General features: G+C 38.3%; 1 protein-coding gene across 1 annotated transcript; it reads left to right on the forward strand.

Annotated features, from left to right (window-relative positions):
• Nucleotides 1-12329: 12329 nt before the first annotated feature.
• On the forward strand, nt 12330-96241 carry LOC148481202 (vomeronasal type-2 receptor 26-like). The gene is made up of 4 exons (XM_088453816.1): nt 12330-12454; nt 14051-14339; nt 79464-79581; nt 95319-96241. The coding sequence occupies exons 1-4, from the start codon at nt 12330-12332 to the stop codon at nt 96239-96241; spliced, it is 1455 nt and encodes a 484-aa protein (XP_088309942.1).
• The last annotated feature ends 47938 nt before the right edge of the window (nt 96242-144179 follow it).

Genomic DNA, 144179 nt, shown 5'->3' on the forward strand with positions numbered 1-144179 from the left:
CTTCATCATCATCAATGTATACAAATTTTTTTTATCATAATCAATGTAATCAATCTATTTTATGTACAACACAATCATCATCATCATTCTATTATATGTACAACACATTCATCATCATCATCATCATCATCATCATTCTTTTAAATGTACAATACATTCATCATCATCATTCTTTTATATGTACAACACATTCATCATCAGCATCATCATAATCATTCTTTTAAATGTGCAACACATTAGTCATCATCATTGTCCTATTATATGTACAACACATTTATAATCATCACAATTATCTTAATTCTTTTATATGTACAACATATTTATCATCATCATCATCATCATCTTCATTATCAATCTTTGATTTGAATTTCAAAAAATCATCATCATCATCCTTTTATATGTACAACACAATCATCATCATCATCATCATCATCATCATCATCGTGTACAAAACATTTATCAGAATCAACATTATCATTGTATTATATGTACAACACCATCATCATCATCTACAAACACTCATCATCATCATTCTTTTATATGTACAACACATTTATCATCATCATCATCATCATCATCATCATCATAATCATCATTATTCTTTTATATGTACAACACATTATCATCATCATCAATCTTTTATATGTACAATACATTTATCATCATAATCATCATTATTTGACATGTACAGCATATTTTTCATTATTATCATGTATCATTATCATCCAATGATATGTAAACAAATGTATCATCATCATCATCATCATCATCAATCTTTGATATGTACAGCACATTTATCATCATAATCATCATGATCATAATCATCCTTTTATATGTACAACACAATCATCATCATCATCATCATCATCATCATCATCTTCATCGTGTACAAAACATTTATCAGAATCAACATTATCATTGTATTATATGTACAACACCATCATCATCATCATCATCATCATCTACAAACACTCATCATCATTTGTACAACACATTTATCATCATCATCATCATCATCATCATAATCATCATTATTCTTTTATATGTACAACACATTATCATCATCTTTTATATGTACAACACATTTATCATCATAATTATCATTATTTGACATGTACAGCATATTTTTCATTATCATCATGTATCATTATCATCCAATGATATGTAAACAAATGTATCATCATCATCATCATCATCATCATCAATCTTTGATATGTACAGCACATTTATCATCATAATCATCATGATCATAATCATTTTGTTATATGTACAACACAATTATCATCATCATCATCATAATCCATTTATATGTATAACACATTTATAATCATCATCATCTTAATTTTGTTATATGTACACTACATTCATCATCATCATCTTAATTATTTTATATGTACAACGCTTTTATTATCATCATCATCATTTTCATCTTCATCATCAATCTTTGATTTGTAAATAATCATCATCATCATCATCATCATTCTATTATATGTACAACATCATCATCATCATCATCATCATCATGTACAACCAATCATCATCATGATTCTTTGATATGTACAACACATTTATCACCATCATCAGGATCATAATTTTTTTATATGTACAACACATTTATCATCATCATCATCATCATCATCATCATCATCATCATCATCATTTGACATGTACAGCATATTATTCATCATCATCATCATGTATCATCGTCATCATCCAATGATATGTACAACACATGTATCATCATCATGATCTTAATCATTATTTTATATGTATAGCACATTTATCATCATCATCATCATCATCATCATTTTATATGTACAACATATTTATAATCATCATCCTAATTCTTTTATAAGTACAACACATTTATCATCATCATCATCATCATTATCATCATCTTCATCAACAATCTTTGATTTGTACAAAAATGATTCATCATCATCATCCTTTTATACGTACAACACAATCATCATCATCATCATCATCATCATCATCATTCTATTATATTTACACCACCATCATTATCATCATCATGTACAACCAATCTCCGTCATCATCATCATTCTTTTATATGTTCAACACTTTTATCATCATCAACATCATCATAATTATCATCATCAATATTTTATATGTACAACACATTTATCATCAACATCATCATTCTTTTATATGTTCATTATATTTATCATCATCTTCATCATTTGACATGCACTTCATCATCATCATCATCATCATCATCATATGACATGTACTACACATGTATCATCATCATCATCATCATCATTCTTTGATATGTACAACACATTTATCATAATCAACATTATCATTCTATTATATGTACAACACAATCATCATCATCATCATCATCATCATCTACAAACAATCATTATCATTCTTTTATATCTACAACACATTTATCATCATCATCATCATTATTTTATATGTACAAAACATTTATCAACATCATTATCATCATTCTTGTATGTACAACACATTTATTATCATCATCATCCTTTTATATGTATCACATATTTATAATCATCATCATCATCTTCATTCTTTTATATGTACAACACATATATCATCATCTTCATCATCATCATCATCATCATTGATTTTTGAGATGTACAAAAATACTTCATCATCATCAACATCTTAATTTTTTCTATATACAACACATTTATCATCATATTCATGATCATCATCATATTTCATGTCAAACACAATCATCATCAACATCATCATCATCATCATCATCATCATTCTATTATATGTACAACACCTTCATCATTATCATCTTCATCTATATGTACAACACAATTATCATCATCATTATCATCATCATCATTCTTTTATATGTACAACACATTTATAATCATCATCATCATCTATATATACAAAACAATTATCATCATTATCATCATCATTCCTTTTTAATAACAACATATTTATCATCCTCATTATTATCATCATTGTTTTATATGTACAAAACATTTCTCATCATCATAATCATCATTTCATATGTACAGCACATGTATCAGCAACATCATCATCATGACCATAATCATATTATTATATGTACATCACATTTATCATCATCATCATCATCATTCTTTTATATGTACAACACATCATCATCATCATTCTTTTATATGTAGAACACATTTATCATCATCATCATCAATTTTTGATAGGTACAAAAAATTATTCATCATCATAATCCTTTTATTTGTACAACACATGTATCATCATCAACAACATCATCATCAAAGTCATCGATATGTACAACATATTTATCATCATCATCATCACCATTTATATGTACAACACATTCATCATCATCATCAATATGTACAACACATTCATCATAGTCATCATCATCATCCTTATACATGAACAACACATTTTTCGTCATCATCAATCTTTGATATGTACAAAAAAATATTCATCATCATCATCATCATTATTTTATATATGCAACACATTTATCATCATCTTCATTATCAATCTTTGATATGTACAACACATTCATCATCATCATCCAATGTATCATTTATCATCATCTTCAATATCAATCTTTGATATGTACAACACAAGTCTCATCACCAGCTTCATCATCATTATCATCATCAATCTTTGATTTGTAGAAGACATTTATCATCATCATTATCATATAAGTACAACACAATTATTATCACTTTCATCATCATCATCAATATTTGATATGTACAAAAAATGCTTCATCATCATTCTTTGATATATACAATACATTTATCATCATCTTCATCAATCTTTGATATGTACAACAAATACAGCATCAAGTACATCATCATTTATATTATATTTACAACACAATCATCATCATCCTTTTATATGTACATCACAATCATCATCATCATCATCATCTTCATCATCATCATTATTTTATTTGAACAACACAATTATCATCAAAATCATTTGATATGTTCTGCAAATTCATCATTATCATCATTATCATCATGATCATCATAATCCAATGATATATATATATATATATATATATATATATATATAAAACACATGTATCATCATCATCAACATTTTAAATGTACAACACATTTATAATCATCATCATCATCATCATCATCCTTCTATATGTACAACACATTTATAATCATAGTCCATCATCATTCTTTTATATGTACAACACATTTATCATCATCATCAATCTTTGATATGTACAAAAAATACTTCATCATGATCATCATCATCATCATCATCATTTTGTGATATGTACAACACCATCATCATTATCATCATCATCATCATCATCTTTCATGTCGAACACATTCATCATCATCATTCTTTTATATGTACAATAGTTTTATCATCATCATCGTTAACATCATCATCATAATCAATGTGTATAACACATTTATCATAATCAACATAATATTTTTTATGTACAACACATTCATCATCATCATCATCATGTATATGTACAACACATTTATCATCATCATCATTCTTTTATATGTACAACACATTTATCATCATCATCATTGTGAGGATATGGGGTTCTCTCAATCACCCAGACACCGAGCAGATGAAACCAATGTGATGGTTTATTTTTCCACAGCACACAGCAACAGATAATATGTCAGGACAAGCGGTAAATACAGTGAACGGGTAATAAACAGGTAGCAGTCCAGACAGAGGCAGTCCCAGTAGAGTACAATGTCCCAGAACAATTCCACGAAATAGCTAGAGACCCTCAGTCCTCACAGTAGAAAGTATCACTGATCACACTTGCAGTGAATAGTGCATAAGTCCACTCAATCGTTTCCAGGACCCCACACGTAGAAGCTAATCACAGAACACACAGCAATGAATAGCGTATAGGTCCTTGCAGAATTTCCAAAGTATAAATCCACAGAACTGGTGATGCGTTCCACTAGCACCTTAGCAGAGCGAGGCCTCTTAGCCAAAGTCAGCGACTAACATGTGGAGTTGCCTTCAGTGACATGTTTTAAAATCTTCCAATTTCCCATGATATTGTGACCACCCAGGGGGGGTTGCACCATCTCCTGATTGGTGCGGGTCCCTTATGCTGTCACTTTCTCCTACTTCCTCTGGATATTACTTCCCTGACAAACACCTGCTGGGATGGTTCCGTTCGGGCTACCAGATTCACGTGAGACACAAAACAGGCAAATGGAAGGAGGAGTAAATCCTGAGCGTCCCCTGGGGAGGTGGGAATTAACTTAGAGGGTCTTTTGTTCTGAAAGGCGTCACCTTGCTCTAGTGGTTACAAATAACACAGACATATGGACCAGGCTAACATCAAGGCTTATCCAGTATTAAACATTACAATTACTTACATTATTATAGTACAGTACATAATAGACATGCTAATGGAAATGTGTGTCCTGAGAATGATCGCACATACACTAGGAGACGGATGGGGACACAAAAGGACTAAAAAGTAAATTGATCTCTGCAAAGACTGAGAAGCTGCCGGTAAATTTGTAACACACATCCCATGTCCTCACAATCATCATCATCATTTATTTAATATGTACAACACAATCATCATTATCATCATTATTTTACATGTACAACACATTTATCATCATCATCATCATCATCATCATCATCATCATCATTTGATATGTACAGCACATTCAGCATCGTCATCATCATCCAATGATATGTACAACACATGTATAATCATCATCAATCTTTGATATGTACAATACATTCATCATCATCATCATCCTTTTATATGTACACAACATTTATTATCATCACCATCATCATCTTCATTCTTTTATATGTACAACATATTTATCATCATCAATCATCGATATGTGTAACATCTTCATCATCATCATCATCATCATCATCATAATTTTTAATGTCAAACACATTCATCATCATTCTTTTATATGTACAATACATTTATCTTCATCATCGTCAACATGATTATCATCATATTCAATGTGTATAACACATTTATCATAATCAACATAATCAATCTTTTATATGTACAACACAATCATCATCATCAATTATATGTAAAACACATTCATCATCATCCTCGTCATCTATATGTACAAAACAATTATCATCATAATTCTTTTTTATTAACAACACATTTATCATCAACATCATCATCATCATTATTTTATATGTACAACACATTTTTAATCATCATAATCATCTATAAGTACAATACAAACATCATCATCGTCATCATTCTATTATATGTACAACACATTTATCGTCATCATCATCATCATCATCTTTTTTATATGTACAACACATTTATCATCATCATCAAACAGAATCATTATTCTTTTTTACGTACAACACTTTTATCATCATTATCATCATTTGATATGTGAAGAACATTCATCAATCATCATCATCATCATCATCATATTATATGTACAACACATATATCATCATCATCTTCATCATCATTATCAACATCATCATCATCAATCTTTGATATGTACAACATATTTATCATCATCTTCATCATAATCATTATTTTATTTGTTCAACACATTTATATTCATCATCATCATCATCATCATCATCATCAATCTTTAATATGTACAACACATATATCATCATCATCAATCTTTGCTATGTACAAAAATGTATTCATCATCATCCTCATCCTTTTATATGTACAACACATTTATCATAATCATCATCATCATTATTTTTGTACATGTACAACACATCATTAACATCATCTTCATCATTTTATATGTACAACATCATCATCATCGATATGTACAACATATACATCAATTTCATTATCATCATCAATATGTACAACACATTTATCATCATCATCATCATTCTTATATATGTACAACACATTCATCATAATCATTTTCATCATCAATCTTTGATATGTACAAAAAATTCATCATCATCATCATCATCCTTTTTTGATATATATATAACTCATTTATCATCATCTTCATCATCAATCTGTTAAATGTACAACACATTCATCATCATCATCATCATCATCATCATCAATATATGCATCATCATCCTGTTATATCTGCAACACATTTATCATCATCAATATGTACAACACATTTATCATCATAATCATCTTCTTTCTTTTATATGTACAATCATCATCATCATCATCATCATCATCATCATCTTTTAATATGTACAACACAACCATCATTATTATCATCATCCTTCTTTTATATTTACAACACATTCATCAACATCATTATCAACATCATCATTGGATATGTTCAGCTCAATTATCATCATAATCATCATCAAGATCATCATCATTATCATCCAATGATATGTACAACACCTGCATCATCACCATCTTCATCATCATTATCATCATCAATCTTTGATATGTACAACAAATTTATCATCATCATCATCATCATCATCATTTTTTTATATGTACAACACATTTATCATCATCATCATAATTTGTTTATATGTACAACATATTTATCATCATCTTCATCATCAATATTTGATATGTACAACACATTCTTCTTCATCATCATCATCATCATCATCGATATATATAACATAATCATCATCATTATCATCATCATTCTTTTATATGTACAACACATTTATATTCATCATCATCATTTTTTTTATATGTACAACACATTTATCATCATCTTCATCATCAAACTTTGATATGTACAAAAAATGTTTCATCATCATCATATTATATGTACAACACATTCATCATCATCATCATCATCATCATCATCATGTACAAAAGTTTTGTCATCATCATCTTTCTTTTATATGTACAGTACAATCAAAATCATCATCATCTTTTTATGTATATAACACATTTATCATCATCATTTTATATGTACAACACATTCATCATCATTATCATCATCATCATCATCATGTACAGCACATGTATCATCATCATCATTCTTATATATTTACAATTCATTTATCATCATATTCTTTCTTTTAAATGTACAACACATTCATCATCATCATTATTTTATATGTACAACACATTTATCATCACCATTATCATCATCATCATTATTTTATATGTACCACACATTTATCATCATCAATCTTTGATATGTATAAAAAATTATTCATCATCATCATCTTTTTATATGTACAACACATCATCATCATCATCATCATAATCATCATTCTTTTATATGTACAATACATTTATAATCATCATCATAATTATTTTTTATATACAACACATTGATCATCATCTTCATCATCAATCTATTATATGTATAACACATTCATCATCATCATCATCATCATCATCATCGTCAATATGTACAACAATCATCATCATCATTTTTTTAAATGTGTTCACCATCATCATCAATATGTACAAAACTTTCATCATCATCATCATCATCTTTCTTTTATATGTACAATATAATCATCATCATCATCATCATCATCATCTTTTTATGTGTACAACACATTCATCATCATCATCATCATCATCATCATCATCATCATTATCATCAATATGTACAACTCATTTATCATCATCATCATCATCATCATTTATGTATATGTACAATACATTTTTCGTCATCATCTTTTAAATGTACAACACATTTATCATCATCATTATCATCAACATTATTTAATATGTACAACACATTCATCATCATCATTCTTTTATATGTACAACACTTTCATCATCATCATCATCATCATCATTTTTTATATGTACATCATCATCATCATCATCATCATCATAATCATTCTTTTATATGTACAACAAATTTATCACCATAATCATGATCATCATTCTTTTATATGTACAACACATTTATCATCATCATCATTTGACATGTACAGCATATTTTTCATCATCTTCATCATCGTAATGTATCATTGTCATCATCCAATGATATGTACAACACATGTATCATCATCAATCTTTGATATGTACAACACAATTATTATCATCATCATCATCATCATCATAATCATTATTTTATATGTACATTACATTTATTATCATCATCGTTTTAAATGTATAACACATTTATAATCATCATCTTCATCTTAATTATTTTATATGTACAACATTTTTATCATCATCATCGTCATCTTCATCTTCATCATCAATCTTTGATTTGTACATTAAAAATCTTCATCATCATCATCATCATCATCATCATCCTTTTACATGTACAACACAATCATCATAATCATCATCGTCATCAATGTGTACAACACATTTATCATAATTTTAATAACCATTCTATTATATGTACAACACAATTATCATCAACTTCATCATTTGACATGTACAGCATATTCATCATCATCATCATCATCATCATCATCATCATCATCATCATTATTTTATATGTAAAACACATTTATCATCATCATCATCATCATCAATTTATAAGTACAAAACATTTATCATCATCATTATCATCATTCTTATGTGTACAACACCATTTATAATCATCATAATCATCATCATCATTTTATATGTACTACACATTTATCATCATAATCATTATCATTCTTTTATATGTACAACACATTTATAATAATCATCATAATTATTTTAAATGTACAACATATTTATCATCATCATCATCGATATATATAACATAATAATCATCATCATCATTATCATTCTTTTATATGTACAACACATTCATATTCATCATCATCATTTTTTTATATCTACAATAAATTTATCATCATCATCTTCATCATCAATCTTTGATATGTACAAATAATTTTTCATCATCATCAACATATTTTTATATGTACAACACATTTATCATCATCATCATTCTTTTATATGTACATTACATCATCATCATAATCATCGTTCTTTTGTATGTACAATAAATTTATAATCATCATCATCATAACTATTTTATATATACAACACATTGATCATCATCATCATCATCATCATCAATCTTTGATATGTACAACACATTCATCATCATCATCATCATCATTCAACATCATCATCGATATGTACAACATAATCATCATCATCATTTTATATGTACAACACATTCATCATCCTCATCAATATGTACAAAAGTTTCATCATCATCATCATCATCTTTCTTTTGTATGTACAATACAATCAAAATCATCATCATCTTTTTATGTGTACAACACATTTATCATCATCATTTTATATGTACAACACATTCATCATCATCACCATCATCATCTTCACCATGTACAACACATTTATCATCATCATCATTCTTTTATATTTTCAATACTTTTATTATCATCATCTTTCTTTTAAATGTACAACACATTCATCATCATCATTATTTTATATTTACAGCACATTTAACATCATCATTATCATCATCATTATTTTATATGTACAACACATTTATCATCATCATTATCATCATTCTTTTATATGTACAACACATTTATCATCATCAATCTTTGATATGTATAAAAAATTATTCATCATCATCTCTTTATATGTACAACACATTTATGATCATTATCATCATCATTCTTTTATATGTACAACACATCATCATAATCATCATTCTTTTATACGTACAATAATTTTATAATCATCATCATAATTATTTTTAATATACAACATATTGATCCTCATCTTCATCATCAATCTTTGAAATGTATAACACTTTCATCATCATCATCATCAATATGTACAACAATCATCATCATCAGCATCATCATCATCATTTTTATATGTAGAACACATTCACCATCATCATCAATATGTACAAAACTTTCATCATCTTCATCTTTCTTTTTACATGTACAATACAATCATCATCATCATCATCATCATCATCTTTTTATGTACACAACACATTCATCATCATCATAATCATCATCAACAATATGTACAACACATTTATCATCATCATTAATTTATATGTACAATACATTTATCATCACCATCTTTCTTTAAAATGTACAACACATTCATCATCATCATTTTCTTATATGTACAACACATTTATCATCATCATTATCATAATCATCATTATTTTATATGTACAAAACTCTTATCATCATCATCATTCTTTTATATGTACAACACATTCATCATCATCCTCATCATCATTCTTATATATGTACAACACATTCATTATCATCATCATTATTTATAAGTACAACACAATTATCATCATCATTATTATCATCATTCTATTATATGTACAACACATTTATCATCATCATCATCATTATTTTATATGTACAACACATTAATCATCATCATCATCATCATCATTCTTTTATATGTACAACACATTTAGAATCATCATTATCATCATCATTCTTTTATATGTACAACACATTCATCATCATCATCATGATTCTTTTCTATGTACAAGACATTCATCTTCAGCCTCATTATTATTTTATATGTACAACACATTCATCTTCATCATTTTTTTTTATGTACAACGTATTTATCAACATCATTATCATCATTCTTTTATATGTACAAAACATTCATCATCATCCTTTTATACAATTTCTACAACACATTCATCATAATCATCATTCTTTTATTGTACAACAATTTCATCATCCATCAATTATCTTCATCATTCTTTTATATGTACAACAAATTCATCTTTATATCTTCATCATCATCATTTTTTTAAATGTACAACACATTCATCATCATCATCATTCCTTTATATGTACAACACATTTATCATCATCATCTTCATCATTCTTTTATATGTACAACACATTCAACTTCATCATCATCGATATGTACAGCACATTTACCATCATCAATCTTTCATATGTACAACACACTCATCATCATCATCATCTGATATGTACAACACAATCATCATCATCATTATCATCATCAATCTTTGATATGTACAACACATTCATCATCTACATCATCAATCTTTGATATGTAAAACACACTTACCATCATCATCAATCTTATTGTCAGACTCACAAGTATTTACTATAAACATCATAATTGTAAATATTTTTATATCTAACAAAATGATTATATCCATCATCATCCTTATTGCCAGATACACCATTATCAACATCAGTCTTTTTATCTACAATACATTTATAATCGTCATCACTGTCCCTACTGTCAAATGCACAAGTATGAACATCATAATGTTGCAGATTAATAACATCTCATTTTCATTTCTTTATTTGTAAATAATTTTCATTATTACTCAAACATACAAGTACATTTACAGATGATTTAGAAATTATTGGAGTGATTGACAGTGCTTTTTGTGGGTGGGGAGGGGGCGGTGATGGACTCCATTTTGCAAAACGGAGATATGTCACCGCTGTTTGGGGGAAGGAAGAGGCCAGGATCTCCACGGGCAGATGGAGATTTCCTTGCCTCTTTTTGGGCAGTTGCAATGGCAGGCTTGCCTGACCCCATAGTCACTCAGCTGGCTGAGTGACATGCAAATGATCCACTGCTGCATCCAAGGATGAATCTTGGATCAATAATACATATAGGAGGTGTTACGCCTCCTATTGCATTACCATACTACAGTTATCCTAGCTTATAACATGTAGACAGCTGCAATAGCTTCTGTATCAGCAGCTGAATCATCCACTTAGATCAAGAAGCTAGTGCTGAAGAGGTTGCAGGAGATGCATGACTGTATCAGACCATCACTTTTGATCTGGGCTTGTTTCTACTAATAACATGTTGAGCAAAAAATTTCCATGGACCGAGGCTTTCTTTTCCACTACGGATGATGGTCTATAAAAAGTTACCTATTTTCCTTACTTTGGTGGTGAGAGGGGTGTGGTTGAGAAAATCAGGCATACCTGTCCGGTTGAACACAGTTACTTGGATGTGCATAAATTAGCCACTTTGATGTACTATAATACACAGCTTCAGTACTCACAGCGTGCGACAAGGTTAGTAATTTCTGAGTAAGGTCAAACCTGTTGTAATTGTGCGAGAAGGTCTGACGTTACTTGATGTTCCCGATGTGAACGCAGGACTGCAAGGTATTACAGATGTGATATAGTGGTAGTGGGAGGTAGTGGTTGTCTCCATGCTGGCTTTGCAGTAGCATTCATTAGCATATTTTTGCAGCAGAACTGCATGCATAATCGCAGACGCGATTATAATAGCAATCCATAATGAATCAGGGCCACTGTGTGATCATTATGGTGGTGCTAACTAATTAATTAAACTTGCCTTCTTTCTCTAAGAGCCTTGCCAACACTATCTCCTACATTGGACCTCCTGTGTGAAATGGCAACTGAGCACATGAGAGGGACTTTAATATGCAATCAAAAACTAGGGATGTGCAGGCTCAGAAAAGTTTGAATTTTCCTGCCAAATTCAGATTTTTCCCGCAAAAAATCCAGGTCTCAGAAGGAGGCAAAATGTCATCTTTCATGGACAAACATCATCATTCATGGAGAAAAGTCCATGAAAGATGATGTTTTCCATGACAGATGACATTTTGCCTCTTTCTGAAACCCGATTTTTGGCGCGAAAAATTCAAACTTGGCGGGAAAATGTAAACTAATCCGAGCCTACACATCCCTATCCAAAACACACGAGATCCAATGCTGGGAAGATGACATTTTGCCATGTGTTGGATTCTGAGTCTAGCAGGAGACACTGAGCCTGTTCATGTAAATACTCAGATATGCAAAATTCAGGTGGGTTTAATTTTTTGAAAAACCAAACCTGCTAATCTGTACTTATATGTGATAAAAAAAACATGAACAGATAATTATTGGAAAATTATGTTTAACCTGCTTCACCTCAGAAATTGGATTTTGCTATAAAAAAGTGAGATCTAAGTTTTCTATTAAAATGTGGTTTTGCCTTATAACAAAGTCTAATTTTGGCATGCAGATTTGAGTCATTACTCAGTAACCTAAATTCAGCTCTGATGGACTTATAGAAGTCTGAATCCTTCTATAATAATTATGTTACAGCTTTTACTTTAGTTTTCATTTTAGTAATAATTAAAAATGTAACACATTTATGCTAAATTATTTTTGTTATTTGTTTAAACAGGGTAAACCGTAAAAAGTACAGACACCTCCGAGCTTTTATTTATACAATTAATGAGATTAACAGAAAAGTAAACATTCTGCCCAATATTACTCTGGGCTACAATTTGTTTGATTCTTGTGGATATGAAATGAAAGCTGTAACTCATGTCTTAGATATATTATCTTCTAAAAAATTAACTCCTAATTATTCATGTAGGAAACATGGTAAACTTGTTGGTTTTATTGGAGATCTCAATTCTTTCACCACCATTCCTATGGCACAAGTGCTGGATATATATGGTTATACACAGGTAAGTGACACCAGCCTTTATTAGTTTCAGTTTAATATTTGTCTGAATTTGGCTGTTTCATGGAACTCAAATACATTTTTAGACCAAAGTGAGGATTGATGAAAAGTTCATGTTGGATTTACCTCCAGGAATGCAGAAATGTGTTCAATAATTCATATCATCATTATAAATGTAACATACACAGCTTCTTCCCATGTTACAGCAGAGAGTAAATGGTGGAGCTGTGTCTTTATTAGTCACAGAGTGGGATGGGTATCCGATTAGCATAAACATGTTTTATATTAACCAAACTCAAATAAACGGAGGTAGTTTTAGTAATGATGACACCATGTTACAATATCTCAGAGGTTTCCTTGCTATATTAGTTCCTGAAACTAAATTTCTGATTCTGTCTCACAGGCAGCTCCATCTGTGGCTGTATTTAAAATGTAGATATTTTGCTAATGATATGCTAATTGTATGCTAATGAAATGCTAATGGTATACTAATTATATGTTAATAAACTTCTTCCAGCATAGGTATTCTCTCAGCATACACACCACTCAGAATAGGGTTCATCCTCTGGCTGCATACCTGTGATACCCAGAAATACAAATTAAGCAGCCACAGAGAAAAAAAAAGATCTGTCTGGCTCAGAGTTGCTGATAGACAGGGTTGGACTAGCCCACTGGGGTAAATGGGAAATCACTGGTTGGCCACACTGTGGGAGAGCCCACACCTTCCTCTAGGGGTCTGGTTCCAGACTGTGCATATGATACATTATACTACATTTCCAGGATTATGGTATGCATACACTATCAGTATTTACTATGTATATTTATAAAGGGGCCCAGACCACACACTCTCTAATAGTTACCCAAACCTATGTGTTGGCATGCCACACCTCATATGGAGACAGCGGCTGGATCCTGGCTCTAGAATCCCAACTGCAGGCATCCTAAAGGTAAATATTGGGGGTTAGGGAAGGGTTAGGGATTAGTGTTAGGCTCTAGGGGCAGGGTTAGGTTTAGGCACTAGGGAGAGGATTATTGTTAGGCACTATGGGGAGGGTTAGGCACTAAAGGGAGGAGGGTTAGGGTGTGGGAAGGGGGAGGTTAGGTTTAGGCACTAGGGGAAGGGTTAGGCACTAAAGGTTTGAGGGTTAGGGTGCAGGGAGGGGGAGGTTAGGTTTAGGCACCTGGGAGGGAGTGAGGGGTAAGTGTTAGGTGTAGGAAACTTACATTCCAGTGTCAGTGTTATTCCTAACCCCACAGATGGGATCACATAACAAACACAGTTGAAACAAGTTTTATTACTGTTATACAGTGAATATTACACTACATTTAAACTGAACATTTATACAGTAATCTCTACAGTGTAGGAAATATTGTGGATATGATCCTCATGAGACATAGAACATGGAGATAAATCCACATACACCTAGCCTCATTACACCATAGGGCACAAGATGCCCAGCACCAATGAGAGTTCTGAGAGCTGTAATGTGGCATCTTTTTCCTTAAATTATGCATCTTATTATCATTGTAGACATAGTTTAACATTAGTGAAAGTGCACTACAGATGCCAGGCTGCAACCTTAACCACACAGGAATTTGTTTTGAACACAAGCAGAGTGCAGATGAAGCACAATATAACTTGTCATGAGAAAAAGCCATGGCCACTGAAGTGTAGCACTTTGTATACAGATCCAAACAATTTACTCATAGATGAATAAATGTAGTACATCAAATTTATCAGTGCAATCTTCAGAAGTGTCATTATACACCTAGGGGCTATATTTACTAAAGCGCAGGTCTTTAGAAGTGGAGATATTGCCCAAAGAAACCAATCAGATTCTAGCTATTTTTTTCTAGAAGGTGCTAGATAAATGTAAAGTAGAATCCGATTAGTTGCTATGGGCAACATCTCCACTTCTAAAAACCTGCACTGTAGTAAATATATACCACTAGCCTCAATACGCCAGGAGGAGAAATACGCCAGGTGTGACTCAGCTGCGGAAATCAGCGTAGCATAGTGAGTTTTTATTTAAATGTGAATCTTATTCGAGCCACAAAGCACTTCGAAACACCACTCAAACTGTACCAGAGTCACTATGCTGCGACTTTATTTAGACAGGAGTTAGTTTTAAACATGTACAAAGTTGCAGATGAAGCAAAATGAAACTGTGCATAAAAAAAACAAACAGCTGCTACATCAAAAGCATTTTATATGCAGGTTCAGACTCATTCACACACAATTAATCTCGTGATGCGGTTTCTTTGTCTCAAAACTGATCCATACTTGAGCAAAAAAGATGAGAAAAAGATGATCAGTGTAATTCTACTGTAGGTGCACTGGGTGCTGACATGCTGGGAAGGGCTACCTGGCATGACTCCAGCTAGAATGCTTTAATTCAAAGGGTGGTATGTTATTGTTATAGCATACCCAATCTCCTGTCTAAAGTGATGGGAGATCATGAGACACGATTCAATTGTTGCTGTTTTTAACTCTGATCACGCCCAAAATGTTTGGGTTTAGATGCATATAACGGCTACGCCATACTGAAGTGTTGGGCACGATAAAGAAAAGTGATGTTTGGGTACCCAAACATGTCACTTTTTGCCCATTGCAGCTCGCATCCTCCTGAAGCTGCGAGCTGAAAGGGTGCACCGGCAGCTGTTCTCACCCGACAGGAGAAACAATTGAACAGTTCCTGTCGGGCACATATAGGGGTGCAATAATTGAATACTGCCCAAAGAGAGGTACATTTTGAATGGCTTTTTGTATCTCTGCAAGGATGAAACTAGACCAGCTGACTGAAGTCTTGAGGAACATGTTGATCTGCACTTACAAGAGCCCTATATAGATAAAGGGAAGGATGTAACTACTGACAACTTCTTTACATCCCTGAATTTGGCTAAACAATTAAGAAAGCAGATCATTGGAACTATGAGTTGGGTGAGAAGTACCCCCTATGTGAAAAAAAAACAACAACACACTTTTGCAGCGCTGCATGCTGGGGAGGGGGGTGCAGTGAACCCCTCAGCCCAGTGCAAAGCCAGGGGGTTGCAATAAGTGTGATCGCTCCCCCCACAGGCATAGGAGACTGCTGTGGCTGCTGCACATCAGGCATGAGCAGTATCCCACTGTAGCTCAGTACACACTGTGTGCTGGGCTGCTGTGAGGGAAAGAGAATGGAGTGGGGGGCAGTGCTGGACCCAGGCCCCCGCTGGGCCCCTCAGGAAGCCCAGGTACATTGTACCTGCCCACCCTCTTGCCTCCCCTGTTTACTGGAGGTTGGCTAATTAGATGCAGATGTACAGTAACTTAGTATGGGTGTGTTATTGCAGTGACATGGACTTGTTGCTGAAAGTGGTTGTGTAGAGAGATACTGAATTGCTCACATTGGAGTCATATAGCTGATCTGCACCTAGAATAGGAATTGTGAAAGTTTAAATGGTGCGACCAATGTTGGTATCTAAGGCATGATTGCAGTGTCTGTAGACACTGACAGTGGGTGTCTCAGTCTTTGCATGTTTGGACACATGGATGTAAACCAGTAAAGGGAATTATAGTGGCAGTAACATAAACTTGCAAATGCAACTGCAGCAAAAGAAGCAAGGAAAGGCCGCAACTGCGTCCAACTCAGAATAAGGCCCTATGAGGAGGGATTCCCCCCTTGACAGATACCGCCCCAATAAGTCTACTTCCATAAACTTCCTAGCATGATTTTCCTTTCTAATCCACCCCTGATAGCAGAATAATTTACTCTGACATATAGTGATATATGATAGTGATACATATGTTTATAGCTGATTTCTTAATTTCAGAAAACTCTCCTTTATACCAGCAAAATATCTTTTCTACATCCTGTCCTTGGTCCTTTCCTAAAATGAAGATTTTTTAAAACCTATCTGAAATTTACAGTAAATGAGGGATTATCTGGATGACATTCTCCACTGGCACAACCGTGTATTATTTTGTGAGGCTTTAAAGGCAGTGATAAGGGGCTTATTTATTCCTATTTGGACAAACATAATAAAAACAGAATTGAAAAACTATATATTCTTCATAGTCACTTAAAATATGCATACCATTGTAACCTAACGGTGTGGATACACTAAATGATAGAGGACCGACTGTACGATTATGACATTGTAATCGTACAATCATTCATCTTCCTGTGCAATGTGATAATGTGCGTACACTGAATTCAGGTACTTTGGCACCACATTTATGAATATTATCAAATATCTTTAATTTTCATCTAGTTCCAAATTACTTATTAATGACAGTCTAAGCACAACCAATTCCAATTTTTAGAAGAACCACACAAATATGTCCTTTACCTACTCTGCTATTAAATCTTACCCTAGATCCTTCATTGCGAGATCTTCAATATGGTTTCTTTTTTGTAGTGTCTCAATACAGTAGGTCAAGAGGGGATTAAAATTTCTGAATTTGTGGATGATTTACTATTTTTCATTGCAAACCCTGAGAAATTCTTACGGCCCTTAATGACAAAGCTAGATCATTTACTCTTCTCTCTAGATTCACTTCCAACATCTACTGCCATGGCCCTAAAGCATGATGTAGGAGTTCTGCAATGGGCTACTTCACATATTGCCTATCTACAGTAAAGTACAGTACCATGCAATTTTCGAATAATATTTATAGACTAAACAAGTGGTTCTCAAACTCAGTCCTCAAGACCCCACACAAGTCACTTTTTCCAGGTCACCCAGCTGGTGCACAGGTGCATTCATTAAATCACTGACACATTTTAAAAGATCCATAGGTAGAGTAATTATTTCACTTGGGATTCTGTGAGCAGACCAGGAAAACATGCACTGTTTGGGGTCCCAAGGACCGAGTTTGAGATCCTATGAACTAAACATTGCCACTATTATTTGTAAAATAACAATAGAATTAGAAAGCTGGCAACAGTTATGGCTGTCCATTTTGAATAGAGCCAATTTAATTAAAAAGATAAGCTCCCCAAAATGGCTGTATCCCTTACAAGTTTGTCCTCTCCTCCTCACTTTGGGTCTCATTCAGAGGCAGTCGTTAGATGCAAGTGGTTGCTCTAAATGAGGGCGGCTGCTTGCATCTTGTAGTGCCGCCTCTTGGTCGATCACTAAGCTGTTGGTTACCACCCACAGCCCTAGCAACTGACCAGGGTGATGGTCGCGATGGTCAAGACCATCGCGACCATTGGGGCTTGCGACAAGACCCTAAGGTTGGGTCTCAGCAACCACAAGCCCCAGGGAGCTTCCTGCTCTGATCAAGCAGGAACCTCCCCACTGACATCACTGCTGATGTCAGTGTGGCCACCCACAAAATGGCAGGCATTCTGTCAGGAACTCCTACATTTGAGTAGCCAACCCCCCACCCCGCCTACAAAACAGGATGAGCCGTCGATCAACATCTACAGCCGCCCCTTTTTAGAGAGCTTTGGAGCAAAAGATTTTCTCCCTTGTTCCGGGGCTTGTGCATGCGCAGTGTTGCCACTGTGCGTGCGCAGGGCCTTAACATCGACCTGGTTGCGAGCACTCAGCGCTTGCAACCAGGTCTGAATGAGTTCCATAGTGTATACATGCCATGCCAAATGTTTTTTTAAAAGTTCGTTAGTCCACAATTGTCCATATAACATTAGCATATACTGTCCTTCTGCGATGGTACTGCCCCCACTCCATTAAATGACCCTCCATCAGAAGCACGGCCATTTTTGCCCACATCAACAAAAAAAAACTTGTAATTGGCGTTCACCACTGCAATGAGTACTATACTAAAAATCCCTTATAATTGTAATAAAAGGATTTGCTGCATGCAGGTAGGTTAATGCAGGTATGTTTGCCAACAATGGCTAGACCGCAGTTGGGGAAATTCCACCTACATTCAAATTAATCAGCAATGGTCTGCCTCTCCTCCACTCGTGATGTCAGTGGGGCCACCCCCAAATGGAGGCGTTCACATTGGAATGCCTCTCTTTGGGCTGCCACTCCCCCGGCCTGCCCACCAAAGGGGGTGTGCTGTCACTCAACATTGACAGCACGCCCCCTTTGGTACGAGACCCGGAGCAACAGTTTGCCCATCGCTCTCCGGGACTCGCACATGCACACGATGGAGCCGGCTCCGTCGTGCGAATGCGCACTGTGCCACATCAACCCGCTTGAGAGCGCATAGCACTCATGAGCGTGTTTGAATCAGGCCCAGTTTTCCCAGATCTAAAATGTATTCTGCCATTTATACCCCCTAGATAAGTCATCCCCTATTGAGATTCCAGCAGATGTTTGTTTGCTGCATATAATATATTGTAAACTATTTGCAATTATTCTTCAACACATCTAATTGTATGCTTGTTTGTACAATCATTCCATTTGCTAAAAAAAATCTTAAAGAATTTCAAAGGAAGAATTTCAAGAGAAATTGTATATGAGATTGGATTGAATACAAATCGCACCATGTATGGCCACCTTAACACCACACAAAAATTGCCTTTGTCTTTTGAACACACAAAATTGCTCTCTCATCTGTCACAGTAAGATTGAAACAATTCATTATATAATGCATTTCTGTCAGTTAGCTATACAGGAAGTGCTATAGTATTTCATATTGTTATAAAATTCTTAGATCACATTATTTTAGTAAATATAGTACAGAGGAGCTGATTCAGACCCTCTTGCTAGGATGTGTTTACTTGTAGCTACTGACGGTTCATATTGTGTGCGTAATCAGTGTGACAGATCAGGAAGCGCACGCTCACCGCGCATAGACTGCCCTGTTAAATGAGTGACAGAAGAGGCCTTTTGTGGGTGGTGACAGGGGCAGATCACTAGAAACGGGGGAGTGGAGGTGCGAAGGCAGGCGTGCCTGAGTGTCTTAACTCCATTTCAGAGTTGTGCATAAGTAACAGGCAGTGTCTTTATCCCCTGGGTGGCAAATGCTCCATGGATGAAAACTACAGTACTAAATACAATACTGTAGCAGAGGGCAGTGAAATGTGAGAGGCTGGCCAATCGTGTTCCAGTTATTGTAAACATTCTCTTCTTAAAGTGCTTGCAATGATCACTTTGTGTCAAGACTGAACTGCTATAGACATTATACTCATTATGGGCCATTCTTACTGTATAATATCACTACATGGTGTAAAGATGCCTGACCTTAAGACGCACAGGCAGTTTTTTTTATAGATAGAGCATTTTAGGGTTACTCTGCTCAATTTTATGCATTGAGCTGTACTTTCAACATCTCTTCATCTCCATGTTATGACACCCAGCTTTATTAGACTATAAACCATCAATAGCAGTTTAGAGTGTAATACAGCTGGGTGGCATAAAGTAAGTTAGAGATGAAGGGAGGGGGAAAATGTGGAGCAATACATAAAGCTCAGCAAAGTGTTTGAAGAGTATTGAACCTGAAATAATCTGTTTTTATGATAAATTTCCCATGCATCTTTTTTCATCATGTCAGGACAGTTTAGTGTGCAGTACAGAAGGCCCTGTAATGTGCACAATACAATGTCTATAGTGGAAATTGCAGCTGGGTGGCATAAAGTGGCATATAAATGACAGGTACTGGAAAATTGGGAGCAATGTATTGAGTTACAGTAGGCAGAGTTCCTGAATAATGTTGAATATGAATTGCTCTGTCATTATTTAATACTGGGCATGTGTCTTCTGGCCAACACAGATATGTAACACACACCAAATGATTTATTTCTTTATTTATTCCTGTATTGAAGAAAAACAATACTGATGTACAAAAGTACATGGGTCAATGACATTCAGCTTGGATCACAACTGCAAAAGTGTATGCAGACAGCTGATTATTGCATATCACATTGATATCACACAGACCATAGAGAACCATCACTGAGTGATTGTCAGGCAGTGAGCATTTGGGGGTGGTGGCCGGCAAAATGCAGACATGCCTGTCTATTTAAATGCCATTACATGGACGTGCATAAATTAGCTACAGTGAAGTTATACACAGCTTGATTTCTCATTGCGTATAAAAAGGTTAGCAATTTCTAAGTAAGGTATGACCTGCTGTAATTGTGAGTGAGGCTCCTTTCTCCTTTGGTACTCAAAGTTACTAATGTTTCCATTTGTTTGCAAGGTAAGGTTGATGTGAGCTAGCTGTAGTAGGAATTTCTATACTGCTGTGCAGTATGGAAGGCCCTGCAATGTGTACAATACTATGTTTATAGAAGTTTAGCATACAATGCAGCTGGGTGGCTTACAGTGGCATAGAAATGACAGTTGGTGAGAATTTGGGAGCAATTTATTGAGTTACAGTAGGCAGAGTTCCTTAAGAATATTGAACTTGAATTGCTCTATCTTTACTTAATACTGGGCATGTGTCTCCTGGCAAACACAGATATGTAAATCACACACCAAATTATTTATTTATTTATTTAATCCTGCATTCATTACAAAGCGCAGTTCACTACTACTGTATAATGTAATGAATGACAGGTTCCATCAGCCAATCAGCAGATGGGACTGCAAAATCTTCATTGGCTATTTGAAGCAAGAGCTGTGCAGTTTAGGAAAAGCAACATCTGCTGGACAAAAAGTTGTATTACATGCTCCAGATTTTCCAGCACTTCAGTACTTTACTTTGCACCTTACTGCAGCATGATGCAATTTTGAATACCAAACAGTGGCACAGCAGGGTGTGACTTGCATGACATGCTACAAGGCGTATGGAGCAAAGATGTATATCAGGCAACATCTGTAGATCTCCTCCAGCAATGATGGTCATAATGCCCCTAATACCAATGAGATGCTGCCCAAATTTTGGGGTGGATGTACAGACTAGGTCTGTCCCACAAAATGAGGGTCTGTCATCTGCATTTTGATGTAGTGCTGAGGCAAGTGTTTGTTCTGATGCAGATTTACTGGCCCGGGAAGCAGGGAATCCCTGGTCATTTTAAATAATCTGAGGGTTAACAAAATAACAAACAGAAAATATGCACAAACCTTTATATATGGAGTGTCCTTCCCCAATCCTCTAATCCTACAGATAACTGTTGTATAAAGTTGTATATTACATTATATTATTATTATTATTATTATTATTATAAAATTGTGCACTTGTGCATTAAAAGTCATCTCCACAGTGGGTGGTAAGGGGGGAAGGTGCTTGAAAATGGGGAGTGGAGATCCGAACGCAGGCATGCCTAAAGGTCAAAATGGGCGTTTTAAGGGTGTGCATAATTACTAAAGCAGCGTCATCGACCACGTCAGTTGCTTGTTTTATAGTCAGAACTGCTCGCATGATTGTGGTAGGAAAAACCAACCACAAGAATAGCGAGCAGTTCATACACCTTCCGATGTACTCGATTAATCTAATAAATAGCGGACATGACGTATGATGCGAGCGGCCAGGGGGCATGTTTTTTAAAATTACGTTCGCATGTTTTGTTCGCTCGTTCAGACATAGAGGTGTGAACAGACCACAAAGAGCGAATGGTTAATTTAAATAGCCAGCCCCTTTTTCTGGACGAGCGAGCGCAAATAGCGTCCGGCTTTGAATCAGGCCCTATGCCCCATGCTATGACTCCAAATATGATTCAATTTATTTCATATTTTTAACTCACGTCAGACTAGCTGACTTTATATTACCCAGTATTTACTAATACTGGGTAAGCTAAGGCAGGATTGCCCTGCTGCCGCATTTAATGGCCTACTATGATCTCTGGTCCTGTATATGCTGGAATTGTGACACACAATACACTTTGTATGATGCATATTAAAGCTGGATAAGTAGTAATTATGCCCTCTTCATGGACTGGCCAAACTCACTCTAAAATGAAGCATTTGAAAACCCTCCTCTAGAAATCCTGCATTTGCCACTTATGCACCATATCTCTTCTCTGTAGTCAAGATAGTATCTATCACAAGAACTAATGGTACTATATTCTAAGAAAATGTTCCATCACAGTTTAATGCAATATGATATATAATGTATCCCAGATCTATGATCTCATACAGAAGACCCTATAAACGATTACTGTAATCAGATTGAAGTGGTATCACACTACTTTAATTAACAAAAAATATAAACCTAATCATGGGAATTTGGAGCTATAATCACAGAATATCATGCAGAGCCAAATTTAGACAACAGTGGGCACTAGGAATGATACCGGTTTGGGGCCCCCCTCCTTCAAACAATCCATATAACTACATTGTCATTCCACTTTTACTATCCATGTGGACATATAGTGGGAACAGTAACCTTTGTTGAGAGAACACTCTGGGGCCCATGTTTTGAACCCTGCTCCTCCCCCTGTTGTCATGGGTCACAGATCCTGCAGCCCACTTCAATTTAGATCTAACCCTCCCCTCAAAGCACAGACCCCCCTTTCCCCAAAGCATACACCCCTCTCCCCTCACAGCACAGACCCTCCCAGCATAGACTCCTCTCCCCTCACAGCACAGATCCACCACCCCACGACTCACAGCACAGACCCCTCACAGCAAAGACCCCCCTTAAGCACAGACCCATGCCCTCACAGGACCTTTTCTAGCATATACTGTAGACACTCCCCTCACAGAACAGACCCCTTTTAGCATAGACCCTCACAGCAAAGACCCCCCTTCCATTTTTGCACAGACCCCCCCCTGCCCTCACAGACCACTTTTAGCATAAAGACTCTCTCTCCTCACAGAACAGAACACACTCAGCTTAGACCTCCCCCCATCCCCTCACAGTTCAGCACTTTTATCCCTACACCACCAGCTCCAGCCAACACCTGTCTGGCATACCACAGACCTGCATGGCTCTACGTGTAGCTCCAGTGGTCCAGCCTCTATAACAGTGGCACAGCGGGGGACCAAGTAAGTGACAGTGTGTCACTGTCACTGACTGTGAATGCAGTGGTGATCCATTCATCACTGGCAGTATCCCCTTCCTGTCTAATGATAGGTCCGGCCCTGGCTTTCAACTACACCTCCTCCTCCCCTAGGGGCAGGGCCTCGGATGTGCTACTACAACTAGACTCACAGACTGTATGTTTGTTCCCGACTCCTCTCTCCCTGGCTGGTGCTAGTAGCAGTAGGTGAAGTCACAGACAGCACAGCAGGTTCTCCAGGGCCAGATTTTGTGGGGGCCCTGCCATGGGCTACTTGGGACCTGCTGGGCCCTAGACATCTGCCTAGGCTCCATAGTGTTAAATCTGGCCCTCAATTCATGTATTCAAAGTAAGTCTTAAATATTAACTAATTGTATTATTCCACACTTAGCAAGGTGTTAATAAGCTAATTATGTACTCTATATAGTATGTTGGATGCAAAATCTATTACCAGGTGATCTATTCATTTACTTATAAAATGGGTAGAGTACTAAATAAATTACTACTTAAATCCCTTTCATCTTTAATTATTAGTGTTTCAAATCATTGTGTAGCTCATTAGCATAATATTTATCCAGCTGAATTATGTTAGGCTTTACAGCACATCATAATTCCACATAAATCAACCTCTTCTCATAGCATATTGTTGGTGCAGGGGTGCATTTGTCTCAGCTCATATTCAACATAATCTGAATAGTTGTTAAGTAAATCTGCTTAATAACATGGTTTGTGGAGACATAACATTAAAATCACACAAGAAATGCTAGCATCTCGTATCTCACACAGTCCTGATGTGCATCTTGCTGTCAGCTTAATCATAGGAGCAAACCAACCACCGAGTTGCACCACCTTAAAACCTTAAAACCTAGCTTCCCACCAATTACTACTCCGGGCAGTGATTGACTGTCCCCTCGGCCAATAAAAAGAGTAATCATGCCGGACAGTCTTCTTCAGACAATGAGATTCACCTGTCAGTGACCTCATTGACTGTTTTGTCTATTTAGTGAGAATAATAAAAACAGATGGAAAGATTGCACTGGTAAATGCTTGATTGGAAGAACAACCATGGCTAACAGCTTCCTCCACCAATGTGGTTTGCCTGTCATCAATTTCATTGGCTGTTCAGTCCCTTATGAGAAAAATACAAATAAATGGAAAAATTCTACTAGTAAATGTCTAATCTGGTTGACTAGCACAAGGTAAAAGAAGAGATTGCACTGGTAAGTGTCCAGCCAGTTGATTGACATTAATGCCGGACTACAGATATCATTCATCACCATTTCCAATAAATGTTATGGATGTCCTTTAATACATTTTGCTAAAGGAAGCACATTATTATGATGATTCAAGATGAGGATAAATTTATAAAACAATTAAAAAAATCCATATATAAATTTAATAGTGGACAGGATATCAGGTGTAGAGCATAGTGACTCAGATTAATCAAAATTCTTAGTTTACATTCTCCTAATCATACAGTATGTGAATAATCTTACATAGTAAAAAATAGGTTGACTAATCACATTTTACCTTGTGGATAGTTACTATATTTACCCTTTGTGAAGAATTAAAATGTATATATAAATAAATATAAATTAAAAATCCATTATAATAATTGCTTTAAATGTATAATAGTACTGTGTACTGAAATATTAAACTAAAAGTGATAATATAAAAAATAATATAAAATAGTGTATGACACACAAGTTAAAAAATAAATCAAAACCCCATTAAATAACAAGTGATAATTTAAGACCCTTTGATGATATGATATCCTATATATTTAATTATATTACAAAATAGCAATTAGTTTTCTCATCGATAGCCACCCATATACCAAATAGCATTACTTTGATCTCATGTGGTATTTCCCACATGAGGGGTTCCTCAGCTAAAAAATGCATCCACAGAAATAATGTATCTTACTACACCTAAGATATACTACTACCCATGAAAAAGCCCATCATTGATCTTCTAATTGAGTCCCATTGGTTGTAATCCCCCTAGCAGAAATATACACTGACATTCTCTATTAAGTAATTATTGTGCAATGTCTCCACCTCTAATGCCAAGTTGTAACTTTTCCACTCCATAAACCCTCCTATTCTTGGGGTCACTCTGATGTTGATCATGAAAGTGTCTGGCAATAGAGGTCAATTGCTTACATTTCCTCACATCTGACTCAGAGTTCATTACACTACCCATGTATTCTAGTACCCTCTGTTTTAGGGGTCTCATGGTCATGCCAATGTATCAATTTTCATATGGGCATGTGATACAATATATCACTGTGGATGTGTTGCAGTTGATAAAAACATGTATGACATGCTTATTCCCATATTTGTCTGTGAAACCATTTGTATGATATAAAAAATCCCTTGAAGAATGGGATGGTAGATTGTCTCTCAGTTGAAAAGAATGATCCAACTCCTCCATTTTAGAGGATTCTTGATCTGTGGAAACATATCCCTGTGGAGATCTCCTTGCTACTCCCCCACCTTTTGTGCCCCTCTTAGGGTTACTTTCAAAGACCTGATTTTATGAGTAAGAGATAACTGAATGGAAAAGGAATAAGTTTGCCCATGACAAAAGATTCTGCTTTAAATCAGATATGTAGATGGAACTCTCAGAGGGGCACAAAAGGTAATATTAGGTACTTTTATACATCTAGTGTCTAAGGACTTGGATGACCTATGGAGAAAGAGCAAAAGTCATCAACAACTCACCACCAACCTAAGTAGAGAAGAACAAAGTGCTCTTAAAGAGATCCGGGCATGGGAGGATGGAGTAGTTAAACCTTTCAATAAGGGAGGGAATGTGGTACTCTGCGATAAAGAACATAATGTAACAGAAGCAATTAGACAACTAAAAGATACTGCATGCTACAAGCACATATTTTTTAACCCATTGAAAGACTTTAAGAGGCAATATGATAACATCATTGAAACTGCCTATCAACAAGGAGTGATTACAAAAATAGAGTATTGATTTCTGAAGGTGGAAGATCTGGTGGTAGCAGCATGTTGTCAAAGGTCCATAAGAATGAGACCCTAACACTGGGGCATCCAATAGTGTCAGGAATCAAAAGCTTGACTGAACAAGCAAGTAAATTCCTGGACAGCCACCTAAGGAAGTATGTGATTGATGTACCCTCTTATATAAAGGAAACCATGGATGTGTTGCGCAAATTGGATAAAATTCATATTGATAAGGGTGTCTTTTGGTAACGTGTGATGTAGAGTCACTCTACATGAGTATTCAACACAAAAGGGAAATCCAATCAATACAAAATTTACTGAAAAAGGTGATGATGTCAGAATTCAATCACTTCTTTGCTAAGTTATTGACATTTGTATTGACAAAAGACTTTTTCATCTTCAATGACTGATTGTATTTTCAAATCAGAAGCACAGCAATGGGGGCAGATTTTGCCCCCACATATGCCAACATGTACTTAGGGTGGTGAGAAGAAACAATGGTATTCTGTGAAATACATGAGGAATAGACTCACCATGTACTTATGTGGATGAGATACATTGACAACCTCCTAATAAAATGGGATGGACCTTAGGAAAAATGTGTAAAGTTCATGAATCTTCTAAATAAGAATGATCTAAATTTGACACTAACTTATGAGATAAATGATAGTGGAGTTACATTTCTGGATTTGGGCATACGCAGAATGGAAGATGGAAGGATATCACTGGATCTGTAAAGAAAACATACTGCAACAAACCGTGTTCTACAAAGGACAAGTGAACACTTCCCACCAGTTGTGAAGGGAATTCCTAAAGGAGAGTTCCTATGACTCAAAAGGAATTGCTCTGATCCCTCACAATTCTCTATTAGATCTGAGGAATTGACCAATCAATTAATTAAGAGAGGATACAGCAAAAGAACAATTAAAAAAACATGCTATGAAGCCAATCAAAGGGACAGAAATGTTCTTTTACATTCCAATCGAGCCAAAACCAAGGAACCTGATGTGGTTAGGAATATTGGAGACTTTTGTGCCAAGTGGCATCAGATCCAACATATTTTAAAAAAACAACTGGTCCATACTTATATTGGACTCAGATCATGACAAGGTCCATTTAAAAAAAAGCTTAAATTTGCTGGAGATGCTCAACAAATCTAAAAGATAGGCTGGTTCATGGCCACTTTACAAATAAATTGACAAAGGAAGCTGCAATAAATTGTTCAGATGAGTGTGGGAATTGCAAGGCTTGCAATTGTATGAGTCGAACAAATGATTTCACAGACAAATATGGCAATAAGCATGTCATACATGATTTTATCAACTGCAACACATCCAGAGTGATAAGTTGTATCATATGCCCATGCGAAAAACAATACATTGGCATGACCACGAGACCCATAAAACAGAGGGTACTAGAACACATGGGTAGTGTGTGGAACTCTGAGTTAGATATGTGAACATTTTAGCAATTGAACTCTATAGCCAGACTCTTTCATGATCAACATCAGAGTGACCCCAAGAATAGGAGGGTCCATGGAGTGGAAAAGTTACAACTTGGCATTAGAGGTGGAGACATTGCACAAGAATTACTTAATATAGAAAGTCACTGGATATTTCTGCTAGGGGGATTAAAACCAACTGGACTCAATGAGAACACTAATTATGGACTTTTTCTTGGGTAGTAGTGTATCTTAGGTGGAGTAAGATACATTATTTCTGTGGATGAATTTATTAGCTGTGTAACCCCGCATGTGGGAAATACCACATGAGATCAAAGTAATGCTATTTGGTATATGGGCGGCGCTCTGTGACACAACTCATTGCTATTTTATAATATAATTAAATATATAGGATATCATATCAGCAAAGGGTCTTAAATTATCACTTGTCATTTAATGGGGTTTTGATTTATTTTTTAACTTGTATGTCATACAGTATTTTATAATTTATTTTATATTATCACATTTAGTTTAATATTTCTGTACACAGTACTAATACACATTTAAAGTAATTATCACATTGGACTTTTAATTTATATTTATATATACAGTATACGCTGTAATTCTTCACAATGGGTAAATATATAATAACTATAAACAAGGTAAGAAGTGATTTGTCGTCCTATTTCACAACATTAATCTAGTTGTGTGATCTTTTTATAGAAATGTATTACTATGGAAGATTATTCACGTATGATTAGGAAAATGCATACTAAAGATTTTGATTAATGTGAGTCACTATGCTCTAAACCTGACATCATGTCCACTATTCAATTTATATATATATATATATATATATATATATATATATATGGATTTTATTAATTGTTTTATAAAAATATCCTCAGCTTGAATTATTGCAATAATGTGCATTTTTTAGCAAATTTATTAAAAGACATCGGTAACATTTATTGGAAATGGTAATGCATGATACATGTAGTCTGGCATTAATGTCAATCAACTGGCTGGACACTTACCAGTGCAATCCCTTCTTATACCTTGTGCTAATCAACCAGATTAGACATTTATCACTACAATTTTCCGTTTGTTTGTGTTTATCTTATAAAGGGACTGAAAAGCCAATGAAATTACTGACAGGCAAACCCCATTGGTGGAGGAAGCTGTTAGCCATGGTTATTCTTCCAATTAGACACTTACCATTACAATCTTTCCATCTGTTTTTATTATTCTCACTAAACAGATAGAACAGCCAATAAGGTCGCTGAAAGGTGAATCTAATTTGCTGAAGAAGACTGTCAGGCATGATTACACTTCTTATTGGCTGAGGGGCCAGTCAGTCAAGGCCCGGATTAGTGAGTGGTGGGAAACTAGGTTTTAGGATGGTGCAACTCGGTAGTTGGGTTGCTCCTATGATTAAGCTGTCAGCAAAATGCACTTCAGGACTGTGTGGGACATGCGATGTTAGTGTATCCTGTGTGATTTTAATGTTATGTCTCCACAAAACCCATTATTAAGCAAATTTAACTGTTTTGATTATGCTGAATATGAGCAGAGATAGATGCACCCCTGCACCAACAATATGCTATGAGAGGAGCATGATTGATGGGGAATTATGTTGCACTGTAAAGCCTAAGGTAAATCAGTTGGATAAATATTATGCTAATGAGCTACACCATGATTTAAAACACTACTAATTATGGATGAGAGGGATGTAAGTAGTATATTATTTAGTACAATACCCATTTACAAGTGAGTGAATAGATAATCTGGTATCAGCTGTTTGCTTTCAATATACTATATGGAGTACTTAATTCACTTATTAACCCCTTGTTAATTGTGGAATAATAAATGTGGTTAATATATAAGACACACTTTGAATACATGATATTCTGCAATTATAACTCCAAATTACCATGATTATGTTTATATTTTCTGCTAATTAAAGTAGTGTGATGCCACTTCAATCTGAGGACAGTAATCCTTTTATAGGGGTTGTCGTATGACATCATATATCTGGGACATGTTATATATCATATTGCAACATACTGTAATGGAACATTTTTCTAGAATATAGCACCATTAGTTATTGTGATAGATACTATCTTGACTACAGATTAGAGATATGGTGCATAACAGTGTATTTATAAATGGAATGAGCTCCTAAAGTAGGAGTAATTTAGCAGCTACAAACCAATTGGCAAAATAATACTGTGTGAGAGTATCTGATATCTAAGAAAGAGGAGGTGGATATTTTGTTATAAAACAGTATTATACAGTGTAGAATACAAATTATCCTAACTAATATAGGCACTAAGTAGTTATTGACTATTACATGACAGAGGGCCTAATTCAGACCCGCTCACGAGTGCTGAGCGCTCGCAAGCGGGTCAATGTTGCCCAAATGCACATGCACACAATGGAGGCACCTCCTTTGTATGCATGCTCGAGTCCCAAATAACGACGGCCAAGCCATCATTATGGGTCTCGCACCAAAGGGGGTGTGCTGTTGATGGTGAGTGACAGCACGCCCCCTTTGGTGGGCGTGCTGGGGGCATGGCTGCCTAGATGGATGCGTTCCCATGGGATTGCCTACAGTCTGGGTCCGGCCCCACTGACATCACTAGTGATGTTAGTGGGAGTGATTTTGGCTCTGATTGTGCCAAAAGCACTCCAGGGCTTGCGGTCAACGAGAACCTACTGCAAGGGTCTCATCACAAGCGCGATGGTCACGATGGTCTTGATCATCGGGACCATCCTTTTGGCTGCTCGCATAAGCTGTGGGTGGTCACCCACAGTAATGCGAGCGACCAGGAGGCCGCTCCAATATTTGGTAGGACAGCCCTGATTCAGAGCGAGCGCTCTTGTCAGAGCTTCCGGCTCTGAATCAGGCCCAGAGGGAAAATGTATGATACAGAATTCCAAGATCTGAAATGTGATACGAGAGTATTAAAACTCACATTCAAATATTGATGTGGATACTGTCTGGAAAATACTGGGTAAAATTATGTCAGCTAGCCTGAAGTGAGTTAATAATATTAAATAATTTGAACTATATTTGGAGTCATATTGTGGGGCTTAGTTTTGTGAAAATTAAAGAGTCAAGAACTATGGAAACATGACTTAATTCACAAGTGTACAATTTTATTATAACAATAAAAATATAATATAATATATAATATTTAATGGTATATGAGTTTATATATTTTGCTGACTTTATTTTAAGGTATATATATTAAAAGTTATGTTTTAAATAGAGTATGAGTCACATGAGATATATTATTAATTATTAGTAGTCCATGAGTGCCCAATTATAGGAATACTCAATTTTCATTTTGTTTTGAATTATAATCTGATGGTTACTCAGATGATCAATGGCCATACAGATTATCTGATGCTGCATCTTCAAATCAAACAAACAAATAGGAGGTGTCTATTTACACAAGATGTCTCCTGCGGTGTTAGCATATTGTTAGAACAACTGCTGTGTATAAATACACAATAGCTGATCTACCTTGTCCTTCTTTAAATCAAGCCCTTTCACAACTATATATTAACAAGACATGCTTTATAAAATATTCTATAGTAGCAATTTATCTACTTGTTCATGTCAATTTATTGGTTTTACTGATGCATCTGCATGCTCAAAATGTTCTAGACCAAAGGCATAAATGTACTACTGCATTTAGGACTGTCATGTAATAAAGTGATTCTGGGTGATGATAAAACAATGTGCTCTTTCCCACTTTATGCCTTTATAACTGGAATGGGTGGTCTTAGAATACCTCCCTATAGCCACTGGAATTTCCCCTGGATGCAAAAAACTATAATTTATTATATAATTCAACATTGGATACACAGTGCCCCTCCCACATGTTCAAAGAAAATGTGATTTTGTTTTTTAAAATGGGCTAGGTGGAAACCTCTACATAGGAAAATGAAAGCTAATTCCCTTTTTTTTCTCAATAAGTAGAGTTTCATTGATGCTCTTACTTCCAAAGTCAAAGTACAGATTAAAATAGTTTTCAATCTATATTGTGGTATTATTCCAGACTTGCACAATTCTGCAGTTATTGTATTTACATGCTATAATACCACACATGACCTGAAAACTTTTTACTACCCCGCTTTCTTTTCTTTCTCCCTTTTAATATTATTATCTTGTTGTCACAGCCAGGGCTGACAGGCTGCCGAGATCACGGTACTTACCGCTCTGGGCGCTGAGACCTGGAGCACTTCCGTGCGGTGACCACTGGGCTCGGCCATCTTGAATTTGGGTTACATGTCATTTTCTGGCCAATCAGGTTCAGTCTGGGCTGGGGAGGCTAGCAACCAATCCTGCACTACCTGAGGGTACTAAAGAGCTGTCAAGAGGCTCTTTAGTTGCCAGTGTAATGTCTATGACAGCATATGCTGTGAGCTAGTTCTCTGTGCTCCCTTGCTCATTTAAAGTGCCATTTAACCAGTGTGTTTCTGCATAATCACCTCTCAGCATTGGTGCGGTTCTGCTCCTGCTACTACCTGTCTCCTGACACCGGCAACCTGCTATTACCCAGCCTACCCCGGGTCTCTGAGTTCCGCCAGTGTCTCGTTTGTTCTTGTTCTGATCCTGTCATGTACCTCTCCTTCATGAGTCATAATCCCCTAAGGCCGGCTGCTTTCAAGTACCAGCAAACGAATCCTCATTCATCATCTGACTCCACTCTGGGTCCAAGTGCACACCAAGCCGTGACACTTGTTATATCCCCTTTGTTTTTCCAAACAATTAAACTTTCTGGATATTTACTTTGGCTTTTCTCCCCATATCTAAATATCCCCAAAGCTAAATATTTAAATATCTAAATAAATGTCTTATATTATTGTGCCATTTTTAGTATTAGATATTTGTATTATCTTAAATTATCTTTTCAAGACTGTAATTTTGTAACATTCTATTTTCAAATGTCTCTTTCTATACTGCTGTTCTTATCTCTGCACTTTGAAAACAAAAATCAAATATAAAAACTAGAGATGTGCACCGACCTCCATGTTTTGGTTTTGACTTTGGATCTGTATCTCCTCTGGTTTTGGATCTGGATCTGGTTTTGGATCTTTGTCTTTGGTGTTTTGTTTTTTGGTTTTGGTTTTGGATGTTTATTTTTTTCCAAAAAATGATATAAACAGCTAAAACCACATAGTTTGTTTTTGTTCCTACAGTATTAATAACCTTAATAAAAATCATTTTCAGGCATTTCCATGCATTTTTAACCACCTCACAATATTAATTTCACTATTTTTCACCAATATAGGCAAAGGCTGCAACGAGCTGGCTGACTAAAGTAAGCAACAGAGCAGCAGCAAAATACACGGCAATTCAACAAAATATTGGACATCTATGAAACATTGCCACACAGCAGTGGCAGACAGGATGGCAGTTTAATAAACTATAATAATGTCAGTCAGCAAAGCCACAAATTGTGCAAAATGTAAAGAAAAGAGGTGCAAGATGGAATTGTCCCTCCCCACCCACTCTTATGTGGGATATTAAAAAGGACATGTACAGCTAAACAAACCAAGCACTTTAGCATCTAAGACTGACACTTTCGTGGCTGAACTACTGGGTTTGTTTGGGCTCCCACAAAACAATTTTGGAATGACTACCTTCAATTATTAAAGAGGAGGTTGATGATGAGGGTGTTGGTGGTGGAGATTACATGTGCTGGTCCAAAGTGCTGGTAGCTGACACTTGACTGCTTGTTATTAATTTAGAAATTATTATAATTTTGTTAAACAAATTGCAGGAACTCACTAAAAATAACATAACAGGGAGGAGGTGCCTAGATGGTTAATGTCCCTTCCTCTGTTAACTTTGGCTTTACAAATGGAACAGATGCCTTCACAACTGTTGTCAGAATGTAGATTAAAACAATTCCACACCCAAAATGTTGCTTTTCTGGCTTTCTTTTTATCATGAGCAAGAACTGCTGCCACTGGTGACTGATTTACACAAACAACATCCTCATCAACAATATCCTCTTTAGCATCAGATAGGAACCAAATTTCCCCCTCATCCTACTTTTGCACTTCCTCCACACTATCATCCTCATTTTCTATCATTTCACCATCTAATACTAGTACAGCCATCATAGCATCAGCGATCCACTGTCAAACTATATGACAGCTGTAATACTTTCTCTATCAAAGGACTGTTTAATAGTCAATTGTTTTTTTAAATTACTACTAGTAGTATTCTTGGTTACTTTCTGGGATGAAGATCCACCCCCAGCACCAGCAACAGTCATAGCACTCAAGGACCCTTCTAAGGAATCAAGGAGAGGAGTCAGTCATGCTTATGAAATTGTATGCAGGACTACTTCTGATCACGACTGAGGATGTTGATGATGATGCAAGTGTTGGTGATGGAGATTGCAGGTGCTTGGATCCAGAGAGAAGAGAGCAACTATGTGACCCTGGACTGATTGTTGTTACATTTTCTACGCAAAGTTTCTTAATTTAAAAAACACTTTTCAATAAGATGAATGCACTGCAAGTGACGTAACAGGTAGGAGGTTTCTAGATGGGTCCATACCTTTTTAAATACCCTCTGAATCCTCTAAACCCAGAATAAAGTAAGACATCAGAGTTTCCCATGCCCTAAGCTTACTAAGGCTGAATGCCAATGGTGTAGGTAGTTAAATATGTATTTGTACTGTGGGCACACTTACCATTTTCTTAAAGACTGTACCTTTGACCAGTCTAGTCCTGATGCATTGGGTCTGCATCCTGCATCCCAGTGTTCATTCCCCCAGATCTTCTTGCTCACCATCTGCAATTCCAATTTCTTCAGTCTTGGGCAATGGGTTAAAATCTACCATGTTAAAGAAGGTTCAATTTTTTTACAGGGATATCGTAACAAGATGCTCTTACTCCAGGTCTGGGAGCCTAGAAAAAATGTCAAAGCCATCCATAGCCAGGGAGACACTTGTCTTGCCAGTTCCAGAGGAAACATTAGCATTGCCTACCCCTGGAATGGTCTGCAGTGCCTATTCTGGTTCCAGTCCAAGTTTTGCTTGTTCTAGACTCAGCCCAAATTTTGTTTCTTTCAAGAATTCTATTTGTGTCAGTCTCAACCCAGATTCTCCTAGTCTCAGTAAGGAAATTTGGTCGATGGCCTCTGGAGGGGCACTTGTTTTGTCAACATCGGAAGTGGAATCTCACGATCAAGCTCCAGAACAAGTATCCAAGCCTCTAGTTCCAGAAAAAGAATCTATTGAGTTATTCCAAGATGGTTTGTATGATGTTCAGATTCCAGGGGGGACATCTGTACCATCACATTCTGAAGGAAGATCTGCTCTGCCAACTCCCGGAGGGGTATCCATATTGCCAATATCTGGAAGCTTATTTGAGTGTTCTACCCCAAAAGAGGGACTCTGGGCCTGATTCAGATCCACTCACTATGATGCATTCGCATGCAGCCAGCCAATGTTTGCAATATGTGCATGCATCACAGTGCGCATGCGTGAACCAGTCAGTGTGATCGTGAAGTGATTGCCTCTTGGCATAGATGGCTCACCAGACTGAGTGACAGGACAAGCTGTTAGTGGGTGGTAACAGGGGTTGTGGTGGTGTGAATGCAGGCATGTCTGAGTGATTTAACACTGTTTTAGAGGCATGCATACTGTATTTATTATGGAGCATTATAGTATACATCACTTCCTATGAATTTCATACTGAAGCACTCGCAGTGCTTGCAGTAGGGTATGATTAATAAAAAGTGCTGCATTCACTTCCGATGGTACTCTATGTTACCAATGGTTGCATACAATTCCTGGAGATGAAATGCATAAGTGGGCAGGTTAAGATAGGCTAGTGCATGTTTAAACACACACTGCAATCGCATGCCACGACAAAGTAAGCATGCTAATGCCTTGCTGTGCAATCAAGGGATTTGCATATTTTGGCTGCGTGCAAATGCATCTCGCGAGTGGGTCTGAATAGGGCCCTCAGTGCCATAGATGCTGTCATGGACTCTTGTCAGATACTTCCAGTAGGTACCAATATGTTGGTGCTCAGAGCAGCTCAGGTTCAAAGAAGAACTATCAGAACTTCCAGATTTAGGACCTCATTCAGAGTCAGTCATGAACGCCGATGCGCTCGCAACTGACTCAATGGTTGGTCCTGCACATGCGCAGCGGCCACACTGCGCGTGTGCAAGTCCCAAAGCGACAGAGAAAATTTGTCACTCTGGAGCTCTCTACAAAAGGGGCAGCTGTCGATGTTGATTGACAGCTCGGCCTATTTTGTAGGTGGGGTGAGGGGGTGGTTTATCAAATGGAGGCGTTCCCATGCGAATGCCTGCTGTTTTGTGGGTGGCCACACTGACATCATCAATGATGTCAGTGGGGAGCTTCCTGCTCAAATAGAGCTCCCTGGGGCTTACAAGTTCTGAGACCCAACCTTTGTGTCTTGTCATAAGCCCCGATGGTCGCGATGGTGATGACCATCATCACCATCACCCTGGTCATTAGCTAAGCTGTGGGTGGTAACCCACAGCTTATCTTATGACCAGGAGGCATCACTTGTATAATTAAGCGGCCACCCTCATTCAGACAAGCGGCTGCTTCGAGTGACTGCCTCTGAATGAGGTCCTTAGTCTCTACTGTTTTGAGTATCAAACAACAAGAGGTGGGTCTTAATACCACTCCCCAGGAGAGGATTTTGAGTGTCTCACCCCAAGAGGGGGTTTCAGGTCTTGTACCACAGGAACAGGTTTCCAGTTTCATACTACAGGAGGGTGTTTCCAGTTTCTTACCTCATGAGGGGGCTCCAAGTCTCTAACCTTAGGCTGGGGTTTCATGTTTTATGCCCCAGGATCAGGTGTTCTGTGCAGTACAGTACCTCAAGAATAAGTTTTAAAGGACCTTTCCATCCCAGCTAGAGACTTCTGTTTACCCACACCTGAGCCTGAACTGTAAGCTTCCATCACCCAGCACTCATCTGATGTTCCTGTGTTCATTCTCTTTGAAAGAGTTCTAATACAATATTTTGCATTAAGGATTATGATATCAATATGAAAGGTGATCCATTGTGTGGTATCACTCCAGCTAACATAATCAAATTCCTTCTCAAAAACTTCAGAGGAGAGGCTTTAATATTGGCTACTGCATTGCTGGAATCCAAAGATCCAACACTTCTAAGTTTGGAGACATTCAGTATAGCTGTAGTTAAATGTTTGCTCTTACGAATCCACCTTTGGACACCTTCCCCAATGTAGGGATTTTTTTCCTAAGCTTTACCCAAGTATTTTATGATTCCACCAAGAATCCAGCTACAGTACTCAGTCCTCCATTTTGTCTCAGTCCAAGAAAAAACAGTTTTCAAAGAATCTGCATAGTAAAGATATTCAAGCCTCTAAGGAGAATGACACCTCTGAGTCTACACGTCTACACATAAAACTTAGGTATGCTTTCTTATCTCCATCCCACATCAGTTCTGAGCAAGATCAACTTCAGTTATATTGAGACATCGGGAATGAGATTATTCCTAAAAAAGTGGGTTATGTTCACTTTAGTTCTTATCATTCCTCTGTTGCTTTGGTTCCAATGATATGTATTGGATCCTCTGCTTCAGATTATAGTAGTGAAACTCGGGAAACTTTTCATTTGAGGAACAAGAATTCGATTTGGATGCTAAATTATAACACATATTCTGATTATGATCCTGATCATGATGAGATTTTATTTTCAGTAGGTCCTATACTCTCTAAAAAGGTATTTCCTCAAACTGAGTCTCCACTTCCTTTGAATGGTCAAAAATGTTCCCGTAGAAAATAGAAAAAAATATGAATTCCTTGAGTCTATACAGATTTTACGAAATCACTTGCTGCTTATTAGCATCTTCACAGTATGTTTGGGCCAAACTTTCCGTGGCAGAATTGATTCCTAAATTTAATTTTCCATTAAATTATTTTTCATTTTTTACTCCTTCACTAGTTTTGGAAGCTTCCTCTTATCTGGAAATTTTAAGTTCTAGAAGATTATATCTAGGAAGATATTCACTTTTCATTGTGGATAAGCTGATGTTCATGTTTTCCTGAAAAGTTCCAGCCAAACCTTCATTGGTATCCGGAGTCCACACTAAAAGGAGTGGGTACTGTAAGGATTCAGCCTGGGATCAGCTGTTGCTTATTGCAGCACCAGCTTCCCCTCACTAGCGAGTTCAGTGAGATGCCAGGTGCAGCAGTGGGTGATGCGCTGAGCATTATCCCAGAGGCCCAGGTGACTTCCATTCAATCCTCCATATCAGAGTTGGCTGTATAAACTTATAGATCCTTATACAATGGTAGCTGTGTCAGTTCTCAGCTGACACCTTTGTCCAAAGGACAGCTAACTGGGGGTATAAACTGGACTCTAGGTAAAAAGGAAGTTGCTTGATCAACTTCACTCTTTCATTGATGGTTGCTTTTGCTTCATTCTAAGGCTTCACGTGCAATATTCCAGTGAATCTTCCCAGCATTATTTCCCAGTGTGGACTCACTGAGCACTGAGTCCTAGTAGCCTATAACAGTGTTCATCCTACATTGGATTACCAGTCTGTTCTCAGAACATCATCCAGTATTCAGTTCATCTCCTGTGATCAAGTATTCAGCTCACGCACTGATCTCATGTGTCCGAGTACAACACATGTCACTCTCCTGTGACAGTGGTACGTATAGGTCCACAGTGGGCCTTATTTACTTCCCTCCAGTATACAATTCCCAGAGGTTATTATTCTGTGCCAATACAGTAGTAGCAAGGTACAGAGTTTTCTAGTGTTTCACCCTGAAGTACATTCTCTGGGGCCATCCCGATGTTATGTTTCTCCATTTTCCCACTTGTTTTAGATACCTGACCAGAGGGCTGAGACCTACTTGGGTGCAGCTTAAACCCATATCCTGCTTGGAGGGGTCACTGGTGAAAACCTCTCAGCAAGTTAGACTCCGCACCTTTGGTCAGGTATCATCAACATCCGGTACTCCTGTACAAGGAGGAATTACATCCAGGCCCTTTGCTTCTGATTTCTTCCTTTAGCCAAGACCTCAGCTTTCAGCTTCTTAGTAGGAGATCCTCCTGAGCAGATCATGCCAGTATGCTAGATCTGAAAAATGTTGGCAAGACTAAAAAAATATTAAGTAATATGACATACAGACATATATATACAAACAGTTTTAGAGATAAAATACAAAGGAAGAATCAGAGAATACTGATGACATACGACAAAGCCTATGTTTTATGTTGTGCAGGAAATCACATGAAAGTTTTATTGGTGCATCTCAACTTATCAGCACTTCTCAGCCAAAATTTACATTAATGCTGGGTGGCATTTTATTTAATGGACATCCACTTCTATTATTCTTGCTTAAAAAGGATCTCTCTGTCAATTTTAGCAGGGCTTGAGATCCATAGATAACACCTGGGGTCTTCGACTACATGGTTACCTTGCAAAGCTGACAGGGTTTATCAAATTTTACAATATCATTCCTGTCATCGTGATATATGACTGACTTAACCTTATGGCAGGAAATATTTGGATTCAGTGGTCTGCAAAATTATATAACCTGGTTAATTTGAATTTACTCCAACTTCAAAAGGTTTGTCACCTCTATAGTGCAGTGACACCATTCCTGTGTGTTTACACACAGGGGAATTATAAAGAGATTTGAAAACACAGACCTCAATTTCAGGGGTCATACTGAATAAATAAACACTTTTTAGCCCGGAGATGTACTGTATGCTGGAAAAGTAGGGCTCTGGTTTTTTTTGTCAACACTGACTATTACTACCCTGCTACTTATTTATATTCCTTCCTACTAACCAAGAGGTACCATTAAATATATGTGTGCTACATGGAACTAAAATATGAATATCAAATACAGTGACTAAAACCAGTGTTAGGGACATTATCCTCTAATGAATAAGATACACCCGATTCATGCTTAACAGTTGATGTTAGCTTCATTAACAATTGGTATTTAAATAGGTTTATTAAACTTGTTATTATTTATGAATAAGTACTCACATGGCTCTTACTTTTCATAGTAGATATACCTTTTAAATCACATTCCTATCAGCTGATAATCTACATAAGACTAACACCTATGCATTATTTCTTTCTTTGTAGGTGGGCGGGAGTACAGCCCACCAGCTTGCACAGGGGAGGGCTGTGCAGCATGACATGAGGACAGAGGTGACATTGCACAGCCTTGAGTCTGCCCACCCTACCAGTGCACTTCACACAGTCGGGAGTGTAGGGAGCTGGGCAGTAGTGATTAAGAAGGGAGCTGGGCTCCCTCCCTAGTCACCACTATGGTGGCCATTCTCAACTCACGGGATTTGTAGCTTCTAATCCCAGGATTTAATCCCACCATTTTGAGGTAAAAAATCTGGGATTCCGCTGATCCGGGGATTGGCCTCCGTAATCAATACTATTAGGTGATTATTGATATTCTGGGTATGTTGTAAGCATAAAAGGGAGGGGGGTTTAAACCCCCTATTGTTCCTTAGCACACTGAATTATTCTAGCAACAATATATGAACACTATATGGCAATAGAATTTCAGAGATATTGGTTGCATGCATTTGCAAATACATGGGAAGTTGCAAGGCCTTGTCACTGCTTCTCTGTCACTAGCAGTCACTAACACTAAGGGGTTCAGGTCCGGGGCACAGAGCACCCCAAAAAATCTCCATCCCAGGACCCCCCAAGGGTATCACACGGAAATGGAAAAAGAGTGATAGTGCAGTGTAAAGTATAGATGTGGGCGAGTAGTTAATAAGTGCTTAAAAAGAGGTTAAAATATATGTGTAAAGATATATGAATAAAAAACAAACATAAAAGGTGATGTGAAAAGTAACAATGTGTATTAAGTGGTGATACCCTGAGGAGGCCCAGCCAGAGTAGCCTCGGGGGCCCTATGCCCAAATGCTCACCCCAAATGTAATATATACCAATTAAAGCATCATAATAAAGGCACATATATATTTTGGTAAATGTAAGGCCTCCTGATAAAGGCACATACATGAATGCATCTATTTTGAGAGCCAGCTTACCTGGGAGTCACCACTGGGAACACCAACTAGCACTACTAGAACCAGCATGCCCTGCTAATGATGGCTCATTCATGCATCTCATGACCACAAACAAAAAAATGACAGCTGCTCCATCAATCTGGTAGTACTTTTTTTCTACTTGGTATGACCCCTCTCTGTCATGCACCTGAAAAAAATACTACCAGATTGATTGAGCAGCTGCCATTATATTGGGCAGCTGTCAAAATACCACCATACAAAGTGCATCTGTACGGATACATTTCCAAAATTCTCAGTAGGAGTGTGCACCTATATTTCTGCAGAAAGGTAAAAAAAAGAGAACTTCCACAAAAAATTACCTTTATCTGTTTTATAACAGTTTATAATTAGCTTTGTGACATGTTTTAAAGTTGTTCTCTAAGATTTCTGTTACTAATTGTCACCAATTACTTGTAAATGTATGCATTAGCACAAAGAACGGCAGAATAAATACATTGCAGAGTACATACTGTATGTAAAGTTAAAGCTTTCTTGAATTAAATTTAGACATTTTTAAAATTTTTATATACTGTACTGTACATTGAAGAAGAGTGTTAAATAATTTCTATTGTAGATCAGTTATGGAGCAAGAGACCCTGCACTCTGTGACAGAAGGATTTATTCACATTTTTTTCGAACAGTTCATAACAAACAAGTAGATTTTTTTCTAATTACTCTATTGTTGAAATACTTTGGCTGGAACTGGGTCGGAATCATTTCGTCAAATGAAGAAAGTGAAGATCTCCAGCACCTGAGCAGATATTTAGCCGATTCTGAAATATGTACAGAATTCAAGGTTCAAGCAGTTACTGACAAAGACCCCAAAATATCAGCCATTAGGAATGTTATCCGTAAGTCTACTACTGAAATTATAATAATTTGTGGCACAAATTCTGCAAGCTTTATATATTTTATCAAAAGAATAACACAACTTATTTTTAATAAGACAATTATTCTGCCAACTTCTTGGTCAGAGGCAGTAGATATTGGAGTGCCTGGCGTGTTTGGATCACCATTTAACTGCATTTTAATGATATCATTTCGCTTGCATACCATCCCTGGTGCTGACAAATTTCTAAATAATGTGACTAAATCCATTCACTTTGATGACCCATTATTGGAGGATATCTTGATAAATAAAAATTGCTTTTCTAATAATGATTTAAAAAATAATCTTCTTCAAACAATGATAAAAAATATCATTAGGAACTGTACTATAAAGGACATTTCTGATATTGAATCAACTTTTATTATTGATGGGCTTCTTTACAGAGTGTACCTGGCTGTCTATGCAATGGCTCAGGGCTTGCATGAAATGTATTTATTTTTAAACAAGAAAGGAAAAAGAAACATCTCTAAAATACATGCATTTAAAGTAAGTATAAATATTGAGATCCTTGTGCAGAGTTGGTCCTACATCTATAGTACAGTATGTGCGTAAATAGGAATTTCCATTTGTAGCATGCATGCCATAAATGCTTATTAGTGTAATTATCTATACTTTAGTGAAACTTAGGTTCATTTCACACATAAGAAAGGAATAAACAACAGATATCAAAATATATTTACATAATAAGAAATTCCTGGGCATTTTCACAGAACTAAATGAGGCTATTTGCTTTATGTTGAGTGTTATATTCATCTACATGACTGAACCACCCCTGCATATATATGCTTGGTTTTTAAGCCATAGTCAATAATTGCACACATAGAAACAGAATTTGACAGCAGATAAGAACCACTTGGCCCATCTAGACTGCACCTTTTCATTTATCCTATTGGCAACATCAACCATATTGCTCCTTAGGTCTCTATTAAGGATATTCCTATGATTATCACAAGCATGTTTAAATTGTTCCACCATCTTAGCCTCAACCACATCTGATGGGGGCTAATTCCACTTATCTACTTCGCTTTCTGTGAAGTAATTTTTCCTCAAATTACCTCTGAGCCTACCTCCCTCCAGTATCAGTGCATGTCCTCATGTTCTTGTACATCTCTTCCTTTGAATAAGAATGCTTCCCTCCTGTACATTGTTAAAACCATTGATGTATTTAAAAGTTTACATCGTGTCCCCCCTTTCCCTTCTCTGCTCCAAACTATACATATTAAGATATTTTAGTCTTTCTGGGTAAGTTATGTGCTGTAGGCCATACACCAGTTTAGTTGCCCTTCTTTGTACCATCTCTAATGTATTTATATCCTTCTGGAGATATGGCCTCCAGAACTGAACACAGTATTCTATATTAGGCCGTACCAAAGACCTATACAGGGACATTATTACTTCTTTTTTCCTGCTACTGATTCCTCTCCCTATGCAACCAAGCATTTGACTTTCAATATAATTAAAAATATCAGTGCCAATGATGTGTAAATAGTATGCATAATGCAGCCATGAATTATATGTATCACATAAATATAAATGAGAAACAAACCTATAAAAAGAAGTCACTGGACTTCACATAATTAACTTAAACAAATCTTCAAATATCACCAATGGTTAAATCTTATAGCTCTTTTTGAGTAATTGGTGTGGAACACAGAGTGGTAATACACTGGGCAAATGGGAGTTATTAGGAATAGGGATAGGGATTAACATCTGACTTGCCATCTTCAATTCTTTGGTGCATTGCTTGCCTGCCTTCAAGTCATATGAAATGGTGACTCATAAATCACTTTCCTTCTCTGTATTTTCCATTATTGTGTCCTTGATACCATATTCAGCCTTTAAATTATTGAGACTCAAGTGCATGATTTAGCATTTTTCATCATTAAACTATAGTTGCCATGTTCTAGCACATTTCTGTAGTCTACCCAGATTTTCAGTCATTTGTTTTACCCCTCCTGGTGTGTCTACCCTGTTGCATATTTTTGTGTCATCTGCAAAAAGGCATACTTTACCTTCAAAACCATTGTCAATATCACCAATATAGATATTACAAAGCACTGGCCCAAGTACAGATCCCTGGGGTACTCTACTAGTAACATTTCCCTCCAATGAATACACTCCATTTACTACAGCTCTATGTTTCTTATCCTGCAACCAAGATCTTATCCATTCAACAGTCATAGAATCCAATCCCAAGCTTTCCAGTTTTTTATCCATTTTGCGATGTGGGACCATGTCAAAAGCCTTACTAAAGTCTAGCTAAGCTACATATTTGCCCCACCTTGATCTATTACTTTTGTTACCCAGTCAAGGAGTCAATAAGATTTGTTTGGCATGATCTCCCCCAAGTAAATCTGTGCTATTTGGGAAAATATAAATTGTTGGATTTGAGATAATCCACAAATCTTTCTTTTAATAGTGTTTCCATTATTTTTCCCACTACTGATGTAAGTCTTACTGATCTGTAGTAAAAATTATGTCCTTGTGCCACATTTCTATGGTCACCCAAAGGGCCTCAGTTTTATCTTCAATATGTTGTATTATAGTAGCATTTATGCTGTTTTTCACATACATAGCTACTCCTCCTCCAATCCTCCTCATCCAGGGCCTGATGCAGAGATAGCTGTGCAATTTAATCCATTTAAAATGCAAATGCAGAAGGAGGTGTCACTTTTCTCCTTGCTGCATTTGTGTGAACCCAGCACTGCGACTTAGGTCGCAGGCTGGGTCACCATCAGAACAATCATGACCATAGGTCAAGATTGTAGCCAATGTTCCTTTGGCCAGGCTGCGGTAGCTAAAGCTTCCAGCACCCTGGCCAGGTCCTGGCAGCTTGCGAGGCCAGGAAGTCTGCGTGCACTCACGCAGAATCTGGCCTCATCCCTCCCAGAAAATGGGGGCAACACACCCTGGTTTACATGAATGCTGCCAGGGAATGCCCCCGTACCACTTGCCAAATACAACAGCCTGTCAATCAGGCTGCAGCTGGGAGACAATGCGAGCAGGCTCGCAGTTGGAGGGCAACACATGTGCAGTACACCTCCTGCACAGTCCTCCCACCATCTGAGAAGTGCACTAACCATCGGATTAGCATACATTTCTGAATCAGGCCCTCTGTCCTTTCTAAATATATGGCCTGGAAAAGTTACAGATTGTCCCAGTCATGATTTTCATTACAACATAACTCATAGTTGCCTACCTTTATTGTATCTTCCCCGGGAGAAGCCATGGGAAGAGAAGCAGGTGGGTAGTGATGGGGGTGGGGCCTGATGATTTGTATAATTAAGCCCAGCCCCTCACAGGAAAATGTCCGCAATTGGCTTGAATTTAAATAGGGGGCAGAGCCAAATGATGCAAATAATGTAGAATCACATCATTAAGCCCTGCCCCCTGCACAGACACCTGTGATAATCGTGTAAATTCTCCTAATTATGCCCACTTCACTAGGAAGTATGCAAAATGTGGGAGAAATGCCTACACTTCTGGGGTTGCTGTGGGTTACCTGAAAAATCAGGAGCCTCCTGTGAAAACTGGGAGGGTAGGGATTTATGCCATGACTCTGTAATTGCTACAATCTCTAGTTCATCCCTTGTCATTATTGCAATTAGATCAGAGATTTTTTTCAGCTTTGCTCCTGGAACTTGCACACATAGCTCTAAGAGTTTTCTTGTGCATCATTTTTTTTCTAGATATTGTTAGAGAATGCTTGACTACTTTTCAAAAAGCATTATAGTGAGATTATGATAGCAATATCTATGAGTGTGGCAGTAAAGTTGGCATGTACTGCTACGTCTGAGAGGGATGTCATAAAATGTACTTAGATCCAAGTGTAAATGAGCCCCAAAGCACTCAGTAAGATCTATTTGGTGATGAAAACACACTGATATTTTTCAGAAAATAAATGTAGCCATAGGGATCATTGTGCCTTATAACCAATGAAAGGACATTATACTAATGATCAAATTTGAATGTATGTATCTCTATTTGTTTAATATATAACAGCATCATAATGGGGTAAGGTGAAATAAGATTCTTCAGGGAGATTGATACTATGTCAGTGATCACCCTGACAATGAGGGATAATTGGCAAGTATGAGTTAGACAGAATATTAGAAAATTATAAGGTTTACAATGTTTTTGGAATTACCTGGTCTCAGATATTGTTCAATGTTTGTTTAACTATGTTTTAACTGTTATTGAAATTATTATTTTACACTTTGTAATTTATTTACTTCGAATACTACTGCCCCCCAGACAACTGCCCCTTAACTGAATGCAAAATATGCAGTAGGTCTGATAAGGAAAGGCTACAGCTGACACCCTATGACCATCTAATCAAAGGGGTTGAAATATCCTGTGTTAAGTAAACACTAGGCCATAAATGACACTTCACTGTACAACATCTTAAATAAAGGCAATACTAATTTCATGCATGTACTAATATTACACACATACTTTTAAATAGACATCTTGTTTTGTATAATAGGAGTTGTAGTTTGCAGGATGGCATGGAAATTCACATACATTGCCTATACAGCTGAGGATGCATTGGGGTAATGCAGAGACTGGTACTTGTAGTGCTCAGCAAGAAAATTCACATACATTGCCTATACAGCTGAGGGTGTATGGGGGTAATGCAGAGACTGGTACTTGTAGTGCTCACAAAGAAAATTCACATACCAGACATGAAAATAAACAGATGATAAGTCCATATTCAGTGAGATTCACGCAGGATAACTTATTGTTTTTTTGAACTGTTATTTAAAATTTGTTCACACTTTGTAGTTTCCTCAATTCATATATTTCCAAACACAGACAGCTGCCTCCTCAGACAACTGCCCCTTTCACACGCGCACCAGAATGGCCTCGGTGCTAAGGCTGCATTGGAGTTCAGGTGGATTATTGTGTTTGCATGTCAGAAACCTCTGTAATTATCCCTGATGGGTTGAACTCTAGAGGGTACATATTTACTAAAGTGCAGGTTTCTAGAAGTGGAATTGTTGCCCACAGCAACCAATCAGGTTCTAGATATTTTCTTCTAGAAGGTGCTAGCTCAATGTTAAGTAGAACCTGATATATATATATCATAGGGCCTGATTCAGCCAAGGATGCTAATGCAATCGCAGCTGCAATTTCGCACGGAACCAAGCTGCGAAAAATTTTTAATGCCTACCAATGCACAGCTGGCATAAAGACTCCCAATGCTACCTTTTCGTATCCGTCCAATGTCGCTCTCCTGTATAAACATCGGTACCATTGAGACACATCAAGTAGTCACGCAGCATCTATGGCAAATCTGAAAAGATGCAAACACTTCAGGTCTCCATACATGCAAACTTTCATCAGGGTCATATCTAGGGTGGTGCTACACGTGCCACAGCTTAGGGCATAGCAGGGCAGGGGGTGCTGTAAATTTTCTGTTTATAATCCTTTTTTTTCTTTTTACCCACTGCATCTCCTGGCTGCCTCTATCTCATTCCTGGTCAACTCCCCCTCCACCTGGCCACCTCCCCAAGCACCTTCAGTCACATCCTCTTTTATTTAACACATACATTTCAAAATATTGTCATACCCGGGACTCAAACCTATCACCTGCTCACATGGCAGTAAAGACACTGTACACATGTATCTTCACTGCAGCCACTGGATTCACACTGGATTTAGCAGTGACACAAGGATTACATTGGTACAAAGGGATCAGTACCCCTTTATTACCATATAGCACAATTCAGATTTGTCATGCTACATCTCTATGATGCCACACCCCTTTCTAGGGCATACATCTATTGACCCAATATGAAAAATGGGGGTGCCATTGCTCTTTCTAGCCCAGGGTAAAAAAAATTCTAGTTACGGCTTCAGTTTTCATGCTGCAACAGAAATCGCAATGGCTTATTTATGCACACCAATAAATTTGCATTTAAATGGTTAGACATGCATGTTACATCCCCAACATTGACCACATGACACCAGTTTGCAATTAGATCATCTGTGCATGAGTAATCACAATTCAATTGCAATGCATGGGCAGTAGGACTTACACACATGCGCAATGGCAAATTATCACTCAATCTGCATAAATATTGGCATTATATCTGCTGCTGATTCAGTCATTTGTATCTCTCCATTGTACCTTGCTTCTTTAAGTCACCCATTGTTTGAATCTTACATTATGCTAAATCACTCACTTAACTACTAACTAGAAATAACCACACGGACACCTATGTGGAAGTAAAAGAGGACACAACAAAAATGTATTGATCAATTTGTAATTAGAGAGATGGTGGCAGTAAAAAAAGCAGTGCTCCAAGGCCACAGCCTGGCAATTATATTTGACTAACTAAATAAGAGGTGGATCCCTGCCCAGTGCAAACTGGCCTGAGGTACAACCATTCTCCCTTAATTGGCATAGCCCCGACCCCTCCCTAAGATGATGGCCTGGTCCCCCCTAAGGGGAATGACCAACTCGCTGCTATCAAAAGGCAAATGCTACGTAGGAACTCTTATGCTATAATAGGCCACCTAGGAGCACTGCTTCCCACCAGGCTGCACCTCCACCTGTTGGAAGGAAAAATTGAAAATTGCACAGTCCAACAACATTTACAAGAATTGCATACAAAATGGCTTAGATGGGTGGGTGGGGTTCCAAAGTTAGAAAAGAGGAAGATTGTTCCTCTTCCAGACAATTTATAATGAATAGTTGGGGCCTTGCCCCTTATTACTGCCATAGGCTACTATTTTGATGGTAACATTCCTGGCTACACAGCCTCCTCTCCTTTAACCCCTGGTGAACTAGCAAAATTCCATTACTAAAAAGAGTGCTTAACTTTCATCAAACTTATTCAAGTATTCGGATCTATTAAGTCACCCATTGTTTGAATCTTACATTACAGACTATGATAGATGTTGGAAGCGACCAGCATGCATGCACATCACTGGTTGTTTCTGACCAAAACATGCCCGGTGCATGCACGATTTGCAAGCAGTTGCAAGATAAAAACGTCATTATTGTGCTATCACCTGCTAAAATCGCATAGTGGACACCCGGCTTAAGGATTTTTGTCATGGAATTTCATAGCTTTTTTATAAACAGGGTAACCATCAGGGTATTCACGAGCAAACTGGGCCATCTTCAGGGCAGAAGGGCAACAAATCGGTACACTAACATTGGTGGAGGAGCAGAAAGCACACAAGAGGTGTTTTAAGGGTGCAGAGGGAGAGAAGGCTATGGGGGCAGGCTGCAGGTGTGTGGAGCAGTGGCAGCAGTGGAGGTGCAGAGCAGTGGCAGCAACAGGTGTGCACAAAGCATCAGTGTGTGACAAACGGACTCACTGGTGCTGGGCATGCTCCTAAGAAAACAAAGTCAATAAGACACAGATGCATGACTAACAATGTAGGGGTTCCCTGTATTAAGCACAACCATCACCAGGCTAATCAGAGCCAGTCTTGGTTGGCAAAATACAGGGGACGAGCGATTTAGGGGTCCTCAGGAAAAAAATTTAATTTCCCATAGAGAAATCCCGAGGGGGCATGGTATTTAATTGGCTACACCTCAAAAGCTATTAAAGGTATGAAACTGCAATATGGCATGGGCTGGCAGAACTGTCGTTCAGTGCTGCTTGCCAAATTTCAGGACAATAACATAAAAAATGATGATTTGGGAGTAATCTAAATTTCCAACTTTCAGTATTCTCTGACACTCAGGGACTGATTCAGACCTGCTTGCGGGTCGATGGTTGTGCATTGCACACGTGTGGCATGCGCAATACAGGTGTGCAAGCCCTGTAGCGAGATGAGAAATTCTCTCGCACTGGGGCTTGCTACAAACGGGCCGACTGTTGATGTTGATTGACAGCTCGCCCTGTTTTGTAGGCGGGGTGGCTTGAGGAATGCCAGCTGTATGTGTGCAGCCCTACTGACATCACCAGTGATGTCAGTAGTGAGCTTCTGGCTCTATTAGAGCCATAAGCTCACTGGGGCTTGTGGCAGATGAGACCCTACTACAAGGGTCTCATTGCAAGCCCGATGGTCGCAACCATCACGACCATCATCTTGCCCCCCGCTAAAGCTGTGGGTGGTTACCGACAGCTTAGCGAGTGGCCAGGAGGCCAGGTTAAAAAAAATTATTGCCGCCCTGATTCAGAGTGAGCGCTCGCTTTTGCCTCTGAATCAGGCCCTCAATTTGGATCACTTTTTTACTGTTCTGTATGGGGGATTTTTAGAAAGGCATAACTCAGGGTAAGGGGGAAATTTACACTTTGGGTTTGTTTTATTAGGTAGCTATTATTCCAGGGTAGGTGCTTTTTGGGTTTAGGCAATTGATAAAGTTTTAGTTTTTAAACTATTACATCACAAATCCACCATTATATAGATAGGAAGTTTCAATTTGATGTGCAGCCTCAGTAGGAGCCTCCATTAGGTGTACTCAATGTAGCTTCACTTGGGTGCACCAAGATGGCAGGTTAGTGTGGGTGGTAGTGGCAGTGGGCTCAGGGGAAGGAAGCAGCCATAAGCTGTGTCTGCACCTGGGGTACAGCAGGCGTTAGTTGAGGCTGGGACTCATGGGTGTTAGTGGTGCAGGTGGCAAGACCCAGATGATGAAGTAGCAGACTGATGCAGGCAAAGATCTGAACCATCCATGATACCTGTATTTAAATAAACACAGAAGCAGGGATGTGTCATTGAGACCCATCTGTGCTTCTGTTTAAACATATAAAAACCTGTGTAAAAAAATGGCTTGGCCCCATCCCTAAATACAAAAACCAGCACCAGGCTATGGAAATCCAGTACTGGTTGTGCTAAATACAGAGGACTAATGATGTAGGGGTCCCCCATATGAAGCACAACTAGCACCAGACTTTTCAGAGCCAGTCCTGGTTGCCAAAATATGGGGGACAAATGCCATAGGGGTCCCCCATATTCAATGCATCCAGCACTGGGCTCTGAGCCAGCCCTGTTTCTGGAAATACCGGGAGAAAAAAATGCATAGGGTCCCCCTGTAATTACCAGAACCAGTACCGGACTCTTCCTAGCGGGGGTGGGGGTGATGCCACAGCCAAAGGAGCCATTTCACTGGGACCCCCAGCTGCAGCAACACCCCTGACCGCTAGTCAGCCCAGGCAGGGGATCAATAGGGAGTTGGGTACCCCCCCAATAAATGTGTCCCCCTCTCCACTGCACCCCAGGCCCAGGCTGATAGCCTGGAGCTATCCCAAGCATCCCTGGGCAATGGGTCCTGGGTTGATTGTGTTGTGTGGTGCAATTTGAAAATATTAATATTGTCTTTTGCAGTAATACTACAGGTTCCAGCAGGCATCCCCGCATACTGGCACTTGGAGAACCACAAGTGCCAGAAGGTGGGGCAATAAGGGCCTACTAGCACCTCTACTACCCCTGCAAAAGAAATTTTAAATAAAACAGACACCATTTTCTGAAGTATTTTACTATGCCACACCTTCAGCTGGGTGGCGGTAGCCTTTTAGCTCTTTTACATGGCTGCCTCTCCCCCATGACTTCTACGGCATCTTCACTTGGGATGCGGCTGCCATGAAGCTGTTTTATGCGGCCGGCATGCATCCAGGGCTTCCGCGGGGTCTTAATGCTTCAGCTGGTCTCTCCAGCTCACCCGGCTGATGACTGAAAGGATGGTGCCTTGCGTTGGCTGTATTCAAGCCAGCCGAGGGGGCGAGGCGATGATATCGTGAGCCATGACTGGCTCGTGGCGGCCATATTTCAATTTAAAAAATGGCACCTTGGCACCATTTTTGAAAAGGGCATGCTCGGTTCTCACCTTTGTAGTCAATGAGTGCTCCATACTGGGATTTCTGAACTGAAATCCAGGCGGAGCTTTCATTTGGTTAGTAGTGTCCTTAGAGGGCACTACTAATGTGCGAGGGTCAGCGTATTTTTTATTTATTTAAATTTTTTTACAAGACCCGGGATTGATTGCCTACTTTGGAATGAAGAGGACAGATCCATGCATAGGAGGAGGTAAGTATGGAATTTTTATTATAGGTGCTCCATAAAATTGTCAACTGGAGAGGAGAACAGAATGGCTACTAGGTGAGAATGTGAGATAGTGTGTGTATGTGTGAGTACATGTGTGTGTGCATGTTTGTTTTAATAAAATTTTACTTTTCTACGGTGTGTGCTTTTTTATATTGATTTTGCTGTGGAAGTACAGGTATCAGCAGGCCCATAATGCCCTGCATGCTTGTACTTGTGATTCTCCAAGTACCAGCATCCGGGGGAGGCTTGCTGGGAACTATAGTGCCACAGCAAAACACAATATTTTAACTTAACTTGCACCATACTTTACACAATAAACCTGGCACCCACTGCCCAGGGAAGCCGTGGATAGCCCTGTGCTATCAGCCTGGGCCTGGGGTGCCCTGGAGAGGGGGACCCCTTTATTGTTGTCCCAATCTACTCAGGGAATCCTGGCCTAGGCTGACTAGCGGTCAGGGGTGATGGTTTCACTGGGGGGCCAGGTGAAAGGGCTCCCCTGGCTGTGGTGATCACTCCCTCACTAGAAAGAGTCTGGTGCTGGTTTTAGTAAATACAGGGGGTCTCTATGCATTTTATACTCCTGAATTTCCAGTACCAGGACTGGGTCAGGGCCCAGAGCTGGTTGCATTGAATACGGGGGACCCCTACATAATTTCTCTCCCGTACTTAGCACAACCAGTACTGGCTTTCCAAAGCCCAGTGCTGGTTGTTGTATTTGGGTAGAGGGAGAAGTCATTTTTTTACACTAGTTTTATTTTTTTCTTTAATGAAATACAGAAGCACAGGCAGGTCCCATTGACCCATCCCTGATTCTATGTTTGTTTCTTTTAAACGCAGAAGCAGGTTTCATGGATATTCTGTGTGCTGCTACCTCCCCCAGGTCCTAATGACTGCAAAACCACAGCCTGCACTGCCGCCACACCACAAACTCTGCTAACACCCACTACCCTCCCCGGTTCCCGGCCACTAACCCCTACCACCTCTCCCCCACATCCAGGCTTCAGCAAACGCTGGCTTCCTTCCCCTGGGACCAGTCCCCCACTACTGCTCACAAAAGGCAGTCATCTTGCTGCACCCAAGTGAAGCCACAGTTAATACACCTGCTGGAGGCTCCTACAGCGGCTGCATAATGAATTGAAATTTCCTATCTATTAAATGGCGGGTTCCTGAGGTTATAGTTTAAAAACTGTAACTTTCTCAATTACATGAACCCCAAAAGACCCTATTCTGGAACAATAGCAACCTAATAAAACAAACCCCTATAATATTTAAGGTGTAGCCCCTTAAACAGCCTGACCCCTTCAGGATTTTCTATGGAGATTTCCAGTTTTTTTCTATTCAGCCTTAAGATAAGGGCACAACCGTGCCCTTATAATATATATATATATATATATATATATATATATATATATAAAACATGCCTGTAATTAACTTTATTATTGCTGCAAATTGAGTCAACTTCACTATACTGTATTATATTATATTTAAATAAATGTACTCTATTTGTGCTCATAAATTGTTCTCTCTAACATATTCCATCTGTGTTTTTTTTTGCAAAGCTCCACACCTACTTGAAGAAGCTTTTTTATAATGGTAAATATTACAAATTATCATTTGATAAAAATGGAGAATTTTTGAATAAATTAATATTAGAAAATTTTGTAATAAATAAAACGAATGCAATATTTTTTGTAGACACTAAACGCATAGGAACATTTCTTAAAAAAACGCTAACAATAAATGTCAATTTAATTGAGTGGAAAAATGGAAAGGTATGTTTTACTGTTAAGTTACAATGAGATAAAAAATTCAAAATGTAATTTATTTTTTAACCTTTACCTTTTGTGCAGTTTGTTCATGTAAATGTAGGTATAATTTTTATACAATGTTTTTAGTTATACTAGTGATGTGCGAGAGCTCCTCAGCTTTAGTTTTGGCTGAAATCCATCTTGGGTTTTCACTTTGGTTATGATTTTGCAAAACCACCCTCATGTGATTTGATTTTGGATATGGCTCTGGAATTATTTGAAAAGGGCAAAACTGGTAAATTCATGTAATTTGTAGTTTTTTGTTCCTTAGTGCTTACATCAATTACAATCATTTTAAGTCATTCACAGTTAATGGTGTCAGGATGTGGCCTGGGATCGGCTGCTACTCACCTCTGCACCAGTGTCCTTTTGCTTAGGTGTTCAGTCACTGGGAGTGGAGATGAATGGTGACTGAGTTTTCTCCCTGGGGTCTGCTAGGGCCTCTGTGCATGCGTCCTGGTTCCCAGGGTGCCGGGCATGGGCATAGCCATGTTAGCCTATATCACCTGACAGGTCTCTCCCAATGGTTGTCCTGTGGTCACTCAGCTAATCCTCTGATCCAATGACCAGCTACCTAAGCGTATTTAGGTCTGACTCCAGGAACAGGAAACTGCTGTATAAATGTGTTATTATCTCCAGTGTTTTCCATGAAGTATCTCCAGTGTATTATTTTAGCTTTTCACTGACCTCCAGTTTTACTTGTATTAGCTCCCATGCTAACTCTCAGCATGTTACTTCAGCTCTCTCACAGAACTCCAGTGGTTCATGTAACAGTTCCTGTGTTGTCTTTCAGTGTGCTGCTCAGCTCTCAAGCTGCCTCTCTGTGTTAAGTGTGTCAGCCTTCAAGCTGATTACTAATTTAGCTTTCTAGATGCATCCCTGTGTTTACTTTGCTTCTAATGTGGTTTCTACTGAGACTGGATCTCAGGCTCCATATTGATCCTTCCCAGTGAACCCTCCATGTGACTACCACCACTGTTCAGCTATTCATACCTAGTGCTGACTGCCTTCGGTTCTCAGTATTTCATATCAAGTACTGACTACCATTGATTCCCAGTGTTTTGTATAAAGTGCTGGTTACCATCAGCATTGAGCATCTCATGCCAAATATAGATTACCCTCGGTTCTCAGTGTCTCATTCTAACTGGTGAATATCATCGATTCTCAGTGTCTCATTCCAAGTGCTGATTACCGTTGATTCTCAGTGTCTCATTCCAAATGCCAATTACCATGAATTCTCAGTGTCTCATTCCAAGTGCTGATTACCATCGATTCTCAGAGTTTCATTCCAAGTGCTGATACCATCGATTCTCAGTGTCTCATTCCCAGTACTGACTACCATCGATTCTTTGTTCTTGCTACTATCGCCACTCAGCACCTCATACCAACTATTGATTACCATCACCATTCAGCATCTCAAAACAACTATTGATTACTATTGATTCTCAGTGTCTCATTCCAAGTGCTGACTACCATCGATTTTCAGTGTCTCATGCAACTATCGATTACCATTGCCATTCAGCATCTCAAAGCAACTACTGATTACCATCGATTATCAGTGTCTAATTCAAAGTGCTGACTCCATCGATTCTCAATTTATTATACCAAGTGCTGATAACCATCGATATTCAGCATCCCATACAAGTGCAACTCACATATCAATCTTTATAGCATCTGCCTTGCTCATGAGTGTTTATATAGTCCTCCCATATCTATCTCTGTATTTTCTCCATGTACCTGACTTAGGGGCCGCATCCTTTTTACTTGGTGCAGCGAAACTCACTTCCTGCTTTGAGGGGTCAATGGTGAATACCACCGAGTGGACTAGACTCTGCACCCAGGGGTAGGTCTCACCAACACCTGGGAGAGACATATGAAGAGGACGTATATATTAGCTTCCCTTTTTCACTCATTTGCTACCAATAGCCCACCGGCCCAAGTTCCTGCAGTTGAAGCCTATATATCTCCGGACATGACAAATGGATAATGTCTGCCATAGTTAAAGTCAGGTCTTTAAAATTAATTTGCACAGTTAATATATACAGTAGACCTATTCATAACTTGTCTTTTAACAAAAGAAAGGACATAACCTATGGAATATGGAAACCAATATGTAACAATAATGAGGTTTTAAATACAAATACACCTAGCTGTTGTGGTAAAAGTTGCCAGCAAAGGACCCAAACTAATATCCAAAAAACACAGCACTGGGGAGAATCTCATAATCCCCTTTAGTAGGTTTGGAACTAATCCAATGTACATGTCACTTCAATAAATTAATAAATTATTAAAATCAGTAAAAATAAATATAAAACTGTAAATGTGCCATTAATAATTTAATAAACCAGTCAATAGAAAATAATGAATATATATATGATAAAAAAGTAAAAAAATAAAGAGTCTTACAGATTTGCACATAATCATGCATAATGTAGGTCCAATACACATTGCACAGTATGCAGAGAATATTTTTTAGAAACTGTGAACCCAAGCACTAAATCAGTCTGGCTGACTGCCATTGATTATGTATCGTATGAAAGTTACAGCTGGCAGTTCTTTGATACATCCTTGGTTGCAGCCACAGTAATGTTTCAGTTAATAATTCCTGTCAACATTTGTCCACATTTATGAGAAATAGAAATAAGTATTCCAGGACAATTAGGAGCACAACAAAATAAACATAAATGTGATGGATGTGGCACTTGTTATCCACTATTCAAATGAAATTGGATAGGAGTTAAATTTGCACAATCAACATATGCTACTTTTTATGCTTGCCTAAACAAGTGTAACACCAGATACTTGAAAACTAATAAACATAAAAAATGGTAAGCATTTGGATGCGCTCTGTTGTGAATAAGTGATTCTGATACAAACTGTATCTATTTACCCTTTAAGGAAAGCCACCCTTTGATATTGGAGAAACTCCAGAAAATAAGGGAAGTATCACTTTAAAGCTGTATTGAACAATTGTACAGGGAAATAAATATAAAATACAATGTTTTAAACAATAAACAAATATGGACCAAAATAAATCAAATGACACATGCCATAATAGGTCTGTGTAGTGAGCAACAGATGGTTGAGACCGCCTCACATCCGGATTTTAGGCAAGTTAGCTACACACCACAAGGCTTGCTTTGTTACAAAGTGAGTCCTTGGTACATCTAATTTGGTCCAGTGAATCCAGTCATGATAACCCACACAACGCGTTTTGGATAAAGTTAATCCTTCCTTAAGCATGGATACCTTATGGCTAACATAGCCAGTATTGAGACCTCTTGTTCCTCCCATTCATTCCCACCAAATGCTTCTCATAGCCAGGACAGAAGTGATCTCAGCAGAAGTTGCGTTTGCATTCCAAGGGACCCGGGACCAGAAGTGATGTATTGTGATGTCTGTCCAAAACCAGAAGTCTCCAGAGTAGCAGGGAAATTATGCCGATATTGATCTTTCAAGGTGGGAGTAGTTGGCAAAGTATGTGGATATTCCCATGCAGTCCAACCCTGCCTATAGTGCGGTGAAGTTTAGATTACAATCTGATTTAGTCCAAAGTTAATATAACCATAAAAGATTAAAAAAGATAAATATAATTAATAAAAATATATTTAGTTTATCTAAAAATTAGAAAGATATTTAAAAAACCTATATAAGTTACTGACAATTAAAAACAAAGTTAAATTCTATATAGGTATAAAATGCAGAAATATATAAGATGTGGAATATAGTAGACATTTCTAAGAAATTCAGTTTGTCAAGGAACCATTTTAGCTCAAAGTATGAATTTAAACCTTTAGAGATTAGAGTATCAAGGGTGTAGAACCTTTTTATATCTCCAGTTCTCTTTGATTTGTTCTATCCCTATAAATCTTTTTATATGTGATTCAGATTTATTATAGACACTTTTAAAGTGTTCAGATAGGGAATTCAGACATCTAAGTTTTAAGGTTCCTTGATATCTTTCCTATATAGATTAGACCACACATACATTCTAAAAAATATATAATATTTTAGAATGACATGTTATAAAACTATTAATTTTATATTTTTAGGAATTTGTTGCTATCTAAAAATGGGTAGTTTTCCTATTGTTATTTCCATTATTTGTCAATCTGCACATAAGGCATGAACCACATCTATGGAAACCCTTTGTGCGGTCACTGATAGGTCTCGTCTCTACTAAGGCACTTTTGACTATTTGATTCTTTACATTTTGGGCTTTTTTGTAAATAAATTCCGTATATACTCGAGTATACGCCGAGTTTTTCAGCACAAAAAATGTGCTGAAAAAGCACCCCCTCGGCTTATACTCGAGTCAAGTGTAGCGCTGACCGGACGGAGTTCGGTCAGCACTACACACTGCCAAACACACAGCCGCCGGAGCTGGCAGCTGCGTGTTTGGTGTAATCAGCAGCCGCTGAGAGTCTGTCAGACTCTCAGCGGCTGCTGCTGCTCCCACTGCGGGAGCCATCTTCCGGCTCCCGCAGTGGGTGATGGGAGACACATCGTCATGACGACGTCTCTCCCATGCAAAGCAGCTGGAGGAACGGACAGCGGCGGGACCAGGAGCGGGAGTTTAAGGTAAGTGTTTATTTTTTTTTAATTCTTTTCACGTCTCTCTCTAATAGGGGGAGGACTACAGGGGGCACTACCAGGGGGTGATGACTACAGGGGGCACTACCAGGGGGCATTATCAGGGGGCACTACCTGGGGGTGATTACTACAGGGGGCACTACCAAGGGGCATTATCAGGGGGTGATTACTACAGGGGGCACTAAAAGGCAGGATTACCACTGGGGGAACTACAAGGGGGGGATTACTACAGAGGACACTACCAGGGGGGGATTACTACAGGGGGGATTACTACAGGGGGCAGTAAAAGGGGGGATTACCATTGGGGGAACTACCAGGGGAGGATTACTACAGGGGACACTACCAGTGGGAGATTACTACAGGGGGCACTAAAAGGGGGGATTACTACTGGGGGTACTACCAGGGGGGATTACTTCTGGAGGCACTGAAAGGGGGGATTACCACTGGGGGCACTAACAGGAGGGATTACTACTGGGGGCACAACCAGGGGGAATTACTACTGGGGGCACTACCAGCTGCTGCCATTTCCTACACTAGGCTTATATTCGAGTCAGTAAGTTTTCCCAGGTTTTTGGGGTAAAAGTAGGTACCTCGGCTTATATTCGGGTCGACTTATACTCGAGTATATACGGGACAGGTTTTTCTGGTAAGTATTATCCTAAAACTGGATCTCCTTTAAGGACTCTCCAATTTCTGGTTTCACAATTTACTAATTGTCTATGATATGAACCGTATTTACTTATAAAAGCCCATTCAAATCTTGTATTATTACTTTCATTTTTTTCCTTTTCTTTTGGTAATTTATCTCTTTCTTTCTCATGCATTTTTACTTTTTGCTTTTGTCAGGAAAGCTTTCAAATAACCTTTTGAGTTAAAACAAGATTCCAGTAATTAAATTTCTTCCTCCAATATAGCATTTTCTATTCAATTTCTTTTCAGATGTTTACACTGCCCAAGTGGGATGGTGTCTAGCCACCTACTGTGGTGTTGACTTGTCACATCTATATAGGAGTTAGAGTCAGTTTATTTTGTAATAGTCCTCGTGCACAGTTTATTTTCTTTAATATAAATAGTAAGATCTTAAACTGATATGGAGGTCTTACTGATATTAAAAGTAAAAATTATATTAAAATCATTAAAATTCATATTTTGAGACAGAATTAATTTAAAAGATCTGCATCCCTTTTCCAAATAAAAATTACATCATCTATAAATCTGAACCAGCACACCAGGTTTGCCCCTGCTTTACTCAATGGATCGATGTGTTGATGTTCCCAGTAGGCCATAAATAAATTAGCATAGCTGGGGGCAAACATAATGCCCATTGTGGTTCCTAGAATCTGAAGATAAAAAGTCCCATTAAAATAAAAATAATTATTCTTTAAAATGAAGGATATGGATTCTATTATAAATTCTTTAAGTTCTTGAGAGTATTCACTTTTGTTTAAAAAGACACTGCTTTATAACCCTTATCCAGTATATTATTGTGTATAGTGTGGTGACATCAGCACTTACTAGGATACCATTTTTATCCCATTCAATCTTTTCAAGTTTTCTTAGAGTGTCTGCAGTGCCTTTAAGATATGAATTATTTTGAATTACAAGAGGTTGTAAGAAATAGTCTACTATTTCTGATAGGTTTGAGGTGACACTGTTTGTCCCTGAGATAATGGGCCTATCTGGAAGTTTAGTTGGGTGCTTATGCACTTTTGGTAGGACATAAATTGTCGGAATCATGAGATTCTGAACGTTTATGAAATCTTTTTAATTTTCTGTCAAAACCTCTTTTTCCAGTGCTTTGACTGTTATTTCTTTCAATTTTTCAATTTCATTATTAGTTGGGTCACTTCTCTGTTTCCTGTATGTAGTAGTATCACTCAATTGTCTATTTACTTCTGTAATATAATTATCTTTGTACATGATAACAACATATCCCCCTTTATCAGCAGTTTTTATTATTAATTGATCGTTTTATTGTAAGGTTTTAATTGCAGCTTGTTCTTTTTTGGTAATATTCTTCCTTTTACTTGATTTGATATTCCTAATATCTTTGTCAATTAATGTACCAAAATACTCAATACAATTCCCTTTCACATGTTTAGGGAAAAACTTTTATTTTGGTTTAATTGAGGTCAAGGGTTTCTACAAATCATTTGTTGCTTCCTGATTCTGTTCTTTTGATAGGAATAATTTTTTCACACATAGTTTTCTTATGTATTTTTGGAGATCAATATAAGTTTCAAAGGAATTAAAATCAGCTGTGGGTGCAAATTTTAGACCCTTTTTTAAAATTCTTAAGTCTTTAATATTTAATTCCTAGGCACTTAAACTAAATATCTTTCCTCCATTAGATATATCATCTTTAATAAGATAGGTTTTTGGTTTCTGATGGTTCTTTCTACATGGTTTCTTGATTTCCCCTCTTTTTCCCCTTTGTATTTTTTTAATTTATTACTCTCTTTTGGGTGTTCATGATTCCAATTCTAAGAAAAATTCTTCTCCCTCATTTATTCTTCTTAGAGGGTTGAATCTATTATTTAGAGGGATTGGAGGCCTTCTATCCATTAATTTCTCATTATGATAGAATTCCAGTTTTTGTTTATTTCCATATCTCTGTGGATCCTGCATTATAGTTCCATGTATTGTGGGGCCAACGTCTTTGGTGTGCCTCATGATATGTTCTTTGTGAAAATTTATTTTCCTCATTTCTCTTAAAAGGTGGCTTGTATAAACCCTCAGAAATATAGGACTTATATTGAGGAAAATAAGAAAAAAAATATTCTATCTCATTTTGGTGTCTTATTTTGCTGTTCTGAAGGCCTCTTAATACAGTTGATCAATTTTTTATCATCTGTTTTCTTAGTGATCTCCTTGGTTAGTTGTATGTCCCTTTGATATTTCTTCTGTTTTTTTTTTTTAATTCCTTAGTATTGTATCTAATTTATCTAATTTATTGAGTATTTGTAATTCTTTACTTTTTTACATGTATTTCCCTGTACAGCTATTTAATACAGCAATAAAGTGATACTTCCCTTATTATCTGGAGCTTCTCCCCTATCAAAGGGTGTTTTCCTTTAAGGGTAAATAGATACAGTTTTTATCCGAATCACTTATTCACAACAGAGCACATCCAATTGCTTACCATTTTTTATGTTTACTTGTTATCCACTAAACTCACTCTGGTAAGAGAGAGTGGTTATTTTAAGAAGCATAAAGTATGTAGCTACAACAGCGTCCGGCTTAGAAGAAATTATCTCTACAGCAATATATGTGTAGGAGGAGAATATTCCTTATTTGTTGTAAAAACAAGCTCCCTGATAAATTCACTAGCTGTTGGTTCTTGCAGGTGATATCATATCAGCACTAACCACTGCAGATACAGGATCTCAGCCACTCCAAAGTGCTGTGCTGCTCCTGTGCTATGGATGTGAGATACTGCTTTCAGCTGAATTGAGGCCGCTCACACTGTGATTGTCCTTCAGTAATAGAAGCATACACTCTGGATGTCAAAAGTACAGTAATAGCTGGAGAAAGTTTTAGTGCTGCAGCAACCGGTCTAAAAAATTCCACAGACTGATGTTCTCTAATGCATTTCTTCCTTGATAGGATTTCATCAGAGGGGTGATCTAATGAAATCCTTAATGATGGTCAACTGAAAGATAGATGGGGTATCACATTCTAGCAAAATATTTCTTCAAAGGACACAGGAGTACCTAATATCCAGGATGTTCCGGGACCTGCCCAGAATACTCTGCCATAAGGTCTTGCTCATGTTAGAGATGTCTGTATAATTGTTGGGGAAACCTAAAGGACCTGTCCATCTTTTTGCTCCACAGGACACCATCCTTCCCTATCATAGTCATTTTAAAATTATAATTTTTTTCCCTGTTTAAGGTAATTGTGTTTGGTTACTGTGTCAGATTTTAGAGAACTTTGCTCTGGTCTCATGTTCAACTCGGGTGTTGAGTCACTTACGAACAATTTGACCTATTATGTGGACACGTTTTTGCAGGTTCACGTTCAAACACTATGGTCACATATAAAAGATACAACACATTTTTTACAATTTATTAAAAATATAAAGTGGAAAAGTAGCTATATATTCGCTACCTGAGATGTAGAATCACTTTATTCGAATATCCCACATGGGGATGGAATTAAAACAGTGGAACACTACCTTAAGCATGATATAACCATCACAGAAGCACTTTGTAACTTTGTTCTTTCATGTAATCAATTTATTTTAAAACACAATTATTTCACTTTTGAATCACATTTTTAATTGCAACTGTTGGGGACTGCCATGGGAACCGGGTTTGCCTGAGTTTTGCCAACCTGTATATGGGACGGTTCGAGGAACAACATGTGTGGAGCCGGGATCTCGTGGCGAACCTGGTTCTTTATGGCAGGTACATAGATGAATTTTTTTTTTTTATTTGGGATGTAGATCCGGGTTCACTTCAGTCATTTTTGGATGATTTAATCACAATTCTTTTGGTTTAAAATTCACTAACACCATTAGTTCCACGTCTATCAATTTTTTAGACATCACATTATATATAGGGGCAGATGGTGATGTTATGACCAGAACCTACATCAAAGAGGTTGACCAAAGTAGATACTTAAATTATAAAAGTAACCATCTTAGAGTATGGAAGGATAATATTCCCAAAGGACAATTCCTTTGCATCAAAAGGAATTGTTATAAATTTGAGGAATTTCAAAAACAAGCTTTTACTCTCCATACTTCTTTTTTAGAACAAGGCTATCCTAAAAACCTACTTGATTGAGCACTTAGATAAGTTGGTGCACTGGACATATAAAATAGGGTGCACGTTAGGGATGACAAGGATGTGAATAATGATAGAACTATGACATTTGTCACCACCTGCAATTCATATGCTAAGGATATTAAGAGGATAATAGATAAAAATCTTATATTATTAAAATTGGATCCACATATAGACCCCTCTATTATACCTAGCAAAGCAGTAATTTCTAGGAAATCAAATAATCTAAAAAACAAATGAGCTCCAAGTCATTTTAAGAGACCCGTCACCACTGGTATTAGAACTCTTAACTGGCTCCCTCCAAAACCCCTTGGTTTTCATAGATGTGGCAGTGGAAATTGCATCACATGGAAACACACTGAAAGGAAAATAAGTTATTTCAGGTCGTTTGTCTCCAAGGAATCCTTTTTTATCAAGGTCTTCCTTAACTATATGTCTACATATGTTGTATACATAGTGGAATGTGGTTGCGGCCTACAGTATGTTGGCAGCACAACGAGATCTTTACATACCAGGTTTTTGGAACACAGGAGAAACTTTATTAAGAAAATAAAAACACATCCACTTTCCAAACATGTGACCATGTGTCCGGAGGATGGGATCAAAAATATCACAGTAAAAGCCATAGATCACATTGGACCCACTAGAAGAGGAGGTGATTAGTTCAACGCCCTATGCAAATGCAAGGCGTACTGAATTTTCCAACTAAAGACTATGATTCCACAGGGATTGAACGATACTGTAGAACTTAACAACATAGGCGGAATTGATTTTTTATTCTGGTACATGTGTATATATATATATATATATATATATATATATCCAAAAAATGATGGGAGGCACTCAAGCAGACTTTACTACTCAAAAAAACTGACAACAAAACTGTTGCTAAATGTCAACGTTTTAGTGACATACACTTTTATCAAGACATGAAAAAGCAACATATTAGCATACCTTAAATAGTGATGGGTTGAACATTGATGCACATGCCCCCTTGCGATGACGATGACGCCGGCGCTTTGGTGCTAACAGTGACGTCATCGGACTCCATCTGGGACGAGACAGCGTGGTGCAGGCGCACAGGGTGAACACTATTTAAGGTATGTTATTATGTTGTTTTTTCATGTCTTGATAAAAATGTATGTCACTGAAATGTTGACATTTAGCAACAGTTTTGCTGTCTGTTTTTTGGAGTTGTAAAGTCTGCTTGAGTGCCTCCTGTCATTTTTTGGATATTTGGGCTGTTAGCATTTGGAATAGGCACCAGAGCCATACCCACCTGTATTGCGAGTGCCGGGTCCACTGATATTCTATATATATATATATATATATATATATATATTTATAAAAAATATCATACAAACTCGGCACTCACATGCTTTTCAAACTGCAACTCCTTTGAACATAGGGAATGTTGGTTCCAAAATATTGCAATAATTTGTTAAGTTGGCCACCGCTTCACGGTCATTCCCATCTAGCCAGTCCCTACACTGATTCTCAGATAAATGAACTTGATCTGCCATCTTGGCCTCAAGCTTGCATACATTTTAAACAGAAAACTGGGTCCTGCCTTAAAGAGACAGGACCACACCCAGGGCTATCAGTTAATAAGCACCTGGAAAAAGAAAAAAGTTTGTCTTACATTTGAAAAACAGGGTGCCCTAGCAAGTGTGACCACAAAATTTAAATAAACGACAGGCTCAATCCACGGCACTCGACCATCTGGGGTGCCCTTGGTATGTGACCACACCATCTACATAAAAAATATCATACAAACTCGGCACTCACATGCTTTTCAAACTGCAACTCCTTTGAACATAGGGAATGTTGGTTCCAAAATATTGCAATAATTTGTTAAGCTGGCCACCGCTTCACGGTCATTCCCACCTAGCCAGTCCCTACACTGATTCTCAGATAAATGAACTTTATCTGCCATTTTGGCCTCAAGCTTGCATAGATTTTAAACAGAGAACTGGGTCCTGCCTTAAAGAGACAGGACCACACCCAGGGCTATCAGTTAATAAGCACCTGGAAAAAGAAAAAAAGTTTGTCTTACATTTGAAAAACAGGGTGCCCTAGCAAGTTTGACCACAAAATTTAAATAAACGACAGGCTCAATCCACGGCACTCGACCATCTGGGCTGCCCTTGGTATGTGACCACACCATCTACATAAAAAATATCAAACAAACTCGGCACTCACATGCTTTTCAAACTGCAACTCCTTTGAACATAGGGAATGTTGGTTCCAAAATATTGCAATAATTTGTTAAGCTGGCCACCGCTTCACGGTCATTCCCATCTAGCCAGTACCTACACTGATTCTCAGATAAATGAACTTGATCTGCCATCTTGGCCTCAAGCTTGCATACATTTTAAACAGAAAACTTGGTTCTGCCTTAAAGAGACAGGACCACAACCAGGGCTTTCAGTTAATAAGCACCTGGAAAAAGAAAAAAGTTTGTCTTACATTTGAAAAACAGGGTGCCCTAGCAAGTGTGACCACAAAATTTAAATAAACGACAGGCTCAATCCACGGCACTCGACCATCTGGGGTGCCCTTGGTATGTGACCACACCATCTACATAAAAAATATCATACAAACTCGGCACTCACATGCTTTTCAAACTGCAACTCCTTTGAACATAGGGAATGTTGGTTCCAAAATATTGCAATAATTTGTTAAGCTGGCCACCGCTTCATGGTCATTCTCATCTAGCCAGTCCCTACACTGATTCTCAGATAAATGAACTTGATCTGCCTTCTTGGCCTCAAGCTTGCATACATTTTAAACAGAAAACTGGGTCCTGCCTTAAAGAGACAGGACCACACCCAGGGCTATCAGTTAATAAGCACCTGGAAAAAGAACCCACAGGGGTTGAACGATACTGTAGAACTTAACAACATAGGCGGAATTGATTTTTTATTCTGGTACATGTATATATATATATATATATATATATATATATATATATCCAAAAAATGACGGGAGGCACTCAAGCAGACTTTACTACTCAAAAAAACTGACAACAAAACTGTTGCTAAATGTCAACGTTTTAGTGACATACACTTTTATCAAGACATGAAAAAACAACATAATAACATACCTTAAATAGTGATGGGTTACACATTGATGCACATGCCCCCTTGCGATGACGATGACGCCGGCGCTTTGGCGCTAACAGTGACGTCATCGGACTCCAGCTGGGACGAGACAGCGTGGTGCAGGTGCACAGGGTGAACACTATTTAATGTATGTTATTATGTTGTTTTTTCATGTCTTGATAAAAATGTATGTCACTGAAATGTTGACATTTAGCAACAGTTTTGCTGTCAGTTTTTTGGAGTTGTAAAGTCTGCTTGAGTGCCTCCTGTCATTTTTTGGATATTTGTGCTGTTGGCATTTGGAATAGGCACCGGAGCCAAACCCACCTGTATTGCGAGTGCCGGGTCCACTGGTATTCTATATATATATATATTTTTATATATATATATATATATATGTATGCATATGTCTTCACAATTTTTACAATATTTCTTGGTTATCCTGTTCTCTATGTGGATGTTTAGTCAGTAAGGGTAATAATGTAACCCAGGCAATCTATTGTATTCTGGTTGTGTGTACTTTGGTTATAGCTTTATATGTTTGTGATGCATGTGTTTGTATATGTGTGTGTATATATATATATATATATTTATATATATATATATATATGTGTGTGTATATATGTATGCATGTATGTATATGTGTGTGTGTGTATGTGTATGTCTAGAGATAGGAGTGTATCCTTTGGTGATTTCTGTATATGGATTATACACAGTCCATATAGCTAGATACAAATAGGCAGTTTCTCTCTCGTCCCCTCTTTGTGCCACTCTGTAGATTTCCTATTATCTATTTCTCTCCTTATCTATTGAATTTTATATAGATTGGAATAATATTGTTGGCCATATATTTTGGTCATGTTATATGTCTAACCCTTTGGGATTAGACATTAGTTAGAAAGAATATGCATTTGTTAAAATATATATATTTTTTAGTATTATTTTTATTGGTTGTGATTCATTATTAAATGACTTATGTTTTTTTAATGTATTATATTTATTTTATTTCATTATTCTTTATTATTATTATTTTTCTTTTTTCATTTTCTTTTTCTTTTTCTTTTTTTGAGATCAATATATTTTCATGTATTTAATTGTTTTACATGACAGAGGATCTTAATGTAGGCAAATTTAATTTTTATTTTTTATATATATATATATATATATATATAATGTCAGAAAAGCACCACTAAAAGACTTGACATTTGTTGTTATACTCATTATAAACCAATTGTGGTAATAAAGTGACAATATATATGAGCCTATGTTACAATTACTGGCAATACCATTAAATCAGCTTTTCTGCCCTGAAACTCTGTATATCCGGAATGAGGCTTGCCATACATATGAGATTGTGCAAGCGCAATACAGCACTGGAGAAAACACCTGGTACTAATTAATGGCAGACTAGCATTTATAGTGGCTGCTGGACTCTGGAGGCACACTGTCTGAGGAAACCGCCAATGGTTTGGAGGTGGAGAAATGTGTAACAAGTGCCCACTGGACAAGAGGCTGAAGGTTTGTGGGCTGCCGTCCCCTCTGACTGTGATTCCCTGCTCCATTTGTAAAAATTTGAAACATCGCAACTGGCAATCCCTCTGCCTTACTGAGTGGGCAGCACCGCGATTGTGAGAAGGGACACCCTTGGGGGTTTTTACCTTACCTTTCTCGTGAATGAGATGTTTTTTACAATACATGCATGTTTTTCTAAATTACTACCGGCAACCCATGTGTGAACTTTACAGCCTTACCAATTACAAGTGTGCTGTAATTTGCAAATGTTTCCATAACAAGGATATCAAGTATCTATTCCAAATGGAGTCATGTGACATTTTATGACATTTATTTTACAAGCCAGACTTTTTTACCTTATGGGATTTTTGTGAGCTGCTAAGCAGTTATATCTGGTCTATTTAAGAGCTGATCTTCTGTTTATACAGTACCATATTAATAGTGGTGCATACTGATTCTACTTGCTTAATTGTATATTTATATGTCCATATTTACTTATTTTATTATTTATTTTATTTTTTATTTTTCATGTTCCTATTTTTATGCATATTTTATTATTTTTCTGTATTGTGAATATGTATTATAATGTACCTTTTATTTGACTAGCGTCCAATACCTCTTTTTACATTGCTATTCTTGTTTGGGGATTCCAGTTCCCTATTGTAGATGGGCTGGCTGTCTATTAGGTCATAATTACACATTAATACAATTATTAAGTTTGGACTATTGTCATTATATATGTGTTAGCACTTGGTTTCTTCTTTTCATGTTCAAACAGTCCTGAAGCTTCACAGTTACAATTAAAGCCAAAGCTATAACACAGTATGTCTCACTGTGGACCTCAGTTATAGTATGATGCAATATTGTGGCCCAAACAGGTGTGAAAAGTGATTTGCTGTCTTGTGCCTTGATCTATTGCTCAAGACACAGGATGCTACAATAGGAACCAAGTGGGAAATAATATCACAATGATATGTAGCTGTAAGTGCAAGTTTTTTTTGTATGAAGGTAGCTGCTCACAAAAACAAAAATCTATAATTTTGTTGCTTGATATCAAATATCTGATACTTCCTCACACAACAATAACCTTAAAGTGTAAGCACCTGGATTTTATAGTAAGATGTGGTACTGATCAGACTAGAATGATTACTAGACCAATACATTTTAATTTCCAGAACTGCTTTTTTTTGGTTTTGGAGTCCTGTGCACATGCAAAGAGCCTAAGTCATCAAACAGTCACATTACTCTGAATGTGTATTCTTGCAAACAAAGTAGTGTTCTGACAATCATGGCACTCAGTAGACTGTCATTATACAGAATAGCAATTGGAAGAGGTGGCAGTTGATGATGATTATTAAAGTATAAGTTATCTGTGTGAAACTTGGTTGATCAGCAAGTGTAGTACAAGTAGTCACTTGCATCTTGATAAACTGCATGTGTGTATTCCAATGAGCACACAATTGTGGGTATTAGCAGATCCACCATTTTGTGAGTGACAGCAATCTCAATCTGTGAGAGTGCTGAATCTGTAGTTAACCACAGGGTGTGATGGCATATCATATATGTATTGCGCAAGGAACACGTCCATTAAGGCGTTAGCCTTAATGATCAGAATTTCATTGCTATTTTAAGTTTGAGTGGCCAAAATTCAGTAGGTTTTGTGAAAATTCAGGTCATGTCTAAGAAGCCTTAATAGGACATGTGAAACCGTAAGATTTTTTGTCTATGGAATTTCATTGTTTTTTAAAAAATGTTTAAACTCTCAGGGTTTGGAGGAGCCAACCGTGCCGCTTGCAGGGAGAAGGGCAAGAAAATTGTACACTAGCACAGGTGGAAGAGGGGCTGGCACACAGCCCCCCAGGGCTGTGGTTTGGGATGTGCAGAGTGAGAGGAGGTAGTTTGGGATGTGCAGAGTGAGAATCAGCTGCAGGGGTGGGCTGTAGGCATGTGGGGTAGTGACAGCAGCAGGGGTGAGGACTAGTGGCAGCAGCAGGGTAGTGCACAGGGGCATCAGCAGGCAACAGACGGCTCACCCGACCTGGGCATGCTTCTCAGAAAATAAAATAAATAAGTAAAATATGCACAGATGCATCAGTGAGATGCATCTATATATCTATGTTAAAAATTGAATGTGTAAAATAAAAAAAAAATCACCCCAATGCACAACCAGCCCCTTGCTTTTGATGGCCAGTCATGGTTGTGAAAATAAGGAAACAAAAAGCATAGGGGTCCCCCATATCTAACACAACCAGCACCGGGCTAGTCAGAACATCCCTAAATGACAAAATGCAGGGGACAATCAATGTAGGGGTCCCCCATGCTTTGTGAAACTAGTACTGGGCTCTGATCCAGTCCTGGTTCTGGTAATAAAGGAGAAAAAAATGAGTTGTCCCCCTGTATTATACAGACCAGCACCTGACTTTTTATAGCAGGGAAATAATGCCACAGCCATGGGAGCCCTTTTACTGGGCCCCCCAGCAAAAGCATTAACCCTGATCAGTAGTCAGCCTAGACTGTTAATCCCTGGGGGGCTGGGAACTCCACAATAAAGGGGTCCGCCCTCCAGAGCACCTCAGTCTGATAGCCTGGGGCAATTCCCAGCATCCCTGGGTGGTGGTTGCCAGTTGATAGTTTAGTGCAGTGCATATGAAAGTATAAATATTGTTTTTTGCTTTAATACTACAGGTACCAGCAGGTCTCCCTGCACACTGATACTTGGAGAACCACAAGTACCACCAAGTGGGTGATTAAGGGCCCACTGGTACCTATAGTACCCTTGTAAAATAAAAAATTTAATAAACAAAGACACTATTTGTTTTAATATTTTCTTTTTCTGCTTCTTAACCTACAGGGCAGCAGCCTTTAAGCTCTATTTCATGGCAGCCTCTTCCCCTAGGACTTCCACGGCATCTTTACCCGGAGGGTAGAGGCCTTTAAGCTCTTTTTCATGGTCACCACTCATCCAGGACTTCCCCAGCAACTTTGGTCTTCAGCAGCTCTTCTCTGCTGCCACCCGGCTAATGGACTGCCATACCATCTCCTCGCACTGGCTTATATAAGCAAGCCGATGGGGCAGAGTGATGACATTGGAAGCCATGACTGGCTCACAGTGGCTATCTTTAAATTTAAAAAAGGCGCAGAGGCGCTATTTTTTAAATATGCATCATGGTTCTCACCTTTGAAGTCAATGATGAGAACCGCTCATTGGCTAAGAGGCAGAAGGCTCACTTCTCCCAGCAAATGAGCACTTAGCAGTGGAATTCAATTGTGAATTCCTGCTTCTAAGCTCTCAGTTGCATAGTACTGTCCTTGTAGTACAGTACAGATATCCACTAGCTCTCATATCTCAGTTTTTGTTTTGCCAAGCTCGGGGATTGCCTACCTTGGACTGGAGAGGACCGATCTATGCATATGAATAGGTGAGTATATATATTTTTTTCAGGTACCCTATGAATAATCTACTGGAGGAGGGGGCTGATGGCTACAGGGATACATAGGTGAGTATGTGTGCATGCGTGTTTGTGCATGTGTGTGTACATGTGTATGTGCATGTATGTTTAATAAACTTTTACTTTGTATGGTGTGTGTGTCCTCTGTTTATTTAAATATTTATTTTGGTGTAGAACTACAGGTACCAGTAGGCACATAATGCCCTGCATGCTGGTACTTGTGGTTCTCCAAGTACACTACCAGCATGCAGGGGAGGCTATCTGGGAAATGTAGTTTCACAGCAAAATATATTATTTTAACTTTTACTTGCTCCCACTGGCCAGGGTTGCCGGGCAATCCCCATGCTATCAGCCTAGGCCTGGGGTGACCTAGAGAGGGGGGATCTTTTTATTGGGGGGGTTCCCAGCTTCCCAGGGATCCATGGCCTAGGCTGACTATCAGTCAGGGGTGATGCTTTGGCTGGGGGGGGCTGGTGAAAAGGCCCCCCAGGCTGTGTCATCACCCCCCAGCTAGAAAGGGTCCAGTGCTGGTTTTGGAAAATACAAGGGGACATTACACTTTTTTTTCACCTTTTAGTTCCAGAATCAGGACCAGATTAGATCCTATTGCTGGTTGCACTGAACATGGGGGACTCCTACATCATTTGTTCCCCATATATTGGCAACCAAGACTGGTTCTGGAAAGCATGGTGCTGGTTGTGCTTCAAAAGGGGGACCCCTACATCATTTGTCCCCTGTATTTAGCACAACCAGTACTGGCTTTCCAAACCCTGTTGTTGATTGTTGCTGTTGTTTTTTGGGGGGACACGCCATTTTTATTTTTTTTAAACACAAAACACATATGGGTCTCACTGATCCCATTCCTGCTTCTGAGTTTGTTTATCTATACACAGATGAAGGTTTCACATATCTTTCAGATCATAACCTACATCTGCATGCTGCTACCTTCCCTGGGACCAGCCTCCTGCACTGCTGCCACCAATAGCATCTGCTACAATCCCAGCCACAGCTATCACCCCCCCCCCTGGGACCACAGTTAACAGCTGCTTCCTTTCCCCAAGCCCACCACACTACAGCCCACACTGTCCAGCCATCTTGGTGCACCCAAGTGAAACCACAGTGAGTACACCTGCTGGAGGCTCCTATTAAAGCTGTGCAACCTAATGAAACTTCCTATCTCTACAATGGCAGTATCGTGAGGTTATAATTTAAAAACTGTAACTTTTTCAATTACCTGAACCACTGCCGTGGAATAGTAGCTACCTGATAAAACAATCCCCAAGTCTAAATGTGCCCCCAACCCTGAGTTATGCCTTCCCAAATATCCCCCATAGAGAACAGCAGAAAAGTTGTCCTAACTGATAGTGTCAGAAAAAATTGATAGTTGGAGCTTTAGATTACTCCCAAATTTTAATTTGTTTTTCCCTGAAATTTTTCATGCAGCACTGAGTGACAGTTCTATCCAGTCATGCCAAATTTCAGATTGGTACCATCAATAGTTTTTGAGGTGTAGCCTCTTAAACACCATGTCTCCCTTCCCCCAGGAGATTCTGCTTTTTTAGATTCAACCTTATTATAAGGGCCCAACTGTATATATATATATATATATATATATATGGGTGAAGGTTTGTGTAAGGACAACGCACAATTAAAAAATTATATCAAAATATATATTATATGTTAAATACTATACCAAAAATAGGTGTGTACAATAAGTGCAATAAAGTGGTAAAAAAAAAGTCACTGAGCCTTGAAATGTAAGATGGCATCAATTTTCTTGGGGTCCCACTTAGCAAAAAAAAATTGTTCTAAAAAAAGGTTAAAACAACTTGCACCTGATAATGTAATAATATTAATTAAAGTGACATCTGTGCTCAATATTACCTAAGTTGTCTCTCTTTGTTATTATATCTAAAATAAAACCCATGTTAAATGTACTGACAGTTGTATCTGATTTGAAGCTCATTGTCTACTCATCATATACATTCCTGTGAAATACTTAAAGGCATGCCAGAAAATTTTTGGAAAGATATTACTACGTGCTATAAAACATAGCACTAACCGGTATGCAGTCCTTATTCTGTTTGCCACAATATATAGTCCCAATAATCCGCACTCACATACCATCAAAATTCAGCAAAGGGGTACCACACTAAGATAGCATGCAGTCCCTATACTAGTAATGGAAAAAGTTATCGTCATTTGGGCCAAAAGAGGGCACTCACCAGTATAAGTAAAATGAAGGCTTTAGTGATTCAACAGGTGTATCATAAGTTGACATTTTGACCCCTGAGGGTTATTGTCAAGACAGTCTAGAAAGGCATAAGCACAGCATGCAGTCAATAGGTACACTGACTTAGCCACCCAGGCTTCCTTACAGGTAGTAGCTACTATAATTGAATCATAAGGAATTGAGTACTAAGCAGGAAGGAAATGCCATATATTGGTGAAGCCTATGGACCCTAATATGTAGTATCTAATTGAATAATAAGCAATAGAATACTAGACAGGAAGGAACTGTCAAATAAGGGCAATGCATATAAACTCTAATAGGTGGTAGCTAATAGAATAATAGACAATAAAATAGTAGACAGGAAGGAAATTCCATAAATGAGCAGTGCACATAAACCATGATAGGTAGTAGCTCTTTGAATAATAGACAATTAAATACTAAACAGGAAATACTATATAAGGGCAGTGCATATAAATCAGTAAATGTAAACTTTTAATAATAGTGCATGGAAATCTACAGGTCACACTCAAACACTGTTCCAAAGTGTAGACCAACAAAGTTAACAGAAAAAAAGCAAATATATACTCTGCTATGGACGCAAATGGTATATAGGAGCATAAATACAAGTGATGGTACAGTCGGATGGGAACACTAAGGTATAATAATGGTAACCACAGCATTCCACCTATGGAAAGATGTGACACTAAAGGGTGCCCATGAGGGACCAATCACCATAGCCAATCAAGGTGATAAGAAAACAGTAACAACAACAGAAGTGTAGGCAAAACAGCCTACACTGTACATATATGAAAAATAATAAACTGTCTGTACTTCTCAAAGTACTAAGCAGACTGGCGAGCAAAATAATCAAAAATAGGAAAAATGTTGAAAAAATAAAGAAACGGTAAGTGTCCAATATTGAGGAAACAAATGTGGAATAAAGCCATGAACCAAAGAGATATTAATTAGATTAGTATCACTGCGAGAAGACACTAAGTGGGTTGTTTTCATTTAGTCCACGTGGTGCCACCGTATCAAGCTTATGGATCCATCATGCTTCCAAATTCTTCAATGATAAATCATGATCCCCACCCCAAGGTGGTTTAGGTACATGGTCAATTACCATGTAGCACATTGTGGCAACCTGATGTCCCATTTGGAGAAAGTGTTTAACCACAGGTTTATCTGTGACCCATGTCTCCAAGGCAGTTCTAATGGAGTAGCGGTGGTAGGCCATTCGGTCATGAAAGGCCCACTTAGTCATCCCTACATAATACAATCCACAGGGACAGGTGACAAAATAAATGACATAAATACTCATGCACGGGAGCTGGTGTTTGATGGCAATTTTTCCCCTGCTGTGGGGGTGATGGAGGGTAGTACCACTCAGCATAGAGTGACAAGTAACATAGTCTTTGCATTTGAAGCAGCCCATCCTGTTAGACCTGAGCCAGGTGGATGCCCCAGTCATAGGTTGTAAGGTAGGGTGCATTAGTAGCTGGCATAAGTTTGGTCCCCTCTGTTATGCACTCATGGGTGTTTATTTGCTGTGTAGCTTCAATGCCAGGTCACTTGTGAGCAGATTCCAGTGTCTCTCATAGATCCATTTAGTCACCTTGGAGGTGTGGTCAAAGGTGCTCACATGCACCATTCAATCCTTAACACCCTTCTTGTTTGATATATCAGTGGGATACTTAAAGCAATGATATGCCTTTCTTATACACCTATCAACTGTTTTTGGTGAGTACCCCACATTGAGAAAAGTATTCCTCATTTCAAAAATTTGTGTCTTAGCACAGTCGTCAGATGAATTGTTGTGAAGCACCCTTAGGAATTGCAAAATGGGTAGGCTCTCTTTAAGAGCAGTCAGATGCTGACTGTTGGCTTGAAGTATAATATTTTGGTCTGTTGGTTTTTGGAAAAGGGTTGATCCAAATCTATCACCATCTTTAAATATGGTAACATCCAAGAAGTTTACAGAGTACTGATCTTTATTGTAGGTAAACAGGATTGGTTCATGGAGGGAATTTTGATGATTAACCATATGTAAAAATTCCTCCCTAGTACCAGACCAGATTTTGAATACATCATCAATAAATCTCATATTTAGCATCAATTTGGACTTAAATGTATCCAGTATATATTTGCTCTCATAATTAGCCATAGAGATATTAGCATATGAGGGCGCCAAGTTAATGCCCATTGCAGTGACATTCATTTGGGCATTGCAGTCTGAATCATAAAGAAAATAATTATGCTTTAACACTAGATCTGTTAAGGAGATAAGAAATTCAATCGGCGGTTTAGTATGTAAAGCATCAATGAAATGTGTGCATATTGCTTCTATGCCATCACTCTGTGGTATAACAGTGTACAGGGACTGGAAAATCCATAGTGGCCAAACAGGTATGGCCAACCGGGATGTGACACCAGAGTTTTTTAGTTTTTTTCCAAGAAATCAGAAGTGTCACGTATATAGCTGGAGGTGTTTTTGACAAGCGGCTGGAGAAATTGGTCCACATAGATGGCCAGGGATTGTAGTAGGGAACCCCTTGCTGAAATAATGGGGCATCCAAGTGGATTATCAAGTTGTTTTTGGATCTTGGAGAGTGTATAAATTGTCAGTGTGATAGGGTGCTGTACTTTGAGGAAATCAACCGTCTTAGAGTCAATCCAACCTGCCAGGAATCCTATATCAATGGTGTCATCAATACGCCTATTAATCGATCTGGTGGGATTAAATTCAAGTTTAGCATAAGTGGTGTTATCCGCTAATTGGCATTTAATCTCACAGTCATATTGATGCCAATCTTGCACAACTACTGCCCTGCCTTTGTTGGCAGGATGTATGACAATATTCTGGTTATTTTTTAGAGATTTTATAGCCTGTCTCTGCTCAAAGGTTCAATTGTGATATTTAGGTCTGGTCTGCATATCTTTTTTCGTATTGTGTTCAACTACGCATAAGAATGTCTTAATACTAGCATTTTGGGAGGGTGGATCAAATAAACTAGGTTGAGAACATTTAGACACATTAGTATTCTCAGCAGTAGATTCAGGGAAATATTCCTGATGTCTGAGCTTTCTACCAAAGCAGTATGCATCAACAGCAGAATCAAAAGGTATTATATGACATAGTCAGTATGTAGGAGAGACACAGGGACAGTAGAGATAGTTCAGTCTCACTGAGAGTGTGTGTTGACAAGTTGAATACCAAATTCATGTCCTGGTTCTCCTGCCTCTTCTTTTTCCACTCCCCGCCCCTCCTCTGGTGGTTCCTGAACCGCCTCTTCTTATAAAGGGGTGGTACATATGTTTTCCTAGATCTAAAAAAGATTCACTCTCTTTCCTAGTATCAGTAGAGTCTATAGTTTCACCCACAGAGGAAGATGGTGCAGAGGAAAGGTTAGTACATGTGGGACTTGATCTCCTGTGTACCAAACAAGATTAATACACTAAAATAAAACCAAAAATAACAATAGCAGTATATTATTCCCAATGATTTATATATCAGCACATACAAGACAAAAATATTTAATGATTATTACAAAAATTATATAATTATCCAGGGAAATGATGTACCCAAAGTCACTGATTAGAATATTATACAGAAGATCCTGTTGATGGTGGCAAGAAGTAGAAATAGAATTGCTTCTAAACCAGTATTTTTCAAAGCGGGTCCTCATGGCCCACACACAGTCCAGGTACTTAGATTGTCCATGGATAAGCCCATGTGGCTTAATTTTTATAACAGTCAGTTTCATTGACCCACTTGTGCTGAAACAGAGATATCCCTAATGTCTGGACTGTGAGTGGTCCATCTGGTCCTTGAGGATGGGGTTAGGGAAACACTGTCCTAGGCACAGCAGCAGGCTGCTTTGCAATGCAACTCTTGCTATTATGCAAATGCAGCAGGAGGTGTATGACACACCCTGTATGCCACCCCCTGCTGCATTAGCAAATTCAGCATTGTGCCAGAGGTCACAGTGCTGGGAGCACCAATGTGACCATCATGGTCGATGGTCCTGTTAATGGATGGCACTGGGCAGCTGGACAGCTGAGTAAGCCTACCCTATGTTCATAGACTTCAATTTCAATTAATTTGAAGAAAAGCAGAGTCCAGCATTACATTTTCCGACATACCAAGTCACATGGACAACAGCTACAGCTGCTGGAACTTTTGAAACAAAAAGTCAACAAAAATTCACATATGTTTTTCTACATTGACTAAAAAAAGTATACAAAATTCACTGTGACAATGTCATCCTGCTTCATAATGTTCTGGAAAATAGGGTATACTGTTCCATTGATGTCATCTTTTTAAATAATGATCACAGGCTATTAAACCAACTTTCCTTTTTGTATTTTAATAGGTGCCACAAGGTCAATGTTCTGAAAAATGTCATAATGGTTTCAGGAAAGCTCCAAATGGAGGCTATCATGTATGCTGCTATGACTGTCTGCCATGCTCAGAGGGAGAAATATCCAATGGTACTTGTACAAATATTATTTTACTTAGCAAGTACAAATGAAAGGCAGGGAATACACATGCACATAAGTCATTTATCAGTCATAAGCATCCCACAAAATGTTGTTCAACAACTATGTTTTAAGGAATTATAGTATATTCTAGTAGAGATGTGAATTTTGGTTCTCCAGAAATATCAATCCACCAAAATGTAAAGAATTTGGAGAGATCTAGTCACAGTTCAGATCTCCTTAAGAGATAAGGACATATAAGGGTTATGGTTCTGATTTTCCTGTGGTTCAGAATTTGGGATTCAAATCTGAATTTCGGGATTTTGAATAAAAAAAAATATTATTTTAGCAGATCCAAAACAAAGACACGATGGTGGTTTTGCAAAACCAAAATACAAAGATGAATCCTGCTCAAAAACCAACATAAAAACCAAGGGTTAGAGCACTTATCTATATTTTGACCACTTTTGATGGGTGTTCACAAAAAGAAAGACATTGTGAAATAGAGAAACTTGAGGAGTACAATATACATTATTGTAACTCTGTAATGAGCAGCAGCTCACAACTTGTTTCTGGGTCCTGACTGTCACTAGGAGCCTGGAAAGCCAGAGTGCGGCAACAGTAGTACTCTGCAAGCTGGATCCTGGACATCTCTAGGAGTCCAGGATACAGAATTGTGGCATAATGCTTTTGGTCTTAGCTGTTTTAAATCACCAATGACATTCTGCTTTGTGCAGCAGCACAGCTTCTGCTTAATTACAGTAAGGGTGTTTGGCGGTACGGGCACTATGCTTGCCTCCTGCTCCTGTTAAAAGATATGGAGGGCTTACACTCCTTGTCAGTGACAGCTTATGCTCCTATGTAAGCCTTTCCTGGTCTGTGTATCTGGAAACCCACAATCTAATAGGAACGTGATTCTTGTATCTACAAGCCGTGAGCCATTGAATGTTTATAGCCCCAGCATTCTTATGTGAAAATTTACCATCTGCAAGCTGTTTTATCCTGATCCAAGTATTTATAAACTCTGCTATTAACAGTCCACCTCTGCTGTTGATATTGTTTGCAAGTTGCATCTGCTATTCACAGTGATTGTCTTTCTCTGCCATTCAATATTATTACAAGCTCATCTACAATTCACAGTGACTGTTATCTCTGCAGTTGTACATATTATGCAAGCTACATCTGCCATTCACAGTGATTATCCAACTCTGCAATCTAACCATCTGCTACTGTATATTATCATCCCTGCTTTGTGGTAGTCCTATAGGAGCTATCTGCACTTATTTCTTGTTGTGCCTGTATATTTCCTTATAAATACTACTCCAGACAAAAATATTTTGGTCACCAGAGTATTGTATAAGTTCCTACTGTCCAAAGTTTAAAGACCTGGTGGCATCCTAAGTACCAGTGAGTGTACCTTACTCTAAGGGAACAATGGGAAGCTTTTGTAGGCAGATGACCTCTATAGCATGGCTTAGCGGTGTTATACAAATACTCTGATGTTTCATAACATTATCACCAGCCCGCTAAGTGCTGGACATAGTATTTTGTTAGTTTGGAACCTGCTCCACCAGGCCCTGACCACATTCTAGAAAATCAAATCCAGCATTTAACACAAATGGTACAAGACCTGACACTTCAAATAACTCATCAAGAAGAAAATTGTAGGATGGCTCCTTCATCTTCAGGGGCTGAAAGCAAGCCCAAAATGATTTTTCTCATTTGCTTCTGCAGCAACTGGAAACAATTTTTCAATTTCAAATTAAGCTGTAAATTATATTTTCAATTAAGGCCTATTTCTTCGGGTTCTGAAGTTCAACACATAGGAATTATTATTTCTTTCTTACAAGGAGACCCGCAAACTTAGGCTTTTGGGTTAAGCCCTAATCATTCAAAATTACAATGTGTGGAAGCAATTTTTACAACTTTAGCCATCTTATACTGTATGATGACCCCAAACTGAGTTGCACTGGCAGAATCACATCTTTGCATTCTCAAATAGGGGTGCAATTCTGCAGAGGTTTAATGCACAGAGTTTAAAAGATTGTCCACTGACAGGGCTTGAAATGACCCAGCTTTACGTGTTCAATTCTGGCTTGGTCTCTCTGAGAAAATCAATGATTTCCTTGTCCAGTATCCAGGTACTCAGTCTCGATTAAAATTGACAGGCACATTAGGGAATATAGGATGAAAAAGAGCTGTCTGGCTTTGTAAATTATTATAAATGTTTTATCTGTGCCTTTTCTGTACTGGCTGCCCCAATCACTGCCTTAACATAAAATGGAGATGACTCTTTCAGTTGGTTCCCACAAGTTATTCAAGCTTTTGAAACTCTAAAGCAAGTCTTTGTTTTAGATACATATATTCAGCACCTGAACCCAGAGTGGCCTTTTATTGTGGAAGTGGATGCCTCTGAGCTCAGGGTAGGCACAATTTTCTCATAGAAGAATTCCGTCAAAAATAAGTTATATCCCTGTGCTTTTTTGTAATGGAAATTCTTGACAGCAGAGAATAATTAGAACATTGGTAATTGTGAATTATTTGCAATCAAATGGGCATTTGAGCATTAGAGTCATTGGCTAGAGGGAGAAAAACATACTGTCACAGTCATCACAGACCACAATAATGTATTATACTTAAAGTCGCCCAAGAGACTTCATTCAAGACAAGCATGCTGGGCATTATTCTTTACCCAATTTAATTTAATTATTACATACAGACCTGGGTCTAAAACCATCAAGGCAGATGTCATATCATCTAGTTTTCTGCATAAACAAGATGCAGCAATTGCTAAAAAAACTGTAATTCCTGAGTCTTTTGTTCATCCCAAAGCATTTTAAAGGTGCTAGTGACTTCCAGGAGCCTCTAGAACTTTGGAATTACTAAACCATTGTGTCTGGTGACCTACTACCAGTCAAGATTCAAATCATTTGTGCAGTCTTTTGGTGCCAGGAACAAAACTCCTTTAGTCTGCCCTATAGGTCCCCTCATGCGTTTGTCTTTTCCCAAAAAGCCATGATCACACATCTCTATGGATTTTATTGTGGATTTGCTGATTTCCTCTGGTTTTAAAACTGTCTAGGTGGTGATGGATTGTTTCAGCAAGATGGCTAATTTTGTTCCATTAACTAAGCTTCCCAGTGGCAAACATTCTGCATGATTATTCATCCAACATATTCTCAGGTTACATGGCTTATGGATATTGTGTCAGATAGAGGTACCCAGTTCATTGCTTAGTTTCATTGCTCAGATAATTTTGCTCCTCATTAAATATTAACCTCAGTTTATCTTCTGGATGACCGTCACTAGTGCAGGTTCAAGGTTATCAAATGAATGAGGTTTATAAGTTTCTAGATACAAAAAAGGTCCAATGTCAAGTACATTCCCTTGTCCATTGGAAAGGATAAGGGCCGGAGGAGAGGTCTTGGGTTTCTGACAAACATCTGCTTGCACAAAGTCTAAAAATATATCCTGTGTCCTGGTGTCACCCCTACTTGTGCCTTTCCTGGTCTGTGTATCTGGAGAATGTCAGTTTGATAGAAACCTGAATATTATCACTTCAAACCAGGAGCTAGTTTATATTTATAGCCTCAGCATTCTTTAGTGAAAACTTAAAATATGCAAGCTGTTATATCCTGCTCCAATGAGTTATGAACTCTACTATCATAGTGATTTTCCACCTCTGCTATTTGTATTGTTTGCAAGCGGCACCTGCTATTCCCAGTGATTGTCCATCTCTGCCAGTGAATATTATTGCAAGCTCATCTACCATTCACAGTGATTGTTATCTCTGCTGTTATATATATTTGCAACCTAAATATGCCATACACAGTGATTGTCCACCTCTGCTATTTAACCATCTGCAACTATACATTATCAGCCATTAGAACCATAAGTGTTTGATCCTTCAAATCACCAGGACTTACTAAAAAGTCTTGAGTGATTTGCGGGATCAAACTAATTGACATCCCCCTCCAGACTACCTTGGTTCCTGCCACCGCTTTGGTATATGCCAGGAAATACTTAGACCTTTGTGCTGAGAAGCTGGGAATGAGAACGCTAACAGCCACTGCAGGCCAGTGTGAGTTCCACCCCTTCCTTCAGTAGCATCCCCTTGTGGGGAATGGAACAGTGGCCAATTTTGGACTTTGGCATGGCCACAACATTACAGTGATTTGTTTACTGCTCATCCCCTTGGGTACAAATAGAATACTGGCTTATAAAGACGGAGGTAACTTTATTCTCAGGAGTTCATATCAGAAAGTAATTCTGTATTACACTGGGATTCCAGTGTTAACAAATTGCATACATCTATGTACTAAATAACCGGCATGCCTGCACAATAATTGATTTATGTTATACTAAACAGATACCCCACATTACAACTGTGGAACTTTGCATAGCAACTAAGTAATATTTTTATGTGGCCTGGAATCCAAGTTGCGTAATAGGAAATAGATATTTTATATCTACTTTGAAGGTGTTAGGGCTGAGACATTTTTCATATGTAATTGTCAAGTGCTGCTCTATATGTGTGTAGTTATTGGTTTTTACTAGGGGTGTGCACCGGCCACTTTTCGAGTTTTGTGTTTTGGTTTTGTATCTGGATCTTTCTTCGTGTTTTGGATCTGGATTTGTTTTGCCAAAACCACCCTTCCGTGTTTTGGGTTCTGGGTTTTGTGTTTTGGATCTGTATTTTTTTGAAAAAAAGCATAAAAACAGCTAAAATCACAGAATTTGTAGGTTTTTCTGCTCCTATGCTATTATTAACCTCAATAACCTTAATTTCCAATTATTTCCAGTCTATTCTGAACACCTCACATCTCACAATAGTGTTTTTATGTCCAAAAGGTTGCACCGAGGTAGCTGGATGACTATGCTAAGCGACACGAGTGGGCGGCACAAACACGTGACCCATCTAGGTGTGAAACTGCAGTGGCAGACAGGATGGCAGTTTGAAAAACTAGGCCCCAAACTGTACATAATGCAAAGAAAAAAAAGAGGTGCAAGATGGAATTGTCCTTGGGCCCTCCCACCCACCCTTATGTTGTATAAACAGGACATGCACACTTTAACAAACCAATCATTTCAGCACCAGAGTCTGCCACACAACTGTGGCTGAAATGATTGGTTCGTTTGGGCCCCCACAAAACATGCTGGCAATTAATCTGTACCTGCACAAACTGGCTCTACGGAGGCAAGATGTCATCCTCATCCTCCTCATCCACCGATTCCTCACCCTCTTCAGTGTGTACATCCTCATCCTCACAGAGTATTAATTCGTCCCCACTGGAATCCACAACCACAGGTCCCTCTGTACGTTCTGGAGGCTGGTCTCCCTGGAAGAGTTGATAATTCATTTTATGAACATCATCTTCTCCACATTTTGTGGAACAACCTCCTATGCCTTTCGCTGACAAGGTTCCCGGCTGCACTAAACACTCTTTCGGAGTACACACTGGAGGGGGGGCAACTCAGGTAAAATAGAGCCAGTTTGTACAGGGACCTCCAAATTGCTTCTTTTTCCTGCCAGTACAGGTACGGACTGTCTGAAATGCCTACTTGGATGCTGTCACTGATGTAATCCTTTAACAGACAGACGCATGCTTGTCGCTGCTGCTTTGAGGATGCAAGTGCGGCTACATCGCACACAAGTCACAAACACATTAAAAAAATAGTTTTATATTTTTTGGAGCACTTTGAGAGTTACACCACCCTTTAACAGACAGACGCACGCTTGTCGCTGCTGCTTTGAGGATGCAAGTGCGGCTACAGCCCACACAATTCACAAAGACAGAAAAAAGAAGAATATTTTTATTGTTTGTGTAGCACACTTTGAGGGTGTCACCACCCTTTAAAAGACAGACGCACGCTTGTCGCTGCTGCTTTGAGGATGCAAGTGCGGCTACAGCCCACACAATTCACAAAGACAGAAAAAAGAAGAAAATTTTTATTGTTTGTGTAGCTCACTTTGAGGGTGTCACCACCCTTTAACAGACAGACGCACGCTTGTCGCTGCTGCTTTGAGGATGCAAGTGTGGCTACAGCCCACACAATTCACAAAGACAGAAAAAAAAAGAACAATATTTTTATTGTTTGTGTAGCACACTTTGAGGGTGTCACCACCCTTTAACAGACAGACGCACGCTTCTCGCTGCTGCTTTAAGGATGCAGGTGCATCTACAGCACACACATTTCACAAAGACATAAAAAAAAAGAACAATATTTTTATTGTTTGTGTAGCACACTTTGAGGGTGTCACCACCCTTTAACAGACAGACGCACGCTTGTCGCTGCTGCTTAAAGGATGCAGGTGCGGCTACAGCCCACACATTTCACAAAGACAGAAAAAAAAAGAACAATATTTTTATTGTTTGTGTAGCACACTTTGAGGGTGTCACCACCCTTTAACAGACAGACACACGCTTGTCGCTGCTGCTTTAAGGATGCAAGTGCGGCTACAGCCCACACATTTCACAAAGACAGAAAAAAAAAGAACAATATTTTTATTGTTTGTGTAGCACACTTTGAGGGTGTCACCACCCTTTAACAGACAGACGCATGCTTGTCGCTGCTGCTTTGAGGATGCAGGTGGAATCTAGACGGGATTTGGAACCGGGGACACACTACCTCCATCAATTGTCTAAATCCCACTGCACTAATGGCGGATACCGGACGCTCGTCTAACACCAACATAGCAGTCAAGGCCACAGTTATACGTTTTGCTTCAGGATGACTGCTGTCGTACTACATCCTCATCGCTAGGGACTGTTGGAGGGTCAATTGTTTAGTAAAAGTATTGATGTTCCTACTTCCTCTCTGGGATGATGAACAACTCCCAGCAGCAGCAACAGCACTAGGAGGAAGTGGTTCTTGATCTTTCCCTATTTTATTTTTATCGGAGAAAGTTTGGTCCTCCATTTATGTTATATTGATATATACGTGCGGCTAAAGCGCACACAAACACAGAAAATATTTTTTTATTCTTGCTGGAGAGTAGTGCACTTTGTGGGTTACACCACCCTTTAAGAAATGAGCCAGCCGGCTCTTTACTTATGGGACACAGGCGCACACTTCGCGCTGCTCCTTTGTTGATGCATGTGCAGCCACAGTGCACACAAGTCACAAACACAGAAAATATATATTTTTTTGGTTTGGACTGGAGTGTACTTTGGGGGTTACAGCACCCTTTAATGGTAAAGCCAGCCGGCCCTTTACTTATGACACAGGCGCACGCTTGGCACTACTTTGTTGATGCATGTGTGGCTACTGCGCACACAATTCACAAACACAGAAAATATATATTTTTTTGGACTGGAGTGTACTTTTGGGGTTACAGCACCCTTTAACGGTCAAGCCAGCTGGCCCTTTACTTATGACACAGGCGCACGCTTGGCACTACATTGTTGATGCACGTGCGGCTACTGCGCACACAATTCACAAACACAGAAAATAATTTTTTTTTTGGTTTGCACTGGAGTGTACTTTGGGTGTTACAGCACCCTTTAACGGTCAAGCCAGCCAGCCCTTTACTTATGACACAGGCGCACGCTTGGCACTAATTTGTTGATGCATGTGCGGCTACTGCGCACACAATTCACAAACACAGAAAATAATTTTTTTTTGGGTTTGGACTGGAGTGTACTTTGGGGGTTACAGCACCCTTTAATGGTCAAGCCAGCCGGCCCTTTACTTATGACACAGGCGCACGCTTGGCACTACTTTGTTGATGCACGTGCGGCTTCTGCGCACACAATTCACAAACACAGAAAATATATATTTTTTTGGTTTGGACTGGAGTGTACTTTGGGGGTTACAGCACCCTTTAACGGACAAGCTAGCCGGCCCTTTACTTATGACACAGGCGCACGCTTGGCACTATTTTGTTGATGCACATGCGGCTACTGCGCACACAATTCACAAACACAGAAAATATATTATTTTTTAGCACTTGGGGGGAGCACCCCTGATGGACAGAGCACCCCCTGGACAACACTACAGCACACCTTTAGGACTGGGACACTGCACAGGACTTTGGAGTGGACACAGCCCCTATGGACAACTGACTGCACAACACAGTCCAGCCAGCCCCTATGGACTTTGAAGTAGTGGACACAGCCCCTATTAACAACAGCAGCACAGCACAACACAGCCAGCCCCTATGGACTTTGAAGTAGTGGACAACAGCAGCACTACACTACACTACACTACACAGCCCAGCCAGCCCTAACTCCCACCCTCCCTCTTCACTGTCCACTGCCGAGTGAGAAAATGGCGCAGACGCGGGTACCTTATATTGGATCCAAAACCCGCGAGACTCGGAAGGCGGGATGATGATGTTTTGCCTCGATTTCAGATCCGAGTCAGGCGGGAAAAGTCGAGCCTGACTCGGATTGGACTCGGATCGGGGGGGCTCGGGGGGGTTCGGATTTCAGAAATCCAAACCCGCTCACCCCTAGTTTTTACATTGTATTGTTATTGTGTGTCTATGTCTTTTATATTAAAACCATATTGGCTCAATTCATCAAGCTTCCTGTTTATTAATAGAGAGCAAACAGATTTATATATTTTATTTGTGTGTCACCAAATGTTATTCAATGGCAAGTGCAGTAATCGCTGTATTATGACTTATTTGTTTGAGATTATATATCTCCAGGTCCAAACTAGACCCACATTCCTTGCAGCAGGTATTTAACATATTTTTAACATATTTATTTTACTACAACAGTGCCAGGAATTACAGTAATTCACAGCTTAATGTTGTTTCAACTGTTATTGGCAGAATACCTCTGTGGTGTGGCTCTATGGGTCTTATACATACAAACTCTTGCATGTTAGATCATCAGGAGGCATTATCACTTTAATTCAGCTACCCCTATGTATTATTATGGTGACAAAAAATATTGGAGGTAACTGCTGCAGACTATCTAATTTTCATCACAAATGCAGTTCCCATAGAAGTCTGGATTTAAGATTATTATTAATATTATATAACAGATTGACATAACTTTTTTCTTATTAGCACTCCCTGTCTATCTGTTTTCATTTTTTGTTTAACATACCCAGGGTCAGCCATTCCTTTAGGTGAGCAGCTTTTAGATCATATTGTACTTCATTATCTGGAGTGCCCTGCTGTGTGATTTTACTCTCCCCATAAAAGTCTGTTTGGATTGTGACATGTCAGATCAAGCTCTAAGAAATTTAGCTTTTTTCAAGCTTGCCTTCCAATATCTATAGCTGAGCCTGAACTTGGAATAAAAGTGATTACATAAGCCATCAGTTTACTTTTGAGACATCTTATCAGAGCCGGAGCCCCTTTTGATTTTCTTCACACATTGCCTTGATAATTATATGGCAATAATAAAATAACTTTATGAGAGCTTTGTGGGGGTTTGCAAATTTGGATCCAATAGTTTACATTAAGCAATGTATGAAAACTGTAATTTGCCAAAACATATTCCAATTCACTAGAGCCTGGTGTTTTTAAAGCAAACACATTTGTAAACAATGTGTTAGATTTTGATTTCACTGGACAATTCTAGTAAATTTTTTGCTGGTGTTTAGAACCCTTATTTAATTTCATGCATGGCTGGTACAGATAAGGAAAAACAGTGGAAAAAAGTTGTAGCAAACAAGAGTACAGTATATTGTGGAGTCAAAGTCTTCCCATATGCCACCTATCAGCTGAAGATGCTGCACCTTGCCAATTGACCTACTGTATACCTTACATAAATACAACCAACCTGAACCTTAAATAATTGACATTAAACCTTACATCATACTTTAAAAAGAAGTAAAGAAACTGAAAATTGTGGTAAAAAATAAATTTTAACAATTATTCTAAATAATTTGTATAAAAAATAATCTAATGAAGGTGGCAACAAAATAATTCACCCTAAAGTTGCTCTATCCAGTGACCACAATACACATTCTGCAGCCTGAGTTGCACAAGTATTTTTCCCACTCATTAGCTCCCTCCAATAACTTTGTACCCCAAGTCACACCTCCATCAAATACCAAGGTACTACATCCTGTCACGTCCAAAGTGGAATGTGGACCCAGTCTCAGTGCAGGAAAGTCCTTGCAAGCAGTTTCCTGAAATTGAAATGAGGCTGGATGAAATGGATTCCTATTTATGAATGTCTCTGCCATAGCAGAAGAAGCAGAGAACGGTGGTCCAGGTAAAATAAACTACTGTTGCTGGCTGAGAATTCTGGTGCACAAGACTCTAGAATGTAACAAAAGCAGAAGTGTAGGTCACCAGAACTGATATGGAACAGACCAACTGGCAGTGACACTTCAAGGTGGAGCAGGAAACAAAATAACTATGCAATGGTGTACTGCAAACTGGAACACTGGAACCAATTGACATTATAGAGCACAGAGAACTAGCACACAGACTAGCTGTGTAAGATGTTGCACTTGCAACTCTAGAAAACCAAGAAAGCCCTTAAGTACCCAGTGCTTTGGGTGGATTGGCTGTCAGAGCCCACTGTGAATCATGCAGACTGGATTGGCTCATTCCTGTCATGTGACCAGATCCAAGGAGGTGGCAACCATCATCCAGCAGCATCAGCACAGCCTCCCAGTCACTGCTGCCATGCCAGATACCAAGCGCTGCTGTTCTCAAACCTGACTGCACACCCAGCTAGCCACAAGCAGCATGCACTGCCTCTTTACCACAGCAAGGTAACCAGCCAGTTAGTATGTCTGCCATGACTACCAATCACAAAAAACAAAACTGTTTAGTCTGAAATATCCCCACACCCTCCACATGGAGAGGCACATTGGCAGAGGCACCCAATTGATTTGTGATGTGAAATCAGAAATTAAAATAGGCAATTACAGATGAGCCCAGCTTTATTGTTGCTTATAGTGCAGTGAGTCATGCCACACATGGTGCAAGACATCTTCCCGAGTTCTGGCATGTGCAATAGTGTCTGCATTCAATCCTATGGAGATGCTCTCCCACAATTAGGAATTTACGAGTGTGTCTCTGTATGTTTGAATAGAGATACACCCCTGCGATCGGGGATGCACCATAGCATAGTGTGGCACATAGCGTGATTTGTGGGCACATTTGTGCCATGATTGGCAACAAACTAACTTGGCACATCTGTAAATGTGTTCCCTTACACTATGGCTTCAGTCACTCCAAAGAGCCCTTACCGGCACGGCAGGCCCTAATCGACTCAACAACACCGAGCATCTTTCTCACCAAATATGTGCATCTCATTCACATAAATAAAACAACTGGAAGCAAATACCCAAATTTTGCTAGATTGCACTGATCAGTTTGATATCAGACATTTATACATAATTCTGTGAATGAGCCTGAATATCTAGAAGTGCTATGATGCAGCATCTCCAGCTTTTTCTTATGCCAAGTTATATTGTGCTATCTCTGAGACTTTGTACATGTTTAAACTAATACCTGTGCAACTAAAGTTGCAGCCCAGTATCTCTAGTGCACTTAGTATATATTTACTAAAGTGTGGGTTTTTAGAAGTGGAGATGTTGCCCATAGCAACCAATAAGATTCCATTTAACATTAACTAGCACCTTCTAGAAGATAAGTTAGAATCTGATTGGTTGCTATGGGAAACATCTACACTTCTAAAAACCAACACTTTAGTAAATATACCTCTTAGAGTGGTGTTTTGCTGCATCTGTGATGCAAATAAAATGCAGAATTGAAAGAAAAATGGAATGCTGCACCTCTCAGAGAGTGTTGTATTGTATGATGTTTAGATATTAATTGTATGAGGACACATTTGTACAAAAGCATTCATCCAATAGCTGCATTACCTAGTGATCACAAGACACATTCAACAGCCTGAGTTGTACAGGCAATATCTCCCACTTCCTGCTCGATTTGTGACTCAAACAATACCTCCATCAGATGATTTGCATTTACAACCCTATACTGTATAATGTATCTGCTGATTATAATTCCATTGAGCCAAGCCCACAATGATAATAGCATACTGTATGACATTAAAAGGAGAAACAAATCACAAAAACAAGAAAATTGCCTAACCATATGGGCAAAATTCATAGTTCCCAACTGATTTCGCACCAGTAAAATCAGCACCAAAGCTCTCAGCCCTTCAACCGGACCAAGGAACAATGTCCATCCCCAAAAGTCCAGCAAGAGGCCAACAGCCGCCATTTCCACAAAATCTGTCATGTCAAACTGGCCATAGACCATAGCCCAAATAGTAGAGAAGTGCGTGGATCCCCATGTTTTGGTTTTGGTTCTAATTCCTCATTGGGTTTTGGTTTGGCAAAATCACCATCAAGTGTTTTAATTTGGATATGGTTTTGGTTCGGTTTTGAATTATTTAAGATCTATAAAAATCAATAAAAAAATTGGTAAAACACAAATACAAAACCAGAGGTCAGTTTTTAAATCTGATTTCTTAACTGATATCAGTACTGAACTGGGAATTAGTTCAACTTGGAACCCCAAAATTATTCCAAACTGGGATTCAATTTGACTTAGAACCCTTAAGTTTGGGTCTGTTCATATTTCAAGAATACCAACTGCACATCTCTACTAGTTAATCCACCTCAATTTTACTGCTCAGTTTATTCAAATAATACAGTAAAAAGCCATCAGATCCTCAACAACTAGGAATCTGCCTCACCCGGCAAGTACAAAATAGCCATACATCCATCGCCCAAGGCAGTTCTCCCCTACCACCAACCAATTAGCATAACCTCATTTATCAGTGGCCACACCCAAAAGAGAATGAAACCATGCCAGCAAAAACCACACAACCAATGTATAGACACCACAGCAAGGTAGTGTCCCATGAGACAAGACACCAAATACCACACAAAACTCATTGAGAATTCATCAACAAATACCAGACAAATAGAAAATTAAAGGTTGCATTGGCTTTAAAATCATGATGTAGTTTTATGTGGGTGATGACTTGCGCCAGACAGAATGATAGTGGACCAGTAATGTGCAGATTGGAAAAAACAGCTCAACCAAATAGCTCTCATTTTAAATGAAAAAAGGTGTGGTATTGGCACTTTCCAACTGTTTTGTCATGTGATCAGTTTTGTGAAGGGTTAGTTGGTGTTTCTGAATGGGATAAAATAAAATAATAGTATACACTGCATTATGTGCAAAAAGAGTTAAGTGCTTTCGCTTTGCACAAAACTTATATACACTCATAGTTGTAAACAATGTATAACTGAATTAGCTTTCCTTAATATTCCCAAAGAAAAGATATAGTGGGATTCCACACTATAGATGAGTCTTGATTTACATACTCATTGGGGCATATCCAATTAGCCACAGGGTTTTCCCCACAGCTAATTATCGTGTAGGTTGGGATTAAATTTAGCGGGGATTCCACGCGCAGGTGTCCCCAAGACCCCACGCACGAGTCCCCATTGATGGACTTCACCTCACACCTCATGTAGGTGCGAGGTAAAATCTGCGTAAGTCTGCCCTATATATCCTCAAGTGAGCAGGTATTACACACTTATTCTGCAGTTCTCGCGGTATCAGTGTGTTCTCATGCAGCAGACCCATTCTAATGACGCGGGGAAATATCTATTTAATTGAATAGCTAATCCCTGCGTCACGGGACTTTTGCATGACAATTAGCTGTGGGTGAAACCCCGTGGCTAATTGGATATGCCCCTTAGTGTCAGTAGGAAAATCATTAGCCACGGGGGTTTCACCCATGGCTAATTGTCATTATCTATTTAATTGGATAGCTAAACCCTGCATCACAGGACTTTTGCATGACAATTAGCCGTGGGTAAAACCCCATGGCTAATTGGATATGCCCCTTAGTGTCAGTAGGAAAATCATTAGCCACGGGGGTTTCACCCACGGCTAATTGTCATTATCTATTTAATTGAATTGCTAATCCCTGCATCACGGGAATTTTGCATGACAATCACCCGTGGGTGAAACCCCGTGGCTAATTGGATATTAGTGTCAGTAGGAAAATCATTAGCCATTTAAGATAACATAGATATATCCCTCCTCTATAAAAAGTTTTTGATCTCGGGACTGCATCTCCATGGAGTCTGAATGAATACAATACTTACAAAAGATTTGTGCGATAAGGACTTTAGTGTTGGCAGGCGATGATTTTACAACCTTTTTATAATAACATTATTTAAATTTCTTTTTTCACAATTTTTTTTAATTTTTTTTAAAGTTTATATTTTTTTGTTAGATTTTTTGATAATTTATTATTATTAATTATTATTATTATTATTATTAATATTAATATTATTATTATTATTCACTTTAGGTGTACCAATATGTTTCTGGTTCAACTTCTAATTTTATGTGTAATGTTTATTCACCTATTGAGCGGGTTCATATGATGGTTCCCATAATGTTTATGGTAACAAAAAGCAAACAAACACAAATAAAAAAAATTCTATATATATATATATATATATATATATATAGATAGATAGATAGATATATATTGTGATTTAGGTGTGGTGTCGGTCTTATCAATTAATCTACTTTATTTGGGTTCTGCAGTTGAATTATTAGAAAACTAGTATCAGCCATATATAGGGAGTATAATGACACTTCCAGTAACCGTGACATTCCTTTGGCTTACTGACTTTGAAAGTCCTACAAGACCAGGGTCCAAGGTACCTGAAGCAGGTACTGATTCCATCTGGCCCACTCACTTACTTTGATTTGTATATGAAGGATGATAAGAAGTACCTAGAAGCTCCCTAATTAATTTGAGGGTTGAGTTTTGCACTCCAACTCTATGCAATAGGCTTCCTCACAGTTTGAGAGGTCTCTAATCAATAAGCCTTCATACACAGACCCAAGACTTAAATGCTTACTCATGCATTTCCTTATTGTCTCTTTAGTTCCTCAAATATAAAACCCAAATGTTTAGTTCTTTTTGTGTTTATTTTGTATCACATTTTTTTTAAATGCAAATGTCAAGCACTTTGAGTCCTTAAAGTGCTATAATAATAATAATAATAATAATAATAATAATAATAATAATAATAATAATAATAATATATAAATTAAAACATTCGAGCCATTTAAGGTGTCCATTTTCTTGGAATACATGTAATTGCAATGGGCACTGCCATTTTGGTTTCAAAAATCATTTATTACTATGGACCCAAAAATTACTAGTAATGAGTTAAGTGTCATAGTGTTTCAGAATAAAAGCAGCACATACACGACAGGTGTGTCCTTATACACCTAGCCCCAAAATGCATGGATAAACCTGATGCCATGGTGTGACACACCCAAAAACTGCCATAACATGCCTGCTTTTTTGCTTATACTCCCTGGTATCTCCCCAAACAGTCCCTGTCTGTCAAACACACTGCTGGGTAAAAAGTTGCTGCGATCAATTGCGGTAATGTTACTTAACACATGCGCAGTGCGACTCAGATGCATCACGCATATTGATGATAATTGTACAACTGTGAAAGCAGGAGCATAGTGTACTTCTCCAAATCAGGCCCTATAAATATACTGAGGTAGATGGAATAAATTAAAGGTATAAATAACTGTTTCTTAAAAAGGGAAAGAGTATTCAATTTATAAAATCAGAACATATCTCTTATGGATAGTTTGCTACCAAAGCATTTAACATGTTCCCTACCCAATTTAGGGGGTGATGAAGAGAAAGTAAGATAACATCAGATAGAGGCATAATGAGAATAACTGCAATAAATAATTTATGTAAATAAATAATTGATGTCACAATTTTCCACAGATAATGAAAGTTGTGTGAAATGCGCTGATACTGAATGGCCTAATGATGCAAAGAACAAATGCATTGCCAAGGCTCAGGAGTTTCTATCATATGAAGTGGACCCTATAACCTCAGTGTTTTCTGTCACATCTTTATTATTTTCTGTGATAATTGTCTTCACAATTGGACTATTTTTGTTTTATCAGAGCAAACCAATTGTCAGAGCTAATAATCAGACCCTTAGTTTTATTCTGCTCATCTCTCTTTTGTTGAGTTTACTCTGTGTATTTCTTTTCCTTGGTCACCCAGTGGATATAACCTGCATGCTGCGCCAAATCTCCTTTGGAATCATATTTACTATTGCTGTCTCCTCAGTCCTGGCCAAGACTTTAACAGTTTGCATCGCTTTTAAGGCTACAAGACCCGGAAGCTACTGGAGAAATTGGATGGGAGTCAAACTACCAAATGCTTTAGTGCTGATCTGCTCATCTGTCCAGGTGCTCAATGGTGTTATCTGGTTGTCAGTTTCTCCTCCATTTCAGGAGTTTAACATGGACACATATCCTGGGACTATCATCATCCAATGTAATGAGGGTTCTGTGTTGGCCTTTTATTTCATGTTGGGTTACATGGGGTTCCTGGCAGCTGTGAGCTTTGTTCTGGCTTTCATGGTGAGGACATTACCTGACATCTATAATGAGGCCAAATACATCACATTCAGCATGCTTGTGTTCTGCAGTGTGTGGGTCTGTGCCATCCCAGCCTATCTGAGCAGTAATGGGAAACATATGGTCATTGTAGAGGTGTTTGCTATATTAGCCTCATGCATTGGGATACTAAGCTGTATATTTTTCCCTAAATCCTACAATATCCTGATGAGTCCTGGAAAGGATAGAAAAGAACTTGGGTGCTTGGGAAGAACAATTTCTTATAATATGACCTGATATACTTTAATAGTTTATTAACATTTTATTTGAATAATTACAGTACTTGTACTTACTTAGAAAATATGTAGAAGTCACTATGTTTGCATTATTCTTCCAATGGATACTGTTAATTGTTTGTGGTTTTTATGCAAGTACAGTATATTGTTATAAATGTAATATCTGCTATTTCTTATGGTTTTCCAAACTGATAATACTGCTAAACTGATAATAGTGATGAATAATACACCTGAGTATAAGGGGTAAATTTGCTAAGAATCGAGATAGGTTGAGATGACCATCTCAGGTGATTTAATCATTTTTTCCTGCTTGCAAATTTACTAAAGGCTAAAGTCAGGTGAGTTAGTGAGAGATTTCTCTTATCTCACTCGTAAAAACTCGGGTGAGAGAGCAAACTCATTTCAAATCACCATCAGGCAAAATCTGAAGAACTTATCACCTAAAACACACATCTCTCAAATTTTCCAAGAATTGGGATGACAAGCTCGGGTGAGATAAGAGCAAACTCTGTGTCTAAATCACTTTTCAATCTCTCAACCCCCTGAACTGTGAGATGGTCGGTAACATGCACAATCATTTAGATTTATGTAAGTTTATTTCAGTAACTGGTTGAAATAGGGTTATTTTTTGAAAAAAATTATGTGAGGTCTCCCCCCAAAAGACTAACCAGCCCCGGCTTGCCAGCCAGTCCTGGTTCTTAAAATTACCGGAAATAAAATGTGTAGGGTTTCACAGTAATTTAAGAACCAGCATCAGGGATCAGGGACAGAGCTGGTTTTAAATATATGTAGAAAAATATTGGCGTGACGTTTCCCATATATTTAAAACCAGCTCCGGACTCTTTCTAGCAGGGGACTGATGCCACAGCCAGGAGTGCCCTTTCAATTGGCCCCCAGCTGCAGCATCAGTCCTGAGCACTAATCAGCCCAGGCCAGGAATCCATGGGGAGTTGGGAACCCCTCAAATAAAGTGGCCCCTATCTCCAGGGCACCCCTGGCCTGGCTGATAGCCCAGGGCTATCCCAGCCACCCTTGGGCGGTGGGTGGTGGGTTGTAGTGTAAAAATAAAAAATAGTCACATTTTCTTTACAGTGGAACTACAGGTCCCAGGAAGCCTCCCCTGCATGCTGGTACTTGGAGAACCACAAGTTCTGGCATGTGGGGCATTAAAGGCTCGCTGGTACCTGTAGTTCATCTGAAAAGAAATGGTAAAAAAAAATGCACACAATCACCATGAAAAAAAAGATTTATTACATCCATACACACTCTCACATACTCACCTGTTTCCAGATGTTCATGTCCCCTTCTCATCATAAAGTATTCAAAGTACCTGTTAAAAAAGATCCTATACTCACATTTTTTACCCACAATGTTCTCCACAGTAATCCAAATAGGGCCCCATACATACTGTAACAACATGCTATTGCATGTTGTTACAGCTGCGCTAGTGACAGCTCAGGGTTTGAGCTGTAATTAGTCCCGGGCCACGAGCCAATCAGCGGTGGCTTAACATTAGCTGCCGCTCATTGGCTGGGACCCACATGGACTTAGCCAATGAGTGGCTCCTCCACGTGGGTCCCAGCCAATGAGCGGCCACTAGTGATAAGACGTCGCTGATTTGCTGGCGGCCTGGGACTAATGACAGCTGATTCCACACGCGCTGTCATTAGCGTACTTTAACAGCATGGAAGCATGTTGTTAAAGTATGTCCGGGGCCCTATTTGGATTACTCCGGAGAACATTGTGGGACAAAAAGGTGAGTATAGGATCTTTTATTATAGGTACTTTGATTGGATACTTTATGATGAAAAGGGGATGAGAACATCTGGAAACAGGTGAGTATGTGAGAGCGTGTATGGATGTGTGTTTTTCTAACCATTCCTTTACTGGTGAACTACAGGTACCAGAGGGCCCTTAATGCCCCGTATGCTGCCACTTGTGATTCTCAAAGTACCAGCATGCAAGGGAGGCTTGCTGGGACCTGTAGTTCCAATGTAAAGACAATGTGGATAATTAAAATTTTTACACTACACCAAACACTATCAACCCGCCAACCACCGCACAGAGGTGGTGGGGGTGGCCCCGGGCTGTCAGCCCAGGCCAGGTGTGCCCTGGAGAGGGGGACCCCTTTACAGGAGCGGTCCCCAACTCCCCAGGGACCCCTGGCCTTGGCTGACTAGTGGACAGGACTGATGCTGTGGCTGGGGGGCCCAGTGAAAGGGCTCCCCTGGCTGTGGCTTGAGAGCCCTGCTAGAAAGGGACCAGAGCTGGTTTTAAATATAGGGAGAACCATATGCATTTTTTTTCACAATATATATAAAACCAGCTCTGTCCCTGCTGCCTGGTGCTGGTTCTTAAAATATGGTGGAACCCTACACATTTTGTTCCCCATATTTTTAAGAACCATGACAGGCTGGCAAGTCTGTGGGTGGTTATGCTTTGGGGGGGTAAACCACATAATTTTTATTTAATAATTAACCCCTTTTTTAAAGGCACAACACAAGCAGCTTACACATATCTCCCTGATATATACAGGCTGCTTGCTAGGGAGAGTTGTGCCAAGATTAATCACTTTGCAAATCAAGTGAATCCCGATTCTTAGTAAATTTACCCCTTACGCTCACATATGACTTAGGAATGTAAATGTTATAACAGATACAGTATACCTTCACTCAGTAAATGTATAAATTAATAAACTGACAATAAATAAAATATAATACCTTCAAAATATTAAAAATGTACATGATTCACATACATTAAATTAAACAATTTTGCCCGAGATGAGCTTTTCACAAGATCCGAACAAATCTGAAATGAGGGGTTTTGAGTGAATCCGAGTCCCAGCTCAGGTCTTCCCTCCAAGTTTGGATCTTTCTTTTTTTTTTCACAGGAGAGTGAAGGGTGAGTGTGTGGGACTTGGGGCTGTGTAAAAAAAGGCCATTAGGATGCCATTTAGGATGCAATCAGGGCAGAAAGTATTGTAGTTGAGAATAAGTAGGTAGATGTGTGGGTGTTGGTAGAGTGACTGCAGGCATCATTGTCAGTGTATGTGTGTTTGTTTGTCACACACGCTGCACAGCCACGCACTGCAAATAAACAGGCTATGCTGTGTGGTGCTCTTGATTATTAAAGTGAACTTACACTTTTTCTTTCCTTAAGGAATATGTCACTGCAATATTTTGTTTGTCACTAGTGTATGAGAGCAGATACAGTGTTGATTTTAAGATTACACATCCAAAAAATGATCTGCTGTGTCTGAGCTGCACCACAAATAGACAGACCTCTTTGTATTCAGTCTTTTCTTATTATAATAACAATACAATAATACATATTTTTTTCCTGTTGTGTAAAAGAAAATCTTCAGTCTTTCCTAATTAAGTTCATGATGTGACAATTGACACAGCATATATTACTATTTTGTGTGCTGTGGTATTCCCCCATCATCTGCACCCCAAAATTAATACTCACAAAGATGACTTGTTTTGTTCCTGGTGCTTAAAAAAAATGCCATTGTTTTTGCATAGGAATTTTAAAAATAATTCTTAGTGTGTTTTCTATTTGCAGCTACTGTGTACAGTGGTATCCCCCATCATCTGCACCCCAAAACAATTCTCAAAAAGATGACCTGTTCTGCTCCTGGTGCAAAAAGAAATTGTGGTGGTGTTCCACAATCATCTGTACCCCAAAAATTATAAGGAAAACAATTTTTTGCTGTTGTCAAAAAACAAGAAATCTATTATTATTATTATTATTATTATTATTATTATTATTATTATTATTATAAAACTGCATGGTAGTGGTAACAGACTTATCTCGCTGTTCTACATTCACTTGGTGTAGTAGCATCTAAGTTGAACAATAGTAGCTTTTTTCCTGTACTGGTGTAAAAAATAAAACCAATCAACAATCAGTCAATAGAAGAGGAGCAACAACCCAATACTAGGGGGTATATATACTAAAGTGAGCGTTTTTAGAAGTGGAGATGTTGCATATAGCAACCAATCAGATTTTACCTAACATTTAAGTAGCACCTTCTAGAAGATAATAGCTAGAACCTGATTGGTTGCAATAGCTGTTATCTACAGTGAAATGCTCGCGTTGGCATCACTGACAGTTCCACTTTGTTTTTTATAGGGAAAAATATGCCTATACCTACTTAACTACAAATATGCTGTGTAGCGCCATATAATGTGAAACACGTTACCTAACAGTGCAGATTGTCTCAGATTAATATATAAACAGCTGTTTTATCATCCATTTTACTGATCTGATATTGATGTCCCAAGAATACTGTATGCTTTGAACAGCCGCATCATATGTGTCACACATAATACTATTTGTATGTTACTCAAACTTATTCATACTGCAAATAGTATAATTTGTGTTAGGAATTCTATGGCATTGCTGTTATTTGATAGTAACCAGACGACTCTAGCAACAAAGTTACTATTATGATTCATGTGCTACTATGTTGATAAAGTAAGAGGACTGTCCAGGGAATCTTGACAATAAATTTATTCTTTCTTATTACTGGACTCCAATCTATTATGTACTATATGGATGTGTAACAATATTATTGCTGGTATTTAGAATCGGCTTATCAATATAACACAGCTGTAATTCTGATAAATAAGGAGACTTGACCCACTTCATATACAATTGATAGGGGAATTTCTGTAATACATTCCTTTTTTCTGCAGTGTTGCATCCTAACTTAGCTATTGCGTATCAACACGTATTGCAGTGATATTTAATTACCATCTATTAATATCTTCACTTAGGTGGGTGAATCATAATATATTGATAATCGGACACATTTTCAATAATATCTTTATTCAAGTAGGGTGAACAATAATACACTATCAATTGAATGTTATTATCCTGCTGACACTGATAGGTTTATAGCCACTTTTCATCTACAACAATTATTATTGATTGGTGTCTATTATAGATTATTTATACTATTTGAGAAAACTAGTCATTATTAAGTTACTTCCATTGTTTTTCAGGTATAGGCACACCCTACATTATCAACAATACATCAGAGGATCTGTCTTTTTAATATCTATGTTTGTCTTGTTTAATACTTATTGTAATACCTTATATTTCACTGTTTATTCCCTCTGTATTGGGATTATTTTTATGTATTAACTATTAAAAGTTATATTTTATAGTATCAATTATTCCTCTCTGTGCGCCAACTACTTACAACTCCTTATTCCTTTCCCATCACTATATGATTCTATTCAGTTGATTTGGGCTGCACCCCCACCATCTAACCAACCACTGAGTTTCAATTATATAGGGGTTTCATTATTTAAATTATTAGTGTGCAGATGTTTTTTCCCCTTTCCCTTTCCCCAATATATGAATTTGGTTGCAATGGGCAACATCTCCACTTCTAAAAACTCTCACTATAGTTAACTTACACCATGTTCTGTGGCTACTGCAACCCATAGTAATCCTTCGACATCTAATAAAGGTGGTCAAGGGTATAGAAGAATTAACAAAAAATCCTCCTCCTGTGGATCAACAGTGGAGTAGGTTAGTGTCCTTAATGTTTAGTCAAGGGCTGATTGATCCACAGTAGGAGAGACCCAATTTGATTTTTGGTGTTCCCACTTTTCTAGTATTTCCAGCTCTGGACTGACTAGGGCTGGAAATGTTTTACATAATTGCATGGGGACCCCACAATGAATATCCTTTAAAATCTAATGAAAGTTTTGATTGATTTTATATTTTTGTCTATTTGCAAAGGTAATATTGGTACTACTTCTGGATAATTCAAGTGCATTGTATCCACAAACCACAAGCAGCCATCACATTCAACTATTTTATTCGGTATTCTCATTAACCCCTAGTGGTCTTTCCTTGGGGACAATGGGGTTAATAGAAGATACAGAAACCTTTCTCCATATATTGGAGCATGTTAAAGGCCCTCTCATTGAATGTCCTGTGTCCTATGGCACCACATTTAGCAGTAGAAACCTATAATGCATTATCTGTACAGATTGAATCTCCCATAGCCAAAATGCTTGAGACCAGGGGTATTTGGATATTGGAATATTCTGCATTTTGGAATATATGCATACCATAATGAAATATCTTGGGAATGGGACCCAAATCTAAACACAGAAAGCATTTTATATACATATTATACACACACCCTGTAGGTATTTGTATACATTTATTTTTTATTTATTTTGTGTCTTAAACAAAAGTTGTGTACATACAAAAAATTAAATTGTTTCATATACATCATATACACATATCCTGAAGATCACTTTATACAATATTTTAATTGTGTAAGTAAAATTTAGTTTGTGTACATTGAACCATGAAAAAGCAAAGGTTTCACTATCTCTGTCGTGTTAAAAAAGTTCTATATTTCGGAATATTTGGATATGGAAAACTCAACCTGTATACTGTATGTTATTGCCACTTTACTATAGTTTCTACAGATTTTGTAATTATGATTCATGATTGATATGAATTTAAAATTGACAGTCTGAGATAAATTTGTGATGATAATGTGAACAGATGTTGCAAAGAATAACAATTATTTTTTGTACAATTTAATATTGTTGAATCTCAATAACTTGTACTGCCAAAGTACCAAAACAAAGAACAAAAATTTCTAAACTAACAAAATAATAAACCAATGTTAAATATCTGACAATGTACCTCAGAATATGTGCTTATATAAGGTCATAATATGACAGTATTCTAGTCGATTATCAGAATCAATTGATACATGACCTATTTAAAATACATATTCCACTAATGAGTCCCTTAATTACAGCTCATCAACATACACATTATACGCAAAAGGAAACATTTACCAAGTTTTAACTTCAATTACATATCTCACAATTGATGTATATATTGTGATATATCTGATCTGTTAATCATCGAATTGGACTATAGAAAACCTGTAAGAGTTAAATACACAGGTTTTCAATAACGTGTCTTACACTCAATATACACTATATTACTATTCCCAATACCTTTCCTCTTTTAGATTTATTCTTTCACTAATACAATTAGCATAATTTTTATGGTCTAACAAATTAGCTTAACAATGCTTTACAACTTACACATTAATCATTTCATTACAAAGTATAACTCCTTTAACCTCCACAATTCTTATAATTAATATACTGTGCATACTGTATATACACAACTCAATATTGTATCAATAGTAATAAAACATCACTTATGATATTTCATCCTAAAGTTGACAAAAAAAGACTATATATAATATCCATTACAAAACACATACTTAGCATTTCCAACACAGAAAGTAACTGCACATTCAATTCAATTCACTAATTACTTATTATGTCCTTATGCCTCTCTGTCCCACTGCCACAATGAATTAACTTCAATGATCCTGCCTTTTAACCCCCCAAGGCTATGACATCACTTCCTCTCACATTTCATTGGAGTTTAAATCAGTAAGGATTAAGCTCCTTTATTTAAAATTCTATTTCACATAAATTATATAACTTTATATGAAAATAGTCCTGCTAAAATACGTTTATCTGTTTAAAACCATATTGCATTCTGCTTAATAAAACACGATAATTGAAAAATCTATCCCAGCCGCCTTCATGATTTTGTAGTTCCCTTGTAATTGGCTTAACGGTGCCCATGTGATATGTCAACATTCTATATCTGGCTGACATTACTATGGTGAAGAATAGCAACAAGCTGGGTCTCAAAATTGTATCACTGATCATGTGACCGCACAGCTTGTCAGCACAATAACAAAAGCCAGCTTTCAGTCATTGCCATCAACGCTAACTCTAGGGCTCTCACAGTGTGTACGCCGTCCCTGCTATCTACAGGGATTCAGCAGCATGCACATTGCACAATGCATGTGCATGCCGATTGAGCGATAATGGATGGTGTTACTCCCGTTTCCATAGAAACGGGCGACATCTTTAAGGTTTCATGTATGTACTCCATTTTGTTTATAGGTACCATGGTAATGGATGCCATCTTAGAATTTCTACATAATCCAATAATTAAACCCAATATCACTAATAATAACTACTGTATCTTGATTTCCAGAAATAACAGATGATATCATCATCCTTCATATTTAGTATTATTCCCATTTATATAGAGACGGATGCCACCTTTAAAGTTTCTTTTATGCTAGATACTCAATTTTGTTTATAAATACCATAGTAACAAACGCCATCCAGGATTTCCTACACACTACAATATTTACACTTCTTATTACTAATACCAATTCCTATAACTTGATATTGAAAATTATGTATATATTTATTACATGAATTAATGATAAAGGGATTGGATTATTAACATATAGCAATATAATAAGCAATTATATGTACCTAATAAATATATTACTAAAACCAACCTCTATCTAATTTTTCATTAATATTGAAACTGTAACAAACATGTGTAAATGTGTTTAATTATTAAAATAATTCCATTATTATATATGTATATATATATATATATATATATATATATATATATATATATATATATATATATGTATATATATATATATATATATATATAAATATATATACACATATATATATATATACATATATATATATATATATATATATATATATATATACATATATATATATATATATATATATATATATTGTGTTAATCAGTCCCCCTTGTGCCTATTTTATCTATTCTCATCCTACTAACACTAATTGATTCCTTATTTATTTAACTAATAACTCCACATGATTCCCATATTCCCAAACTTCATTACATCTAATTTATTGATTTGCTTAAAAAAATATTCCAGTTTCTCATTTGATATTCCTACATAACCTTACATTTGATATTATGATATTAAAAGATGGTGTCTATAACTATAGAAATGGGAATAATACTAAATATGAAGGATGATGATATAACCCATTATTTATGAACATCAAGATATATAGTAGTTATTATAAGTGATATCGGGTTTAAATATTGGATTATGTAGAAATTCTAAGATGACGTCCATTACCATGGTACCTATAAACAAAACGGAGTACATACATGAAACCTTAAAGATGGCACCCGTTTCTATGGAAACGGGAGTAACACCATCCGTTATCACTGAATCGGCATGCACATGGTAGTGCAATGTGCACATTGCTGAATCCCTGTAGATAGCTGGGAAGGCGTGCACACTGTGAGAGCCCTAGAGTTAGCGTTGATGGCATGGACTGAAAGCCATCTTTTGTTATTGTGCTGACAAGCCATGCAGTCACATGATCAGTGAAACCATTTCGGGACCCAGCTTGTTGCTATTGGTCACCATAGTAATGTCAGCTGGATATAGAATGCTGACATATCACATGGGCACCATTAAGCCAATAACAAGGGTACTACAAAATCGTGAAGGAGGCTGGGATAGATTATTCAAATATCATGTTTTATTAAGCAGAATGCAATATGGTTTTAAACAGATAAGCGTTTTTCTAGCAGGACTATTTTCACATAAAGTTATATAATTTAGGTTAAATAGAATTATAAATTAAGGAGCTGAATCCTTACTGATTTAAACTCCAATGAAATGTGAGAGGAAGTAATGTCATAGCCTTGGGGGGTTAAAAGGCAGGATCAATGAAGTGAACTCATTGTGCCAGTGGGACAGATAGCATAAGGACATAATAAATAAGTAATGAATTGAATTCCTAAAGGAATGTTCCAGTTACTTTCTGTGTTGGAAATGCCAAGTATGTGTTTTGTAACGGATGTTATATATAGGTTTTTTTTGTAAAATTTAGGATGAAATATCATATGTGATGTTATATTCCTATTAATACAATATTGAATTGTGTATATATGCACAGTATATCAATCATGAAAATTGTGTAGGTTAAAGGAGTTATACATTGTAATGAAATGATTAATGTGTAAGTTGTAATGCATTGTTAAGCTAATTTGTTAGACCATAAAAATTATGCTAATTTTATTATTGAAAGAATAAATCTAATAGAGCGAAGGTATTGGGAATAGTAATATAGTGTATAATGAGTATAAGACACGTTATTTAAAACCTGTGTTTTTAACAGTTACAGGTTTTGTATAGTCTAATTCGATGATTAAGAGATCAGATATATCACAATATATACATCAATTATGAGGAATGTAATTGAAGTTAAAACTTATTAAATGTTTCCTTTTGTGTATAATGTGTATGTTGATTAGCTGTAATTAAGTGACTCATTAGTGGAATATGTATTTGAAATAGGTCATATATCAATTTATTCTCTGAATCGCCTAGAACACTGTCATATCATGACCTTATGTAACCACATGTTCTGAGGTACATTGTAAGATATTTAACATTGGTTTATTATTTTGTTAATTTAGAATTTTTTGTTCTTTGTTTTGGTACCAGAAACACCTAGTGTATAAGTATATGTTATTTTTTAGATCTACCCCTGAAGAAGTCTTGGTAAAAGACGAAACACGTAGGGTTTATGTGAATGGTGGACATTGCACTGTAAACATTCCCCTCATTTGGAAGGTGTAGAGAAATCTATTTTATTTATATAGTGGATGTTGACATTTCATTATATTTATGTAAGATCATTTGTCCATCTGAAATTGTGAAATTTTAATAAAAATTTATTTTAATGTTTATGAATTATTAATATTGGCCTTTGGGCCTATTTCAGGTGTTTTATGGTATGAGGGTATTTTTTTATAGAACCTTTAGGAGGACAATGAACAAGCTCTATCATATGAACTTATGGACCAGTTCTGAAAAACAAGCATGAATATCGGTTATTTACATCTGCAAAAGAAAAATAATTTGAACCTTTAAGCCTTGAAGGTACTGTAATATACAGCATAAATAATATCCAATTGAAGCACCCTGAAATAAACTGTTCTGTATCTATTTTAGAGTGGTCCTGGTAATAGAGGACTTACTGAAGGAACTGCTGTGCATAATTATAGCACAGGCTAGCTTTTGGTGTACATATATATATATATATATATATATATATATATATATATATATATATAAAGAGAGAGGTGCATGAATAGCAGCACTCACGGCGACTTAACAATAATACATTTGAGGATCAATGTTTCATGAATTTACTTAATTTCGTCAGGATATCAAAAAGCTATACATTACATACCTTTATAGATCACCTTGTGAAGACGCCGTCCTGCCGCCCGGAAGTGGAAGATGACATCTGACATTACGTAGTGCACCCATCACAATGGATACAATGCTATAAACAGTGAAATATGTCACGTTAGAACTATTTTAAAACCTTACAAAAACACAAGTAGGAAAACATTGTGAAAACATCAATTGAGACAAGTTAGGGTGCAGTACATACAAGGGAAACCTTGAGACCCCTAATTGTTAATATGATCATAAAGTGCACTCAGTTAATTTGTGAAGCAACATGTTTGTATATTAAGTCAATCACAGGGAATAACACCAGTAAGAGGAACACTAGGCATCTCACACTATCTATACTACTTAGTGTGGAATTTATCCAAAGTTGATTTGGTCGTAATATAATTGCTAGTTGTACATATAGCATTGTAGCCCAAGATTTTCATTAAGGCCCATCAGAGCCAACGTATTAAGGCAGAATATCCATTGGGATTCTAAATGTAATAATGCTTTACCCCGGTGCCCACCTCTCATGAGGGGGATATGGTCAATAATTTTGTACCGCAAAGCAGCCAGACTGTGATTGGCCTCCACAAAGTGCTGGGCCACAGGCTGTTTGCTCGTACCCTTGGACTGTGCACTATGAATGGCACTTCTATAAAATGCAATTCTTTCTTTAAACATACGTTCAGTTTTTCCCACATAGTTCTTGCTAATGGGCAACTGATAAGGTAAATGACAAACCTAGTACCAATGGAGTGATGATTGAATGAATTGCCTGTTGTTACATACCGGCAGGTAAGGCAGTCTACACATTTAAAGCATCCCTTTTTGTAGTTTTAAAGAGTTTACCCTTTTGGGGATTAGTGTCAGAACATCCGTTTTTGCTAGGGATGTGCTGGCTCGGTTTTACTCGGATTTACTCGGTTCTTATCGCCACTTTACCACAAATTCGGATTTATTCTATTGGCTATCCAAAACACATGATAGGCGATAGCCAATAATAAGATCCGAGTATATCCGAGTAAAACCGAACCTGCTCACTCCTAGTTTTTGCCAGAATGTACCTTAAGTTCTTACCTCTGGAAAAACTTTGCATAATGGTTGTATCTTTAAAACCTTTAAACTCAGGATCAGAGGTCACTATGGGCCAATGTTTCTTTATCTCCTTATTCACAAAAGTACTAGTAGGACTATAGTGATTTATCCAGGGGATCCTGAGCTCTATTTTGTTGATGTGACGGTGTTGTTTTAAAAGGTTTGCTCGCAGGATGGACATTGCTTTTAGTTTTTGGGTCAGTAGGAGATCTAATGTGTATCCCCTATCTAGAAATTGTAGAACTATACTGTCCAATTGTGTCTCTAAATGGACCCTATCGCTAATGATCCTGCATGCCCTAAGAAACTGGGAGAAAGGCTGACCCTGTTTTGTTCCTGGTGGATTAAAGCTGTTATAATGTAAAACATTGTTTCTGTTTGTTGGTTTGGAAAACAGATTGGTTACTAATTTGTTGTTGTGAATGCTGATCGTAACATCCAAGTAGTTAATCATTTCTGCACTACTTACATAATTGAATTTATTGGGATGAGATAGTGCATTATGTTGTTTGAATACATTCTCCAAACTCTGTAAGGACCCTGCCTATAAGATGATTACATCACCTATATAATGTTTACATAAAATAATATGTCTTGAAATTGTTGGGTCTGTGAAAAATATTTGCTTTTCTACCTCAAACATATATCACTTTGCCAGGCAAGGTGCCACTGCTGATCCCATAGTGCATCCCGCTATTTGCAAGAAGAAAGAACCATCAAACTGAAAACAGTTTTTGGTCAAGGTTAACTCTAACAGTTGTATAAAGAAATCAATGTCAGGTCCATTATAAGCTGAATGGTTAGTTAACAATTGTCTGACTGCTCGTAACCCTGCATGATGAGGTATAGTCATACAGATATTGTTGGCATCTGCTGTGCAAAGGATTAAGTCAGATGGTAAGTTTGTAAACTGTTCCAGTTGGTTAAGTAAGGATGTAGTGACCTTCAGAAAGGAACTATGACTCTGCACTACAGGCTGAAGTTAATTGTCCAAAAACACTGCAGTAGGGTGAAATAAAGAGCCCTGGGTAGAGATAATCGGTCTGCCCAGTGGCTTGTGCAGTGACTTATGTACTTTAGGTACAGAATATAGGATTGGGACTCTGTGATGTGGGGAAGATAATGCCTATTTAACGGTTGATGAGATGATGTTCATTTCTGTGGCCGACTGTAGCACCAAGTCAAGGTCCTTCTTAAAGGAACTTGTGGGATCCCCACTTAATTTGATGTAAAGTGCTGCATCCGCCTGTTGGGAATAAATTTATTGTTTATAATCTTTTAAGTTTTGGACTGTGATAGAGCCCCCCTTATCCAATGGTCTAATGATAATCAATGAGTCATTGCATGAATCATTCAGAGCTTAGAGTTCCACTTTAGTAAGGTTGAACTGACCTAGTGATGCAGATTTTTGTTTAATGTTGTCTGAATCTCTCAATAAACATGAAAATGTTTTAATCGAATGGTTGTTACGCAAAGGGTCAAATCTAGAAGGTGGTTGGAGTGCTTTTAGTTTGGGAGGAATCATTTCTCTCTCAATTGGACCTAGATCTTTAGATTTGGAGAAATATTCTTTCAGGCGGAGTTTGCGACCCAGCTTATAATTATCCACTTGCCATTTGAATGTGTCATGTCCTCTTGTGGGCACAAATGATAGTCCTAAATTCAGGACCTTACATTCTGTGGATGTTAATTCTCTATTGGACAAGTTGAATACTAGATCCTCATGGGCAATGGGGGTCTGCAAGAACCATGAGCCGGGGTTGTTCTTGTAGACATCCCTAAAGGGATCGTCGTTTGATTGCCTGGGGTACTTGAAATATCCGAATGACAGTGTAAATTTGATTCTGCTGATGATGCAGAATCGCTGGTAAACCATTGATGTTTGCATCTGGCAAAAGTAGGACATGACGTTCCCTTTGTCCTGTTACTATACACTTGTGTGGCATAACCTGATTCCACCTTGGACAATTTAGATTTATTAAATTGTAAGATCTTTGGTACATTTCTCCATTTGTTTCTCAAGTTTATACAACAAATCAGTGGATGTATACTTTGTCAGTTCTGATTTGTGGGTAAAGATACCTGTTTCTGGTCCTGATGACAGGGTGACATCCTAGAAAATATTGATTGTTTAATACAAGTTGGTTTTGCACACTTGTTGTCTCCTAGTGTCATTTTTTGGAGGATTTTTATATATATATATATATATATATATATATATATATATATATACTGAATATATATATACTGAATATATATATACTGAATATATATATATATATAAACAAGCAAACAGCGGCACTCACTGGACTTTAAAAGGAAGAAGACTCCTGGACACAGCAGGACACAGCAGGAGTCTTCTTCCTTTGAAAGTCCCATGAGTGCTGCTGTTTGCTTGTTTCTAGACTTTGGCTTTCCATACCTGTGGATGGCACCAGGGCAAATTACTTTATTATACTGAGGAGTGCCAGCTTACATTGACTATATATATATATATATATATATATATATATATATACATATATATATATATATATATATATATATACACAGGGGGCAAAAAGCACTAATCCATGGCACTCACCATTCCTAGATTTGGAGTGCAACATGGTATGTGATTTCTATATATACAGGGTTTAAAGTGGGCCAGAATGGGGCAAAACTGCATTCAATTACTGCTGTTTGGAGATGGAACCAGTTCCGCTTCACCCCTGTGCCACAGGGATGCTACATTTGCTGGGTGCCTGCTGAGATTTTCTTACCAGTGGGTGCCCGAATGCTTCCCTGCAGTGCCAGCAGCCGGAGGCTGGAGCTCATTCCTGAGCTCCGGCTTCTGGCTCCCCTCACGAGCACTAGGGGAGAGACGTCTTGACGTCTCTCTCATAGTTTAGAGAGGAGCAGCAGCAGCCAGATGGACCAGATGCAGTGAATGTGGGAGTGGGGCTTAATGTAATTATTAGATTTTTTTTTGTGTAAGCTAGCTTCACTATAGAGGTGATTACTAATGGGGGCACCACTACTTGTTGGCACTACTGAAGGGGCACTACTACTGGGGGCATTACTCAGGGGCATTACTATTGAGGGCATTACTCAGGGGGCACTACTACTGGGGGAACTACTCAGGGAGCACTACTACTGGCATAATTACTAGCAGGGGCATTACTTAGCAGGACAATACTATTAGGGGCATTACTCTGGGGGTACTACTTTTGGAAAAACTACTACTGAGGGTACTACTGCTTGGGGCACTACTATTGGGGCGCTATTACAGAAGGATTACTAAAGGGGGCATTGCATAGGGGGCACTGCAATAAGTGGCACCACTCCTGGGGCACTGCATAAGGGGCACTAGCATTATTGGAGGCACTGCATGAGAGGGGCTCTGTATAAGGGGCACTACCACTGTGGGTACTGCATAAGGTGCACTACCACTACTGTTAGCTCTGGATAAGTGGCACTACCACTGTGGGCACTGCATAAGGTGCACTACCACTACTGTTAGCTCTGCATAAGGGACACTACCACTCTGTGCACTGCAGGGGCACTACCACTACTGGGGGCACTGCATAAGGGGCACCACCTCTGAGGGAAGTGCATAAGGGGTATTAGTATTGGGGTAACTATTACAGAGGGATTACTAATGGGAAAATTGCATAAAGGGCACAGCATATGGGCTCCACTCCTGGAGACACTGCATAAGGGGCACTACAACTATGTTGGGATCTGTATAAGGGGCACTATAACTGTGGGCACTGCATAAGGGGCACTATCACTACTGGGGACACTGCATAAGGGGTACTACCATTTTGGCATTGCATAAGGATCACCACTACTGTGGGCATTGTATAAAGGGCACTACTACTGTGGGCATTGTGTTTAAAGTGCACACATGAGGGCATTGTGGAAAAGGGGCACTGCTGAGTGTCATACATAAATAAGGGAGATGTAATGTGAATCAAGATTGTGCTTCTGTGTTGCTTAAATTGAATTGGAAAAACTATTGTGTGACCACGTCCCTTTCTTTTGTGACCACACTCTCTTTTTTGTTCAGACCACGCCCCTTTTTATGGAGCGTGCTCTTCCTTTAATGTAAAAAAGTGCAAAGGGGGGTAGTGAGTTCCACCACTTCTCTAGGACCACTTTAAGCACTGCATATATATATATATATATATATATATATATACACAGTGGTTGAAGTGGGGTGGTATACGGCAGTATGACATACTTCCACTTCCTGCTGCCACTTCATTTTTGCTTTAGAAGATGTACCAGCCCTAAAACTGAGTATAGGATCCCAGAACTGGAACAGCAGCATGTGAAAATTTGTCCCACTGGTGACACATCTCTATTAGTGCTGGCAGTGCTGGCACAGAGCCGGGAGTTTTTTTGTCTTGGCTGCACTGCAGAATTAAGCAGTGGCAGTGACAGCCATCCAATCGTGGCTCACATAGTGCCAGCCAATGAGAAGCTGCAAAATGTCAGCTTCTCATGTGCTCATGGCTGGCACTGAATTTAAAAAGCTTCTCCTTCTTTCTCAGGGGAGCCAGTCCACAAGCAGGGATTGGCTGGCAGCCGGGGGTGACTATTCTGCAGTGCAACAGGGACCCAATGCTCCCGGGCCCCAGGTTTGTTCCAGATGAAGTGTAGCAGGTAAGAGGGAATCAGAGAAAGGTGCTGGCAGGGGGAATCTGTTAGAGAGAATAGCAGAAGATGAGAGAGGGGAAGCAGGCAGGGAGACATGATGGGGGTAAGAGAGGAGAGTGAGAGGTGCAGTGTTTGAGAGAACCATGGACTAAAAGGTTAGCAGGGAGTGAGAGGTGGGGGACAGATTTTTTTAATGTCTCTTTTGTGACTATTGATTCTAAATCAGCAATCTTAATAATCCAGGATATAAATACCATTACAGATTTATGTGTTGCTTGTTTGCCTGTTTTGTTAATCTATAACAAATGTAAGTTTTATCTTTAAATAAGAGAGCCACACAAAAAGAGCTTTTTTTCTTGCTACAGATATTTACTGCTCTTGGGAACCCCACTGGTCATACAATTCTTTCTCTTATCCTTTTTGATTCATTAATAATAGAAAGATACTATATAAACATTATACCGATACACAATTATCTACTTTATAGTTAAACCTGTGTACAAAACTAACCCCTTACCCATTGATTAATACATTGGATGAGAATAAATTAAAACAATTCAGGAAGAAGTAAGTCAGCCACCAGTGGGTGCAGTTATTTCCAGTAATAAGGGCATTGTCATGTCTTCCATTTAGACTCTCACTCCCCCTATTGTATGTGGAATAATTTTTTTCCCAAATCCTGAAAACATTTGTCAAACCATCTATACCATTTGTGACACCAAAGTAAGCAGAGGTAGGTATGTAACTATCTAGGCACCTTCTCTATATTACATCACTTGCAGCGATTTCATGCCAATTATTTATCAAAATATCCAAAATCCTGTAAAATACAGTAATAACAAGCAATCTAACATCAGCCACCAGCAGAATGAAGAGATTGCAGCACACGCAATCTTCACTGTCAACATCTGCATCATTAACCTCATCATTAAAAATCAATTTGCAAAAACTAACTGACTTCTCCTCTATCCAGGATTCCCAAGTAGAATCTCTAGGGCTGCTGCTGTGGCTGGGGTTAATATTCATCACTGAATGTGACCATGAATATTAGTAGTTTAAAACAACAAACGATTGTGATACAATTGTTTGCAAGGAAGCATGTAAGACAGCCACCATCTCGTTGCTCAGCTGATCATTGAAGCCATGATGACTAAGTTAGCATTAGATCTGTGTCCAATATCTGCCATAATTGCATCTGGTTTAAGACTGTTAGTTGATGTAATGTTATATGCTACACAATTCCATCTTGTTTTCAGAAAAGCAATTCATCGCTTGTACCTGGACATTAAAAAAACATACTCTTGGCCTATAAAAAAGCAATTTAACCAAATATCCACTTTAATTAAGATATCTGAACAAGTTTACTGTTCAAAGTAAAGATTGCATGATTGTGACAGCCCACTGTTTGGGTATTCTGCTGTCAACAGCAGCAGTATCTCACATATAATGCCTGCTTAATCACAGGTAGGCTATTCTCGATATCACAGGCTTCAATAAGAAGCATTCTGGTATCAACATGTTGGAAAAGCCTAAGAATTTGATAGTAAAATGGCTTACCCCACAAAGACTCTCCTTAGGATTTGTAATTTTCAGTAATGCAAGTAACATTGTAAAAGCATTAAAACTAGGTGAATTTCAACGCATACCATGCTTTGCCCATACAATAAACTTGATGGTTCTCAATTACTTAAAAAAAGATAGGTCCTTTAGTGCCCAACAATTTCTGGAAATTTCTGGTATTTAACAACTGAATGCAGAATATTGCAGAAGCTGCAACAAAAGTTCAATTTGCCATGGCATCAAATGAAGCAAGAGGAAGTAACCCATTGGAATTCCTTCCTTTATATTCTTCAGTAACTTGGGGAACAGCAACAAGCTGTTATGAAAAACCACTTTATAAGACCCCTATAGCCTCCTACTGAGATATTCTGCCTATAACAACAACCCATTGTTCCCATAGAGTTCAATAAACTCACTGGTACTTAGGCAGCTTCCAGGTCTAAAGCTTAGTACCTTATACTATACAAGGGTGATCAAAGGATATCAGCTGGAGTAGATATAGATACTTAACAGTGTCAGAGTTATTGCAGAATCAGAACCAGCATCCACAGGGTTAATTGGTGGACAGTTAGACAGCCACAATAATCCACACAGAGCCACCCAGCTCTTCCACATCTTTGAAGCCAATTCTACATCACCAACCCTGTGTGTCAGCTAATGGGATATCCCGCTACAAGACCCTGCTACCTTCCAGCATGGCGACCCACAAGCCATATACACAGCCCAGGTTGCACAGCTAACAAGGGAATTACTCTGTACACAGTACAAGATTATAGGATTGCCTGCCCTCAATCCCTTGCAGGTAATCACAAGATTACATGTCAGGATACCTTACAGATGCTGTGGTCACACAACAAAATGGGTGAGCTCATTCCAAATTAATCGAATTACATCTTAATAAATGTATTCCAGCAAGAAATAAGAACCCTCTAACTACTGTCCTGCTGCAACATATTGCTAACTAGCAGAGTTGTCTTGAACAAAAAACAGACACAATTGATAAAAATCAGCTCTGCTTATTTAAACAGTTAGAATCTATTGATTCTCCTCTTCATCAGCAATGATCATTTATTTTACTTTACCTGTTTGAATTGCACTGATTTTAATATCATCATTGTTTTATTTTAAGTTATTTACAAATCTATTACATAGATTTTTTTCATTGTGTATGTTTTGTACAGATAACTTAAATCAGTAACATATGAACATATTGAATCGCAAGTGGTTATTGAATAGCACAGCTGATATTCTCCTCTTTTATTATAACACAGTAAGACTTGTAGCAGCAGTACAAAATCCAACACAGTGTGTGTATGTATGTATGTATGTATGTATGTATATATATATATATATATATATATATATATATAAAATCATTCATAGGACTGGCACTCAGAGCAAGTAAATGCAGATTTACCAGGTGCCCTCACAGAGTAGCGGAGAGACTTCAAACAGGTGCAGCACTCATGGACAATACTTCCAGACACTGATAGGAAGGGTAAGTTTTAATGTATCAGTTTATGTAACTGTCCTCAGAATGAAAAGTACAATACAAAATACATACCTTTATATACCCCATCACAAACACCCGAAATGCTACTTGCTGCATCTTGACAGCAGCATGCCCGTCATTCCTGTCCTCCGCATCTGGCTAGTATTGATGACATCATCATACTCCCTTAGATGGTACACGCCACATGAGTCACATGATACCAGTGACCAAACAACAATAAACAAATAGTCTCAGCAAGGTTATAAAGAAATAGACATCATAATGCAATATAATCAGTAACATTGCAGGCTAGCTCTGACAAAAAACATAAGGAATAACTAGCATCATGCACAACCTGTTGTTACTGAACAACTTATCCAAATGTATCATATTAATTTATTTAAATTAATTTATTCTATTAGATCACAAACAGGGGGTCAGTCCATCACTAGGATTTCGATCACCAAACCTGAAATGTTAAAACTTACCCTCACTATCAGTGTCTGAAAGTATTGTCCGTGACGGCCGCACCTTTTGTAAGTCATATATATATATCATACAAACTAACTTGGCATTCACATGCTTGTCAAACTGCAACTCCTTTTAACATAGGGGATGTTGGTCCCAAAATATTGCAATAATTTGTTAAGCTGACCACCTCTTCATGGTCATTCCCATCTGGCCAGTCCCTACACTGATTCTCAGATAAATTAACTTGATCTGCCACCTTTGGCTCAAGCTTGCATACATTTTAAACATGAAACTGGGTCCTGCCTTAAAGAGACAGGACCACACCCAGGGATATCAGTTAATAAACATCTGGAAGAAGAAAAAAGGTTTGTCTTACATTTGAAAAACAGGGTGCCCTATATATATATATATATATATATATATATATATATACACACACACACACACACACACACACACAAGGCTGATATTAGTATTTGCAGAAACACAGCAGCAGAGATGATATTCGCTGTGTAGGTATGGATGGTAGTACTTGCGGTTGGTAGAAAGAATAATTAAAGTTCCAAAAGAATGTAGTAAACTTTAAACAGACACAGCTGGGCATATACAGATCAGTATACTTGAACAGTAATACACATGAACCATGCAGCAACACTGAAGTACAAGCTATCACTGGTAGGGAATGCTGGGACTGCCTGCAATTAAACAATAAGAGGAACCAATGGAAGTCATCCTCCTTGATTGCCATTGCAGCTGAATTGCACAAACACTGAGAGCTTTATTTATAGACTGGTTGCAGCTGAATGCTCCTCAATACTGACCACTTTCCTGCTGCCTAGCAACAGCCGGGACTAAAATACAAGTAAAGGGAGAAAAGCGCTCTGTGGTATATAGATATATGGATGTATGGACAAAAATAATTAATTAATTAAATGTGTATATATTCAATTCCTAAGGTTTCAATGCTGTATATGAATAGGATATAGAAATGTTTATACTAGACAAAAACTCCTATTGGAGTAAAGTAATTGGCAACAGGTGGGCAATAACTTGAGGCTGGGTATTGGTGAAATAGCGTCAATATAAAGTTAATCCAAATATGGGTGCAGGAAGTGTTCCTGTATGAAGAAAGATGTAACAGGCCAAATATTGCAAATATATTTGGTTAATATCCGGCTAAGATACATGGGCAATAATTGTAGGCTGGATGTTGTAAAATCAAGATGCTGGGGTAAATGCCTTGTATCATGCTTAAAGCCGTATGTTGTAGGTGCCACCTTCGTTATAACCACACTCCACCTCAAAAATAAGGAAACGCAGTATCAGGATGTCTTAAGACACTAAAATGCAGTAGCAGGTAAGTAAGAACCTACTTACCTAGTAAGGATGTCTGCTGGTCTGACTCCTCCTTGCATCCAGGTGTATAAGGTGCGTGTAAGTAAGGGGCCCAATTGGTGCAGCACGCAATGATGCCAATGAGAATGATTCAAATTGGACTTTTTAATAAGAGATAAAAAATATATTACAGACAACCACACTAATAGGTGGTAATCAGCATGTACCATGGGTATGCATAAATCATGTTCCAATGCGTTTCATCCCAAAGGTGGGACTTCTTCAAGGGCAAATGGTCAGTAGTGTGTACTTACCATCTATTTATACAGCATCCAAATGCGGTAATGAGCCGCACTTCCGGGTTCCGTATTTAACGCATGCGCACTAGGCGCAGTGTTCATCTGGAGGTTAATCATGCTGTGGCTCCAATACACAATGTTGTCCCCTCCGATGTTAATAAGCGGAGCCTCCTACAGTTGTGGGTTACCAATTGGCCCGTAATTGTCTGCAGTTTGTCAGCAGTAATGGCGGTGGCCATTTTTGATGTGTCCATTTAGATGAAAATGATCATGTATTATCACTGTCTGCAATAATAGCGGTGGCCATCTTTGGTATGTTTGTTCATACTGAAAAAAACCTGTATATATAAAAGAAAATCTATATATAAGAAAAGAAAAAGAGATAAAGAATATAGAATATATGTGAATTGAAAACTGAGTATAAATAAATGATTAAGAGAATATTAATCAATAACTGTCTAAAAATATATGCACCCATTAGACTCTAATGTAATGATACATATTGGATGAAGGAGCATATTCTTAACAAACAAAACAGCTGCACTCAAAAAACATAAGTGTGGTCATTAACAGCAGTGGAAATCTTTATTAAAATTGGATATTTACTACCCTGCTTTACCATGAAACAATGACTCAAAGGAAATTGTAACAATTACTGTTGGAACCTGAGTGGGAATCCACCGATCGTTTTTTAAGTTGTGATCTAAATAAGGAGGTGTTAATTGAATCTTGATTCGATGAACAGGATTGGGTTCACTGTATAATACATAGAAATATTTATACTTTATTTTATGTCTGAAATGCATAACAGTTGCATAGAGGTTTGGGTATAGGATTACCATCACAATCTATGGATCTTTATTCAAACCCTCAGGATGCAATGTTTGCAGATCATAAATCCATCAACTTTCTAATTTGTCTATTTGCTCCGTTTTATTGCCACCTCTCCAGTTGTAGTACATTTTATTTATCCCTACAAAACGGAGACCTTTAGGATCCCAATGATGAGAGTTTCTGAAATGTTCAGAGACACTGTGATTCTCAAAACCCCTTGATATATTTCTCACATGTTCATAAACCCGGACTTTCAAAGTCCTAGTTGTACGCCTTATATACTGCAACAGCCGGGACTAGAAACTGCTAAGGTTGTCAGAAATCTTGGCAATGGATCATAAAACAAGCCATCCAAATATTTACAACAAGCCATGACATAGAGACTGGGAAATTATACCTCAGTCTAGTACAGTTTATAATACTCTCAGTTTTATGCAAGCTACTTAAACCATTTTAAATTGAAACAAATTAAGTAAGTTTAGACATGCCAGCCTGAGTCAGGTTATTCTCTTAATTAAACTATGTGAAAAGCAGCTGGAAAAGCTAAAGGTGGAGAGGAAATAAAGTGATTCCACTAGGTATGTTTGATTTGTATATCAAGTTCTTTATTTGTTTTGCCAGGACCAAAGGGTTTGCAACATCCTGAGAATGGATCACTACATTTTGGCAACCATGCTTAATACTAGGTTTAAGAATTGTGTAATGCTTTCTTTCCAACTGACAAAGATCTTCAGGGATGCAAATAACTCATTGTGCAAAAGTTGTTACTTCAAGTGGCACATGACACAATATCATATACTGCTTCAATTTTACCTGCAAATGCTACTGCTGGGGAAAATTGACCTTTTCCAAGAGACCCACTGGTAATGATGATGAGTCAACTCAGAGCATCAGAGTAAAATAATACCTGACATTTGGTCAGTCTTACGAATTGACCTCAATTATTGACGTCTAATAGTCTGATATAGTAAACTAGATTCAATAAAGTAATGGAAGATTATATTAATGTTAATATTCAAATTTGCATGTCACACATTCCCTTTGAATGCTGTGAGGAAAAAAAAGGCAATTTGGAGCCCCTTGTGTAAACTAGCTTTGCTTTAATGAAGTTGACCACCCTTTAGTGTGTACTCGGAAAGGGTGATTAGCATAAGTGGGAGCCATGTGAGTGTTCAGCATATGAGGTTGGTTTAAAAAAATTGGAAAACCTGATGTCCATAAAAACAAACAACACAGTTTATGTGGAAGAACTTTGCTGCCAATTGCATCAAAATACAGAGACTCCTGTAATGACAGATTCCAGTGGGGATGAGATAATATTGTGTGATGATGATATTTGCACTGATAAGAGTGAGGATGAGAATGATAATGGCATCTTTCATCTATGACAAAGATTTGAAACAATGCTAAGCCCATTGGTAGCTTATCTTGTGGGGGCCCAAACAAACCATACACTTTAGCCACAATAGTTGCAGTCCCTGTCAATTAAGTGCTTGGGAGGTATGGCCCAAGTATAATTCCATTGTACACTACTTTTCATTATAGGTTTTTTCAAGATTGTTTGTGGTTGATAGGCAGTGTACATTACTGTACTTTAATTGTACATTCATGTTCATTTGTAACTTGCAATGCCATCCATCAAGAGGCATACAGGACATGTTTTCTGCAGATTCTCTAAAGATGCAGAGTAGTAACATTAAATCATACAATCATATAGATAATAATTAATTATGAACATCTACTAGGCTGTTACTCTGCCTTGAATTTTCAGGCCTATGATTTGCTATTTGAATATAGTTTCCACATTAACAATCTCTTTGGTATTTTGGAACCTCTCTAATTTATTATTCTATTCTTTAATATTTTTTCCATGTGTTCAATTTGTTTTGTTTTTATAGTTAATTTAGTACTGTAAACAATAAATACATAATTTACCAGGCTTTCACCTCCATTTACATGTGCTGGCCTTCAGGCCTATGACCTAGTTCTTCATTAATAAAAATATTCAACAGCATGGAATAGTTTTACAATAAACTGCCATTCTGTCTGTCACTGCAGTGTCACTATATTTTATAGATGTGCTATATTATTTTTTTATCTGACATGTATTTGTGCCACTGCTCTGTCACTTATACCTCTTTTCCAGCAAAAACCCACGTCTGACCTGGGTTTTGAGACATGGTTCTGTCGAAGCTGGATAATTGGCTGAGACCGAATTGGTTTAAAATTAAATCTGCATGATGCCATTTTGTGAATGACAAGGAGACGCCATTTTGCAACTGGCCACCCAGCACAATTTTAGTGATTCTTCCCATTATAAGTGCATACGGCGATGCTATTGTTTAGCGTTGTGCGATTTCCATGCAATGGAAAGATGTTAAAAGCCTCATCATATAAAAACAGACAGTCACTAAAACATATAAAATGATCAACCCTGCAAAACACGTACCATGGTGTACTCCACAAACATGTAGTCGCATAACACTTACTAGCGTCTTTCTCAATATCCCAATGCTTACACACTGCACACTTAAATAAAAGGTCCCCTAGCATTATAGTGTAATATTCAAGGTTTATTCAGTTTTAGTAATGTTGTGAAATAAATGTTATTTGATATCTAAGGTTTAATACATGGTAAGCAGACCATGTTTAGTGTTGTTCTGATCCACTGTGTCTTTGCAGATTTCCAGTATCATCGGTGAGGAGATCGCAACATGTGTCTGCAAACTATGGACCATAGAGAGTTAAACATTAAAATGTACTCTGTAATGCAGCCAGCTAAGATTTATTATGCAGTGGGAAAAAGGACACAAAGAGCTGTTGGAGGCTGCATTATGTCCATAAGAACAGACCTATGAACTATACTGTAACAGAAGAACCAATGGAATCATTACAACCTGCTCTATTGTATTGCCTATCTCTGAAAGGGTATATATGTGAGCTCTCTGAAACTGGATCTCAGTCTTCTTGCTTTGCTGTTGACAGAGGTTTCTTCTTTGATGCCGGGATTTGGATCCCGAGTGCATGCATATGTAACGACTGTACCTTGGGTCTGTATAATTTTTTTGCACTAATTGTATTTAGATCACAGCGTGTAACTATCTGTTTTTTGTTGAATAATAACTTTTTGTGCTTTGGAACCACAATCAAAATCTGAAAGCAATTATTTTCTTGTGCTACTCATAACGCTAAACAGCGACAATTATTTTAGGAGTGTATAGGTAGGTAGGAATAGATATTTAGGAATCAATAGTTGGGGGCTCACAGTGTGAAATCACACTACCAGTCGGTCAGGGGTATCTCTGCACAAGGGTGGAGGCGCCAGAGCAGGAAAGAACACATTGTGCCTTTGCAAATCTGCTACACTTTGTTGCTGAGAGTCCGCTACCCATTATTGTGTGGTTCAAGGAGCGCTGATTAGAATCCAGGGACAAGGGAGGAAAAAGTTTGTTTTCCTTCATTGATAGAATTTCATGTTAAAAAGGGGAAGTCACACAATAGCGTAAGGGTAATAATACATTTTGTGTAGCAGTCAAATTATTGTGTATGCTACTAGTCGCACAATAGCATATACATATTTCCTGTATTGCTGCCATGTGTTTCAAACAAAGCCATTGTGATATTGATAGATGGCATTGGTGTATGTATCTTGATCAGTGTTGCCATAATCTTGGTAAACATGTATTTTTCTGTAAAGGAAAAGGGTGTGTAACAGTGAACATTTGTTGGTAGGAGTAACATGTTCCCTAGTTAAGGGTATCGTAGGACCCTTAGGTGCTAGGCGCCTGGTGTTGGTCTATTGGCTTGGTGGTAGATACCGCAGACTATACACATAAGCAGGTGTAGTTGTTGTCCTTGTTGTAGGCATTGGCTCTCAGTGTGATTGCAGTATTCAGTGATCAGTTAGGGTTATTTGAGCATTGTAATTGAACCGCACAGTTGTGGCAAATTTGTCATTGTGAACTGAGTAGTGGGTGGAACAAAATCATTGAAAAGGGTAGGAGTTATTGGAATGCCTTAATGCTAGCAGTTTAAAGGTAGTCAAAAAGGGATTAGGTGCATGGAAGCAGCCTGGTTATTCTTCCATAGGTGTGTGGGTGCATCCTGTTAATATCATCCACAGGTAAGTGAAATTAGCCTTGATGTTCTTTCACTAGTCTAAATCTCTATTGAAAAGCTTAGGGTTCTCCCAGGTTGGGAGCCAAGCAAACAGTAGAGATGTTAGATGATGTGCTGCTATAGAAAATAACTCTTGGGTCGGCACAGCATATTATGCATACTAGGTTTGGTGCTTATGCAACTAGGTACTGTGATGTATGGTTTAAAATGATGAGGAAGAGTGTTAGACCATTCCCAAGCATTGGCAGCTATGATAAGGAGGTATTGAACAATGTCCGAGATAGCATCTGTGTGGTGCACTTTCGAATGAAAAAGATAAAATATATTAATAATAATATTTAAAGTTTTGGCAGCATGAGGGTGATGTGTGGCTTAAATGTGTGCACACGATGCAAACAAGCATCACAAGCACAATACAGGATAGTGCACACATGGCGCTAAATTTAAACTAAAGGTATTGCCAGTGGTTCACGTGCAGCACCACTATCCTATGCGAATGTGGGTGGAGGTACAGTCAATGTAAAAATCCATAAAAATGTAACAAGTAACTTGTACCCTCTCTTGAGTAATCACAAAGAAAATGTTTATGATGCGGATGATGAACCTGTTGTTATGTCTGCCATTTCCCATGCTGTTAGTTGCTCCATCACAACAAGCATGAGTGGTGGCACCAATCTTCATCAGTTTTAGTACAGAAAGTGTTAACATCCACTTCACTCATAAAGGTAGTTGTTAAATCTATACATAGCAGTAGTAGACTAAATCCCAGCCAGGTAACAAGATCAAAAGTAGCAGTGCAGCCGGTCTACATCCCATCCGGACAATAACTGTTCCAAATGGGAATGCGGATGCGAATGGTGTTGTGCCCACAAGGGAGGTAGCAATGCATTTTCCTTGGACAATAGCTGAGCTAAATTTCATAATGAATGATTTCCCTGACCCTAAAAAGGAATTAGCGAAATGCCAAAGATATTTGAAAAATTTGAGTAATGCACACGAGCCAAGCAATAAAGATTGGCGAGTGGTGTTAAGGGTTTGTATTCCACACAATACTGATGTGAAAAAGTTTATCACAGATTGCGTAGTGGATGGAGATGGTCCCTTAACAGACAAATGTAACCAAGGTAATGTTACCAGCATAATAACTCAAATGGGTGTATATTTTCCAGTAGTAGTTAACTGGAGAAAATTTTTTACCATAAAACAAAAAGAGAGTGAATCTCCAGATGATTACTGTACCTGAGCTCTGCAGGCTATCACCCAGTACACTGGGATAGAGGATATTAAAGATAGCACTCATCACAGGGGAATGATCATCACGGTACTTATGGATGATTGAAAAGACAATCTAAAGACCCAAGTTCAGATCTAACTACCTGGCCGGAGAGGAGTTACTGTAGACACAATCATGGAATCCGCTATTAAATATGATAAAATCATCCTCAAAAAGAGAGAGACCCAGAGTGAGAAGCTAAAGGCTGTTAGTATTCAATCTCTAGAAGGAATGAATGTAACATCACAGCCACCAGACACACATACACCTGCACAGCTACACACCCTCACCAATCCTGCACCACCACAAACACTGCCCTAACCCACTTATCACACAAAGCCTCAAAACCCATACTCTCCACAACCAACATATTACCCTCAAAATCCTTATCCACACCCACAATTTTACTCTACCGCTCAACCCACACAGCAACCCTTTCACCCACCCCACTCATGAAGGTACTTTAACTGCAACCAAGTGGGACATGTAAGTAGGAACTGTAAGGTGAAGAAGTTAGGACCCCCTAACCAGGGAGTACCTGAATATCCACATAAGGGATATACACAGAGTATAGAAAATTTCCAACTGTCACCAGCTCCAATTGTGGCCTTAAATGCTGTATTGGAGAGTGAAAGTCAATGCTAGGGGTCAGGTCATATCTGTAGTCTACAGAACAGTCAGGTTAAAGGAAGTACTAGGGAAGAACTGGAGATGATGGTTGATATAGCTGGTACTAAACATCATTTTCTTGAAGACACATGGCCGACCAGACCAGTGATAAAATCTCCTGCTAATTTACAGGTGACCAGCGAGATAGTACCAGCAATGGGTGTAATGGGTAAAGTGCAACATTATCCATTAACCAAATCCACAGAGGTTACTATTGGGCCATTGCATACCAGGCATTATTTTCTCCTGGCAGCAACGGCTCCTACTAATCTATTGGGAAGGGATATGTTATGTATGATGGGATGTGTCATATATTGTAACCCTCATTGTATATTTCTAGATATCCCAGAGAGAGTTGTGCATGAGGTGAGGGATATGTTGGACACTCCCCAAAGGATAATGTATCACTCTACTGGTTCAGGTAAAAGCCAATCTAAGGTATATCAAATGTTATCCCAAATTCCAGATTCACTTAGGACCCCGGATGGACCGGACACTGGATTAATGGCAAATGTAGCTCCCATAATGGTAAATCTAAAAAGTGGTAGGCAAGCACCAAAAATTCTGCAGTACCTTTAAAACAGGAGGTAGAGTTAGTGGTTTATCCCATAATTGAGCGGTTATTACAGCAGGGAATTTTAGTCCGTTCAGCAAGTGTAGCCAACAGTCCCATCTTTCCTGTGAAGAGTGGTGGGAGGCATTATATGCTGGTACAAGACCATAGTGGGGTTAATAAGGTAGTAGAGAGCCAATTTCCCATAGTGCCAAATCAAGCTGTCATTCTTATGCAGATCCCACCAAATGCAACCCATTTCACTGTCATTGACCTCTGTTCTGCTTTCTTCTCTGTACCTCTTCCTCCTGACTGTCACATACAGAGGTGTACAATACACATGGACACTATTTCCCCAGGGTTTCATAGATATCCCCAGTATCTTCTCCCAGGCCTTACACGACTGTTTACAATCTTTTCAACCTGCCACTGGATCTGTTCTAATGCAATATGTGGACGATTTATTGTTATTTTCTGATTTTTTATGGCATGTTTAAATGATACTAAAATTTTATTGCTTCATCTCTCGCAAATAGGACAAAGGTTGCTATGGACACATTACAGCCATGCCAGTCCAGGGTTAAATACTTGGGACATTGCCTAACCCAGTGGTAACAACATCTGACAAATGACAGAGTCCAAGCCATATAGACCGTGACACTGCCACAGAACCAACAGCAAATTCGTACCTTCTTGGGAATGTGTGGATACTGCAGAATGTGGATCCCAGGTTTTTCTATTTTGGCCTTGCCATTACAGGACTTAGGCCCTCATTCAGAGCCGCTCGTTAACAGCAGTACGCACGTTGCGTTCCGATGTTGAGAAAGCGCGCATGCGTCGGTGTAACACTGCGCGTGTGCGTACGGCATATTGCGAGTTTTTTTTGTCTCGTTCATCAAATTGCATACAGGAAGTGACATGTCAAATGTGATTGACAGAACAGGGCATTTTTGGGCATTGACGGGGGTGGAGATGGAAAAACGCAGGCGTGGCGAGGCATTTTTTGGGCGTACATACATTATCTGATGCGAACGTCAAATGTGTTTGTACCAAGTCATACGTCACTGGATGATCCTCTTTCTGTTCAAACTGCTCGCACAGCTTGGGGTCTGGATTACTCGACCACATTGGCGATGGCCTTCTCCTCCGTCCCGGCCCTCCACGATGTTTCATCGATTAATCTCGGCTTGTCAGAAAAACAATCAGTTTTGTATTGAAAACCAGCTTGTAATGTGTTTTGAAAACAGTTTTTTTGGTTAGCACAAAACCGTACGCAGGTGGAAATCATAGCAGCTAATTTCAGGTTTACACAATCAATTCGCGTACATTTGTTGGTCTTTTTTTTTGGGTTGATATTTGGTTTTTGTGCTATTCTAACAATAATGTCATCATGTTTGTGTGTATTATTCCAATTTGAATTTGTCAGCCAAATTTGCTTCCTTATGTAAATTTTAAAGTGTTCCTTAAAGTGCCCTCTTTTTTTAATTCAACTTTTAATTTTTTGGGTGCTCGTTTTTGCCTTGTGGGCCAGGATTAAATGTAAACCATTTCAAAAATAATGTCAGAATACAATGTCGAACATTTTTTGACAATTTATTGGAAAATAATATCATTTTCTGGCACATTTTTGGCCCAAACATTTTTGGCAGTGTTATTCCTACAAAAAATATAATTTGTGCAAACATAAAAGGTATGGAAACTTAAATAAAAAAATTAAAAACAATTCACAGGAAAGGAGAGGGAAGTTTTGCCCAGAAAGGAATATGGGGCAAGCACAGAAGGAGTGTGGGAAAAGTAGCCAGTGCTGTCAATGTTTTTTCCCCCGTTTGGCTGGGGGAGAGAGGGTGCCAGACCGGGTCCGGGATGTCATCGGGCTGGCCCGTCCAGAGGCAGATGTTGTGGCCTTTGGACTAGGCACAGGGCTAGGCACATTTGGAGGATTGGCTGATGTTGTGCCAGAGGTGGAGGATCCTGATGTTCCAGCAGGAAGAGAGGTCAGCTCCACCATGTGCTGGCAAATGAGCTGCTCCAGGGCATTGGCGATGCGGATGTTGGCCCTGGTATTTTCCGCCAGGGCCTGACCAATGGTCACGTTGGCTGCAGCATTTTGCTCCAGGGCCTCAGCCACCTGTACCAGACTGGTGTCCATCCTCTGCAGAATCTCCGTATGGAAATCCGATTTAAAATTGTGTTCTGAGAGGAGGGTCACTGCCTGCGAGGGGGATTGCCCTGGACTGGCTTCTGCAGGGTCCTCAGCCGGATGTACTGGTTCCTCCCCTGCAGAGCCAGCAGAAATTCTGCAGCCAAGGCTACCCTCTGGAGCAGACTCATCCGCCTGTGTCTCTGTTTGAAAAATGAGAAAAGACTCACATTAGAATCTACATATTGGCACAATAACATTTCAGAGTTGGTGACATCATAATATTTACCTGGGACAACATGAGAAGCCGCAAAGTCTGGCATGTCCGTATCCATGTTGGACACGCCAAACGCCTCCACAGCCTGCACACACACCTGTGCCAGCTCTTCTAAATCAATCAACTCCAATGACACAGGGGTGGGACCCCCACCTGTCCCCCTTGCATGCCTAGCCCTGTCCGCCATTTTTTGTTTCAGGCATTATTTGAAGTCGCTCCATCTGTGGGTGAAAAAGGAACCATTATTCTGTTTTTTTTGGGGGGGTTTGGTTTTAGGGGGGTCAAGTTTTTACTTACCGCCATTTGACATCCCGGGCTAGACGGACATAATCACCCACCCTATTGACAGCACTGGCTATCTCTTCCCACATTTTCCACTTCTGGCTTACGCCCATATTCCTGTCTGCCTGTGGCAGGATGTCCACACACTTCTGTACCAAAACCTCCATCTCCTTTCTTGTGAATTGTGGCTGCCTTTTTTTTTTTTTCCTGCTTTGGCCGGAATACTGGGCCCAGCAGCCTCTTCCATGTCATCCTCCTCACCTATTTGTTTAAACATTGAGAAATTTAAGCTTGGCAACTTTCACTATATTATGTTTCAAAATAATCCTTGTTCGGAAATGCATGAAATACTTACCGGCAGACTCTTGGCCATTGTTTCCCTGGTCTGTAGCCATTTCTTATCTCCCAACAAGAAATACAACAGAATTTTTTTTTTGGGTCGTGACGTATTTATACATGCGCCCTTATTTTTCGTCCGCATCATTCATTGTGCGTTCCAATGATCCCTCCTTAATTTGTGTAGGAAAATAAACACTATTTATGGCTTGGGGCGTCTCGAGTCGAGGTGGCGGTTGTTGGTTGTTGGAGGTTACGTTGGTCGGAGTGGATTGTTGGCGGGATTTGGATTTGGCGTTGTTTGGAGTGGTTTTTGGTTTGTCTTGATGGCGTTTATTTTTCCGTTCGCTTTTTTTGCTGTAGTTTTTTTTTCGTGGTTTTTTTTGGTAAGTTTTTGCCCATCTTACTTTTGTTCACTTTGTGTCTCCTTCTTTTTGTGAAGTTTGACTCATTAATTTCTTTTCAAATCTCCTTTGTTAGGTTTTTTTTTGGCTCTGCCCCAATGACCTTTTTATCCGGTGACTTAAATATCCTCTATTGGTAAGTTTATATTTTCCCATGTTTATTAAATGGTCATGTTTTTTCTAATGCAACTTTGTTTGACCTTACACTTGTAAACTTTGGTTTTGTGATTCCGAAATGTATGAACTAATTTGTTAATTTTTATCCGCGTATTTGTTGCCTTGTATTTGCAAATTAATTAGCGCATTTTTATCTGCGTATTTGTTGCCTTGTATTTGCGAATTAATTAGCGCATTTTTTACTCCATATTTGTTGCCTTATATTTGCGAATTAATTAGCGCATTTTTATCTGCGTATTTGTTGCCTTGTATTTGCGAATTAATTAGCGCATTTTTATCTGCTTATTTTGTACCGTGAAATTGGTTGAGATTTCCCTTTAGCAATTTTTTAAAACATTTGGGCCCAAATTGAGGTAGTCTGCGCACTGTCATTTTGCTCTTTGCCCAAATGTGTGTTTCTCCCCTTTTCTGTTTTGTCTTGCACCCAATTTTGATTACTAAATGCCCACCCTAAATTGTTGCATTGTTTATTTGTTATTATTTATAGTTTGGTAAAATCATGACAATACCCCGGCATGTAAGCATCATTGGATTGTATCGTCAAGCTAAGTAATTTTTCAATTATTTTTGGGAAAAAAAACCTTTCATTCAATTCTTGCAATTTCAGGTTGATCTTGGTCGGATTGTTCTGGCCATGCTCCCGGAATCCGAACAACCTCAATCTCGTCCCAGGCGTAGGCATCGTAGGCATGCAAGGCCCCAGATATATCGAACATGTGTCACCCATTTTGGAATGCCCGATGATGAGGTGTTAAGACGCTACAGTCTTCCACCCCAAATCATCATAGACACTCTCCCATTAATAGAGAGTGATCTTGAGCGGCAAATTGACAGTCAAACAGCAATACCACCACTTACGCAATTTATGGCGGTGTTATATTTCTGTGCCTCAGGATCGTTTCAAACAACGGTGGGAATAGTGGCGGGAATCTCACAATCCTCCTTTTCCTGGATCCTGAGGGCAGTGATGGAGGCCCTTTTCAAGCACCTCCATCATTTTATTAAAATGCCTTTGGATATGGGTGCCCTTAGTGTGGCCAAGGCCAATTTTTAGCAAATAGCTGGCTTCCCACACATCATAGGGGTTGTGGATGGTACTCACATATCACTTCAGGCTCCAGCACGGCTGGAGGCCATATTTTGCAACCGGAAACACTATCACTCCCTGAATGTAATGGTGATATGTGATGCCTCCCTCCAGATCCTGTCCCTGAATGCAAAATTACCCGGAAGTGCACATGACTCATTCGTCATCCGGCAATCAGGGATATGGCTCAAATTAAACAACCTATAAGCTGGTGATACATGGCTTCTGGGTAAGTGGAGACCTTTAGCAAATAACAATGTTAAGCTTGATACACAGTGATCCTGATGTTGTCACTTCTTTTTCACAGGAGACAGTGGCTACCCTTGCACGCCCTGGCTGCTCTCTCCTTTGGCTCCCACACTAGGGCCACAAAGTAATTTTAATGCCACACTTACAGCCACCAGGCAAGTGGTGGAGCGCTGTATCAGCCTTTTAAAAGGCCGATTCAGATGCCTCCACCGCTCTGGTGGCAAGCTCATGTATTTGCCGGATATGGTTTCGAAAATTGTGGTCCTGGGTGGGATATTTCACAACATCGCCATAAGGAGTGGTGTCCCAATGCAGCCAGAGGATGCCTTGCCTGAGGAGGGCCCCCCCGAGGTTGGTCGGAGGTCAGTATGTGGGGGGGCCATACGCGATGATATGGTGGCCAGATATTTTAGGTAATTATTGGCAACACAAAAGTTTTTAGACACAATGTGGTAAGGATTTTTGGAGAACATCTAATTAATTTGTTTTTTGTTTCCCATCTTCTATTTGATTTCATAATCTTTGGGACTCAAACGATGACTACTTCCTGCTACCCAAAAAAAATTTTCATGGGGACACATTGGATATATATTCTGGAACCCATATTACAATGCAACATTTGTGGAATCATGTTGTCATGCTCCTTCGTCAACCAGTTCTTGATTTTTCATTTCTTTTTTCATATGGTGTTTGATGGGTTGTATTTTTGGTTTTCACTGTGTGTATTGTTTGTGAGTCAACACTTTGTTTTTTTAGTTATGTTGTGAATAAATGTTTTGAGAGTGTAATTTTGGAAATTTTATTGCCCCTTACAAGCAAGTGTTACCAGGTTCACCCACATTAAAATTTATTAAGGGTTAATCCTGTAATGACGCAATTTGATCTAAATTTAAATATGCTTCCTGGGTCAAAACCAACACCAATTCTGTACAATTCTGTACAATCAGTAGGCTTTGTAATCTCGGCCTAAGCAGGTTGCCCCCCAAATTGGAACATGTAAAATGTAGTAATATATAAATTGTCACACACAAAAAAAGGCCAAGCAGATTGTTACTGTTAGGTGTTTCATGTGCCTGTTTCCCTAAAAAATGTAACACACAATCTTAGTGACATTAATTGCAAATACTTGCTGGAAGAGTATACTTATGTCAGTGTAAACAATCTAAGATTTGGAGACAAGGAATGAGACAGAACGTTAAGTTTAAATTTTTAATGAATACAACTATTTTTTGTAAAAAAAAAAAAATTAGGGACGCAGGATCACAGACATATGGTAAAGGACCACGAGGAGCCCGATGATGTAGCCCCGCATCCTTTCTATGCATCCGGCTAAGTCTGCCAAACGCCTCTGTTCCTCTGTGGGTTAGAAAAGTGTGGGGCATAATACATAATTAATGAAACCCCATGAAAAAACAAGCCAAACAAAGCTATCCAAAAATGACAATATTGTGACCCAAAGCACATTTAACCCAAAAAATCCAAGGACCCAAAAATGGACAACCAAAAAATTGCAAAAAAACCCATCAGATTCTGACAGGTGGGATAAGTGTATGGGGAAATCAGCAGTAAAAGGTAAAGACAAACAGAAATCTACACCAAATTCTAACAAACCACAAAAAAAGGCACAGACACAGGATTACATACAAACATTTAAAAAAAAAAGGCAAACATACCATTCAAAATCACGCCCGGGCTAGAAGCAACTCCCTCATCCTCCTCGGAGGTGCCAACATTCCCCAATGAGGTGGGAGGGGTGATTTGGGATTCAGGGGAGGGGGTAGTTACGAGAGGGGTGGTTGGAGGGGATGGGGAATTGGGATGGAGGGGAAGGAGCCCCGACACATTTTCCACAGGGTCTGTGCAGGCTGGGAAGGAGGGGGAAATAAGGGAATTTTGGGGTGTGGAGGTTTGGCTGGGGGTTGGGGAGAGGGGCCGAGAGCGCCGTCTTTGACGGCGATGACGCCGTAGTCTTCGCTCTGCCCCTAAAAGATGGGAAACAAATTGTGGTTATTTTCAACCCTGACCTTGTTAAACGCTAATTTTTGACAACACAAATATGTAAACATGCACATGCAGATATGAGTACAAAGACTAAATAGGCCATACATGTAAACATGCACATGCAGATATGAGTACAAAGAATAAATAGGACATTGATGAAAACATGCACATGCAGATATGAGTACAAAGAATAAATAGGACATACAAGAAAACATGCACATGCAGATATGAGTACAAAGAATAAATAGGACATACATGAAAACATGCACATGCAGATAGGGCCACAAAGATAAACATGAAACCACATTCACAAAAACTTACTTTCCGCGATCTGCATGCGAAAGCATGCCAGCAAGCGGGGCATCCGCCGTTGCAGGTCGGACCACCTGCGCTCCAGCTGGCCAATCTGGCGGCGTGAGCCGAAGGAACGCAGGCGGCCACGTACCTCCGAATATGTGGAACGCTTTTCCCTATTGGTGATGGGGGCAGGCTGGCTGGTGATCCACCTGTCCATCACCTCGGTTAACACCATCAGCTCGCGCCTGGTGAATGCCGAGGCTCTCATGATGGCAATGGTGTCTTTTATAAAAATCAATTTTAATAAAGACCCGAAAATAAATTTGATTGGCTAATGTATTTGGGTAATTAACAGGACAAATTCTATTGGTTAGTGTATGAGTCATGTGTTCGACAGGGCCACAAATCTTTTGCGAGTTATGATAGGCTTAATGCAGTGACATGCGTAAGCAAATTTAAATAAAGAAATGAACCCAGTAAAATATGCGTGGTTAAAAACAAAGAAAACAAATGTTTAATTGGCTCAAACATGTATTTTGAGAAATAAAAGTGAATGTTTAAGCCGTACGTATTCTGCGGGTAAACACAAACATGGACAAGAGTAAAGTTTATTGCATTGCCAAAAAAAAAAGACCAATTAAGATAATTGATATATTGATTGGCATGATACGATTGAGGGAGGTAGGCAGAATAAAGGAGCAGGTAATCGGAATCTGACAGGCCCACTTCCGGTTTGTACTTGTGCATGCATTCCCTGCAAGCCACATTGGGGAAGTACGCTCACTATTTGGCACGCTCGTTAGTTAGAGGAGGGGTTGGTAGAGTTTTGGGAGGATGTTTAGATGCGTTCGAAATTACGAGCGAGTGCTTGAATTAACATATGTCTGTACGTACGCTGAACATACAAACGTCCACTTGCCTCCGGATCTGAATGAGGGCCTTAGTCTCTTCCTCAAAGCCTGATCATGTCATACACACAGAGGAATCAGAGCAGGCTTTCCTTAATCTTAATGATTGTCTGACAATAGCACCTGCATTGGGAATACCTGATTATGAAAAACCTTTTGATTTGTATTGTACGGAAGCTAATGGCTGTGCAGCAGGTGTCCTCAAACAAAAACATGGTAATGTCAGTAGGCCAATAATATACTACAGTGCACAATTGTACACTGTGACAAGATCACTCCCAATGTGTTTAAGAAGTGTAGCATCAACTGCTCTATTGGTCAGTAAGAGTGAGGATGTGGTTTTAGGCCATGATATGATTGTCTATACTCCCCATGCTGTATCTGCTTTGCTCACCTCTGCCCAAACCAGACTGTCTCCTCAGCTAGGTTCACAAAATGGGAACTAGCCCTAAAAGCACCTGCAAACATCACCACAAAAAGGTGCAGTATGTTTAACCCAGCTATGTATTTACCATTTGTGCAACATGATGCACAAAGGGTGGAGAGAGGTGAGTCGCTGGTGAAAGGTGAGTTCTGCAGGTATATTGATGCACATGATTGTATGGAATATCTGAATCAAACCTTTACTGCAAGAACTGACATACGGGATACATCTTTAGAAAATGTAGATGTGACATTTTACATGGATGGGAGTTGTCATAGACAAACTGACACTGGAGAGTTATGTACAGGTTATGTTGTTGTAAATGACAAGGATGTTATAGAACCCGAACCTTTAGGCCCACCACACTTGGCCCAAGTGGCGGAACTGGTGGCATTAAGGAGAGAGTGTGAGTTAGCTGCAGGTAAATCTGCTTATATCTACACTGACTCTAGGTACGCCTTTGGGGTGGTACATGAATTTGGCACTCTATGGCTCTGAGAAAGTTTATGACAGCAGCAGGCAAACCAATTGCACATTCCAGACAAATAAAAGGACTACTGACAGCAATCCAATTACCTAATGCAGTGGCAGTAATTAAGTGTAAATCCCATACATGTGAGGATGATACGGTGTCACTGGGCAACAACATGCCAGACGAAGCTGCAAAATGGGCAACAGGGTTAAAAATTAATATACCAACTCAACAAATCATGACTTTTCAAATGATTGTTATGCTGATATTAATTGAGATACAAAATTTGTGTTACATTCAGGAAAAGGCAGTCTGGAAGTCCAAGGGATGTGGGCAAGAGTCTTCTGGACTCTGGAGAGATGGACAAGGTACAGTAAGCCAGTGGCTCCCAAGGCATATTACCCAAGCATGGCTGAGGCAGTGCACAGTCTGACTCACTTGGGAAAGCAAGTTATGTGCAAATTGGTGAGAGCATACTGGTGTGCACCCAGTTTTTCTTATCAAGCAGAAAAGAGAGCAATGTCCTGTTTGACATGCTTGAGGGAAAACAATCCCCAATGAACCATCCCACATTCCTCCAACCGGCGGACCTTTTCAGGTAATACAAATTGAATTAATCCAATTACCACCCTGCAGGAATCTCAAGTATGTATTAGTGTGCACTGATGTGTTTTCTAATTGGGTTGAAGCATACCCAGCTGCCACTAATACTGCTGTGTTTACTTCCAAGAAAATTGTTCAGGAGTTTGTATGCAGATACGGTATCCCTAGAATTATTGAAAGTCAAAGGGGTACTCATTTCACAGGTGATGTTTTCCAAAATATGTGTAAGTAGATGGGTATTAAAGGCCAACTTCATACCCCCTACTGACCACAAGCCAGTGCCAAGGTAGAGAGGATGAATGGGACTATTAAAATCAAATTAAGTAAAATCATGTAGGAAACTGGACTGGGTTGGCCAGAAGCACTACCACTTGTCCTTCATAATATCAGGACAACTCCCAGACCCCCTCTCAAACTGTCCCCCTTTGAAATACTGTTTGGTAGACAACCTCATTTGATTATAAGCCTGAGTAAACAGTTAAAACAGCAGCTATAGAAACTGAAATTGTTGTCACATGATATGCCTGAAACAAACTGTCATGATGTTGAATCTGGAGAATTTGTTATGATCAGAATTTTCTTGCATTCAGGTTGTTTGACTGATCAGTGAGAAGGTCTGTATCAGGTGTTGCTGATGAGTAAAACTTCATTGAAACTGGCTGAGGGAGATACCTGGTTCCATTCCACTCACTGTAAGAAGGTCAACCAACAAGTGGAGAAACAAGGCAGAATCGAGGCAGATAATGTAGACCTGTCAATTGCGAGTCTGTCCCGGGAAGGTTAAAGGTTACAGTGAGATACCTGAGCTAAAGAAATTTGCAGATCAGTGTTTACAGCAATGGATTGGTCTGCTGTGGTTATCTTTGTGTTTTCTCCCAGAGTCCTCATTATCTTGGGTTGTTTTGGGATCTCTGGTTTCTGTGACAGAGGATGGAGAGTGGAGCTGATGGTGATATCAATGAAATGGAGTCAGGAGAAGGAGTGCTAAACCTACCGGGAGAATATCTGACCAAATCCAGTTCAGTAATTGTTAAGAGATCTGCTATTCTGAATACTCAGAGACAGTGTGAAGGTCTATCATCTGTGGATTATTGTATGTGTGATTTCTGTGGGTCCGTAGTCAATGAGAGATGCATCCAACAGTGCCAAACTAAGTATAACCAGTATTGGGGTGGGTATCCTTTAGAGGATTATCATACCATGGTGGGCAAAATTTTAAACCAAACCGACTGTTGGGTGTGCTCTCACGTGCCCCAAGGACAGCATAATGTAGGGTTAGTGCCATTCACATTAAATGTCTCTGAAATTTTTGAATTACAAAAAGGGAAGATACTGGATGGAAAATATCTTAAAATTTCTTAACACCAAACCACCCCATTTTAAACTCCACCAGTACCAGGTAGATAAAACACTTTTATGTTTAAACATCACCAAGTCCAATGAACCAGGATGTTGGGAGGTGACTGGGAATAACCAGACGATGACCTTCTCACTAAGAGCTGATCATGAACCTATGAATTATGAACTGTTACGCACAATTAGGTTGGGTGGAAGACACTTCTGGTATAAATATACACTAAGTAACACCAAAGAAATGGTTGGCAGAGTACCAGAAGGGTACTGTGCAAGGGTGATACAACCAGAAATGTGTGTTAGCCAGATGGGAGAACCTGAGATAGGATCATTTGTGAGGGAAATGTGTTGGATGATCATGATGCATTCTATTCCATATGTTCTCCCCAATGATGTATATTTTATATGTTGAAGAAAAGCGTATAAGTGTCTCTCTCCGAGTTCCGAAGGTTTGTGTTATCTGGGAAAAGTACTTCCAGAGGTTATGACCCTTACACATGGTGAAATGCATGGTAATCATAAAAATACACCATCACCATATCTTCACTCACAGTATGAACACAGAGACAAATTAAATATGATACCTGGTGATGCGCATAAAGCCACACAGTTAATTAGTGAGACAACTTGCTTTCAAGTTCTGATAGCATTGGATCCCACCAGGATCACTCGGGGTACATACAATTTTAGGTATATCCAAGATCTTGCTAAATTAATAGATAATATCACTGAGATGTATGATGACACATTCCGGTACACAGGTAAGAAGTTAAAGTCCTACAAGAAAGAACTGGTGCAACACAGCCTAGTATTAAATTATTTAATAGCTGTCAATGGAGGGTATTGCGTAACTTTGGCCACTCAATTTGGAGTAAAGTGTTGCACTTACAAACGATACAAGTGACCCCAAGGAGGAGATAGACTGGAAGATGGATGAAATTCTGCTGCGGAAATGGGAAATTCAGAAGAACCATAATGCTTCAGTGGCTGAAGTAGAGGAAAAGGTAGAGGAATGGGTTTCATGGTTGAACCCAGTGAAATGGTTCTCAGGTCTAGGAGAGTGAGTCAAGGAAATGATTGCGAGTAAAGGTAAACTCCTGATCTGCATACTGGTTGTCATCATAGTAATTGGTTTATGTGTCAGGTGTGTTCCTACTGTGTTGAAATGTGAAAAATGTAAAGATAAGGTGAATAAAAGGAATTATGGTAGTCAGTAGTAACAGTATGAATACTGAGGTAAATTAAGGACTGTATTACAACCCTGAACCAGATGGTACCATCATATGATGTATAATATTTAGACATGCATGAAATGTGTTATAAAATTTTATTTTATTCCCCCTCAAGACTTCATTTATAGGATTGGTGCATCCCCACATCTTTCCCATGATCTCTCAAGATCTGCGGTGTGCATATAAGGGTAGTTTTATGTCCCCTCCTAGAGACACATTATTGATGGTTTAAAAACCACCTTGTGCCATCCCATAATATAACATAAAAATATGTCATAATGTAAGCCTAAATTAATTTTAAAATCAGAGTATGATAGCATGTTGTTTGCTATCAAAGGGTGGACTGCCGAAGCCAAATAATTGGCTGAGACAGATTTTTTTAAAGTTAAATCTGCACAATGCCATTTTGCGAATGGCAATGAGATGCCATTTTGTGACTGGCCGCATAGTGCCATTTTAGGGATTCTCGCCCATTATAAGTACATACGGCGATGATATTATTTAGCATGGTGCGATTCCCATGCAATAGAAAGATGTTAAAAGACTTCATTAAATAATTACAGACAGTCACTAAACATATAAAATAACCAACCCTGCAAAACATGTACCATGGTGTACTCCACAAAACACGTAGTTGCACAATGCTAACTAGTGTCTTTTTGATAACCCCAATACTTACACACTGCACACTTACATAAAAAGGTTCCCTAGCATTAAAGTGTAATATTCAAAGTTTATTCAGTATTGGTAATGTTGTGAAATTAATGTAATTTGATATCTAAAGTTTAGTACATGGTAAGCAGACCGTGTTTGGTGTCATTCTGATCCACTGTGTCTTTGCAGATTTCCGGTACCATCGGTGAGGAGATTGAAACATGTGTCTGCAAACTATGGTCCATAGAGAGTTAAACATTAAAATGTACTCTGTAATATAGCCACCTTAGATTTATTATGCAGTGGGAAAATGGACTCAAAGGGCTGTTGGAGGCTGGATTATAACCAGTTGAACTGACCTAAGAACTATACTGTAACAGAAGAACCAGGAGGAAGAACCAATGGAATCATTCCGATCCGTCCATATTGTATTGCTTATCCCTGCAAGGGTATATATATGTAAGCTCTCTGAAATTAGATCTCAGTCTTCTTGCTTTGGTGTTGACAGAGGTTTCTTCTTTGATGCCGGGATATGGATTCAGAGCGCATGCGTATGTAACGACTGTACCTTGGGTCTGTATAATTTATTTGCACTAATTGTATTTAGATCACAGCATGTAACTATCTGCTTTTATATTGAATAATAACTTTTTGTGCTTTGGAACCACAATCAAAGTCTAAAAGCATATATTTCTTGAGCGACTCATAACACTGAATAGCGACAATTTTTAACGTTTATTGATAGGTAGGTTTCGATAGTATCTTAATAAAATAAAACAAATGGTTCATTGTTTTGAGGGGCAGTATCAGATATTTGATAGAAATAACAAATATACAGAGTGCTATTGTTGTGATCAGCTCCCCCAATACAAAAACTTGCAGCTACATATCATTGTGATCTCTTTACCACTTGGCTCCTGTTGTAGCATCCTGTGTCTCGTGCAGTGGATCAGGGTATAAGAAAGAAATTAACTCTTTACAATTAAGTTTTTGCCATAATATTGCATAATACTATAATTGAGACCCATAGTGAGACAAGGCCTATAGTGAGACATACTGTGTTACAACTTTGGCTTTAACAGGATCTGAGAAGCTGGAAATTCAGGACTGTTTGAATCCAAGAGGAGACCAAATTTCTTTAAAATCTGACACACAGCAACCAGTCCCAGTTACCCTGAAATATAGAAATAAATTATAATTTTGGAATGACTATGACAGGGAAGAAGGATGTCCTGTAGGTGCAAGAAGATGGACAGATCCTTCAGGTTTCCTCAACACTAATACAGACATCTTTAAAATATGCCGGACCTTAAGGCAAAGTCCTCTAAGTAGGTCTCGGAGCATCCTGGTTATCAGATAGTAATTTTACCCCTGAAGAAGTATTCTGCTATAATGTGATACCCCATCTGTCTTCCAACTGACCAGCATTGAAGACCATAATAAATAGGAGACCCCTGTGTGTGAAGGAAAAAAAGGAGTGATACATCCCAGACTCTATTTTGTTACATGTTATCAATATTTCTACTTTGTATATTTTATATATATATATACAGTCAGGTGCATAAATATTGGGACATTGACAGAATTTTCATATTTTGGCCTCTATTCAACACCACGATGGCTTTGAAATGAAACAAACAAGATGTGCTTTAAATGCATACTTTCAGATTTAATTTGAGGGTAATTACATCCAAATCAGGTGAACAGTGTAGGAATTACAACGGTTTCTTTATGTGCCTCTCACTTCTTAAGGGGCCAAAAGTAATGGGACTATCAACTCAAAAGCTATTTCATGGACAGGTGTGGGCTATTCCCTCGTTGTTTCATTATCAATTAAGCAGGTAAAAGGTCTGGAGGTGATTCTAGGTGTGACATTTGCATTTGCAATCAGTTGCTGTTGACTCTCAATATGAAATCCAAAGAGCTGTCACTATCAGTGAAGCAAGCCATCATTAGGTTGAAAAATCAAAACAAACCCATCAGAGAGATAGCAAAAACATTAGGTGTGGCCAAATCAACTGTTTGGAACATTCTTAAAAAGAAAGAATGCACCAGAGAGCTCAGCAACACCAAAAGACCCAGAAGACCAAGGAAAACAACTATGGTGGATGACAGAAGAATTATTTCCATGGTGAAGAAAAACCCCTTCACAATAGTTGGCCAAATCAAGAACACTCTCCAGGAGGTATGTGTATATGTGTCAAAGTCAACAATAAAGAGAAGATTTCACAAGAGTGAATATAGAGGGTTCACCACAAGATGTAAACCATTGGTGAGCCTCAAAAACAGGAAGACCAGATTAGAGTTTGCCATACAACATCTAAAAAAGCCATTACAGTTCTGGAACAACATCCTATGGACAGATGAGACAAATATCAACTTGTACCAGAGTGATGGGAAGAGAATAGAATGGAGAAGGAAAGGAACTGCTCATGATCCAAAACATACCACCTCATCAGTGAAGCATGGTGGTGGTAGTGTCATGGCATGGGCATGTATGGCTGCCAATGGAACTGGTTCCCTTGTATTTATTGATGATGTGACTGCTGTCAAAAGCAGCAGAATGAATTCTGAAGTGTTTCAGGCAATATTATATGCTCATATTCAGTCAAATGCTTCAGAACTCATTGGACGGCGCTTCACAGTGCAGATCGACAATGACCCGAACCATACTGCAAAAGCAACCAAAGAGTTTTTTAAGGCTAAAAAGTGGAATGTTATGAAATGGCCAAGTCAATCCCCTGACCTGAATCTGATTGAGCATGCATTTCACTTGATGAAGACAAAACTGAATGGAAAATGCCCCAAGAACAAGCAGGAACTGAAGACTTTTGCAGTAAAGGCCTGCCAGAGCATCACCAGGGGTGAAACCCAGCGTCTGGTGATGTCTATGCATTCCAGACTTCAGGCTGTAATTGCCCACAAAGAATTTGCAACAAAGTATGAAAAAGTGAAAGTTAGATTTAGGATTGTTTAGTTTGTCCCATTACTTTTGGCCCCTTAAAAAGTGGGAGGCACATATAGAAACCGTTGCAATTCCTACACCGTTCACCTGATTTGGATGTAATTACCCTCAAATTAAATCTGATAGTCTGCAGTTAAAGCACATCTTGTCTGTTTCATTTCAAAGCCATTGTGGTGGTGAATAGAGGCCGAAATATGAAAATTATGTCAATGTCCCAATATTTATGCACTTGACTATTAAATATATACATATACATACATACACAGTATATATATATATATATATATATATATATATATATATGTTATGTATATTATAAAATGTTAATAATAGTTCTACTGTATTTGTTATCTTTGCAAATCAATTATAAAGACCTGGCTTCTACTGTGGCAAGCTTTATCCATTGACTGTATATGACTGGACATTAATGTTCATGATATAAATACCAATGTAGGTACAAATAAACTACAAATCACATGTTTTCACCTGTTTTAACCATTTTAAATTCATTACCACAATCAAAACAAGAGGGTGTTTTTGCAAAATCAAAACCAACAGCAAAGGTCAGGAGCTCTCACAGATCTGTAGTATAACTATTAGCATTGTGTAATTATCACATATACTGTACATTTCTATGGACAAGTTGCTGAAAATAATAAATATTAAAATTAAATTTTCAATTGTTCATATAGTTGTAACTTTACAGTATAACATACCTTTACATTTTTCCAGTCTATTAACTGTGGGTACATTTCTAAAATGTTATCCTGAAATGTTCCTGTGAATTTAATTTTTAAAAACTTTAGTGTTTTATTTATAATTCTTCGCCAATTTGCAAATGTAATAAAAATAGAAATTTCTCCTTTTTTATTAAAAAATATTTTTTTACCATATTGATCATTGTAAATAACCTTTTTCAAGTAGTTTGTGGAGCTTTCCAAGAGAAATAAAGAGACCAATGATATATGTTAGACAGTACCATTTATGAGCACAACTAGTATACAAGAATTTACAGATGTATAATATAGTATACTGATGTGGATTTTATATGCACCATTAATGTTAGTTACAGACAAGCAATAAACACATATGTCCACTTGTTTATAAAGTGAGTGTAACTGGGTGGCAATGAGGCATTCAAACTTAGCATACATTAAGTTTGCTGAGGGCATGAATATGAAATTTTGGTTTTTCGTTGGTGATAGTCTGCAAAGTTCCAGCAAATTTAAGATAAGTTTAGTACATATGTTAATAATTTTGATAATGAAGCTGCTCCCACAAGTAGATGTATGGGGGCAGTGCAGCCACAAAGACCCTTATTTGAAACTCTGCATATAGGTGAAAAGTTGCAGCTATTTTTGAAAGCATGGATTGTGGCCACAAATGCGACTGTGAAACAGAACCATAAAAAGCACCTGCTAGTTAGTCTAAAATCATCATCATCATCATTTTTGGTTGGGTTATTATTCCATCACATTTCACTTTGTACAATCATATTATGATAATTGTATTAAAACCTGGTGGTTTGGTTCTGTTTCTGGACAATTACCACACTTGTGGCCCAGTGACCTTTGGAAGGTTGTATTGTCCCACATTGAAACATTTTGGGCCGTATTCAATTTGGAGCGAAAAGTCAAATCGGCAAAAAAGTTTTGCCGATGATGTCATTGTCGCGGTTTGCATTTTACCGTATATTCAATTACATGGACTTTTCGCCTGTGCGGAAACTCAATGCAATGTACTAGGCAAAAAGTGTTTGCCTATGAATAGCAGGCGGAAAAAAGTGCAGAATTGGGGTTTTGCGGTGCAGAGTTGTATCAACCACTCTGCACTCTTTGTACACCCCCCTGACACAAATTGCATAGAAAGACGCAAACAAAACCGCTAAGAACACCCTAAAAAAGTACTTTGAAAAAGGGGGCAAAAAAAAAGTTAGGGTACAAACATAAAAAATAGCGAAACACACTCCAGGGGGTCCCCCAAGTATGCCCCACTACTTTTTCCAGATTTTGCTGAATGCTGAATGTGCGTTTTGAGGTGCAATTTAACACTTCACTTTTCACAAATAAAACCATGCTTGCACCCATTTTCAAGTACCCCAAAATTGCTGGGAATAGTTATTTTCACAAAAAAAATGCTATTCTTCACCACTTGTAATTCTGAGGTCAAATTGAATACTCTATGCATTAGAAGAGTGGGTCTTGTTTGCTATAGAATCTGAAAATTCATTGTTCCACAAGTTTCCCTTAGCGTTGCCATATTTGGTGAAGTGGACCCTTTAACTTAAAGAGATTTTTCTTTTTCCACCTCACTGAGCTTCGCCAACTTTGGTGACTCAGGTGCTCTATGCAATGCAAACTTCTGTGAGATGCCATCAATATTAATTTTGGGATCCCCAGTTTTGATATTCCTGTCACCTCCTTCTGGAATCTATTGATGTGGGGATAGAGGAAGGGATAATGGAACCCTATCACTTCACAAGGGCCTGGAACATGTGCAAACCATTTGCCCTTTTGTGTGGGAACTTGGTCAAACCCCTTGTCACCTGGATTAAAGGAGCATATGAAGGCTCGGGCATCAGAACCCTC

Source organism: Taudactylus pleione, unplaced genomic scaffold (assembly GCF_031769625.1).
Source record: "Taudactylus pleione unplaced genomic scaffold, aTauple2 ptg000592l, whole genome shotgun sequence".
Classification (NCBI taxonomy): Eukaryota; Metazoa; Chordata; class Amphibia; order Anura; family Myobatrachidae; genus Taudactylus; species Taudactylus pleione.

Bases quoted from the DNA above. Each gene is read 5' to 3' on its own strand.
- LOC148481202 (XM_088453816.1), top strand. From the start codon at position 12,330: ATGTCACCGCTGTTTGGGGGAAGGAAGAGGCCAGGATCTCCACGGGCA. The intron at 12,455-14,050 runs GTGACATGCAAA...TTGTTTAAACAG, and splicing joins ATAGTCACTCAGCTGGCTGA to GGTAAACCGTAAAAAGTACA. The intron at 79,582-95,318 runs GTACTTGTACAA...AATTTTCCACAG, and splicing joins AGAGGGAGAAATATCCAATG to ATAATGAAAGTTGTGTGAAA.